Source organism: Alligator mississippiensis, chromosome 2 (assembly GCF_030867095.1).
Source record: "Alligator mississippiensis isolate rAllMis1 chromosome 2, rAllMis1, whole genome shotgun sequence".
Lineage (NCBI taxonomy): Eukaryota > Metazoa > Chordata > Crocodylia > Alligatoridae > Alligator > Alligator mississippiensis.
In genome coordinates, this window is record NC_081825.1 from 185,900,160 (window position 1) to 186,044,338 (window position 144,179).

General features: G+C 43.5%; 1 protein-coding gene across 1 annotated transcript; it reads left to right on the forward strand.

The window, feature by feature from the left end:
- Positions 1-293: 293 nt before the first annotated feature.
- LOC102568352 (mucin-5B) lies at positions 294-87,281 on the forward strand. The gene is made up of 48 exons (XM_019476644.2): positions 294-603; positions 2,266-2,521; positions 10,002-10,116; positions 12,804-12,891; positions 15,390-15,517; positions 15,905-16,142; positions 16,525-16,650; positions 23,418-23,535; positions 25,788-25,926; positions 26,456-26,557; positions 27,451-27,520; positions 28,561-28,698; positions 29,628-29,792; positions 31,609-31,703; positions 34,775-34,901; positions 41,438-41,687; positions 43,159-43,211; positions 44,450-44,550; positions 44,989-45,140; positions 46,194-46,332; positions 50,207-50,317; positions 51,282-51,461; positions 53,643-53,879; positions 55,064-55,220; positions 56,928-57,056; positions 57,450-57,534; positions 57,891-57,928; positions 60,251-60,421; positions 62,746-62,805; positions 63,083-63,172; positions 63,750-63,961; positions 65,492-65,669; positions 67,424-67,674; positions 69,156-69,339; positions 69,906-70,101; positions 71,732-71,910; positions 73,427-73,496; positions 73,676-73,797; positions 74,325-74,356; positions 75,256-75,433; positions 77,420-77,518; positions 78,635-78,675; positions 81,014-81,136; positions 82,381-82,476; positions 82,804-82,932; positions 84,342-84,381; positions 86,477-86,600; positions 86,903-87,281. Exons 1-48 carry the CDS (start codon positions 522-524, stop codon positions 87,075-87,077), a joined length of 6,369 nt encoding a protein of 2,122 aa, XP_019332189.2. The 5' UTR covers positions 294-521; the 3' UTR covers positions 87,078-87,281.
- Positions 87,282-144,179: the final 56,898 nt, after the last annotated feature.

Sequence of the window (144,179 nt, forward strand, 5' to 3'; positions counted from 1 at the left end):
CTAATGCTCATCCTTCTGCTGTCAGCAATTTTTCTTTAGATAAGCCACTCCTAATGTTTAACCCTACAATAATTTTTGTGCTTTAATATTAAGAAGTATCCATTCAACCACAAGAGGGAGCCAGCAGCAGAACTATACTTATGTGCAAGCCGGGAAGGACTTAAATCAGGGTTATGACTGCTTGTGATTAATAAGACATAGCAAAGAGAAGGAAGTTTGTAGCAAAAGGAAAGACACACCATATTAAAGCTTTTAAAGGAAAATGAATGCAGCAAAGAATGATCTCCTCTGACCCAAAATAGAGTACTGCATGAACATGAATTTGTCTTCTTCAGAAAGAGGTTCAATTGCTCAGTGTTAAATCTGAGTCAATGAAAATAATCAGTGAAGCTCCACCTCTCAGGGACCCTGCCATCAATGTTTTGTTCTCATGCCAAATTCCTGGACTATAAAAATTTGCCCATAAGCCAAAGCAAAAACATTCTTCTGATAGTATTTTCAAGTTGCCAGTTTGCATTGAGATGGGAATAAATAACAGAAGAGCACTATGGATCTTCTTCCTAGTCTGGAGTTGTTGTGAAGGCAAAGCACCACTGAATATAGGTAAGAAAGATCTAACTCTCATGTTGTTCACTTAGATATTTATGCCCATTAAGTGATAAATATAAATGCCAATTAAAAAAACAGAATTTGTTAGATGATGATAAATACAAGTCTTATATACAGTTTAGCGCCATGTGCAGTCCCTATACCTTGATCACATTTAAGTTATTCATTGTTTTCTTTGTATTAAAAAGCAATCTATCAACTATTTCTCTCCCTCATGATCAGTTATTTAAATAACAGATTCTCTGTGCATCTTTTTTAATATATAAAAAATAGCAACATCCTCTTTAACTGTCTAATTATACACACAAACACACTGTATATGGGATAGTTGTCAGCATGATGCCTTGCTAGAGTTTCTTGCCCAACATGGTACGTTATACTATTTTTTTATTCCTGGTCTGTTATATTCTCGTTTCTGGTTCTCGATGTCTCATAGCTTTCCGAGTACATTTAATACATAAACAATTGATATGATGGTTGCTGTATTACTAGCAGGGAACCCCGTCTCCCACTCCCTCAGGAGTAGAACATTCTTATTTTCCCTTTCCTGATATGTGGAAAAGTACTAATTTATTCTACTCCATTCAAGTGTTACAAGTAGCCATTACAAATTGTAAGCAGAAAAACAGCTGTAAAGAGTCATTGGCACCTTAGTTCATTTTATAGATGTATCTTCTGCATAATGAAATTTTCAACCCATGCTTGCTGATTCCTAGTTATAAATATTTCCTGACTTTTCAGAGTTCACTAGGTAAGTTAATGGTTGATTTTGATTTGAACAGTGATGCATATTGTTAGTCTGGTATTCCTACAAGAACCAGATTAAAAAAATCAAGGAAACTGCTCATTTTCTCCTGCTATTTTTCCAGCTGGGGCAATGAGAGATACTAAAATCATATGGCAGCAAAAACACATTCTTGAATCTAAGCTGTAATTTCCATTGAAGAAGTTTTTTCACTAGTTTTAGTTCAGCAGTATGAAAACTACCAAGTTTTTTTTTTCTGAGATGTTAGTTCATTTGTCCTCTAAGACCATTTTGAAATGTGGCAGGAGTATAGACAATTCAAAACTCAATGATTTACTCCTGAGCCAGGCAGAGAAGAGAAGAAGCCAGAGGGTTTTCTGAGCAATACAAATTGGCCAGATTGGGGCCAAGCCTCAGGTCCAAAGTGTTTTAGGTTGGACTGAGTTGTGTGGAAAATTGAAGCAAAAAAACTTACAGTAAAAGTTCTTTATTGGCATTTCCATCGAGGATAACACACTGTCTAAGCCAGGACTAAACATAAATAAACTATGAAAAACACAGTACATTTGAAAAAATTGTAATTACAGCTGGCATTTTTTGATTTTCTGCTGGAGGCAGCCATCTTGCTGCAAAGCCACATCACTAGTGATATTTGCTGAACAGGGGCCCAGTCAAAGTGACTAGTTTCTAACAGCAAACATTTAATGATATGTAAAGGGAATAATTTTAAAGGGAAAAAGGACACAAAGGCACTCAGCTCCCAGTGTAATCCAATATGAGTTGGATGCTATTACTGTTTGGGAAACTCTCCCATCATATTTTTAAAGAACCACACCAATGGGAGAGGCTGGTTGTGTGGAAATAAGAGCTTGTGCACACTTGTAACCTCCCCACTTTATCTCTTTCTACAGTTCAGCTTCCTGCAGTCAACAAGAGTGAATGTGCTACCTGGGGCAATTTCCACTTTCAGACATTTGACCAAGTTAAATTCAGTTTTCCTGGAACCTGCTATTATGTTTTTGCCTCGCACTGCAATGATGGCTACCAGGACTTCAACATCCAAATCAAGCGCAGTAAAGGGCAAGGATCCCCTGTCTACTTCACAGCCAACATTGATGGGGTGTTTCTGGAGGTGAAAGGCTCAGGCATCATAGTGAATGGAAAGGAGTGAGTAAACATGTACTGATGACATATTTTCTCTTTTACATGCCTCTTCTATGTGGTCATAGATCACTGTCCTCACTGTAACTGGAGAGTGAGCAAAAGTGAGATAATACAAAAAAAAAAAAGTAAGACATTCGTGATACTTCAAACTCTATAGTGCTACTGTATACCAAAACGGAAGTTTCTTCTTTTACCCAGTTGGCTGATCTGGCAACGATAGCTTTAAGAAATCATATAAACACTTGACCCTTTGGAGTACTGAACATCATTTGTGAGAGCCTCTGTACTACAGTTGGCATTTAGGCAGAAATCAAATAAGTTTCTTAGGGGCCTACACTTAGGTTTGCAGTGCCTAAGTATTAGGATCTGTGCTCAGGCAGTTCATTCAGTATGACCAGCTTAGGAGTCTAGGATCTCTATGCAATTAATCCAGAGGGTTTGGAGATACCTAAGCACTCTACACAGCGAATGGCAATTCAGAAAGCTGAAAGACCTCTAGAGTAAGTAATAAGAAACACCAAATGCAGGATGTCTGGATTCCTACCCCTCCTAGGCTGGGTATAGACATTTGGGGAGGCTAGGGGGAGGTTATATTGAGTTAAAATGGCCAATCAATCTAAGGTAAGTCAGGATGAGGGGTGCTAGTGTGGGGGGGGGAGGATTGAGGTGTTTGTGAGAGAATTGAGATTAGGCATGGTCCATGGGGAGGATTGCGAGGACAAGCAGGGTCTATAGGAAGAATTGGAGGTGTTAGTGAGGTCCACAAGAGGGATTGGGAGGATCAGGGGGAAAGTGGGATCTGTGGGTTGGATCAGAGGGAATGGGGGAGCAGATGGCTTCCATGGGAAGGATTAGGGGGCTATTGGGGTCTGCAGGAGGGATCAGGGGGGCCAAGCAAAGCATGATCCATGGGGGGATTGGGAGGATTGTTGGGGGGTGGGGAGGGCAGGCAGCATGCACAGGGGAATCAGGGGGGCAGGTAGGGTCTGTGGGAGATTGGTGAAGTCAAAGAGGGTTTGACAGGATCTGGGGGACTCACAGGGTCTGCAGGGATTTTGGAGGGATGGGGGACTCTCTTGCCTATCCCCCAGGCTCAGAGGCTATTTTTAGCCTCCCCAACCTACCCCCATCAGGACTTACTTTCCCAATGTAACCTCCCCCTAACATCCACAAATGTCTGTACACACCCTTAGATATTTAAGTGCCTGACTCACTTTATGAATTAGGCATTAGGGCTGTGCGAAACAGCACCATTCCATTTCGACCAGCGTTTTGACAGAATAGCATTTCATTTCAAATGTTGTTTCAATTTGAAACAGCTCTTCCATTCCATTCCATTGAAACAGGGTCGAAACGGCAAAACTGTTTAGATGTTTCACTCATAGGGTATAATGGGGAAGGTCAAAACAGCGTATAACTTTGTCATTGGTGGCCTGATTTGGATGAAACTTTAGGAATGGTAGCTTCTTCTGAGGGCATGGAGCCTGCTAAGTTTCAAGGAGATAGGTATAGGGAGTTCGGAGAAACTGCACCCCAAAATCTTATAGTTTCATAGTAGCCAGGGTCAGGAGGGACCTAAACAGATCATCTAGCCTGACCCTCTGCCACAGGCAGGAATGAATGCTGGGTTCACAAGACCCCAGACAGGTGATCGTCCAACCTCCTCTTGAATTTGCCCAAGGTAGGGGTGAGGACCACCTCCCTGGGAAGTTGGTTCCAGATTTTGGCCACCCTAACTGTAAAATATTGCCTTCTGATCTCTAACCTAAACCTATTCTCCATCAGCTTATTCATCAAGTTTTGAAAGCAAAACTTGTGTCACGTGTATGTGTTAAGCCACAGCAAGGTCAAAATTGCAGACATGCTACCCCCTGCTGAGGCCACAAAACCTGCCAGGTTTCAAGGAGATAGGTGCAGGGGTTTGAGGAAAACTACACCTCAAGCTGCAGACAAACAAAACTTGTGACATGGGTGACACTGTGTGTGTTAAGGTGCAGCAGGGTGAAAACTGCAGGCCTGCTAGCCCCTGCTGAGGCCATGAAGCCTGACAGCTTTCAAGGAGATAGATGCAGGGGTTCTGGGACCCTGCACCTCTAGCTACTGACAGGCAAAAGTCGTGTAATGGGTGCTTGTACAACTGTGTCTGTCCTGGGGCACAGTGGGGAGGGAAATTACTGCAGGGCTGGTTGCTAAGCCCTGCTGCAGACACAAAGCCTGCCAGCTGTCAAGGAGATTGGTGCCAGGGGGCTCTGGGGCCCTGCACCCCTAGTTTCTGGCAGGCAAAACTCATGACATGGGTGCATGTGCAACTGCTGCCTCTCAGGAAGCAGGACTGAAGATCCCCTTCACTTGTCACCACAGACCTGGGGTTAATAATTGATCACAGTATGAACCTGAGCTGGCAGCACGATGCTCCAACAATACCCTGGCAGGTAATACATATATTCAACTTACCCAAATCATGCATTTATGCAAATTAATATTACGGCCCAAGCAGAAAAATACACTCCGAGATGCGCGTCATTCATGTATATACGCGAGATGCGCAGACTGAGTCAAACAGAGTTACATGCAGCTTGGGTTCTCAAGCAGGATTCAGGATTCAGCCTCAGTGTCGCCATTGTGTTCAAGATGAGTGCTTCCAATACTGATTCTACAAGTGCTTCCACCTCTACAGGGAAAAGGAAAGCTATAACTTTGGAAGAAAAACTTGAAGTTGTGAAGAGATACAAAAGAGGTGAGAAGACAAAAGAAATTAAGTGTGCTACAGGGCTCAGTGAGTCAACTCTCCGTACAATTAGGGACAACGCAGAGAAAATTAAGGAGTCCTGTAAGAGTGCTACATGTTTATCTACTGCCCGTGTTTCATTAACAAGGTCGGCCATCTTGGAGAAAATGGAACACAAGTTGACAACATGGATTGAGCACCAGAATCAAGAATATGTAGCACTTCCGACCCAGGTGATTCAAGGAAAAGCATGCAGCATTTATGAAGTGTTAAAGTGTCATGATCCTGAAGCCAAACCATTTAATGCAAGTGCTGGATGGTTTGATAGATTTAAAGCACGTCATGAATTTCATAATCTCAAACTGATGGGTGAAGCAGCAGCTGCTGATAAAAGTGCTACAGATAAATTTCCTTCAATTCTATAGGCTGCCATTGAGAAGGGAAGCTATGATCTGAGGCAAGTTTTCAACTTGGACAAAACCAGACTCTTCCGGAAACAGATGCTACATTTGGAGTTGAGGGCTTATTGTGACAGGTAAAATCTGCCTTTCAAAATTCTATTGCATCTCATTGATAATGCTCCAGGACACCCCCAAGCCTTGGTGATCTCAGTGAGAACATTAAGGTGCTGTTCTTGCCACCGAACACAGCATCGCTCATCTAGCCCATGGATTTGGGTGTTATTCAAACTTTCAAAAGTTATCATCTACAGAAGACCTTCAAGAAGCTTATCAATGAGGCAGAGTCAAAAGAAAGGCAAATGTCAAAGAATTTTGAAAGGCATTTAACATCAGGACGGCCATAGACATCATCGGAGACTCCTGGAATGATGTTACGCAGCAGTGCCTTAATGGTGTCTGGAAAAATATCTGGCCTGCTATTGTGAATGATTTCCGAGGCTTTGCCATTGACTAATTTATCAGTGATACAAGGCATGAGATCACTGAGATGGATAAGAGGGTGGACTTTGAGCAGGTCAATGAGGAAAGTGTGGGTGAGCTGCTCGATTCCATAGGAAGGAACTCTCAAATGAGGATCTTCTTGAACTGGATGGGGAGTGCCATGAAGAGGGATGGGGAGTGCCCATGGAAGAAAATGAAAGGCCCTTTCCCCTACTTCTCATGATGAAAGGTCTGGCTGATGTGTTCAAACTTTTGGATGGTCACCTAGCCTTCTTTGACGAAAATGACCCCAATCGTGAAAGAAGTGCTAAGGTTGCCAGGCTGATGAAGGAAACCAATGCCTGCTACATGGAGCTTTACAGGGAGAAGCAGTGCTGCTCAGTGCAGTCTTCCTTGGACAAGTTTTTCAGGAAGTGTTACAGCACTATATCAACTCAATCAACTGACTCTCAGCCCTCCACTTCTGGAGGATACCCAGTCACTTCTGGGGGAGAGAGATCACCACCATCTTTTGATGTGTTCAACCTGGATGAAGACTTGGCTCCCCATTGATGGATGGATTGAAGATTGTTGCATGTCCATTTTGTATTTTTTTATTTTACTTATAATGTAAATGAATAAATAGGTTTACAATACGTTTTTGTAACATAATAAATAAAGTATTGGTTGGGAAAGGTTGTATTTGGTGCCTTTCATGTCATAAATGTGAGGTCCAAGGAACGCAACCCCTCACTTTTCTATTATTTCCTATGGGAAAATTCACCCCAAGTTGCGAGAATTTGTGATATGAGAGGTTTCTCAGGAACACAATGTACGCAATATACATGCAATATAAGTCGGGGTTCTACTGTATCCCATACTTAGGTGTTTAATTTTCCCTAGCATTGTATAGAGAATTCCAGTAAATGGCAATGAACTCAAAGTTAGGCACTGTAGTGTTCAGTGGGTGCATCTACAAGAGATGTTTACTGTACAGCAGCCTAATTAGCTGTGCAGTAAATGTCATGCATCTACATGTGCACCCCCGTTAAGATGGAGTAAACTAATTTTCTCTGTAAATACAAGTACTATCTTGCTGCAGAGTTTTTTACTCCACAGCAATGTACATGTAGACGCTTCCCCAACTGTTTGGAGCACAAGGGTGCTTCACTGTGTAGGCTGCCTGCTGGCTAGCTCCATGCTGTGACACCCTTGTGCTCCAGCCAGCCCCTTTGCAGCATGTTGGATCAGAGGGGAGCAGCCCTGGGCTGGCAGGCTAACCCTTGGGCCCCTTGCCAGCTGGGGCTGCTCAGACCCAGCTCAACATGCTGCAATCCCAGGCACGTGTGCGCACAGGAGCACTACATTCTGGTGCAATAAGCACCAGAGATTATTGCGGTGCATTAATGTGCATGTATAGACATGCCCAGTGTTGCAAAAGATAAGTCCATTTGTGGATCTAGTCTTTGGATTATTCACAGTATCCATTTGTGGATTATTCCTTTTACATTATGCTTTACGAATTTCCAGTTATGCTGGAGAATGGGATATTTGGTTCTCAAGATAGATATGGGAGAGCTCTGTTGTCCTTGTACTTTTATTTCTCTTGATACTTTGCTTAGTTTTAAAATTTATAAAAATAACCCCGGGCGGCAAAGTTTCAAATGTACAAATGATTTGGGATGCCCAACTTGAGACATCTTGAAGAAGCCTACTTTGTACAGAGCTGGGAATATCAGGCCTCTGCAAACTTGGGCACCCAACAACAAAAGTACTTAAAAACAACAGTTGTGTCTGAAAATCTCAGTCTCTAGATTCATGTGTTATAAACTAATATAATATGACATATGTACAACAATCAGTGTCAGCTGAAAGCAACAGTTTCCCCAATTTCAAAAATAATTTGGACTTCAATCTGCCCTTCCAAGAAAAACATTTGGAACAAACCTTGAGAGTTAAAAAAAATAAAACTTCTCGTTATATCTAAGCAAGAACCAGTGCTGAGCAAGAATTGGGAGTTTCCATTCCACAGTATATTCTTGTCTCAAAAACAGGAAGACATCTCAAAATACTGGGGTTTATTCACAAAATGAAAAGATTCCTACTGATGTTTTTGGAACTGTTCAAAACATTCTCTTTCTGGGTTTTGAACTGAATTGAAAATGCTCTGTTTCATCTTAGTCAACCATAAAACTGAAGTTGTCTCAGATTTGTCAGTGCTTCATGAGAACTCACAGTTTACCTGCTTCATGCCCTGAGGATTTTTCCCTGGGCATTGGGATTCCTAACTGGAATACGTCTCTCCCATAAGGAATTTCAGTTACTTGACTCCCTAGTTGCCTTGGAAAGTTCTTTTAGGAGAAGGAGAGAGGGAGGAGATCCCAATATAACATAAGGCTGCCTAGACACATGCTTAGGGGCAAAGGTGTTTTAATTAGAGTAGTTCCCAGACAGCCATTCTAAAACAGCTCTCAGTTGCATGTATTAAGCCCCTGCACATTTCAAAATGGCTGTGGAACACTTTAAAGCTCATTCAGTGAGGTTTAGATAAAGTGCCCCCTCAGCCATTTTGAAAGGCATGGAGGCTTAAAACATATGATTGGTGAGGCAACGCTAGAGCGTTCCAATTAGCACGTGGGGTAGACTCGATTAATTGAGTCTGCTCTGACATGTTCTAATTAGAATGTGAATAAGCACGTCTATGGGCACTTTAATAGCCAAGGAACCAGCTCATTGGAGAGAACAGGGCATGAAGTTCCCATGAAGCACTATAGAGCTTTAGCCAGATGCAACTGAATGTCACTGATCCCAAGCCCAGGGCTGAGGCGAGTCCCAAGGAAGGGGTACAGGCAATAAAACCTGGAGTTTATTGCCATTTGAACATGCCTCCTGGAGCGCAGCACATTGAGCCAAACTGAAGCAGCCCCAGCTGGCAGGTTAGCCTGCCAGCACAGGGCTGCTCTCCCCAATTCACTGTCCTGCAGAAGGGCTGGCTGGGGCATGATGATGTTCAGTGCAGGGCTAGCTGGCAGGTAGCCCCTGCACTGAAACACCCTCATGTCCCAGCCAGCTAAGGCAGTGTTTATATGTGCACTGCTGCAGAGTAAATTAGCTTACTCCAGTCTAATAGGGGCACACGTGTAGATGCCAAGAAGTTTACTGTGAGGCTAATTAATCTACTGTGCAGTAAATGTCATGTGTAGACATGTCTACCGTGTAGCAGAAGGTGAAAACCCATGCTTTGCCTTAACAAAACTAAGCTGCAGTTAGCTATGCGAGCTGCATTCTTTTCTGGAGCCTGAAAGTAATTCATTCTACCTGGAAAAGCAATGTAAGTGTGAGTGTTATCAGCATAGTGATGATACCACAGTTTCCTAATACCGTAATCATGCTTTATACTATTTTATGTGAGGTAAGGATTTTATTTGTAATATCTTTTATTGGACCAACTGTATAGTTGAGAGAGCTGCTGGACAAGCTTCTGGCAGTAAGTGCCTTCCTCAGATCTAAGAAAGAGGCAGTTTTTCCTTTGTTATCTTACTAGGTCAGATTTTTGAATGGTATAAACCAACACAGCTAAATTGAAGTCAATGGGTCCATCTTATTTTATACTTGCTGAACATCTGGCTCAGATTGAAGATGCTGATGTTCAAAATTCTTTCGTAGGGTTTAGTATAAGCAAGAGGGCATGTTGGACAAAATGATTGTCTTGCTAAAGAATGCATTATCAAAACGGAGATCAAACCTATTTTTTCCTGATAAATGTACACCTTTTTGGGACCAGTTTGATTTTCATTATTTATTACCTCTGATGTGATTATTTTATCTGAGCTCTGGATTATGTCTTGATTTTTCTTTTGTTTCCCTTGTCTAGGATTCCCCTGCCCTACAATGTGAAGAACATTTTGTTTGAAGACACCTGTGCTTACTTCCAAGTCACATCCAAGCTGGGCCTGACTCTCAAGTGGAACTGGGCTGACACTCTCTTAGTATGAAGATCCAGTTAGCTGGTTTCTTTTAGTGAATCTTAGTGTCCCTGATAGATGCTATCTTGACAGCCCTTGAAACAGTTGCTCTGTAGTTATCTGCTCCTAGGTGCAGCACAGTCAGTGCCCAATGCTAGTTTTCCCCACATTATCCCATTCAAGTGCCTCAGACCTGTATATGAGGGAACTGTACAGAGCTAGGGGTGAAACAATAGTTTTGTCTCTATGGCCCATTGAATCCTTGTTGTCTCTTTTTATGGGACTGTAAACAAATTCAGGGGAGGTGGGGTTATTCTACCTTTCTACCTTGAATATGTGTATCACTATAATACTGAACTATCAGTTTTGTTGTGTAAATAGTTCCACTAGGATCGTGAATAAGAATACTATATTTTCTTGCGTACCACATGCCCCCAAATAAGATATACACCTGGTTTTTGGTAATGCAGAAAAAAGGGGAAAAAAATGTTTCCAGAGTTCTGGCCACATGGAGCACGGATAGATATAGCTTAATCTGCAGCTGACTTACTTTCCCTTTCCTCGGCAGACAAAACCAACATTTTTAACTCTCTCGGCTACTTTTAATTAGCATCAGCTCTTGGTTGCTCAGCCAAAAGTCACAGCCAACTCTGCAGCTACTGTGAAAAGGTTAAAATTAGCTGCTGCTGAAAACTAGAATTCATCCTTTTTTCCATGAGATCAGCTCAGGGAGAGAATAGGAAAAGAAGCAGCAGCCATTTTACAATGTCTTCATGGTTCTGTTCCAGGCAGAAGATCAGTTTTCCTTGTTAAAACATGCACCCAAATTTTGAAGGGCTATTTTTTTTTTGAGCAGAAGATTTGTGTGGTATGTGAGTAAATATGAGATTTCACATAGCCCCCGTTCACATGTGCAGGTAAAGACATGACTGTATCTAATGCATGAGCCACAAAATTGTGACTCCTGCCATGACACATGTGCATGACAGGAAGCATGATTATGGGTACGTGCATAGATTCAATTGCACCTTATTGCCAGTGCATGCAATAAGGCACATCAGCAAGAAGCAGGCTGCCATGACTGGGAGCTCCCTTTGCTGATGGGAGTCCCAGCTGTGGGGACCATGTGCAGCCATGACAGAGAGCCATCTCAGGTGTGGGACTCTCAGCCCCACAGCTGTAGAGCACTGCTGCAGTCTCCCAGCCATTGGGGTGCATGGAGTGCCCCGCAGCTGGGAAATCACAGCAGCTACGATCTCCTGGACACTGCCTGGAACAACCCCACACATCTGCTGCTGGGAGACTGCATTAGTTGCAATCTCCCAGTCCTGAGGTGTATTGTTCTCCCCAGAGTCTGGGAGACTGCAGCAGCTGTTGTCCCCCAGTTGCAGGACTACCTGCATGTGCAAATTAAAGCTGGATAGAAACCAGCTGTAAAGTTATTATACATTTTTAAAGCAATAACTTCATAGATGGTTGAGCTTTTTGAAGGCATGCTAGTTAATTTGCATGTGTAGACAATCTAAATGTATTGTTCAATTAACAAGGTAATTATTAATTGCACAATATCAAGTGATTATGCAATAGATATAACATGTTGAGGGGGCCATAGGTAAATATGTTAGAGTATTTTATTTCATGTAACAGTTCTCAGAGAAAGGGAGAGAGTATAGGGAACAGAGAAGAAAACCCTCCAAAAATTGAGAAATTAATCACCTCTGATATCCAGAAGCCAGATATCCAGATTCTTCATATTTAAAAAGAATATTAGATTCTGATTTAGTTACCTGTTGCTTGTCTCCATTGGTAACTCCTAGAAATGTTATGACATTTTCTCAGGTGTTGGTGGAGAGGATAAGCCAGTTAAGTGTCAAATTAATGTGGCCAGAATCTGATACCTCCAGGGTCTGCTGACTGGTAAACACTTTCAACTGGCTGTCAAGAGTAGGGCTATAGTATCTTGACCTAGGCAGGAGGCAGAAGCGCACATTAAAATAGCTATATTATTGGTTCAGCTGTGAAATGTGTTTGTAATTAGCTGCTTAACCAGTTGGAACAATGAGTTAGGGGAGTATTGCCCCCCTTACATTGGGCCATTCTGCTAAGAAATATCATTGCACATTTATTACTAAACAGGGAAATATTACAAAGCACTGAACATGTAATTTATTTTAAAATTGTATTCTATTAATTTATTTGTTGAAGTCTACATGCATATTTTTCATCCGACACTTTTTTCCCCTTTTTATTGAGGATCATCTTCCCTTCCTCACTGCATATATTTGAGTTCATCAGGACAGTGTTAAAGATAACAGTCTGGATAAATTACTCCCAATTATTTTCTTAGCATTTTGGTCTTACTTCAGCAGGTGTCTCATTAATCCTTTTTGTGCTCTGCATTTGTCAGGAGTTGTTCCTTTTTTTAATTCAGCTATAGGAAGGCAGAGTCAGTACCACAGCCTTTAGGCAATTTACACTGGGGTAAATCTCTACTGAAAACAGTGCAAAGATACCTGTAGAAAATTCCAAGCCAGTTATTGTTTTTAGATGAATTGTGTGAAATCAGACCTAATGCCACAGGAAATTATTTTCACACTAGAAGCCATAGAACATTTTTTTTTTCTTTTTCATACTGAACCAGTGAGTACCAGAGGTTATTGAGGGTAGAAAAAACTTTAACCTGTGATCGTCCTGTTTGTTCTCTTTCTTAGCTGGACTTAGAAGATACTTACAAAGGGAAAGTTTGTGGTCTGTGTGGGAATTTTGATGGCAATGGGAAGAATGATCTCTTTTTGAAGGGTAGGAACTGCATGTTATCTGTCTTCTATACATTAGAGCTATGTGAAGTCTGAATCAAAACCTGAATACCATTTTCACTTGATTTGCAGATTTCAGGTTTGCTGAAAGACACTCTAAAGTCCATGCACATTTGCTAAATGCAGTGTGTGCTTTGAGCAAACCGGAATTAACGGATGATACTCAAGAATTTGGAAGCCTAAAATAGCATCTTTCAAACTTCAATGAACAAGTGTTAATGGTACAGATCTTATATTGTGGTACTGCTTAATTTCCTTTGAAAATTACCTCTCCTAGATGCATGCTGTCCTTTGGACATCTTTACATTTTCACCCGCTTATAGTAAGATAATGACTATGATTTTGCATTTGTGTATTGTGAAGTCATTAATATTGATTTATACCACCTCCATTGAGCTGAAGTTTCTTACAGAAAACCTGGTTCCATCTCAACTGGCTGCCTCAGATATTTCTTCAAACTGGAAATAGATTAAGACAATATACAGCTTTGGCCTCTACCCCAGTACATGAAAATAAAGGGCAGCCTGTACCCTAGCATACATCCTGAAAAAGCTGTAGCAGAAGGAGCATTTTCATGCAAGCTGCCCTGGGTTCTGGACTTTTCCAAAAGTCAATATTACCTACCTCAGGCATTCAATAATCATGAGTCAGGATTCAAGGAATCAAGAGGGAAAAAAATCCCCCCATAAAAATCATAATAGATTTGGGGTTTGTTATATTTCTTTTTGGTTTTAAGCGTTTACAAGGTGTCCTGGTCAATGTTTCCAGCTTTCCTTCACAGCAATCACAATGAGGAACAAAACCTGTTTTGAAAAATTTCTGATGGAGGAATTTTCTCTCAGTAAACACTGACTCCACAAAACTAAAGTGTAATTCGTATTAGGGACCTGACTCCTCAGATAGTCGGCTACCAAATTCCTGAAGCAGTAGCTCCCTGACACCCCAGGCCACCATGTTATCTGATCCCCAAACTACTCATGGAGCAAGGAAGTTGGCAATCTGGCTGCCTTCCTGATAGGGGACAAGGCAGCCCAGTAAAATGGGCAGGGAAAACCATCTAGGGTGTCTACCTGTCATGCTTTGGAGCTGGTGAGTCCAACAATTCAGTTTTGTTTCTACAAAAATGGAAATGTTCTCTCCTAAACATTCTGTGAAAAAATGAGATTTCCCTCCTGCTTAGAACAAAAAAACCCACTTTTTTTTTTTCTTTTTGCAGGAGAAGTATCCCATTCCTACATAGTGCTTTCAAAATCTCTATTTTTAAAATGGAAGTAGAGATGCTCATCGAATCACATGACTCCAGGAGCCAGGCTATAAAGATAATTTAATACCACAAAATTCATAATGAAAGTATGAGAGTTGGTATCACTGAGGTCTCTGCCAGAGTTTTCCCTTTGCCATATCTGTGATGGAAACAAGCACAAATTACTACAAAAGGAGTTATGATTAACCTAAATTTAATGACTTGCAATTATTCCAGGGGCAATCAAGTGGTTAAGTTGTGTATTTTATTTGTAGGCCATATTATATAAGGCCTGAAGTAAGTTAGGGGATTGAATAGTATTGAAGAGAAGAGCCAGTCAGAAATTTTTCTGTGACATTTTTTCAGTGGAAAATGTTAACATGTCAAAAAAATCCTTAGAATGCACCAGTTTCAAGAAATACTTTTCCTTGAAAAATTCTAAAGTCCTGGATGAAATTTCTGGGGAAGTTATTTGAAAACTTTACACATTACATCAGAGGCACTTAAACCTATATAGCTTTTTAATACCAAAGACTTCTGATTGAGATATTAAAGGACACTTTTGTTTCTTTTGGGTTTTTGTTTGTTTTCTGAAGTGCTCAGGTGCTCCCAATAAATGTATTTCAAAACCAAAGGGGGAATTCTATTAGTGTGTAACCTGCTGTGGTACAGATTTTTTGCTTGTATTAGATAATTTTGGTAAAGAAAATATTGCTCTAAAATAGGGGTGTCAAATTTGTCTGGCCCCATGGGCTGGATGAGCAGTGGAGCGCTGGTCCATGGGCTGGATCAGGCCCAGGGACCACCCCCATCTCTGTCTTCCCCTGCATGCTGGATCCATCTTGTGCTACACCTGTTCTGGCTGCTCCATGATCTATGCCATATTCAGCGATCTCATCAGCCAGTCCAAGACTCACACTGTCTGTGGACCAGCCAGGGCAGGCAGTGTGGATTCCACAGTGATTGGGATGGGTGCCATAAGCAGCATGCATCCTGGGCCCTTTCCATGGGGTTGGTTCGGCATGTGCTGCAAACAGCACATGGATGACCTCAGACCCAATAGCAACACCCAGGGTTGGATAACAGAGCTCCATGGGGTAGATCTGGCCCATGGGCTGTATCTTTGACACTGCTGCTCTAAAGCACAATGTTTTAACTTGTCCTCACAACAGACAAATGAAACAAAAAATGCAGTCTGGATCTGATTGGTATTCAGAAGGCTCTTGTGTATTTTATAGGTTACAAAATACACCCGCGGCAGTTTGGAAACCTTCACAAAGTAGAAGAGCCAACAGAAATGTGTCCTGATGTAGCTGAAGATGAAGGAACAGATCAGTCTGACCACAAATACCAATGTCGTCAGTATGTAAGTGTGCCAGCCAGTGCTTTGGGAAATATAAACCTTTCTGAATTACAGTGATGTGAATTGTAAGGTTATGTTGGGGCAAATCTGTAACCAACATAAAAAGAATTAAAATTATTCCAGAATCCAGCCATGAATCTCAACTCAAAGCAAACCTAGACCTGAAAGAATTTGCTGTTACAGTGATACACAGCAGAAAAATGCACTTCAGTGAATAGAAGACTCCACTCAAAAAAAGAGTAGCAAATGCTCACATCAAATGCACCACAGGCCATTTCTGTGACCTTTTTTTGAACATAGAACTGATCTTCATAGCTTCCTGGAACTCACTGAAGTCTGAGGATCAGGAGAAAAATGAAATTTAGATTATTTCTTTTCCTTTCTTTACAGAAAAAAAAATGTACGAAAATCATGTCCAGTTTTGGGAACTGTCAAAAAAAGGTTGCTTTTAATGACTATGTAGCAACCTGCGCTGAAGATATGTGCATCTGTACAAAGGAAGCTTCTGATTCTGGATCTGATTCTGATTTGAGTTTCAGCTGTATATGCAGCACTCTTAATCAATATTCTCGTGACTGTGTCCTCAAGGGGGGCAATCCTGGGAAATGGAGAACCAAAGAGCTTTGCTGTAAGTAATCATTAAGTTTGATTTTTTTCAAACAATTGGATTGGTACCAAAGAATAAGTTATATACCCTGAGCAGATTTTATAAGAGCAGGTAACAGCAGTGATTGTTTAAAATATATTGTATAAAAGGTTTGGGGGTGGGGGTAGGGGGAGAATTGTCTGAAATTACATGACTTTTTATAAAATTCTCTATTTAGAATTACTTGTTTACCGGTTAAATTAGTGAAGCATAAAGATAAAAAATGCAGTTCTTTACTTCAAGCCTTTGAATATGCCTCACTGACCTCACAGAGTATGGGAGGATATTTACTATACTAGTTGGGTGTAGTAAGTAAATTGATATAACACCTTACCATTTATGCCTGCTTCATCTCGGTTTGCAGACAAAGAGTGTCCAAACAACATGAAACATATAGAATGTGGAGATCCTTGTGCTGACACTTGTGCAGACCCAGAGAGGAGCAAGATTTGTAAAGCCCCATGTACAGATGGTTGCTTCTGTCCTGCTGGTAAAGTAACATTCTTTTTATAATAAGCACTACCGAACAGGAGGACAACAAGAGGAGATTTCACATAGAGGAAATGTTTTTCCTGCTCAGTAAAATTTACAAGTATTTAAATAAAACTGCAGAGAGAATTTTACATTCCTAAATGTATTAAAAACTGGCATATAGATAATACATTCACCCTACAAGAATTCTAGATAATCCAAGGCAGTCAAGGGAAGTCCACCATTATTACAGCACTATAGGAATGAACAGTTTCTTATGGTCTACAAACTGGTTTGAAAAACATCTCTCTTCTAGGTGAAGCTAGATGTGTGCTATAAATCAGGGGTGTCAAAGATATGACCTGTAGGCTGGATCTAGCCTACAGAGCCATATCATCCTGACTCCAGTGCAGCCCACAGATCTCAGTGACCCACAGGCAGCATGTGGGAGGCACCTGATGGCTTTGTGCACCACATGTGGTGTTTGCTCCAGCTCACATCCAGGTTCTGCAGAGCAGTAGCCAACTGCAACATAGCCCTGGAGTGTCTGTTTGCCACCTGGGGGGCCATGTTGCACCTGATAACTGGTTTGCAGCCATGGAGAACAGCCCTGTTCCAGTGAATCTGGGGCTGTGCCACCCAGGCCTGGGGCAGCAGCTCCAAGGCCATGTGGCACAGCCCAGCAGAAGCTGCCATGTGCAATATAGCCCCAGAGTAGCTGGAGCAGTGTCACAACTGGCCTAGGAGTGGGGCCAGGGCCCAGAGATGGGGGCCAAAGACTAGGAGTCATGCTAGAGACTGAGAGGGCCAAGGAGTCCGTAGCCCCAAAGGGGCGAAGACTGGGTTTGGGAGCTCATAGCCCAGGAGGGGCATATATCAGCAGCAGGTATGGGCGTAGTGTAAGAGGCAGTCAGTCATGTAATTAGCCCTTAAGGCAATGAGCATTGACACCTGTGTTCATGAGAAGCGATCTGACTTGGGAAGCCCTGGGGCAGTCTCCCTGTTCTGAAAGTAGCATTTCATCAAGGCATGGCAGGTGAGGAGAAGGGGACAGTGCCCAAAGACAGGCAGACTAGACAAGGGCTGAGGGGGCTCCAGGGGCATCAAGGCCACAGCTGGAGTTAAACCCTGGTACAGGGCAATACTATTCTTGATATGCTGCTTACAAACAAGTAAGAATTGGTGGGGAATGTAGAAGTGGATGGCAATTTGTGCAGCAGCAACCATGAGATGACTGAGTTTAGGATCCTGAGGAAAGAAAGGAAGGAGAGCAGCAGAGTGAGGACCCTGGAGTTCAGAAAATCAGATTCCGATTCACTCAGGGAACAGATGGATAGGATCCTGTGGGAGGCCAGTCTAAGAGGGAAAGAAGTCCAGGAGAGCTGGGTGTAATTTAAAGAAGCCTTACTGAGAGCACAGGAATGAACCATCCTGGCGCGTAGGAAGAAAAGCACCTATAGCAGAAGAACAGCTTAGCTTAGCAGCGAACTTTTCAATGAACTAAAACGCAAAAAGGAAACTTACAAAAACTTGGACAAACTACACAGGATGAGTATACTACACGTGAAAGCACAGTAGGAGAGGAGGAGGGGAGGAGGTGGGCATCCAGCATTGGCAACAGAACAGGTTAGGGACTATTTAAAAAAACTGGATGTGTACAAATCCATGGGGCTGGATGGGATGCACCTGAGGGTGGTGAGGGAGTTGGCTAATGTGATTGCAGAGCCTCTGGCTATCATCTTTGAAAACCCATGGCATTTCTAAGCATTTGGAGGAGAAGAAGGTGATTAGGAACAGTCAGCATGGATCGTTGTCTATGATGGATGACTGGCTCTGTGGATGTGGGGAAAGCAGTGGATATTATATACCTTGATTTTTCAGCAAGGCTGTTGATATGGTCTCCCACAACATTTTCACAAGCAAGCTATGGAAGTACGGGGTTGGATGAATAAAGTTGCATGAATGGCCTGTAAGGTGGATAGAAAACTAGCCAGATCATCAGGCTCAAAGGGTAGGCATCAATGGCTCAATGTCTAGGTGGCAGCCAATATCAAGTGGAGTGCCCCAGGTGTCAGTCCTGGGGCCAGTTTTGCTCAATATTGTGCGGGCTGGGAGTGATCCAGGCCCTTTTTCGCGCCACGGGCTGTGGCCAGCAGCCCAGGCACGCTGGGTCAGAGAAAGCAGGCGACACGCTAGAATTAGGCACGGACGCGTAATGGTTGATTCAAGATTGTTTACTTACACCATAGATGGTCGCGGTGTAGGCTGGACAGTTTCCCAGGCAAAGTTTCACTTAAATCCCCAGTTTGAGGACTCGGACAGTACTCAGACTCACTCACATGGAGTTGTCGAGGCTCCATGGATCCTTTTTTGCGTGCAGGGAAGAGGGATACGTCGAGGATTGCACTCGGTGATGGGGAGAGGCTAGAGGCTGATCAGACCCCTGTTGCCTTCTTGAAACATGCTGGGTCCAATAGGCTCCGCAGCGCTTAGAGATCTTCACAAGACGTGAAGTCTCCTCCTCCTGATGTTCGCGGAGTCCTCCCTTGCGGGGTTCTCCTCGGAGTTCTCCAAGTTCTCCAACTTGGGCGGAAACCACTCAAGCCTCTTATACGGCTAGCAAGCCAATCGCTAGCCGCCACGTGGGAATATTGTAACACAAGCCAATAATGGGGCTCGAATTTTAATACAAATGGCGGGAACTCTTTGCACCGTGCACTTCTGTGCTGCAAAGAAGAAATGCACCCTGCAAAGAAAGCTTCAAAATGGCAGGAAAATAATTCAGTGGTGCCAAAGCACACACAAAAACAAAATCACACCTTTGGGTTGTGACATCCCCCCTTGCTGAAGGCACAGCTGAATTATGCTGTACGCTCATTATTCGAGTGATCCAGAATTTTATCACGAGTCATCAAACAAACAAACAAACACAAAACTCATCAACATAAAAGTTCGTTCTCCTGGGATCAAATTAGACAATAACCAACACAAACATACACACATAATTGGATTTATAACAAAACTGCATGATCAGGGCTTCAGTGGGCGTCATGGAGAAGTCGCGCATTAGGCCCTCACTTTTCGGTGATGTTATCCTTCTTAGGGCTTCTCTTCACCACGCGCTCTGAATTCCGGATCTGTAAACAAAAAAACTCTCAAAAAAAAAATAAGTTAACGTATCTCAACATATTCATGGATCTTTACTATTATTTCTATATGATACAAGTGGTTGCTACTCTAAACTATCCTCTCTTATACACTCAACTAGATGAAATCGTTGAGGAGCCGTCGTCTAACTCTTCTAGATAACGGAAACCTAACTCATAGGCCAGTTGCCATTGGCCTGCGTCCCCTAAAATCCTAAGTTGCCGCTTATTGAGTCCAGAACGCTGTAGGAGAAATCCAAACATGTATCGCTCTTCTGGTGTTCTTTGTAGCAATGATGGAAGATCGGATTTGTGATGTTTTATGCCTTGAATTCCGGTCGGGTGTCGACAGTCCTGATCACTAGATAATCTTGGCTCCATCAGGATACGCAGTCATGACAGCTGACAAAGGAGATTGCTTACGGGTTGGTTCACCATTGGGTTGAGCAGAATCCGGAGGATGACGATGTTCTTTCACCCATAAACCTCAAGACAACTATCTAGGCTGTGAACGGTTACTGGAACGGTTCCAGGATCTCGTAGATGACGATGAGGCCATGGTCTTATTCGCTGGAGTGATGTCAGTCCCAGCGCACATGCTCTGGGGTTCCAGGCACAGTACGAGACTCCGATGATTGCTAGCATGAGATGTTCTGTGCCGGTATGTTCTGGCCGTCCATCATGCCATGCGTGGGCTTTCTGACCGATTAGTCCTGCAACAAGCACTGGCAGTGGAATAGGCTAGTGAACGTTGACCGCTATCATGTCGATGTCAGTGGCATGTCCTCTACTCCACGAAGCTTGTCTGACTAAGAAGCTTGCTTCTTCCTGGTTCAGCAGGTCGGATCCAAGTTCCATGACCAAACGTCCCAACCGTACAGCTAGAGTTTCTTCAGGTTGGATTCTTGATTCTCTACATAAATCCTGTAGTTCAGTTCTGGTGCGAGCATAGTAGGCAGTAACAATTCGGTTAGTTGTTGTAGACTGAACTGCTGCTGCGGGAGTCATTGTTGCTGTTACTGCTTCAGGCAGGAGGGGCGGATGCGCTCCTCTGCTCAATTCTCCCTTTCGTCAGCAAGAAGGCGTGGTCGTCAAAGGCGGCGCTGCGTCGCTGGGCGGGGTTGACGGAAACGACGCTGCGTCGGTGGGCGGAGTCGCTGACCGAACTCTCGCGGATTCCTCCAAAGCTCCACCCTTCTTTTCCGGTTCTTCCACGCGGTCTCCCTCTTGCTTAGCGCCATCTTGGACTGGCGTTTCAGGGTCCCTTCTCTCAGCCGCTTCTTTGACCACCTGAACAGCCATATGCAGCTGGGCCTTTAAACTTAAATTCTTGTTCATTAAATTAGTGATTGTACGGAAAGTTGCACTTAATTCTCCCCCTTTGTCGTACTGTAGGGCCACCCTCTCATCTGCGGCGCGTTCCTCCGTCTCCAGATCTTCACGGAGCTCGGATGGAAGCTCGCGACCCCTTAATCTGGACGCCACCATGAAAGGGGAGAACCGGCCAATTGGCACCAGTTCTTCACTCTCCCGAGCATATCGTAGGCAACGGGCATGCTCCCGGGTGAGGGTCGGGTTCACTGCGCCCGCCGGGTTGACTCTGGCGAGGGACACGGTATCGAGGGGCCTGAACAGGACCCGCTCATCACTCATCATACACCCGAATGCCGCAGGGTGCAAATACACTTCCCTCTCTCTCAGGGCTCCGTCTTCAGAAGCTCCCTCTTCTCCCTTCAGCGAAAGACGTCCGCTGATACATCTCTCACCCATTCCGCCCGCCTGGTGGTAAGCGATATGCGCCTCCAGCTCCATAAAACTTTTCACTTGGCGTTTTTCACCGCGCCAAGGGCAGTTCTTAACTAATTCTAGCTCTAGCGTGCTTTCCCCTGATCCCATCCTCATCGCCATGTGCGGGCCGGGAGGGATCCAGGCCCTTTTTTGCACCGTGGGCTGTGGCCAGCAGCCCGGGCACACTGGGTCGGAGAAAGCAGGCAACATGCTAGAATTAGGCAAGGACGCGTAATGGTTGATTCAAGATTGTTTACTTACACCATAGATGGTCGCGGTGTAGGCTGGACAGTTTCCCAGGCAAAGTTCCACTTAAATCCCCAGTTTGAGGACTCGGACAGTACTCAGACTCACTCACACGGAGTTGTCGAGGCTCCATGGATCCTTTTTTGCGCGCAGGGAAGAGGGATACGTCGAGGATTGCACTCGGTGATGGGGAGAGGCTAGAGGCTGATCAGACCCCTGTTGCCTTCTTGAAACACGCTGGGTCCAATAGGCTCTGCAGCACTTAGAGATCTTCACAAGACGTGAAGTCTCCTCCTCCTGATGTTCGTGGAGTCCTCCCTTGCGGGGTTCTCCTCAGAGTTCTCCAAGTTCTCCAACTTGGGCGGAAACCACTCAAGCCTCTTATATGGCTAGCAAGCCAATCGCTAGCCGCCACATGGGAATATTTTAACACAAGCCAATAATGGGGCTCGAATTTTAATACAAATAGCGGGAACTCTTTGCACCGTGCACTTCTGTGCTGCAAAGAAGAAATGCACCCTGCAAAGAAAGCTTCAAAATGGCGGGAAAATAATTCAGTGGTGCCAAAGCACACACAAAAACAAAATCACACCTTTGGGTTGTGACAAATATCTTCATCAACAATCTGGAAGACGAGCCAATGTGCACCCTCAGAAAGCTAGCAGATGACACCAAGCTGGATGGAGTAGTAGATATACTGGAGGGTAGAACTAGGATTAAGGGAGCCAATGAAATTCAAGAAAGACAAGTGCAAAGTCCTGCACTCAGGAGAGAACAATCCCATGCACTGGTGCAGACTGAGGACCAACTGGCCAAGCAGCAGCTCTGCATTAAGGGACGTTACAGTAGACAATAAACTGAATACCAGATAACTGTGTGCCTTTGTTATGAAGAAGGCTAACAGCATACTGGGCTTTATTTTTTACGAGTGTTGCCAGCAGATTGAGGGAAGTGTCTCTTCCCTTCTATTCAGCACTGGTGAGGCCACATCTGGAGTACTGTGTCCAGTTTTGGGTCGCCCACTACAGAAGGGATGTGGACAAGTTGGAGAGAGTCCAGCAGAGGGCAACAAAAATAGTTAGGAAACTGGGGAACTTGACTTATAAGGAGAGGCTGAGGTAATTGGCTTTTTTAGTCTGGAGAAGAAAAGATTTATCAGGGATTTAATAACAACCTTCAACTACCTGAAGAGTGGTTCTAAAGAGGATGGAGCTAGACTGTTCTCAGTGGTGGCAGATGACAGAACAAGGAACAATGATCTCAAGTTGCAGCAAGGGAAGGTTAGGCTAGATATTAGGAAAAACTTTCTCATTAGGAGGGTAGGAAAGCACTGGAACAGGTTACCCAGAGAGGTTGTGGAATTTCCATCCTTGGAGTTTTTTAAGACCTTGCTAGACAAAGCCTTGGCTGGGATGATCCAGTTGAGGATAGTCCTACTGTGATCAGTGGATTGAACTATGTGACCTCCTGAGGTCCTTTCTAGTTATAATTTTCTATGATTCTTTGACATTCAGAAATATTGATGTATGATGTACTCTGTTTACTTCCTTTCTGATCTTTGTTCTTACCCCATAAAAAATATTTATTAACTAATATGTTTCAACAGGAACTATTCTCAATGACCTCAAAGGCAAAATATGTGTCCCCAGAGAGAGATGTCCATGCATGTTTCAAGGCAAAGTCTATGCAACTGGAGAGACCTACTCTGTTCCTTGCCAAAACTGGTACTGTTTTCATCTGTTAATGCAACAGATGCATTTATTATGGAGCAATGCTAAGTTGCATTACGTTGTCCTTTTATTTCCTGTTCTTAATATTTAATTTAACTGAATATATACTTAGCCTAAGCTTGAGATACGAACATCAAAAATGTTGTTCATTCACTGTAAAGAAGCTCAATCAGAACTGAACTTGATGTAATTATGACTGTGGTTGGGGGTCTTCTGCAGAGAATGAACTCAAAACCTCAGAAAAAGCATAATGCTCTCTTGCTTGGTGTAAAGAACTCAACCTTTTCTCCTGGAGACAGTAACTTATTCAAATTATTCTCTGTATGATTTAGCTCAGGAATGGGTGAAATAAGGCCCATAGGCTAGATCTGGCCTGCCAGACAATTTTATCTGGCCCATGGGCACCCACCAACTAATTGTACCCTGACCAGCTCACATGCCTCATTCACACCTTTGTACATGGAAGGGTCCAGCCCAGCCAGTGCACAGTTTCTGGGCAGGTATGCTGCTGCCACTGCTTCAGCTGCTGGGGGAGCTGCTTGCCTTCCCCAGTGTTCAGTGCCTTCTCCTCCTGTCCCTCCTGTAGTGCTCACTCTAGGCAGCAGTTAGGGAAGCATCAGGGGTGGGGAATGGCTAGCTGCAGCTGGGCAGGAGCATGGGGCTGGTAGGAGTGCAGAGCTAGGGCCCAGGGGAGGGAAGCAAGGAGGTCAGAGACCAGGTGGACAAGTTGTGGGTGTGAGGGAAAGCAGAGGAGGGTGAGGGAGAGTGGGGAGGGGCGTTTGTGATCTCTCACGCACTCTCCCCCACCCCCCACAGTGTACAGTCCCTGTTGCTGGTGGCAGCAGCAGGTGGTGGGTGCTTAGGGCACTCGTGGCCTACACAGATGCTGCCACCCAGTGGTGTGTAGCTCCAGCCAGCGCTGCACTTGGTGATAAGGAGCGCAGCCAAGCTGGCCTGCCTCTAGCGTGTAGGGCTTCCCGTGGCATGCATGTAGCTCTTGGCACTCATGTGCCACCAGGGGAAGCCCCATGCAGTGGAGTCAGCTGCCTTTCCTGCCCCCTGCCATGCAGATCCCAGTACTCCACTGGGAAGCAGGGGGTGGAACTCCCCTCCACTTCTGGCAAAGTTCTGGGATCTTCACAGCAGGAGGTGGGGAAAGCAGCCAGCTCCGTTGCATGCAGTTTCCCCGTGGGAAGCCCTTTGTGATAGAGGTGGCCTGGACTAGCTGCATACCTCGCCACCATGTGCAGTGCAGACCCCTAGGTGGCAGCACCTGACCAGTCCAGGAGCACCCTGAGTGCCTACCACCTGCTGTTGTTGCTGCCTCTGGTGGTGGGGCCCGTCTTCCATGGGGGAAGTGTGTGGGAGGTCCCCCCCCAACACCCTCCCTTACACCCCACAAAACCCACACAACCACATCCTGCCCCCATGACCCCCTCACGTTTATACCCATCAACATACCCTATACCCCCACACATATACAGCCACACCCCATCACAAACCTCCCCCATACACCCTCCCCACCATATGCACCTACCCCAATCATACCCCACACTCCCCCCACACATAATATATAAGGATACGGATTTTGAGTTATTATGCAACCATCTCTATATACACTACACAGACACAAATTATGACAAAAATATTTTTTGTAATGAAATTAAAATATGTTCTAACAGGAGTTTGACTTTTAGTCTATGATTTGGGGGTTTTTTTCTGCTTCCAGGTTGGCAACCCTCCCCTCCTACAATGAGTACATTCAGGGGCAAGGGGAGGGACTTTCAGTGGCACAGATCAAGGGTTAGGGACGGGACTCCTGATCCAAGATGGTGACCAGGGGGCGGGGCATCTGTCGGGGGTGGGACTACCCTTGCAGCCCTCGACAGCTCACCAAAACTCATTTATTTTTAGGCTGTTTTGAAGCCCTTTGTTTTGATTCTATTTTGCAGCTTCAAGTTTAAAATGAGTCGAAACAGTGTCGAATTGAAACAGCCAGCAAAATTTTGCATAGCCCTAGAATCCACAGTGTTAAAGGCATTTCGACCTATTGTGGTCTTTTTGAGTTGTTTGCAACAGGAAAATTGCACTATTATTTTTCTGAAGTCAAAAAACTAATAAAAAGAAAGCTGGAATTTTCAAAGGGGTGGGTGCCTCAAGACTAAAAAGGTATAGAGCCATTGTCCTATACCCTTATGTAGCTTTTTATATTTTAACATATTTTTTCCTTCTTGCATCTTTTATAGTACCTGTACTGGAGGCCAGTGGGCTTGTATATCTCTTCCCTGTGCTGGAAATTGTAATATAGAGGGAGGATTCCACATTACTACATTTGATAAGAAACAGTACATTTTTCATGGAAATTGCCATTATGTCTTAGCTAAGGTAGGAGAAAATCTCTTATTTAATTTTTCAATTTATTTAGGATCAAATGTTAAGCTAGATATAAGTTATATGCCTCACTTTTTCAAATAGCCACTAATCTAACAAAAGTTTTAAGTACATGTTTACCTTTAAACCACGTAAGTGATTCTGCATGATCTATGATTGTCACTGAGTGTTTTCTGCCTCAACCCATTAAAAAAAAAACATATATTTTTCACATGGACTTATTGACATAGTTTTAATGGTCTTTTCTCCCTTGAAGTGATGGACAGTTATCATCAGGCAAGTATTCTTTCTTTCAAAGGCTGTATTTCAAATAGGCTGGCAGCAGAGATTGATGGAACAGGAAGTAAAGAAAGGGTAGTAGAGATGATAATGCTATTAGGAGGGAAATGTTGTAACCCTTTGCAGTTAAGGATGACACAAATAAATGTTGTGCTTTCTTATAAAGTTCTTGAAGATTGCTGCCTGTTTCTTTTCAGTATGCCAGAAGATATTTCACAAGCTTATTTTTCTGATTCTATTCCAGGACACTGAGCGTACCTTTGTGGTGGTTGGAGAGATTGTTCAGTGTGGGCCATTCAGTACTATGTCTTGTTTGAAGAATTTGTTGATCACGTTAGGAAATACTGTAAGTCATTTGCCCTGGGAGCTGTCATTTCATTCCTTTTAAATTAACAGAAATGTGAGTAATGAGAAAGGATTGTATTGTTCATACACTTTTTTGGTTATCTGTAATAGATGCTTCCACTCTCCCATCAGAGGTAAAGACAGTCAAAACAAAGTATTTAAATAGATCAGTCAGAAGAAAGGTTTGATGCAGAAGTGTTACATTTCTTACTTCAGGCAGGGACAGCTGTTTCCCAGCCACTGGGGCTGTCTTGGGGACAGTCAGTTGATTATCAGCATCCACTGGGACAGCCCCAGGTCTGGAGACACATGCCACACACTCTATTTAAGGTACTGGACAAATGAGCCACAAGGATGTTTCTACATTAATTGCACCATAAATGTAACATCTCCCAGGGCCATGAGTTACCTAAAGCCACACATGAGGCTTGTGACAGACCCAGGGAATGAATCAGATTCTGATGAGCTTCAGTGTGGTACCCTGATCACAAAAAAATTTTAAAATGTTTTTTGAGCATCCATACACTCTCTTATTTCAGGAACAAATCTTTGGAGATAGTGAGTGGAGTATCTGCTAAGTGCTCAGAAAGATAACTTCCTTTATAAGTAAATTTATGAAGCTTAGGGATATGGCTTATAGCATGAGTTCTCCTTTGTCCAGTATGGATGCTAATGTTTTTTAATTTTGATGCAGGTTTCCCTGTTCACTCCAGCACTGTCAGGTGCTAACTGTAAGAACTGTCCCTGATGGTATCCGTTTGTTAAAAACTCTCCTTTCTTTAAGCTTGCAAGTCTGGAGCCCTTCAGGTTGTGGCTGGAAACTTGCCACTTCTTCAGACATTTATTTTACATTGTGGTGTCTTCCTTTTCTTTTCTTCTTTTTCTCCTTTACAGCATATACGACTGTGTTCCTGTGGAAATGTGTATGTCAATAATCTCATTGTGATACTGCCAACAACTAGAGGTCAGTGTTCCTGCTTTGGTGTTCGTATCTGCCCCAAATTAACTTACATCTGCCTATGGCAGTACTCTTACCCCTGCATCTGAAGGATCTAGTGCAAGCTACTATTAGAGTGGGATATTGGAGGAGCTGAACCTAGGGTCTAATCTAGTATGCAACTTCTACAGCCCTATTAAATGACACAGTAGATGGAGATGCATATTTGGCATAGTGAATATTCTATGTATACTAGGGGTGTGCGAAGCAGGCCCTAATCGATTTGGATTTGGCCCAAATCAGGGACCGTGATTCAATCCGTTTATTTGGATCACTGTCCCTGATTTGATTTGGCTGAATCCAAATCTGATGATTCAATACTGATCCGGTGAATCAGCGATTTGGACACAGGCACAGCTTTAAAAAAAATTTCTACATGCCTTAAGGTAGCAGTGTGGTTCATGATTGCTGCAGTGCTGGGGCAGATGGAGCATCCCACAGCAGCATGGGGAAGCTCTCAAGAATGCTCGGCAGTGAACCTAGAAGTGGACCGGAAATATTTCCTGTCCACTTCCAGATCTGCCGGTGGAGCATGATAGGGGGGCTCCCTGCATCCCCCAGCCTGGTGATTGACCACAGGGGGACCTCAGGTGCCCCCCCAGACCCAGGAGGCACCAGTTGCTGAGGTGGGGGGAAGGTGGGGGCCCCCCAGCATGCTCCCCAGTGGACCCGGAAGTGCTTCTGGTCCACTTCCGGGTCTGCTGCCAGGCGTGCTAGGGAGCTCCACTGTGCATCTGTAGGACACTCCATCCGCCCCAGCACTGCAACAATCGTGAGCTCCTGCTATCTAGAGGTATGTAGAAAAAACATTTAAAGCTGTCTCCATGTCCTAATTGCTGAATTGGTCCGATTTGATTTGGAGAGATTAAAGGGTCCTCTGATTCGATTTGGATTCAGAGATTTGACCACTGAATCGGGCTGAACCTCTGCCAAATCGAATCAGGGACTGAAGCAGAGATATGCATATTTTCTTCATGAAGTGATATTTTCTTTCTTTCCTTCTTTAGATGGTATCACCATGTTCAGACCTTCCACATTCTACATCAACATCTTGACCTCTGTGGGAGTACAGATTCAAGTACAAATGAAACCCATTATGCAGCTCTTCATAAGCCTAGATGACTCATACCATAATCAGACATCTGGTATGAAATTAATGCTTTTGCTATATACCTTTATTGTAATGGGACTTGTCCATCACCCTTCCTGTTCAAACTTTGACTTCAGTAAGTTCAGATACCTAGGCTTCTTAGAATTAAAAATTAAAAGCTTGGCAGGATTGTCTAAACTCTTTGTTCTGCTGAATTAAATAAATTGAACTTTACAGGCTGCATCTACATGAGATGCCAACTGTACATTTGTTACTTGCATAACCAAATACTAAATGGACTGCACAGCAGTTGGCATTAACGTGCAGTAGCATCCTGGCACAGAGATGCTTACTGTGCAGTAGCTCATTATTACTGCACAGTAGCTTGTTACTACAGTGCAGCAGCATCATGTGATGGATAATGCCCAGTGATGCTACTGAACAGTACTAATGAGCTACTGTGCAGTAGTAATGATCTACTGTATAGTAAGCATCTCATGTAGATGCGGCCACAGAATCCAGTATGTGTTTGTTTTGGGGACTGTGAAGGAAGGATAGTTAAGGTACTGGAGAGGGAATATGGATGAGACTTTTTGTTCTTCCAATGGATTCTCATCCTGGGAGAACCCTTAATCTCTCTATGCCTATGTTCTTCACTTGTAAAATGAGATAATATTCTGTTTCTCCAACATGTTGCCCTTTTCTTATATTGTAAAGTCTTTTGAGACAGGTACTTTCTTTGTTGTGTGCATGTACTGTGGCTGATATAATGGGACCTCAGTCTCCACTGCGATCACTAGGTATTACAGATGATGATAATTAGACTTTAAAAACAAGACATCAGCAGCCTGGTGTGAATGTTAAAACTCCTACTTAAAAAAGAAGTTTGTTTTTTGAAGGGTATTGGAGAGCAAGTCTTGTTCTTGATTATTTGAAAATTGGTAGTTAATTTATATTGTGTGTGGGTTTTTTTCCTTACATAAGGTCTTTGTGGCAATTTCAATAACATCCAGACTGATGATTTTCGAACGATTAGTGGAGTTGTGGAAAATTCAGCTTCAGCCTTTGGTAACTCATGGAAGACTATGGCCAGCTGTCCTGATATCAAAGACAGCATTAAAGACCCATGTGCTAATAGTGCAGATAAAGGTATTAAACTTATCACCAAATTACCAGCTTTAAGTGACTTTTGTATTTCAGGTAGCCTAACCTGCTGGAAATATTTCAACCAGTTTTTCCAATAGCGAGATCTGTCTGTCCTTGAGTCAGTGGCATAACAAGCACAGTTGGCATGCAGGGCAAGCCCTGTGGGATGGGGGAGGAGCACCCACTTTCAACAGTGGGGGTAGCGGTGTGAGGTTATGATGGGGGTGGGGTGAAGCAGTCTTGCCCATGCTAAGGACTGCTTTTGGGGTTCCTGGTACTGGTATGCTGCTGGGTGGCAGACTCTGTGGGGTCCTCAGTTCCAGGGCCTCTTCTAACTTGATGTCTAGGGTGGGTACCCCTCTTGCCTACTCTTAGTTATGCTACTGCTTGACAGCTATTAGGACACATTAGTTTCCACTAGAAGTAGATTTAACCCAAAGGAATTATTATTACTGATTTTAAAGTCACTAGCTTTATCTTTTAAGAAGTTGTCCACAAAGAAAGAAAGACGTTTTACCTAAACTGGCCACTGATGACTTTGAGAACATATATTAAATTACAAGATGTTAAAGACTCAAGACCAGACACAGTTGTACCTAGCAAGCACTCAAGTAGACTTAGATGCTTAATTGTGATCCTATTCCACCTTGTTCAAGTCCCTGAAAAATAGTTAATGCAAAATGTAGATAGGTCTTCCTCTTCCTCACTATTTTTTGTAACTTAGACTTGAGGTTAAGATGTTATGTTACAAAACTAGGTACATTGTCTATTTTTCAGGGACTCACACCAAGTAGAATAGGTAGAGTAGGATCTGGCCCTAAAGGTACATGGTTGTTAACCGTGGGTGCATCTACACATGTGAATTTACTATGCATTAACTGAAATTACTGCACGATGCAGACATGTGCATGCCTGTACTGCGCAGTAAATATGGTGACATGCCAATTTGAGTGTAAATTTGATACCTGCATCACGTAGATATCATATTTATGACCAATTAGTTACTGCACAGTAATGCATGTATGGATGCTTTACTATGCAGTAACACTGTGTGTGTGAACTGACTTGGGACTAACTTTAGTTCTGAGTCAGTCCGCAGTGTCAATGTGCTTTAACACATGCACATGTAGACACCAGCCTATTCCCACTTACTGCACAGTAATTTACTGCGCAGTAAATTGAAACCAGCATAAATTCATATGTAGACACAGTCACTGTGAGCCACATTTTCAGTTGGTTTACACTGGCATAGCTTAATTGATGTTAATGGAACCACACACAACAGGTCGGTCACTGAATATCTGGCCTTGTCAGCCCCTCCCTGAATTCCATACACAGCCAGAACTCCGCAACCAATAATCTCTCTGAAGTCCTGGTTTTTTTCATATGTGTCTGGACTGCAGGACCAAGTCTTTTAAATGCTACTATGTGGTATGAAAACAGCAGTATGCTTCTGGTCTCATGGCTAGTTTGTGGTTCTTTGAGTAATGTGATTGTTCACTTATTTCACTGAACGTAATTAAATTAAATACTTAAAACAGGTTTTCACATCAGCTCTTCAAACCTAAACCCAAGTAACAATATTAGTAGTATATTAAAGCCATCATACTGGGGTATCTGTCTACTCTCTTCACCATGATTTCTGAACATCTACCATTTCCTTCTATGGTTACCTAAAATATTTAAAAATATCTTTGGTATAAGAATTTTTAGATATTTGTTAAAATCCTGCTAAGAAAATGAATGTAATTGAGGAGGAATAGAGAGCATAAGGTAACAGAAGTAACTGTGAACAATTTATCCTACTTTTCTGTTTCAGAAAAGTTTGCAAAGCACTGGTGTACGCTTCTGTCCAATACAAGCAGTGCATTTGCTTCCTGTCATTCTGTTGTAGACCCCTCTTCATACATCAAGGTGAGGCATTGCTTTAGAGGTATGATCTACTCCAGTCCAACATTCAGTTTACCAGAAAAGTATTCCCATCAGAAAGGGAATGTCCACTTTATTATAATAGCTATTTATTTAAATGCATGGATGTCAATGAGAAAGTAAAAAAAAAAAAAATGTTCATGAATACTCTGCAAGGTTTTAAGGTTCTTTTTTCCTGCAGACCTAGCGATAAATAAACTTAACAAGCCATCCCAGAGGATCTGTAATGGCATCAGTGAAAAAGCTGTTGTCTGAACAAGGAAATAAATTTGAAAAACAAGTTTTTACAAGTTATGGTAGAAACATACACTAGAACAGGGGTAGGGAAAATGTGGTCCGCAGGCTGGATCTGGCCCACCAGACAATTTCATCTGGCCTGCAGGCACCCACCAATTAATTGTAACCAGTCCAACCCATGTGCCTCACTCCCACCCTCGTGCTTAAGGACCCAGCCCAGCCAGCATGCAGCTTCCAGGCAGGGCTGCTGCTGCCACTGCTACAGCTGCAGGAGGACCTGCTCAGCTTCCTTAGCATCCAGTGGCTTTTCCTCCCGTCTTTTCTGTACTGCTTGTTCTGGGTGGCAGGTAGGGAAGCATCAGGGGGAGGGGGAAGGGGAGCTGCAGCTGGGCTGGAGTGTGGGGCTTGGGCTGGCAGGAGTGCAGAGCCTGCACCCAGGGAAGTGGGAGCGCGGAGCTTGGGCAGAGAGGGTGTGGATGTGAGGGAGGGTGTGAGTATGAGAGAGAGTGCAGGGGTGAGGACTCCCCCACACACTTCTCCCCATGGTGCACAGCCCCTGCTGCCAGCAGCAGCAGTAAGCACTTGGTGCTCAGGGCTCTTGTTGGCCCACACAGATGCTGCCACCCAGCAGCACACAACTTTGGCCAGTGCTACACATGCTGGCAAGGAGCACAACCAGGCCGAGTTGCATCTGTCATGTAGGGCTCCCTGTGGCACACGTGCAGCTCCCAGCACTCATGTGCTGCACTCCTACACCACATGATGAAGCTGCCTGCCCTCTGCCATGCAGGTCTCAGGACTCTGCCAGGAAGCAGGGGGTGGAGTTCCCCTCCACTTCCAGTGGAGTCCTGGGACCTGCACAGCAGGAGGCAGAGAAGGCAGCTGGCTCCATTGTGTGGGGCTTCACTATGGGGAGCCCTGCACAGCAGAAGTTGGCTGACCTGACTGTGCTCCTTGACACTGTATGCAGCACAGGCCAGAGCTGCACACTACTGGGCAACAGCGCCTGCGTGGGCCATAAGTGCCCCAAGTCCCTGCTACCTGCCGCTGCTGCCACTGGCAGGGGCTATGTGCCATGCGGTGAAGGGTATGGGGGCATCCCCACACCTCCACCCTCCCTCACACCCAACAAACCCCACACACCCACACCCTGCCTCCATAATCCCCTACATATACACCCCCAGCATACCCTTTTGCCCTCCCACACACAACCACACCCCCTCACAACCTCCCTCTCACATTTCCACACTCCAACGTACACACACTCCCACACCCAACCACACCTCACGGACCCCTGACACAATATACAAGAGTAAGACCTTATTTTTGAATAATTATACAATCATCTCTATATAGACTATGCAAACACAAATCATGGCAAAATTATTTTTGTAATAAAATTAAAGTATGTTATAGTAGGTGTTTGACTTTTAGTGTGTGATTTTGGGTTTTTTTCTGCTTCCAAAATGGCAACCCACCCCTCCCAAAAGAAATACTTCTGGGAGCAGGGGGAGGAACTTTGGGTGGCAAAGGTCAGGGGTTGGGGCAGGACTTTCAGTCCCAAGATAGCAACGAGGAGGTGGGGCACCTATCAGTGGGTGGGGCTACCCTTGCATTCCTCGACAGCTCATCAAAACTCATTAAGTGGCCCTCTAGCTAAAATAATTGCTCACTTCTGCACTAGAGGCACATTGACATTCTTTGCCAGTATAGCTGTGCTGGATATACTTTGTAGATGCATTACTGTCAAGCTTTCAAGGCGTTCTTGTATTCTGTGTAGAAAAAATATAGTAAAAGCAAGTTAATGGTGTCTCTTTAATTGGTGCTATTAAACCCTGATAAAGCAAAATACTTTAAGTGTTTTTAACATCAAAGTACATGAGTAATAGAACTGATAAAATAAATCACCAATGGTTTTGTGGGAAATTCCAAAAAAAGCATTAAAAAAAAAATCCCACGAACATTTTTTTGTTCTTTTGACCAAAATCCAAAATTGAAAAACAAATTTTTCAATTTTGTAAATTGTTTGTGGGGGACAGGGATGGAAAGAGATGTTCTTAGAATAATTACATTTTGCAAACCATACCCAATTTCTTTTTTTGAGACCAAAAATTTGGGAAAGTTAAATGAAATGGAGATTTGGATTTATTTTATGTGGGTTTTTTTGCTCCATTTAAAAAGGATCTTGTAAATTATCCTTCAAATTTGCCAGAGCACTAAAATTCCAATGGCAGCTACATGTAAAACAGGTTACATTGATCAAAACTCTAGATTCACCACACTATGGATATATTTGCTGTCCCTATTGATTTTATATGTGAGTTATGGCCCATTGTTGTTTCTACTGATGTCAATGAGAGTCTTTCTTATTGATACCAGTGGGAGAAGGCATGGCCACTATATACAAATATATAGGCACATTGCTTTCTGGCATCTGGTAGTAGTTTGGAAAAAATGTAAGGGTATTACTATAGGTGACAGCTAACAGCCATTTTTTAAGTTCAAGTGATAGAGGCCCATCTCTTCTTTTTTGTCTCAGTTAAGCAAATATATATTTTAACATAGGTAAGCAATAAGTGGTTTACCTTTAAAGTTGAAATTGAAGACCCAAAATAAAGTTATTTTATGCCCCTGAAAATGCTTACAAGGATAATTTTTTGGATTTATAGTATTGAGGATCAAGTGTCAATGACAGGAAAACTTTCTGGAAAGTGATTAAACCAAAGTGAATTCATTTTGAATATACCAATTTTTAAGCCCCTTCTGTTTCTGCTGCTTAGATTTCCATCATAATTCTGGTTTCCTCTTCTGTTCCCTAGAACTGCATATATGATACCTGTAATGCTGAGAAGAGTGAGGAGGCAATGTGTGCTGTGTTTTCTACATACTCCAGAGATTGTGCTACAAGAGGAGTACATTTGACAGCATGGAGGGAGGGTATCTGTGGTATGTATAGTATAAAAAACACATATATGTGCACTGGAGAGCACCTTCAGCAATGTTATGCTATTCTATGCTTGCATACCAAGGGAATAAGTATCTTAGAGATAGGATAGGCACATTCTCTAGGTCAGGTCCTTTGTTACTCGGCAATGACACTGCACTTGCTATTTTGAGGGTCCTAAGACCTGGCTCAGCCTTCTACGCTCTTTAGTCTTATCACCTCTCAAACAATCTCATTGCTATGTCCCTGGCTTGACCAGTAGCAATGGTTGGGAGATGAGGAAGGAAAGGAAGGAGTACCTGCACTGCAGTACCTGTCTCATGGAGAGATGCACCATTCTTAGTCTTCCTTTCAGTTTGAAATTACCTCAAAATAGTAGGGCTGTGCAAAGCTTTGGACCCTGCTTTGGATCCAGAAAATCTTTGGACACTTCGGGGTCTAAAGCAGCATGTCCGGGTCAAAGCTGTGGCCTCATTAGGCTTCTTGAAGTGCTTCGGAGCCTCCTCGGAGCCACCTTGGAGATCCAGCCGTAGGGTATAATGGGGAAACAATGAAATATCTTTGATATTCAGTCCCACAAACACCCATGGCACGAGTTTTGCCTGTCAGCAGCTAGGGGTGCAGGGCCCCAGAGCCCCCCTGCACCAATCTCCTCAACAGCTGGCAGATGTCATGGCCGCAGCAGGGGCTGCCATCCTTGTAGTTTTCACCCCGCTGCGCCTTAACACACACAGGGTCACCCAGGTCATGAATTTTGCTTGTCCATAGCTTGAGGTGCAGTTCCCCCCAAACCCCTGCACCGATATTCTTCAAACTTGGCAGGCCCTGTGGCCTCACCAGGGGCCACCACCCCTGCAGTTTTCACCCCCCTGTGGAGTAACACACAGCCATGACATGAGTTTGGCTTTCAAGAATTTGGGGTACAGTTACACCCAAACCTCTGCACCAAGCTTCTTGATACTTGGCAGGTTTCATGCACTCAGAAGAGACTACCATTTCTGCAAGTTTCATCCAAAGCAGACAAAAGCAACAGTTACAGAAAGTTCATTGATTTCCCCATTATACCCTATGGCCGGATCTCTGAGGTGGCTCCGAAGCTTAGGAGCCACTTCAGCCGGATCGAGGCAGAAACCCAGTCTGGAGCTTCGGATCGGATCACGGCAATCCGAAGCGGACGGATCCAAAGCCGGATCAGATTGCTGCCGACTCCCACAGACCGATCAAATAGTAGTAATAATAGTTGTAGTAGTAGTAGTAGTAGTTTATTTGCAGCTTTCACCAAAATAATATAGTGAAATATAATTAAATGAACAATAACATTATATATACAAAAATTAAATGCCATTTATATTAATCATAATTTTTACTAAAAGCACACAATAAGATAATGTATTTTACCAGTTTAAACAAAATTAAAAGAGAACATGATGTATAATGATCTAAAAGAAGGGGTAAAATGGAGCAATGAAAGATAGAACAGGAAAATTCTATTTTATCTTGGCCCTTATTCTTGTGCAAGTAGCACAAATACACTTAGGGAATATAAGACAGGCTCCAAAGTGTGAGAAAGAAGCCAGATTGTCTTTTTCCTCATTTGCCTAGTTTTCCCTATTTAATGGCGAGATCTATTTCCCTCTTATTTCTTCACAGAACATAGAAGGCCACAAATAATGATTTAGTCATCAATTTCATTCTTTTTTATTCTTCCATCAATCTCATTCTTTAAGAGCATATTCTTCTCAATATGGAATCTGACACCACCTGCCCATTAACACTGCAGATATCATTATTGTGAATCTCAATCTAGTGATGCCTCTTGTTGCTTGTAGTTTTGCACCACAGATAGGTTTGTAGGCCAACAGAATGTTTTATTAATTTTAAGAAAAGGGAAGTTTGATTCAGTCTCACTGTCAGAATAGCTTGTCTGCATGCTGTCATCCTTAATTCTTAAATATATGCCTTGTTTTAAATACAGGAGAAATATCAGATCAGTTACTCTCAGTATATTTCTGAGGTCATTTATGTGTGGAAGAGAGTGTAGATGGTCTTTAGCCATCCAAACCATAGTTTTTGACAGAGGACAGGCATCTAAAATGCACTTCTTGGGATATCTGGTTTGTGTAAAAGATCTAACTTTCATCCAGGAATTTAAGGTTGTTTATTGGACTAAAATGTTCACATTCATCAGTCCAGTTTTAGAGCCCATGATCCCCACTTCTGTAGAATTAGGTAAAGACAAAAGCTACCTTAAAAAGTAATTAGAAATCTTTTCAATTTTTGGGTGGACCATGGGGTCAGCACTCCAAAGTTCTGCTTCACACAATAAAATGGAATCTGCCTTATATCTATAGACCCTTCAGCTATTTATCGATATGCTCTGGGAGGTGGGGGTGGAGGGGGGGGGGCAGTGCTTTAATTAGCACAGCTCTCAGAACTGTGCTAATTAAAAGTGCCCGGAGTGTCATGTGTATCTGTGTCCCCACATTGAAAAGTGGCAGCTCATAAAATGAGCTTCAGTTTCAAGCAGCCTGCTACCATTTTTCAATGTGAGGATGCTGATACACATGATACTGGAGTCTGCTGGAGTGGGGTAATTACTAGGGCTGTGTGAAGCTTCGGTTCCTGATTTGGTTCAGTGGAGATTTGGCCCAATTTGGTGGCTGAATCTCCAAATCCAAGTAGAATCAGGAGGCCCTTTAATTTCTCTGAATTGAATCGGAACCCTCCTAATCGATTCAGAGAGATTTGCAAAGATTTGGCAATTTGGACATAGACACAGCTTTAAATGTTTTTTCTACATACAGCAAGGTAGCAGGCGGCTCATGAATGCTGCGATGCTGGGGCAGATGGAGCGTCCCACAGGAGCGCGGGGGGCTCCCCAGCACACTCGGTAGCAGACCCAGAAGTAGACCAGAAGCATTCTGGTCCACTTCCAGGTCTGCCGGGGAGCATGCGGGTCCCCCCCCGTGCCCTACCTGGCTTGGTGATTGGTGTCTCCTAGGACTGGGGGAGCACCCAGGGTCCCCCTGAGGCTGATTGCTGAGCCGGGGTGGGGTACAGGGGGGCCTCCCAGTGCACTCCCCAGCTGACCTGGAAGTGGACCGGAAGTAATTCCGGGTCCAGCGCTGAGCACACAGGGCCCCTCCCCCCTGCCGTGCTCCTGTGGGATGCTCCATCTGTCTCAGCATTGCAGTGTTCACGAGCCATGCCTGGTACCTTGAGGTATGTAGAAAAAACATTTAAAGCTTTGTTTATGGCCGTATCGCTGATTCTCCAAATCGGCATTGAATCTTCAGATTCAGATTTGGCCAAATTGAATTGGAGACAGTGATCCAAAGCAACTAACCGAATCACTGTCCCCAATTCAGGCCTAGTAATTACTACCCTCTAGCATACTCAATTAATTGAATCTGCTCTGACACGCTTTAATTACAGCACATCAGAGCAGCCTCCTTGCACGTGTGTAGGAAGCTTTTGTACTTCCAGACCCGCTCTTCTGCCAGTCTTGTTGTAAAAAGATAAAACTCCATCCAAAGCTTGTTTTGCTCTAACATTCACATTTTCAATGTGCTTATTCCAGCTCAGATTTTTGCTAAAATATATTCCAAGTATTTAAAGAAAGACACGACTTCTTGTTTCTTTTCCTGTGAACACCCATCTGGTTTCATTCTTTCATTTCCAAAGCCCATTACTTTGGTTTTAGCTGTAGTGATTTCTAAGCTATTTGAGGTGCAACACTATTGAAAGGCATCTAATAATCTTTGAAGAGCTATTTGGGATTGCAACAGAATGAATGCATCATCTGCATAAAGCAAGAGAGAGATAGTCTTTTGGAAGTACTAAATATGGTGCAGAAACAGCCCATACTGCACTGTGCTGGTGGCACACAGTTATTTTTAGCCACTATATTGCTGTAGCAATGCACTATAGCAGCATCGTGGTTTGTGCCTGTGGATGCTATGTCGCTGTAGCATGTTGCTATGGCAACATAGCGTTGTGTGTAGACATGCCCTGTTTGAACTTGTTTTAAATCATGCAAGAGTAAATTGAAAAGTGGCAGAACAAGTAAACATCCTTGCAATACACCTGCCTTAGTTGGGAAATAGGGCACCACCACTCCCATAACGCACCCTTGATGCTCTGTTTGAACGGAAAGTGGCAATTAATTGTAAGAGAGCTTTGTCTATTGACATTATTGCCAGCTTCTTCCATAATTTTAATCTATCTATGGACTCAAAGGCTCCCTTGAGATCTATGAAGGCAACATACAAGTGATTTTGTCTTTTAACGTATTTAGATGCCAAGTAATACAATGCCAAGCAATGGTCCATGCAGGAATAGCCTTCTCTAAAAACAGTCTGCTTTTCATCCAAAATATTTTTTTCAGAGCTCCATACCTGAAGGTAAAAAGTAAATGTGTCCCAAATATTTTGGCAGAAATACACATAAGGCTAATCAGGCAGTAAGATGTAGGATCTCTCTTATTACCATTTTAAAAAATTAGGACTATTATATTTAAATTCCAATACTTTGGATAAATGCTTTCTAAATTAATTATATTACATTTTTTGGTCAAAACTGGCCTTTCCATTTCCAGGAAGGATATATACGATCTTACATAAGGTTCAGAGGTGAGATCATGATCTCACTTCTTAACCGGAACTTGTAGCTTAACAGATAAAATTTCCTTCAAAAAGAAGCTACACTTAACTTCACTGTCTGCAGTAAGTTGTTAAACTTATTTTTAAAGAGCAAAACCAATGTATGTTCAGGGATAGATGCATCAGGAAATACATTTTTTCCCCTTCTGTTATACTCTGCTAAAAGCATTGATATTTTTTCCCCTGCAGCTAGTAGTTCCTCCGATTGGTTCATTTGATATTGTTTCTTTTGCTTATCTATTGATTTTTTTGCAGTCTGTTTTAATCGTCTTGATCCACTGAAAGCTAGTGCAGTCACTTTTAGACTTATATTCCTCCAAGTCATCTCTAAAGTCATCTTTAGTTTGAGAACATTTCTCATCAAACCAGGGTTTGTGCCCCCAACAGTGCTTATTCTCAGCAAAGGTAGTCTCTTTTATAAGGACATTTTCCAACTGTGAACAACTGCTTCACATAATGTAATTGCTTCTCAGGATTCTTGACTTTGAGAATATGAGATAAGTGGTCTGAGAGAGTATCTTGGAAGAGGGCAACACATTTATCTCATAACTTATTATTCCATTGAATTCTGGTTTTAATGACTATTTCCAATTTGGGGGCTAGTTGCACAGTTTTGAGGAGGAGCGCCCCATAATTCTAATGGAAATTTTAGTAAGAGGAGGAACTGATCGCTTTCTACCCACAGTGGAACTGTTAATGATTTATAATTATACTACATCTGTGGTTCTATTAATATGTAACCTATCACACTTGCTCCTTTAGCCATAGCAAATGTGAATATCCCAGTATGTCTTTGCCAGTTTATGCATTAAGCATTCTAAAATTCTCATCAGCAATGAATATTAGGAGGCACCATCCTCCTTCATTAGTTTCTTATCACATAAGATTGCAGGGGGATTTCCCATATTCCATAGACTAAAACAACAAAATAATGGAGATGACAGAAAATAAGCTAAAAGTTATATAAAATTTCTCAACACTTAAAACATATCAAATAAAAAAGTACACGCACTTCAGACTTACAGAGTGGTCAGTGACCTTCAGCTGCCACCTCTAGGGCAACAGCAGTTTATGTAGGGGGAAGGTCCAGGTCACCCAAGCATAGAAGGTTTTACTGACAAAGATACTACTGGGCTCCTGCCTGCAGCTCCATACCCCTCAACTCAAATAGTAGGAACCGCTTGCCTCTCATTGTAACCTCTTGGGTTATCTTTCCCTCTACTTCATGCTCCTTGCAAAGATTTGAAGATGGCTCTTGTCAATGCTATGTTCAGCTTGTCCAGCTTTTTACTTTCTCACTGGGACAACTCAACCTTTTTAGACATTGTGTTTAGCCTTTTGGTGCACTCAAGGGAGACTAAGACTTTGTTCCTGTGTTTCTCAGGGGGGTCTTTCAAGAATTTCTCCCATGGTCTCTCCATTGTTCTCAGAAAATCAAGTATCTACACAGAGTTTCTTTGGCAGCAGCATACAGGCAGCAGAAATCATTAAGTTTCACACCTGCTGAGTGTTATTTTTTTCAAATTTCTCTTAACTGAAGAAGGATGCATCAGAAGTATCTGGGCCCTGATCTAAAAACAGATTTGTAGATATTATCCATAACAAATTTCTATCTAGTCATCTACTCCATCCCCTGCCATGTCAGGATTATGCCTGACTGACTATAGTTTACAATGTTTTGTCTCATTCATTTTTAAATACTTTAAGTGAGTTGACTCCCTACCCTCCACCTCTGAGCAGATGAGGTTTCATTGTAATGGAAAAGTGCGTATTTGCGTTTATCAAAGTTCAGAAAGATACTTCAGGAGCAGGAATGGTGCTTAAGTGCTGCAGGTCACAAAGACTATTTCTGGCTTTGTTTTATTTATCTTGCAAAGATGTCTCCGATTGTCCTGAAACAATGGTGTACAGTTATTCCGTGAAGTTCTGTAACTACTCCTGCCGCTCGCTGAGTGAGCTTGATCGCCTGTGTAGTGTCAAGAGCATTCCTATGGAGGGCTGTGGTTGCCCTGAGGGGACTTACCTAAATGCAGATGAGCACTGTGTGCTTCCAGAGAACTGTCCATGCTACTATAAAGGCCAAATCATTGAAGTGGAGAAATCCTTCCAAGAGGACGAAATGATGTGGTATGTTGATTCTGATGAGGTAATGTTTGCATCATAGCTGCACTGAAATGTTATACACACTGTTGTTTGTGCAAGTAATACTTGCTGAATAAATTTGTATCATACAAGGGGACAATGGTATTTTTTTTCCATGTGATAATACTGGCACAGGCTTCAGTACCACTGAATGGAGCAGCACTTCAGAGCAGTGGCATAACTAAGATTGGGCACCTGAGACAATCTCCTGGGCACCAACTTGGAAGGGGCTGGAAAATTAACAGATGCCACTGCAGCTGCATAATTGTGCTGCCAACAAGGCAGGAGCTGCAATTCGGCACTGCTTCCATGAATCGCAGCTGTCCCAGGCACCTAGCTGCCTTGTTACTTCTCTGCCTCGGGTGTAAAGCCAGGTACTGCAGCAGTGGACAAGAGGTTTCTAAAAAAGAAGGTGGGAACCACACATCAATACCAGGAGTGAGAAGGAATATTAATGGCTGTAGGCAGAAGTGAAGTGTATGGAGGTATTAAGAGGTAATAAGAGAAAGGAGGTAATAAGAGGTCAAAAGGGAGGGAAGATGGGCTAGCTGAGTTGAAAAAGTGGAGTTAGTAGGCACATGGAAAAAGGGAATCATTAATGAGGTACAGAAAAAGCAATGTTAAGTGGTAGGAGTGAAAGTGGATATGGCAAGGGACCGGTAGCTTTATAGTTTGGTCTCAGATATCTTACTCATAGGGCATGTACAGACCTCATACATGGGCTCATATATGCCCTAATGAGCCTTAAAAAATGTCTAACGTGCCTTAAATCAGCACATGTAGATGTGCCCATATACTATTAGACTTTATTGATAGTCCCCTTTCAACATACAGTTTTGAAATAAACATCAGAAATAAAATGTTATTGTGGAACAAAATTGATTGTTGTCACAATGTCCCTTTTTGGTGTGAAAACCTATGAACAGAAACATTTTATTTCTTCCAAAAAGGAAGATTGTAAGACAAAAACAGTTTTGGGGGAGCACAAACTTCAGTTTTGAAAAACGGACATTTGAGAAATTCTAACACATGGTAAAAATAAAATGTTTTAAATTTCAAGTGAAAAATAATGGGCATTTTCAACCAATTGAGTGCATCACTGGATTATAACAATTTGCTCTTTATATAATCTCTTTTACTCAAGGATCTCAAAGTACTTTGAAAACATTAATTTTGTATCCCAGTACCCTTGAGTCGTTTTACAGATAAGGAGAAGGATTAAATGAATTGAACTGAATTGCTTAATGATACACAAGTCAGTGGAAATGGAGAGGACAGAGCATAAATCTTGTGTGTCTTACTTCCCTTACCTTCTGTCTGTGGCGACAAATCTGTTTCAGAACATGGGAGACTTTATGACCCCTTCATGCTGATGTGACAACTTTAGACAACTTTTGCTTTCTAATACAAATGTGCAAAGAACTGATGTGTTTCTTATTTTATGAAATATCTTTAGCAAATGCATTCAAGGAAGATTAGACTGCATTGGAGAAACCATGATAGATAAAGGTGAGACTTTATTGAAGTTGGGAATTAAGATGTCCTTTAAAAGTTATTTATCTTCAAAATATTTGTCCCTTTTTAATATGTAGTGCTATTGTATCCACATCCTGGTTCTCCCTGAAATGTGTGAGTTAGAGGTTGAAAGCATAGTAGCTTTTGGGATACATTTTCTTTGTAAAGTATTTCCAAACTTGTTGAACTTTAAAAAAAAAATTATATATCCCAAACCTCATAAGATGAAAAAGGTGCTTTTTTTCCCCCCTATGCTTTCAGCTTTTTAAGAATGAATCCTTCAGAAATGGAAGTATGGTTCATTTGACTAATGACTTTCTTCATGATACTCTTAGCCTCAAATATGCACTCATCTACAATTTCTGATGTGCCTCGCACAATGTTGTATTTCTTTGTCTCCCCCAAGAAGGATGTGTGTTCCAATATCACAAATAATTCAATTCTGACAGCATAGTAAGACATGTTCTTTTGTGGGAATTCTTTATTTCATGAAAGAATAAGGGGTTCCATGCTTTCCTGTGCCACACGAGTCTGCTTCATCCCTGTTAGAGACATAATGGGTGAGCAAGGTTCACGGATGGAAAAGTATGTGTTGTTGGGAAAAGGAGGGGCAGCTGCTATTGGTGGGATGCTCCACTCTGTTGTTACATCTGCTAGGCTGCAGATTCCTTCTATATCTTGTGCTACATTAAGCCTAGGAAGAACACAAATATGGACAGAACCAAGGCAGTGGGTAGTAGATATTAAAAGGGAAGGCCCCACACTACAACAATTGGATCCAGAGTTACAACATTATTCCTCTACAGGGTTTCCAGATTATCCCCCACACACATCCCCGTCAGCTAGTTTACCTTTAAAAAAATGTCAAAGCCATTTTCAGCTCAGATTTACAGCAAGATTTTTCAATGTAAGAAGGGGCAGCTGGAGCCACTGGTGGCAAACTTTCTTTGGGGAAGTAGGAAAAGTTTACTTTGTACATTTTATAATTTAAAGAAAAAGAAAAATATTTAGTAAATCCAATGACAGGGGCAGTGCTTTTGGAAACAAAAAAAAATCTGTTAGTTTCCCCTTTAGAATCTCAGCTCAAGACTCTATGAAAGAAAATCCCAGAAATACAGCTGGTATGCTCCATAATGCACTTTGAAATGTCTGGTATGGAAAACATTATAAGATGACATCCATATGAGTTTCATCGGCTGACCCTTACGTTATGGCTTTTTCTCTCTTGTTAGAGTGCCCTCCTCCTATGTACTACTTCGACTGCACTTCTGCTGGGCCAGGGACCATTGGATCTGAATGCCAGAAAAGTTGTAAGACACAGGACATGCAGTGTGTAAGGGGTTAAATTCATAGTAGCTAAAAGATGCATGACTAACATTATTCTGCATGTACAACTGTTCTTAACAAATGGTAATGGCAGTGCATTACATTGTTTGCAAACAATCTATATTCAGTTATTAACCACAGCTATAACTATTTACTTTTTCATAATGCTTGTCATGACTTATTTTAATGGTTTGCAGCAATCTGACTTGAGTTTTTTTGAAAAAAATCTGCTTTCCTACATGCATAAATCAATCCACAGAAAACTATAGATCTGTAATATCTATGGCTTCCAAAATAATATAATGGACCGGATTTGTAGATTGTCTTTGGCCTAACTTCTGGTTTGCAGCTGTAGTTTTGCACCCATGGCCAACTGTCTGCGATTTTTCTTTCTCCTACCTGGTTAACTAATATACCACTTTGCATTATTTTTTCATGTTCACAGTATGTCACAGAATGCGTCTCTGGCTGCATATGTCCTGACGGGCTTGTATCTGATGGCAAAGGGGGCTGTATTGCTGAAGACCAGTGTCCATGTGTCCATGGAGGAAGTTTCCATAAGCCAAGGGAAACAATCATAATTGGCTGTAACACATGGTATAATATTCCACAGTCTTTTATTATCACTCACTGTGTCAGAAGGTGATGCCTAGTAAAATGGCTGTTAAAAACAGCAGGGCAAATGATCCAAAAACAAAATAAAAATCAAATGCTCAGCCCCCTGCCCCCACTTCCTCAAAGGTATATGTACAGATGCAAAGTGCATTTTAAAATTAGCCCAGGATCATCATGCTGGCTCCCTTTCAGCACCCCCTTTCCCCACACATTATATAAATTCATTTGCATATATAGGGACAAAAGGTGCTAGCTTCTCTTCGTATTATTTTTGGCCTCCTCTGTAAATTGCTCATGTACCTACACATGAAACACTCAAATCCCTGCCTGGTTGAGAGCTAGATTACAGCCAGTTGTTTTATGAGTAGTAAAGGTGAAATTGCCAGAGGCTTCTCTCCTAATTCAACATCTGTGCACAAGCCAGGGATGCACCTAAGTCTTCACCTACATGTGTGGACTGCTTTCTGCTATACTTGATGTGGGCTCTGGGCAACCTAAAATGGATGGGAAGCAAGTAGGATTGTGCTTCCTGTTCCACAGTTACAACAACACTAGTAGGCTATGGGAGAACTTCTGCTATATTGTAGCTCTCTCTGCACTCTTCAGCAGTGCCCCCAGTTTGAACCTACCTGTTGGGTGTAGCTGAGCCTTATAAGAAGAGCTAAACCCCAGTAGGGCTGAATTTGAGGAAATCTTATGTTCTCAGAAAATAACTGCATTTCTGAAGTTGTTGCTGTAGTTTATGTAGCACCTGCTGCCTATGGCTGAGGAAACTGGATGGATGTCTTTGAGGAAATACCTTATATAAAATGTAAAAAAGTAAAATTTGTGCCTCAGTAATACAATTGATAGGAAAGACCTCAGCTTAGCTTACCAGTCTAAAACTGGGAATTTGGGGGGTATATGTTTTCTCTAACCAAGTGAAACCAGCTGAAATAAATTAATCTTAAACTCTGAATTATTTAATATCTGCCTTCATTTATGTAAGACCATCCATCATGGAAAAATTGTGATCTTTTACATTTTATCTTTTAGCACATGTAACAACAGGCAATGGAACTGTACGGGTAACATCTGCCATGGAGTATGCACAGTGTATGGAAATGGACATTACTGGACTTTTGATGAAGAGAAGTATAATTTCATGGGCGACTGTGATTATATTCTAGCTCAGGTATCAAGGTTTTGTTGCCATTCTGAGTCCTGCTGCTTTTCACAGGCTCAAGTCTCAGTGTTGCCTTGAAGTGCTCAGAAGTCTATCCTATATAAGATAAGAGACACTAAGAAAAGATTCTACCCCTCCGCCCCTTTGTGGCTGTAAAGGAGCCCAGGCCACAGCAGAAGTAGTGAAATTTCCTCAGAAAAAGAATGACAGTCAGTGTTTAAAAGCCCCACAGGCAGTGTTCAGCTCCCTGAGGGTTGCCTCCAGGATATCATGTAATAAGATTCTGAGTGTAGGACATGACTGCACAATCCTCTGCCATGTGGCTTCATTAGTCTGTTGCTTAAGGTATAGTTGGGATATTACAGCTATAGGATCCACTACAGTCTCACAGCTGGAGCGGGAGCTGAAGGGCAGGAGCTTCCTTTCCAGGAAGAGACCCAAAACAGCTAGGCAGGATTCTGAGCAGAGAACAGTGCAGAGGTATCTCTCAGCGGCCTAACTGAGTGGGGATGACAGAGGCAACTGCCCTGGTTGACAACTTGATGTGTGTGGGAGGAAGCGGGGGTGGTGTAAAATAGCTGCTACTAGTGACTGCCTTTTTGCATTCAGGAACTAGAAGTGATCACTTCTGCTTTGCCCCAGTTGCCCAGCCATGTTGCTGCACTGCTGGTGTCTCTACAAGAACATTATACCTATCAGTTTAATACCAGGGCCCAGCCTTACAAGTTTTTGCTAGGACTGTCAAACTAACTGAAAAAAAAATCCTGTTTCAGAAGAGATAATGAGGAAATCAGGGCACCCTTTGTCCTGTGGTGTTTGGAAGAAAAATGATGGCACCAGACTCTGTTTATAATTGAGTATAGATATCTCAATTGTGTAGCTGTGACAGGGGACAATCTCCGTCCCAGGCCTGGTCACAGTACTGGCCCACCCACCTGTCTAGGGCAGTCTGCCTGGTCTCTCCTGCCATGCCTTTGTTGTAAGGTAAACTGGTGTTACAATATAAGCAGGAGGCTGCCCATTCAAGACCTTGATGCCTAGAGGTTTACACATGACTCCAACCTTCCCTTATCGTGTCCCAAGCCTTGCAGATGTTATCCTTGAGTTGCTGTTTGCTCCAGCTTGAGGCTGAGCCAAATTCAGCCCCTTGCTCAGCCTTACGCATTCATCCTATCATTCCACCCCAACGGACCTCATTCACACCACCTGCTCTCACTGGGCTTCTAGCACTCCACCCATTCTCACTGGGCCTCTTACTTGCTGCCCCAAACAGGGCCACATTTGACTTGCCCTTTTCCCTTGAGTGGCTCCTGTAGGCCATCAGGCTTGCCTACTCACACTCCTTAGACTGAACCAGGGCCAGTCTTTGGGCCTTTCCTGCGAGTCTCTTCTGAGCGTTGACCAGCCAATTCACCTTGCCCTGGGCAGAGTTCTGACCAAAGCCCCTTGCTGGGTAACTCCTCATTTGCACCCTCTAATTAGGGCCAATTACTTGCCCTCTCGGTCTCAGGCCCACTGTGGCCTTAGGTATCTGAAGACTTACCTGGACCTAAATGCCCCCTTCCTGGGGCCTCAACACTCTACCCCCTCACCAGGGTAACTACTTTACCCCTGCTCACTGGGGCCCACACTCTGTCCCTATGATGGGGCCTTGGGCTCAGGTGCCTCTCTCATAAGTGGACCTGGGCCCACTATGCTCTGGGGTCTTACACTCCTAGGGGCTCAGCTGCCTCTGTCTAGGCATGCCTGACCCTCCTTCCCTCTGATCTGAATGACCCACTGGATGGTGGGGGGGGGACTGGGGTTTTAAGGTGCTTCTACCTGCCTTTCATCGGGGAGGTAACTGGTCTGGCATTTTGGGGGGACTGTTCCACCATGGACAGCCCACCAGACCACACTTCCTCTGCAGGGTGTAGTTTTTGGTCTTACCCAGAACCAAGCAGACACATCCTGCCCTGGTCTAGTTCCCTCATTAGGGCACCTGGCTGATGTACTTGGGCTCTCTTTCTCATTGGGCCCAGCTCTCACTCTGACCCCATTATGATCTGATAACATCCTGCATGCTCACTGATCCTTGCCTTCTTTGGCTGTGATGTCCCCGCATTGAAGGGACCTTCAGCCTTTGCAGGCTCTGGCCCCACCTCCAGGTCAGTTGGGGTGCCAAAGAGCTCACAGTGGCCCTGGCCTGCCCCTCACATTGGGCTTAATTGCCCTTTGGCCTTGGCCCTCTTGCATTGAGCAGTGTGAGGGATCAGAGACTCAACTTAGCCACTGCTGACACCCATACCCCAGAGAGGGGTCCCTCCTGGATACCACCACAGAGCCCTCTTCTACTCCTGGGCTTCCCTGGATTCCTTGTAGGCCCACCAGCTGTTAGTCCCATGCCTAGGCTGGGCCTTGTTCTAACTAGGCTGAAATCTTCTTCCTGGGACTCAGGACCCCACTTGTCTATAGGAACCTCCTGCCATCCCTGTAGTTCCTTCCTTACAGCCAAGGATTTTTATGAGCAGCAGCTCAGCTGGATGTTGTTGCTCCTTCAGATGCTTACAGTACACTGCTGCCTCAGCCCAGAGAGCCAGGATCTAAAACGGCCACCTCATGAGGGCTGGCCTGCACTTGCCAGCTGCCTGCTCTCAGGCGTTAAAGTGACAGAGCACTGAAGGAATCTCCCTGCTGCTCACCATGCAAGCTGCTCTGTAGCCTGCAGCAGCACACTACATGGCAAGTCCCCTGATTGTGCTCTGCCTCAGTATCCAACCTCACACATGCATATTACTTTTCCTGGTAAATGCCTCTCGTCAGTCCACCCTGCTACACTCCCACAACTCAGGTGGACTCCAAAGCTTATTTTTGAAGAGGTACAAAGGGTTCTAATTTATCCTTGGAGAAACAGCACAGATTCTGGCATCCAGATTCTGATACCCTTGCTTATGGGCTATATCTCAACTAGAAAAAATCCTAGGAGACAACCTAAAGTTCACCAGGACTAGCAAATATATGGTTAACGGGCAATATACCCTGAGTACATGGCATTAATTTAGATTTTTTTTTTAAACACAATTTCTTTCTTCATCTCCTCATGGCCTTTTTATATAGTGCTGTATTGAACCATCACTTCAGTATGATTCCCCAGTAATAATAATGAGATCTGGCCTTTAAACTGGTTTAATTTATACATTGAATTGTCTGGGTAAAGCTGTATGCTGAACCAGCAAAAATTGGGCTTAGCTTTCTCTTTGAATTTGGTCCTCTATGCCTACTTCCAAATGATTCCAGCCTGATTATAGAGTGTGCTTTGTATTGTGTGTATATTGTTAAATGGTTAACATCCAAGGGCCACATTTATCCTTGGAGTAACTCCACTGACTTCAATACCTAGAGGAAACTTGGATGGCTTTGCTGGATTTGCTGGCAACATTTTTCCATATTTTAACCCTCATGCCTCTTTGAAAGACATAACTGCTGCTACAGTATAGGTCATTCTACAGACAAAACATTTTTTGTTAGAGATTATTGTAAAATTCAACTTACAGGTAATGAAATGAACAGGATTCAAGGTCCCAATTTTTCAGTCTTCTGTTTTTTGTGAAAATGCTCTGTGTAGGAAAAGAAGTCTTAACAAAGGACTCTACTATTTATATTTAGAAATGTAAGTAGGTTTATAAAAATGTTCAGTCTTTCACTTAGCTATGCTTTCTGTTAAAACAGCCATTGACTTAAATAAGCACAATAAAACCAACACTGAGTACTTCAGAAAATTGAAATGCAATGATGATTCAAAAGCTACAGTCAAATATGACTCACATCATTCATTTATGGGAATGTTTAAGACTTATACTTGTCAGATAAAAAGATGTAATATGCTTTTCTTTGTTTTGCTAAGGACTTTTGCCCCAATAACCCTAATGATGGCACCTTCCGAATTGTAACTCAGAACAATGCATGTGGAAAATCAATGTCCATCTGCTCCATGAAGATCACATTGATTCTTGAGGTGTGTCCAAAATCAGTTTTAACTCTGAATTATGTTGGGGGCAGGGTGGTGGCTGGTTAGATGGGATATAGGTAGGAACTTGTCAAGTTCATGGCAGAAGTGGGGTGCACTGTGGGTCCTTTAATCTTGCAGGTTCCCTCGCAGCCTCCCCCCACTGATTGGTGGAGGGGCCCCACTTGCAGCTTGCACTTGATTAGCAGGGAAGCAAAAACTACGGTTTTAAATATGGCATCGTTTTTGCCTCCTGCCACTGATTGGATGAGGGGCCCTGGATGGCCCTGCTGTTTGCTGCTGGCTGGCAGGGAGGCAAAAATGGTGCCATGTTTAAAATTGCTGTTTTAGCTTCACTGGTGATCAGGAGGGAGTGGCAGGGTCCTCTACTAATCAGCAGTGGAGGACAACGGGTACTGCTACCATGACGTAGCAGGGAAATCTAAGTGTGAGCCACCTGTATGGCATAGTATGGGCAGTTACTCCACTGTGTTTTAGTATTTCCAAAAGGAAGAAATAAAGGATGGCACAGTAACAACATTGCTGTATGGTGATGTGTAGATACACTCAGTTTGTAGGTGGGGTAATCAAACCAGGAAGCTTGCACTAGAGATTTCTTTGTTGAAACCAAAAAAGCCAGAAAAACAGAAATATGTGAGATGAGGCAGCATTTAGAACTGGTCAGAATGGCCAAGGATTGGCATTTAAGTGGAGTAAGCGAAGGAGACAGCAGCCCATAATAAAAGAATCAATTTATAGGGATTTAGGGCTGTATGTGGAGGTGGGAGGAATGGTTTTATTCAAGTCTCATGGCTTGAACACAGGGCAGGGGCTGCCAGCCTGTTGTATCCTCGTCACAGAAGGCTCTCTAGCTGCAAAGGAAAGAGCCTCTTCCTCACTGTAGTGTTGTATTTTTTATTCAGTTGTGATTGCATTCTTGTTTTCTTCAGTGCAATCTAATTCCTTGTTCTAGAACAGTGAAATTAGACTCTTGGAGGGGAAAATTCAGGAGATAACCACTGATCTAACAGCTGAAAAGAATTACAAAGTGGATCTCCGAGGAATTTATATTGTGATTGAAACTACCCAGGGAATGACCTTAATGTGGGACCAAAAGACCACAGTGATTGTCCAACTGGCACCATCTTTCCAGGTAGGTAGAAGACTAAGGGTAGAGAGACTGATTCTCAAATTGGGCCTCAGTTTTTAGGAGGAACAATTGTGTGCTAGTGGGCACATTTACATGAAATGCTACATCAAGCATCTACACAAGACTACAATAATGTAGCATTGGTAGGTACAAACTGTTGCCAATGCTACTGCAAGTAGGATTGGAAAGCATCCATGCACTGCTGGGACTGAGCAGTAATGGCGGTTACTGTGCAGTCATTTAGTTAGTAGTAGTTGTTAGTAACAACTGCACAGTCGGGAGCACATGTAGACATGCCCAGTATTAACCTGGACTCCCAAATTTGCTTTTTATCTGCAATACCTTGCTAAAATATTTTTAATCTGAAAATTATACCCTTTAAAAATAGAATGCCATTTTGAAATCCATGCTTTAAAAAAAGAGTGTTTCTCAATCGCTGTAATTAAATCAACTTATTGCATTAGTTAAGTTATTGTGATCACATTGGTACTATGAACTATCCAGAGTGTGAAGGAAAGTGTCATGGCGGGGTCCTCCAGGAGGGCTTTGATCTCCTTAAGGCCCCCTCTTCCGTGCCAAGTCGGCCCAAGGGCACCCTTGGTTTCTCGCCCGCCACGTCTTTGCTGTTAGATAAGGTTAGGAGGCTGCCTCACGTCTTCTTGGACATGGTTCACTGTGACCTCTGTCCCCTTGGACCCCCGGACCCCTCGTGGGTCTTGTCCTGCAAATGGGTGCTCTGGGCACCCTAGCCTTATGGGCTATGCGTGGCTCCAACCACCCCTGATACCACACCCCAAGCCTCGCAGTTGGACTAGACATTGGTCTGTTGAATACACTCACCCGCTCTCTGGGGCCTCCTCTGTACTGCCACCCGCTCTCTGGGGCCTCCCCTGTACTGCCGCCTGGTCTTAGGACTCTCTGTGCCCACTCTGGGTCTTCTCTAGAATACCGCCTCTCTCTTGGGGCTCTCTCTCCAATGCTGCCCTTTTCCTAGGGCTCTCTGCGCCCACTCTGGGCCTTCTCTGTAGTGTCACCCCTCTCAGGGTCCTTCTAGATAAAGCCGCCCCTCTCCTGGGGACTTCTGTGCCCACCCTGGGACTTCTCAGGTCAAGCCACCTGTCTCTCGGGCCCACCGCACTGCTACCCCCTTTCTCCAGGGCTCACCACACTATTACCCCCTCTCTCCGGGGTTTACCACAGTGCTCCACCATTCTCCGGGGTTCACTGCAGTACTATGCCCTTCCTCAGGGGCTCGCCACACCCGCACTGGGGCTTCTCAGTAGTACCCCCTCTCTGGGGCTTGCCACACCTGTACTGGGGCTTCCTAATAATGTTGCCCCCTCTCTGGGGCTTGCCACACCCGCACTGGGGCTTCTCAATAACTGCCCCTGCAATAACGCACTGGGGCTGGGGTGTATGCACCCCAGGTGCTGCGCCCGCTGGCGCTGGGATCCCCATGCTACACTGGGTCCTACATGAGTATGCTGCGCCCTCACTGGCACTGGGGCCCCCACACCACTGTGGGTCCCTATGAGGCCTCCTCCAACCCCTAATAGCCTCCCCAAACCACCGGTGTAATACATAACAACCACAACGCAAAACACAAGCCCCTAGGCTATAACATAACTATAAGCCGCCTGGCTATAACCACATTGCTCAGACATCTTAGAGCTGCCTTCTTTTATCTGGCTTGAGCTGTACCTGCGGTTCCCGCATCTTAACTCCAGAAGCTCCTGCTCCTGCCCCTCTGGCTGCTGGCAGGGAACTGCCAGCCTGGCCTCAGCCCTGGGCTTTATGAGGGCCAGGCCCTGCCCCTTCCAGTCAGCTGACCTCCTGGTTGCCCCAGGCAACCCATAACTGTGCTCCTTATTTCCTGCCAGGGCTCTCTCTCCCTGGCAGTTTCCTCTCTCTAGGAGCAGGGCACCAAGGTGCCCTGCGACAGAAAGCTAGAACAGATTTTAATGCAATAGGGCTTATTGGGCTTTATCTTGTCCCTTATACCACAATTCTTCCAAGGTGTGCACTGCAAGATAAAGAGCAATAAGGGTTGTTTGGAATTTGCAGAGATTTGGAAGTCATTTACTTTTTTCAGTATAGATTTGATGGAAAAGCAGACCATATCTGAGAACAGGAGGGGCAGCAGGAGAGGTCAGTACTTAATTATAATTTATATCTATTCCATAGGGCAAGGTCTGTGGTCTATGTGGAGACTTTGACAGCCGCTCAATGAATGACTTTACCACCAGAGGGCAGTCAGTGGAGATGAATGTGCAGGAGTTTGGGAATAGCTGGAAAGTTACTAGTACCTGCACTAATATAAATGTGACTGACCCATGTGCTGATCGGCCTTTCAAGGCTATGCTGGGACAAAAACACTGCAGCATTATTAAGAGTGATATCTTTAGAACTTGCCACAGTAAGGTAATTTCACTCTCTTATTAACTTTAGAGACTTTTCACTTCATAAGGATTCAGTAAATTTAGACCCAGATCCTACTGACTGGGAAGGAAGTTTCATAGACACCCAGGAGAACCCACATCATGATTAAATTAATTCAGCAAAATAGAATGAAGATAGTCAAAGACCCAGAAAATAATTCTTACTGAGGGAAAAAATACCAATTAGCTGAAAACCTTAAAGATAATGTAACCTAGCATAGCCTAAGAATTCTCAGAAAAAATCATCTACATTAACAAGAGGTGGGAGTTAAGATGGCCTTAATTTGGCTTAGTTTAGATCCAGACTGAATTAATCTAAACTAGGGGTTGGTAACTTTGTACTAATGGTGGGGAAAAATTAACAAAGTGTGGTCCTATGGCAGGCCAGACTACAGTTCCCAGCATGCTCCCAGCTCCTCTGGGGTTCTGGTTCCCCCTTCAGTGGGAAGTAAGGTGGGGTGGGGGGGAAGGGCTGAGGCCATGCAAGTCTCACAGACATGTGTCTTGGAAACTCTGCATGGTCCTAAGCAGCTCTGACTTGCCTGGGCTAGGTCTCCTGGGTGCTCCCGTTGCCCAGCCAGACTAGGAAAGTGTGGGCAGTGGACCAGGCTGTGGAGGGGGATGGGGGAGGCAGTGGAGAGTCCGTACACAGTAGCAGGCACAGGGTGACACCTGGGACCTGGGATTTTTTGGTGTGCTTGGCAAGCTGGATAAAATCCCTTCACAGCCAAATCCTCCCCGCAGGCCATAGGTTTCCAAACCCTGATCTAAACCAAATTAAGGCCATTGAAATTATGACTGAAAATATATCCACATAAAGGTTTAAAATAGTTTAATTAATGATGTTCATAAATTATTTCACCCTAATTTTCCCAAGTATCCCTGAGTAAACATGTCCAAAGACACAAGCAAAATCCAGCCTTGTTCCACTCAGTGGTGTCAGGATTTTGTTTTATATACTTTGAAGTGCTACAGACATTTGGAGGATTCCTGCCCTATTCAGTCCTATCCTGCACAGCTGAAATTCTAATGGCACATTCAGCACCTTTATCCTGATTATGTCAAAGAATATGGCACTGAATGGCAGATTACTGGGACCTTTTGTCTCAGCTAAGATAGTTCTGAGAAGGAAGAGCTGTTATAACAGAGTCTTTGTTATCTTACTAGGTTGACCCAATTCCATTTTACGAGTCTTGTGTCTTTGACTTTTGTGGCTGCGACAGTGCAGGAGACTGTGAATGCTTCTGTACGACAGTTGCTGCTTATTCAAGAAGTTGCAGTAGAGTTGGTGTCTGTATTGACTGGAGGAGTCCTACCATTTGTCGTAAGTACTCACTATGAAAATCATAGGGCATTTTTACAAGTGCTCCAGGGAGGGGAGGGAGGGGACATTTTAATTAGAAAAGCTGTCAGGAGCTACTCTAATGAAAACACAGCATCTCGTGTGTTCAGCATCCCACATTTCAAAATGGTGACAGGGGCACTTTAACTAAAGCTTGTTCAATGAGTTTAGTGAAAGCACACATTCCCCCCCCCCCCCCCCCCCGACATTTTGAAATACAAGGATACAGAATACATGAGATGCTGCAGCACGCTGGAGCGTTCTGATTAGAACACTTGATTAATTGAGTCTGCTCTGACACGTTCTAATAAGAACATGGAGGGACTTGTGCATAGATACCCATAGAATCATAGAAACTTAGGGTGGGAAGGGACCTCAGGAGGTCATCTAATCCAACCCCTTCTCAAAGTAATACCATTCTAAACTATCATCCCAGCCAAGATTTTGTCTGCCAAGGTCTTAAAAACCTCCAAGGATGGAGATTCCACAATCTCTCTGGGTTGCATGTTCCAGTGTTTGACTCATGAGAAAATTTTTCCTAATATCTAACCTAAACTTCCCTTTCTGCAACTTGAGACCATTGCTCCTTGCTTTGTCATCTGCCACCACTGAGAACAGTATAGCTGTATCCTCTTTGTAACCACCCTTCACGTAATTGATTAGATCCCCCCTCAGTCTTCTCTTCTCCAAACTAAATAAGCCCAGTGCCCTCAGCCTCTCCTCAGAAGTCATGTGCCTCAGCCCATGCACATTATGAAGCAGTTTGCATGCAGACAAGCATATTTAAGATAAGTAGGGCTGTGGGAAGCTTCGGTCCCTGATTTGATTCAGTGGAGATTCGGCCCGATTCAGTGGCCGAATCTGAATTGAATCAGAAGACCCTTTAATCTCTCTGAATCGATTTGGAGAGATTTGGAAACATTCAGAGATTTGGACATAGACACAGCTTCAAATGTTTTTTCTACATACTTCTAGGTAGCAGGTAGTTCGCGATGCTGGGGTGCATGGAGCATCCCACAGAAGCATGGGAGGCTCCCCAGCACGGTCAGCAGCAGACCCAGAAGCAGACCAGAAGTACTTCTGGTCCGCTTCCAGGTCCACTGGGGAGTGCAGTGGGCATTATTGTGCCCCCCCCCGGCTCAGTGACTGGTGCCTCCTGGGTCTGAGGGGGGCATCTGGGGTCCCCCTGCAGCCAATTGCTGAGCTGTGTGTGCCCCCCCCCCCACACTCCCCAACAGACCCAGAAGTGGACCAGAATTACTTCTAGTCCACTTCCAGGTTCACTGTTGGGCACGTGAGCCCCCCTGTGCGCCTGTGGGATGCTCCATCTGCCCCAGCATCAGCGATCATGAGCCACGCTGGTACTTTAAGGTACATAGAAAAAACTTTTAAAGGTGTGTCTGTGTCTGAATCACTGATTCTCCGAAATAGCATCGAATCTTCAGATTCAGATTTGGCCGAATCGAATCACAGACAGTGATCTGAATCAATGAATCAAATCCCTGTCCCTGATTCAGGCTGAATCCAAATCCAAATCAAATAGGGCCCGCTTCACACATCCCTAATAAGAAGGGTAAAATCCTAACTTCTGTACAGGTTCATGACTAAGAATCCTTCAGCTTTTAAGAATTAGAACATTAGAGCAAGTTTCAGTGACCTGAGGTTTGGCATTTTATCCTTATCTTCCAGCTGTGTTCTGTGATTACTACAATCCTCCTGACAAACGTGAATGGTATTATAAGCCCTGTGGAGCCACTTGTCTAAAGACCTGCAGAAATCCACAGGGAAAATGTGGTAACACCATGTATAGTTTGGAAGGTAATTCTTATCTGACTTTGATGGACTCTTGTGGGGTCTAAGCTAAGCCACACTTGTCTTACGTAATAGAGTTTCTCTCTTCTTTTGGAAGACTGTTCAAGTAATTGCATTGATTTCATGATGTGCAAGTCTAGGTAAAAATAGTCTGATTATTTGGCTGCAGGGGACCCCCGGGTCTTGCAGCAATAGAGTATCATTAATACTATATTTGCAACAATAGACATAATTCATATTAAGGAAAATAAAAAGGAGAGGATAAATGATCTGTGTATGTAGATCCCCACTGGTATCCATGAAGACAGAAACCTATCTTTTTAAAGATATTTTAAAAGGGTTCTGTCTTTAGTCTGCGCTAAGCTGACAAGCAATTCTTTCCTTCTGTTCATGTTCCAGGCTGTTACCCAGAATGCAGCCCTGACAAACCATATTTTGATGAGGAACAGAGGGAGTGTGTCTCTCTGCTCAACTGCATGTCTTGGTAGGTCAATGGATGGTAAGAGGGACTATATAAGGTCTATCTATTAGCCAGGTACTATGTTGCCTCAGCTAGTAGGGAAACTTTACATCTTGAGTTCTCATCAAAGGCCTAACAGAATGTGGTTTTTTTCAGTTGGGTAGAACTGTGACTTATTTTGGCTATGCTCTGGTGATCTCCTTCATTGGAGGTTGTCAAGAAGAGGATGATATAGGACTTTTTCTGGGATAATGCACAAGTAGTACACTCTGTATTTGTGCAGGGGGTTGGACTAGATGACCATTGCGGTTCCTTCCGATCCTATGATTGTATCTAGGGCAATAAAACATCAATTATATTTGTTTACTGTTTGTCCACAGCAACCTTGAAGAAGAATTGTGTGCAGAAGACAGCAAAGGTAACTTTCATCATTAATTGTACTATGATCACAACAAATGGCCTCAGAGTGCTAGGCACTGGATATGCATATAGGATATGTCTATGCAGCAGTTACAGATGTGATTGCTGTGCAGTTTAGTCATAGCAAAGCTAACGTTAAACTGCAGCAGCATGGAACTCAGCACAGGTTAACTGCCTGAGTGATTAGTTAGCTTCTCAGGGAGGTTTTGCAGCTTATGCTGAGTTCCATAGTTCTTGAGGTACCCTGCTTGCATGACCGAAACAGGATAGGATAAAACTCACTTGGGTGTATCTACACAGTGACTTCAGTATAGTCATACACCTCAGTGGGCATGTCTACATGTGCATTAAGGTGCTTTTTGTAATGCATGTTAAATTTAGTATCTCCAATGTGAGGTCCTAAAGAAATGTGCATTAGGCTGCCTTAATGTGCAGTAATGAATGCACGTGGTTTTTAAGTGGTGTGTAATGTGCAGTAACCTATTTTACTGTGCATTAGCATAATTACACATTTTTAATGTGATGCTTTAATACTCCATAAAATAGTCTACTGTACATTAAAGCGCATATGTAGACATACCCAGTTCCTGGCAGCTTTTGCCTTGAAGAGTTTATAGACTAAATAGACAGGCTAGGAGCAGACATTACATTTGTCTCTGGACAAGTTGTGCTTATGTTTGTCCTGGAATAGAAAATCGATTCAATGATGCATTCCCAGGATAATTTTTCAGAGGTACTTTGTGATGTCTTGGGATAAACTGTTAGTATATTTTATCTTATAAACTTTTTTAGGATTTATCCAGGAACAATGGCCTTGGATGTCAGATTGATTGCACTTTGTCCTAGGATAAAATGGCTTATCCCAGCACAAATGCAGTGTCTGATTGTAGTCACAGAGGCATACATTGACTTGACTGATATATCATACATGTTTTGTGAAAGTGTGGGAATAAAACCTATGTCTCAGAAACGTCAGTCTAGTATTCTATGCCCTGGACCATTTTGCTTCCCTGAGCACGTGTTTGCTGAAGCTGTGAGGGCCTCTTCAAATACAGTGACTTGGCATTACTAGTTAAATCATCAGTTGATGGAGTTTAGGATTCAGTAGACTCCTAGATGGCTACTGTGACATCTAGAGGCTCACTAAGACAAAGGGAAGTTCCAAACACAGCTCCTGTTTCTGGAAATACCTGTTGTATTCAGGGTTGGGTTAGAAGAGCATTTGTATGCCACTTATAACTCTGTGCCTTCCAGTGATTCCTTTTATACAAGTTGACTCTTAAAGGAGCCACTCAAGCCAGTTTTGCACTGCCAGTGGGCCCTTGGTTCTAGCACAGAATGAAGTTTGGAATCTAAATGCAATTCTGCAACTAGAATTGGGATAGGGCTGTGCAAAGCTTTGGTTGCTGATTAGATTCAGAGGAGATTCAGCCCAATTTGGTAGCCGAATCTCTGAATCCAAATCAAATCAGGAGACCAATAAAAAGGTCCAAATTGATTCAAAGCTCTCCAAATTGATTCAGAAAAGATTTGGAGAGCTTTGGAAATTTTGCTGGTAAGTAGGGAGGAGGAGTGGGGCTGGAGAAGGGGAGGGGACCATGGGGGGCCCCACAAGGCCCCATCCCCTTCCTGCTCCCCCAAGCCCCCCGAGCATTCCCTGATCCCCACCTGCTCTCCCAGCCCCTCCATGGCCCCACCTGGCCCCAGCTCCTGGTGCTTTTTTTTTTTTTTTTAAAAAGACCCAGGAGCTGGGGCTGGGTAGGGCAGCCATGGTGGGGGGGGGACTGGGAGAGCAGGCGGGGGCTGGGGGTCTGTGGCAGAGCCCCCCACACAGCGTGGGGCAATGGGGTGCAGCGAGAATTCCCCCCCCCCACCCCACCTGGCAGCAGCCAGTGTGGGGGCTTATTTTTTTTAAAGAGCCGGGAGTTGGGGCCAGGTCGGGCAGCCATTGATGGGGCTGGGAGAGCAGGCCGGGGATGAGGCCTGTCTGATTCGGAGATTCAGCCAATTCAGCAGTGGCCAAATCTCCAAATCAGATTTAGTTGAATCGATTTGGGACAGTGATTCAAATCACTGAATCGAATCACTGTCCCCCGAATTGGCCAAATCCAAAGAGAATACTAGCCGCTTCGTACAGGCATAAATTGGGATGAGCTCTGCACCTATCGTGGCATATGCAGAAGCCACATCACAGTTGAGCATCTTTTATCTTAGAGTTGATAGTTTGGGGAAGAATTATATCTAATTCAGAGTTATCTTTTATATCTGTTCATAATCATGTGTTTCCTTCTTTCACCGCATTTCCTTCTCATTGTGTCAGACTGCCTCTGCTGCTACCATGAGAAGACCTACACCTTAAATGCAAATATCTACAATAAAACAGAATGGGGGAGATGCAGAACAGCTGTTTGTGGTCCTAATGGAAAGATCATTAGAACATTCATCCCTTGTGAAGTACTGCCTACAACACTACCTGCTATAGAAATGTCAGGTACTAGATTTATATGAGATCTGTTGTCTTATACTTAGTATAAAAAAAAACCCCTTGCAATTGTGACAAGATTCGTCCTCCTTAAAAAAGGCCTTTTGTACAATAATTGTACAGGGCTATGGTCAACACATAATGCAGGAGGGTACAAATTTGAGACATGATGTCAGGTTCTCTGGTCTACAGAACTGAAGAACTAAAGAGACAGAGGCAAAGGTACCTCTATGATATTTTTACAGAACCCCAGTCCTAGGAATCTGGCAAGTTCCCAGTACAATTCAGATAGGGGTATTTATGCCAGCTGCAAACAGTTCCAAATATTTCATGGCTCTAGTGCCACCTTTTTATTCTGAACCTTGTTTTTCTGATATACTTCTCACCTCCTGTAATACTGTCAGGCAATTTCCAGTAGATCACAGTAGCATAGAAATGTATCACTAGCTGTCTTGCACTTTGTGAAAAACTCCATATGTAAGGCACACTAGAAAAAACTCCCATCTCACAAGAAACACTAGGGAGGGGAAAATGAAGCTTCTATATGATTTTGTCAAGGGCTGGTTAATGTTCTGAAAACCAGACTAGCAATGAGAAAATGCAGGGAGGAAAGTAAATATGTTATTCCTCCTTCAATTCAATGAATTATACTTAAATCAGTAACAAAAGATACACTGTAGGGCTGTGCGAGGATTCGGATCCGGAGAAGCTTTGGACGCTTTGGTGTCTGAAGCAGCACATCCAGGTTGAAGTGCTGGCTTTGTCAGGCTTTCCAAGGCGGTTTGGAGCTTCCAAAGTGCTTTGGAAAAGCTTTGGAACCACCTCAGAGATCTGGCCATAGGATATAATGGGGAATCAATGAAATATCTATAACTTTTGTTGTTTTTTGTCTGATTTGGATGAAATTTGCAGGGATTCTATCCTCTGCTGAGAGCATAAAGTCTGCCAAGCTTCAAGAGCATTGATACGTGGGGTTGGGGGGGACTGCACCTTAAATTCTTGAAAGCAAAACTTGTGTCATGTCTATGTGTTACAACACAGGGGGGTGAAAACTGCAGGGGTGGTGGCCCCTGGTGAGGCCACAAAGCCTGCCATGTTTCAAGAGGATCAGTGCAGGGTTTGGGGGGAACTACACCTCAAGCTGCTGACAAGCAAAACACGTGACATAGATGACCCCGTGTGTGTTAAGGTGCAGTAGGCTGAAGACTGCAGGGGTGGTGGCCCCTCATCAGGCCATGAAGTCTGCCAAGTTTCAAGGAGATAAGTACAGGTGTTTGGGGGAAACTGCACCTCAAGCTGCAGACAAGCAAAACTCGTGACATGGGTGACACTGTGTGTGTTAAGGTGCAGCAGGATGAAAGCAGCAGGGATGGTAGCCCCTGCTGTGGCCATGAAGCCTGACAGCTGTCAAGGAGATAGTTGCAGGGGGGGTTTGGGACCCTGCACCTCTGGCTGCTGACAGGCAAAACTTGTGACATGGGTGCTTGTGCTACTATGTCTGTCTTGGGGTGGGGGAGTGGGGGTGGAACTACTGCAGGCCTGGCTGCTAAGCTACTGTGTTACCAATCAATCATGATTCACTCAGGGACCAGCTCAATACACAGTTGCTAGCTAATGTAACCAGTTAATTAGTAACAATTAACACCTACAAAACCACAGACAAAGGAGAGGAAAGAATCAATACAGAAAATCAACTGCCTCAAGGCAGAGACAGTCAGTTGCACAAGCACCCATGTCATGAGTTTTGCCTGTTAGCAGCTTGAAAACCCCTGCACCCATCTTCTTGAAGCTTGACAGGCTTTGTGGCCTCACCAGGGGCTACCACCCCTGCAATTTTCATCCACTGTGGTGTAACACATACACGTGACATGAGAGGCTACCACCCCTGCAAGTTTCATTCAAATTGGACAAAAAAACCACAAAGTTATAGATATTTCATTGATTCTCCATTATACCCTATGGCCGGATCTCCTAGGCAGCTCTAAAGCTTTGGAGCCACTTTGGCCGGATCAAAGCGGGAACCCGGTCTGGAGATCCAGATCGGATCCCTGGCATCTGAAGCAGCTGGATCCAAAGCCAGACCGAATAGCTGCCTACTCACACAGGCCTAATACACTGGGAAAAGCTTAGCTGCATTGCTTAAGTGTTTTGGAAAACACATTTGAAATGCTGGACAAAGTGCTTAAAAGCCTTTTGCTGTATCTTATTTGTGATGATAACTGTGCCAGGATGCACAATAGGATAATACTTAAGAAAGGAGAAGTTCCAAGACAAAATATGAAGCACTGTGGTGAAATATGATCTGAATAAAGTGCATCTATTCAACTCAGCAGGGTCCACACCTACAGGGGTCCAGAAACCAGGCAATAGTTCTCCAAAGACACGGAAGTCAGGTAGGATTCAAGAACATGGGAAAGAGCAAACAGGGATGGGGAGAGTGGGAAGAGGGATGTTTTTGTTTGTTTGTTGTTTTATTTTTTAAGAAAAAGAAAAGGGGGACCCAAGGAATGGAAAGCTAATGAATTTTATTTCCCTTTATAAGTCTACAGCTTTTTCAAATTATGGGAATGATATAGAATGTTATAAATGACAAGGGGAATTTAATGTAGCACTTTCAGATCCAAAATATGGGAGCAAAATATCACCTACTTTCAATTGTTATATGAACAGGAACGACTACAGTAATGCCTCTTACAACATCAGCACCTGCAATACCTGTCCCATGCTTCTGCAATGTAAATGGGGAGCTGATTGCTATAGGTAAGAAGCAATGTAATTGTTTTCATCCAGATAAATTCAGTTTTTTCTGTGACTAAACTGTGAATGTTTTGCAGAACACTTACCAGTAAGGAGGTACTTATTTTTCAGATACTGTACCTTCATAATAATAATTCTTTGATTTTTTTTCAGAGACACCTATTCTCCTGAATCTGTTTTGTGGTTATTCCATGCCCTTAATAGGGCTATCCCACATTATTGAGAGGCCAGTTTCTGCTCTTTGATATGCATATGCAGTTACTAGGAGGATACTTCTTTGTGAGCAGAAGAGATGAATGTTGAATGAGTAACAGCCTTCCCTAGTCTCTGTTGTTGGAATGATGTCAGCCATGGCCAAGCTGGTAGACACAGATTAGTTGCAGATTCTCTATGTATGCCAACTGGACATAGTCACAACTAAGTGTGACTCAGTTCAAGTTAGTAAAATGTGCTGCTCAATCTGTAGCTAGTGTGGGAAGAGTGCTACGCTACAACATGGGAACTGGTAGTTCAAACCAAAGTTCCTGGGAAAGTATGCCAGACTCATGGAATCCTAGCAATTACTTTTCTGGTCTTGCAGGAAGTAACATATCTCAGACAACTAATGCTTCCGATCAGTGTATTTACTCCAAATGTAATGCATCATGCCAGATTGAACAAATCCAGGACAGATGTGTAGGACTAGCGGGAGTGGAATCCCATAGCACCTACACACCTCTTTCAACAACTACAGTGTCTACTTCCCAAATACCTCTTGTGACTGATTGCTTTGATCTTCTTCCTCCAAGAAAGGTGAGTGAGCAAAAATAATGTATCAAAGCACAGATGGGACACAAACGTGATCCCTTAGGGTGATGTGTCTTGGGGCAGGCACCAAACCATATACTCTGGGATCTGGGCAATGGCAAAGCAGATCATTTTTCCATACTACCTGAAACTGCTATATTTCCAGGACCAGGATCTGGCATGCTATAAATGTGAAGTCACAAATTCCCTCTGAAGTAGGTAATACATAGGGCTATGCAAGGCTTTGGACTGTGCTCCGGATCTGGAGAAGCTTCAGATGTTTTGGCATCTGAAGCAGCATGTCCAGATTGAAGTGTAGGTTTCTTTAGACTTTCCAAAACAGTTCAGAGCTTCCAAACCACTTCAGAAAAGCTTCAGAGTCGCTTTGGAGATCCGGCCATAGGGTATAACGGGGAATCAATCAAATATCTATAACTTTGTTGTTTTGTGTCCGATTTGGATGAAACTTGCAGGGGTAACATGTTAATTAGCAAGATTAACACCTACAAAACCACAGACCAAGGAGAGGAAATAATCAATACAGACAATCAACTGCTCCAAGACAGAGACAGTCAGTTGCACAAGCACCCATAATCACGATTTTTTCCTGTCAGCAGCTAGAGGTGCAGGGCCCCAGAACCAAGAAGCCCTGTACCGATCTCCTTGACAGCTGGCAGGCATCATGGCCGCAGCAGGGGCTACCATCCCTGCAGCTTTCACCCTGCTGCGCCTTAACACACACAGTGTCACCCATGTCATGTGTTTTGCTTGTCCACAGCTTGAGGTACAGTTCCCCCCAAATCCCTGCACTGATCTTCTTGAAACTTGGCAGGCTTTGTGGCCTCACCAGGGGCTACCACTTTTGCAGTTTTAACCCCCCTGTAGTGTAAAATATACACATGACATGAGTGTTGCTTTCAAGAATTTGGGGTGCAGTTCCCCCCAAACCCATGCACCAGCTTCTTGAAACTTGGCAGGCTTCGTGCACTTAGCAGCAGCTACCAACCCTACAAGTTTCATCCAAAGCAGACAAAAAACAACAAAGTTATAGGTATTTCATTGATTCCTCATTTTACCCAGATTTCTGAAGAAAGTAGAAGTCAATCAGTAGAATACTGCAAAACCATACAGTAACATAGGACAGGAAGTAAAGACCAGACTATCAACACAAAGCCATTAAAAGGTAGGTGGTATTAGAAGGTAGGTGGGCAGGATGGTATAAGTATTAGGGTTGGAAACCATTCCCTCAGCTGGGATCTTTGATATTCAGGAGTGGTCATGATCTCAATATTGAATCTGATACAGAATTTTTTTATAGTATAGAAATAGGTCTTGAGGCTTCATTGATGGTTTTTGTTGTGAAGTGTTATGAGATTTTCAGAATTAAAAAACAAAAACAAAACCTCAACAGATAGTAAATACTGCCAGGCTAGTTGTATTACTGAGCTGCCTATGCTCTCTGCCAGTAATTTTCAGAGTACTAGTAGGTTCATTTCCCATGCATATTCTCACCTCTTCCTTTTAAATTGTCAACAGTTTAATGAGTCATGGACCTTTGGAAATTGCCAGATTGCCACTTGCTTGGGAGAAGGAAACAATATTAAACTGACCAGTGCGGACTGCCCACTTAGGCAATCAAATCTCTGTGTCAATGGTTTCCCATTCACAAAATACTTTGATGAAACTGGCTGCTGTGAAGTCTTTGAGTGCAAGTGTAAGTAACATGGCAACAAGATTAAAAATTTTGTTAGGTGTTAAAGTGAGCCTCAAGGGAAGTACTGTATTTTACAGTGTACACATCAATATATTGTATAACTCAGCGTACGAGGCACTGGAAGCCCAGGTGGACTTGTAGGGAAGTTGGACTAGGTGCCTTATTGCTTGGGCAGCTGGGCCCAGGGGGTGCCACCACCATAGAGGGAAGGACTGGGTCCCCTCATGCTCAGGGGCTGCCCAGCCTGGTGGCAGCTCACCCGCCAGCTGCTGGTGGGGAGGGGAGGGCAGGGGGCAGGCAGGCTCTGCCAAAAGGAGGATCAGGCTCCTCACTGCTTCTGCCTTAAACAGGTAGGCAGCAGGATACCTGGCACCACCCAGGAAGGGGCTGCGTCACCCCATGTCAGGCAGGGGTGAGTGGGGATGCTAGGGGTGTCAGGCGGGGCTGGGTGCTGCCTGGGCTTCCAGCACCTCCCACACCATTCCCACTGCCTTCTCCCATTGCTGGTGAACTCTGCCACCCTCCTGCCACCCCCCATACTTCCCATGGGGCAAGGTAGCCTCATCCTTGGGAAGTTGGATTGGGCCCACCAGGCATCCTGTGGGCAGCAGTAGCCTGCTGTAGGCAGAAGCAACAAAGGGTCTGATCCTGCTTTTGGCAGAGTCTGCCCACCTCTGCCATCACCAGAGGACAAGCTGCTGCCATTCTGGGCAGCTCCTGAGCTGTGGGGGGGGGGGGGGGGGGCACTCCTTCCCTCTGCAGCAGTGGCATCCCCCAAACTGTCTGTACTCCCAGGGGCCCAATCCAACTTCCCCAGAGCCCACCAGCATGCCACCTCCCTGTGCAGCAGGATGCTGACATAGTGTCCAGTTGAAGTATTGATATGGTGTATAAGTCAAGGTGGAAATTTAAGGGTAAATTTTGGGGGTTCAAACCTCGACTTATACACATAGAAATATGGTACATCCAAATCAGTTCAAATTCTGCTATCCATCATTCTCAGCTTAGTGAGGTCACAATTTGCTTCATATGTAAAGCATGTAAGCTAGGTTGAGTCCTTACTAGAATCAACTGTCTTTAGAAATATGTAGCTTAACACAAGTAACATTCAGAAGATTTTCTAAGGGAGCAAATGCTGTGATGGAAAAAAACTGTCAGAATCAGGGATGTAGCAGAATGGCATGAGAAGAAGGGAGGAAGTGTTGGATATAGAGATGGGACAATGTCTGTAGGTAAAATAAGGTTTGCCATGATGATGTGTGGGATTGCTTAGATGTGGAGATAAATGTGAAGAGGAATAAGAATAATAAATGAGTGGGATAACAAGAGGCTCAGTGGGACAAAGGCGACATAAGGATAGAAAGTGGAAAGGAAAGAAATGGCTATATGCGAGTGAGTTTGGAAAATAGGTTTATAGAAAGTGCTTAGCTATGGGATAAGGGGTATCTATGAGACTGAAATCTTGTCTGCCTTTTTGTAAATGTTTTCTTATGGGCCTATCATAGAAAACATTTTATTTCCATTATGGCATGGGGTACTTCAAAGGAACTGAAAACCTGGACTGTTATAACATTTATTAACCAGAGGTGAAAGGTCACAAGGAACTCGCACTGTAAAGCCAGCCAAAGAAACAGTGTGGGACAAGATGCAACTTTGTCAGTTGGCAGAGAGATTGGCCATTGCTGACTTAAGGCTTATTCATACATTCAGAAACCCTAAAATAAATCAGCCTTTAAGCTTATCTTTGTTTCTAGGTATTTGTAGCGGGTGGGCAAATGAGCATTATATGACCTTCGATGGAACATATTACCATTTCAAAGGGAATTGCTCCTATGTCCTGGTGAAGCCAATCCAGACAGATTCCCCAAACTTCTGGATTCACTTGGACAACTACTACTGCAGTGATGTTGATGGAAACATTTGTTCAATGTCACTCTTCATTTTTTATAATGATTCTGTAGTTCTTCTGACACAAGCAGTAGAGCATGGAAAAGAAGGCAACCTGGTAATACATTTTCTATCACCTTTTAAGATTATTCCCATTTATGTTTTTGGCCATGCCAATAGCTCCACCATGTTTAAGAATAGAGCTAATTTACAGTATAAAACAAAAACCAAACAACAAACAAACAAAAACAGATGGGGAGGGAGAGAGATTCTGTTTTATTTGGCCTCTTTTGTTTGAAAAACATTCAGTGAAATGTGCAGGCCTGTGTTTTTTATGATAGAGAAGATCTGTAAAATATGGGGATTTTAAATAGAAAGATTTTGCTTCTTGTTTGTCTTTGCCCTTTTGGTGTTCAGTGGCTTACATCAACATTGTCTGGTGCTCCCCCTCTACTGAAAGATGGCTGCTTTACAAAGGCCATCACTACAACTGGCACTACGCAGGATCATGTGATCTTATTTTCTCACTCCAAATTATGAGTAGCAGCTTCCATTTCAATTGATATAGAGCTAATTTGGGTTCATATGGCAGCAGGTTTGAATTTGCAGCAGAAAACTCCAGAATTGGAAGGGCCTGGAGGCTGATGGTAGCCTCCTTTACCTAGAGATAGTCCTTCCAGCGTAGGTAAGGCTGACACACTCTGACACAGCAAATAAGGGTATTTGCTGTATCACTGCCCATGCTGTCCTTGCCTTCTGAATAAATGGAATAAATGGAGGGATATCAGTCTGAGGGGCTGTCTGACCTGTTTCAAGAGTCTTGGAATAGCTTAATTTATTTATGATTAGGCGTGTGTCATGTTCCTCAATAATAATAATAACTCGGGCTTTTTTCTATGAAAGAAAGGACCTGAAAAGACCACTAAAGTCAGTGCAAATCTTTCCACTGACTTCAGTGAGGTTTGGTTTACTCTTGCCAGAAAGCAATAGTTGGTAGGTAAGCCATAAGCTGTGTCCTTTAATTCGTGGTTTCTTTTCTTGTGATTTATCCCATGGCCGATCAAAAGAAACTTGACCATACATGGCACAGTGAATGATTCAGAGAAACTGTCTTGTGAAAACTAATCAAATCTGTAGTAAATTGCTGTATCATTTCTACTGCTGATATTTTCTCTGCAGTTAGTAACTCAAATATCTGAAAGCCACATGGAAACTCAGCCAGTTTAAACTTCAAAGGCTTGCACTCAGTGGCTGCATCTACACAAGACACTGATTGCACAGTCGCTGCTGTGCAGTCAATTAGTACTTGCTTATACTTGTTTATACAAGTATGAAATGACTGTATAGTAACCGGAATGACTACACAGTAGTGCTGCCAAATGGCTTTTTTGTGACGCTGACTGTGCAGTGGCATCATGTCACACTTTCTGCCATGCGACGCTACTGCACAGTAGTCACGGGCTACTGCACAGTCAGCATCTCATATAGGCACAGCCAGTATATCTGGAAGAATAATTTGTCCTAGGCATTCCAAAATATAAAGTTTATATTAAGCAACATAACACTTGCTGAACGATTTGGACTCTTTCTTTCATTTAGGTTCTGGTCAACAGTAAGAAGATGGTACCAAATTTCTTCAAGAATGGTATCAGGATAACCAGTTCTGGCCTCTACATTATTGTTGAAATACCTGAAATAGGACTTTATGTCTCCTATAGCTATAATGTGTTCTACATAAAACTCCCTTTCAACACCTTTTATAACAATACGGAGGGACAATGTGGTAAGTGTATTCAGGTGTAATTAATGTCTCCAGATTCTTGTTTTTTTTGGTATAAGATTTATCAGCACTAGATTATAATGTTTTTCTTCCTCTTTGATGGAGCAGAGAGTGGTAATAGAGAGTTCCAAGTAATCTCTTTTTACTCCCTTCTCCATTTGTGGATGAATGGAGGAATTCAAGAGAAGCAGTATGTATGTATGTATGTATGTATGTATGTGCACGTTTCTTCTCCCTTTTTGCTATCTCCTGATCACATCTGCTCATGAAATGGCTCACAAAATCCATTTTAAAAGACAGGATTGTCTCAATTGCTTAAGCAAGTTGGAAGAATTCATTACCTGGCACTTTACGTGTCATCCATAAATGGCAAACTAGCTATTTTAGCTTTTTCCTCCAAGCATCTTCTTTCTGTGAAGTCAATGAAGACCCATTCGTGTCTGATACTTTCCAAGACCAATTAAAATTTTCCACCTGCCTTTACGCAGGTAATTTCCTCTCCAGAAGGAATTCTGGGAAGTCCCTGAGTTCTTCAGCTTTTACATACCTTTGTTTTATATTGCTGGCAGGTACATGCACCAACGAAAATTCAGATGATGCTAGGAAGAGGAACGGTGAGATTACAGACTTCTTCAGTGAGATGGCATCTGATTGGAGAGTGCCTGATCATACCAAGAGACCTTGTGAATTAAGTATCCCAGAACCCACTCCGACTGAAATAGATCAAGGAGTTTGCCCCCCTTCTGCTCTTTGTGCACTCATCTGGTAAGACACGCTTTCATGAGCATCATATAGATCAGCGGTCAGCAACCCTTCCTGGCTGCAAGCCAGAATGACCCACCTTGGGTCAGAGGTAGGTGCAAGGAGGGGTGGGGTGGCAGGAATGAGGACCCACTCATGGTTGGTGCTTCTCCCTGCAGCAGCCTGGGGAGGACACCTGAGCTTAAACCCCCTGCCACTGAAGGCTACTGAGGCTCCACATTCACAAGTTGGATTCAGTGCTTCTGTTGGCTAGATCCAGTCTGCAGGTTGTAGGGGTATCTACGCTTGCTCCAGGGTAGGGGGGCATTTTATTTAGAGTGGCTCTCGGGAGTCGCTTTTATTAAAATGCCCCCAGCATCTTGTGTATTCAGCATCTTGTGCTTGAAAATGGCAGCTGGGATGTTTTAACTAAAGGTCGTTTAATGAGCTGCCATTTTGAAATATGGAAACACTGAAAACACATAATGGCAAGGCTGCTGGAGTGTTTTAATTAGACTCAATTGATTGAGTCTGCTCCAACACGTTCTTAGAATGAGTTGGAGCAGGCATCCCAGACATGTACAGACACCCCTAGGTTACCAAGCCCTGATGTACATGATCAGGCCTAAAAGGAGGCAAGTGTATGCTTCACAGATTGGCTATGAACTGTCTATAAAAGGTAAAATAAATTAATCTAAATTTAGTGATTTATGATCTGAGGCTTAAAACTGCTGATTTTTAATGGTAGATACTGAACAGCTGATTTGTCAAAATCCATCTTCTTTTAAGGCATTTTAAATTTGTTTGCCCAAGATAAATTTTGGAACATTAAAACCAAAATTTTTAGGTATCTTATTGTTTTTGTCTGAAGGCTGTAAACTAAAATCACTGCTATAAGTCTATCCTGCAAATTTATTTTCTTAAATAATTTTATTATTTTAAAATAAGATTACTAAATTAAAAAAAAACCAACAAATATCTGTACCTAGAATTACTGCATTCAGATTGCAAAGAAGACTTTATGATTCAATCCCTATTGCATAATGCATGGGTAAATCAAGATGCTGTAAATAATATGAGAAAAAGGTCATCATTACTTAAGAGGGATGTATGATTAGTTTCCATTGTGTGCATCTACACATGCAGTTAATGCGCCTACATTTTCTACATAGAAAATTCAGGCGCATTAAACTGCACCCGCCGCATGCATCTGAATGTGCTCACATCGTGAGCAAATTTGCTCCCAACCGGAGCAGTTCAATCTAGGGATTCTGCTTCTGCTCTGCTCTGCCCCCCTCTAGCAGCCAGGGGGAGCTCCAGGATCCCCTGGGTGCCAGCCCCAGACTGGTAGGGGTCATGGGGGTTAGTCCCAATCCCCACATGCCTGGGAGAGCTGTCCCAGTAGCAAGGCAGCTCCCTGCCAGCTGCTTGGGGATTGGGACCCGTGCTGTTCACCATATGGCTGGAAGAGACACACCCACTGCAAGATTTGCTAGTGTTTGGTATCCAGAAGAACATTTCCCAGTAAAATATTTTAAAGTTGTATATTTAACTTGACAGATTTTTTCCATGGTTTGGTGTGCTTCTGAGCTAAATTTTTGTTATGACATAAAATCCACCATGAAAAACTTGCCTATTGTTATTGTTTACTAAGGAATATGACAGACTGTCACAACGAAGTTCCTCCCCAAGCTTACTATGCAGCTTGCCTCAGGGATGCATGTTCAGCCGTGGGTCAGAGGACCGAATGTTACAGCCTTAAGACCTATGCTGCTTTGTGTGGATTACAAGGGGTTTGTGTTGACTGGAGAAGCAAAACGAATGGAGAGTGTGGTGAGCTGAAGAAGGGTTTTCTGGTCTGGAAGTAATTTTACTCTGCTCCCTTTACTATTACACATATATACTGTGTCTGTGTTGATTTTAGAAGTTACATAGGGCTTGAGTCTTCCCTGAAAGTATAGACAAATTTAATTGCATCCATACTGATATAAGCTGAAACACTACAATTTACATCTCTGTGATTCTGTACTGATACAAGTACAGCAAAACCTTTCCAACTTTTAGCCTGCTCCATTCAGGGCAAATTTAGATAGATGTACCTATGCCAGTAGTTTTCAACCTTTTTAGACACAAGGCACCCCTCTTAGTTTTCACTCAACATTTGACCACAGAAAAATAATAAAGCAATTTTGCAAAAGACTCAAAAAGACCACAACACATTAGAATGTTTTTACATTATGGATTCCTGTCTGAAATCTCTGGCTTTATCTTGTGTTAATATTGTGCAGTACCCCATGGCACCCTTGAAAGGGTCTCAAGGCACCCCAAGGTGCCACAGCACCCTGTTTGAGAATCACTGATCTATCTTGTAACACTACAGGATGATGCCAGAGTAACAGTTACAGCTTAAGAACTGATGGGCGCACCCAAGTGACAGATCCCCACCCACTTTTAAAGCAGCTCAAATGTACATTTGTCCATGTCCTCAGATACATCAGCAAAGCTGGAATAAAATAATTGATGTCAGTGTAGTTATGCCTGTGTGGAACTAATGGAGAAGGGAAAATTAGGTCCGTGGCATGTTCTGAATGGTTTAGCACTAGAGCTGATTGAATTTACAGTCCCAAAATACTGAAAATTGCTAAAAGCTGGAATGGTTTTTCAGTGTTTTGCCTTTCTGATAAAAGAAAGCAAAGATTTTTTTAAGGAAACCTGGGGATGAAAGATGTTGAGTGAAACCTTATGTTTTATCAAAAATCTATTTTTCCATCAACATTTCAACAGGAAAAAATAGCTAGCCCTGTTCATGTTACAGTCATGTATATTCAGAATAAACCCACTGTTGTTAAGTGGAATTACTTTAGATTTACATCAGTAAAATAGTATGGTATTTGACCTAGTCAATTTTCCTCATCATTTACAAACATCTTGTCCTGCCACTGGCAATATAATGGTACTTGTTCAAAGGTTTATAATAGAATATATACATCATGATCAGAACCTGGGCTACGTTTCAGTCTTTCACTAATGTTTTCTAGTTTGTTCATGTCCAGTACAATTTCATCACTAGGTGGCAATATATATATATATACCCTTTCCTTCTGCTTGTTTTCCCTGTGCTTGCTGGAACTGTTGACACAGTAGTAAAGGTAGCATGTGTTGTTGCAAATTCATTACTGGAACAATCTGCCCTTATGATCAAAAGTACAATAGAAACCTCTCTTTGGAAACCTTCTCTTCTATGTCTGTGGAACGCACAAAGTGAAATACCCTACCCAGGTGTAATTTATATTGTAAGGCGGTAGGCAAAGCAGGACATGCTAATCTTCATATTGTCAATGTTCTACAGAGGCCAGTTGTTCTGGGGACCAGGTCTACAAGCCATGTGGGAGAAGAGGAAGAAGAACTTGCTTCAGCAGGTGAGTCATTTCCTAAGCACTAAGGATACAAACCGGTAATTTTTAAAGTATTGAAGGGATTTTCACATTCAAATCCCACTGGAATTCCAGCTCCTCTTGGACAGATTTTTGTTCTTGTTCTCTCTAAAAGCTGGGCTTGGTGTCACTCATCCCTTCCTATTTATTATATAATTATGCAGGGAAACCATTCCTGGTACCATTCCCTCACAAAGTAAGGCAAAAGTGTTTGTTGAAGGATGTTACTGCCCTGATGGGAAGATCCTGTTGAGAGATTCTGAAGCTACTTGTGTTTCTGTCTGCGGTAAGGAAAAATACAAGTTGGGGGAAAAAAATAAAAATTTGCTCTGAGCAACTGCTATAAGATTCCATAATACAATCCCTTTCAGTCCTCAATGCCCTGCAGCTCAGTGTGCTGTATAAATAGAAGCAAGGATTTCAAAGGGTGATATCTTTTATTGGACCAATTATGTATTTGGAATAAAGTTAGACAAGGTTTTGAATGCAAGACATACTTCCTCAGGTCTTTGTACACTTAGCCTTTAGTTATTGGATGACACTTTCTGACTAGACCAGAAATGCTTCCGAGAGACATTTCATCCCTCTAATCTTACCCAGAAAGAACTTTCATTTGGGAAGATGCAAATAAAATCAGTCTCCAAGAACTTTTGGATTCAGTGTTTTGGCCATTGTTCACTGTTTCTTCAGTTACTTTTCTTAGATCCCAGGGTCTTGTTCTTGATTCGTGTCCCTTTCCCTTTCTCAGCTTTGATAATTTTCTCCAGCGTTCTTTTCATTTCCAATTGTTCTAACAATTGTTCTGTTTTACAGCCTGTACTGGACCAGATAGATTAGTGAAACAGGTAAGGAAGGAACAGAGGTAATGATCTTCCAATAGCTATTGTGATACGGTAGCCAGATGCTGTGTCCTACTGTAAAAATGATTGCAGAAATATCTCATTCGTTTAATCCCAAATTCAAAACCTGTGTACAATAGAAACAGCAAAGACAAGGGATGGGACTTCTAATTCTGCTACATAGCTGCACTCCTTATGAGAGAGACTGAAGCAGAATTGGAAACCTATGAAAGTCTATTGTTTTCTCACTCATTCTTATTTTCCTCCTATTTCCTTACACAAGGCTGCAGAGGACACAATCAACCACAGCATATTTTACCATAGAACTCTGTGGTCCCTATGAAATTTAGAGTCTTTAGTTTCATATGTACCATATTTGCCCAAATCCAAGATGACTTCAAATTTAAGATGATCCCACAATAAATAGATCATAAACATGAGAAATTTATAAATTTTTTAAACATATCCATCTAATTATTGAAGTGTCATCTTAAATTCACCTTCCCGCTCCCCCCACTCCTCCCCCAACTGCAGCACCAGGGAAAGCACTGGCAGGTGAGTCAAAGTCAGCATTCCACACTTCAAAATGATGATAGAGATTCTTTAAATAAAGTATGTTTGATGAGCTTTAGTTAAAAAAACCCACCACCATTTTGAAGTACAGGGACATTGAATACAAATGATGCTGAGGCTGCTGGAGCATTCTAATTAGAATGCTCCGGCAGACTCAATTTATTAATTAATCAAATTTGCTCTGATGTGTTATAGTTAGCATGCATTGGAGCGGGTGTTGGGTACATGTACAGGAGCCGAGAGTCTCTGGCTTATCCCCAACACTCTTTTCTCATTAGTCTATAACTTCCAACTTCCATTCTGTGATCTGTTGCTTTTTTTTTTTTGCACAGCCTGGAGAGACCTGGGAACATGATTGTCATTATTGCACCTGCAATAAGAATACCTTGAAGATTACTTGTTCACATCGATCTTGTCCAAAGTCTCCACCAGTGAACTGCACTATAGAAGGATTTGTACCCAAACCAATACCACATCCAGATGACCCATGCTGCATGGATACAGTGTGTGGTAAGCTTGATGAAAAGCTGGAAGAACTGGGATTATTTATAAAGAGGATGGCACAACATTGTCCTTCATATTAACTATAGACAGGACAATAAGTAATGTATTTAAATTACAAAAAGGGAGATTTATATTAGATACAGGAAGAATTTTCTATCTAGGAAGGTGTTTAAGCACTGGTGCAGTTTACCTAGAGTTTAAGGAATCTTTCTGTCATTCATAGTTTTAAAGAGCAGGTTAGACAAATATAGGTTCATAATGGTTTAAAGAAGGATTAATTTATGTGGAGGGGGATGAATCTGTGTGCCATGCTTTAGACATATATGTTTGCATATGTTGGCATAGTTGGCATATATTGGCTATAATTTAAAGAAGCACCAGGCCATTTGATAAAATATAGTCTAGAAACTAGGCCTGTGTGAAGCAGCTTGTATTCGCCTTGGATTCGGCTGATCTGGGGGAAAATGATTCAATTCGGTAATTCAAATCACTGTCCTGAATTGATTCGGCCGAATCTGATTCAGAGATTCGCCTGCTGTCGAATCTCCAAATCAGGCAGGCCAGGCCCATCCCCCACCTGCTCTCCCAGCCTGGCACTGGCTGCCCAGCCTGCCCCAGCTCCCGGTTAAAAAAAAACAAACCCCGACTCAGCGGGTGCAGCCAGGCAGGGGGTAATCCTCATTGCCCCCCACTGCTCCATGCTGCATGGGGGCTCTGCATGAGCCCCCTGCCCCCCCCCCCACTTCCCCAGCACCCCCGCGGCTTTGGTCTTTTAAGAAGAAAACCCCATGAAAACCCCCCAGATTCACCGTTCCTGCCAGTAGGGGGCGATCCCCACTTCCCCCCTGCTGTGTGGGGGGCTCTTCCATGAGCCCCCCAAAACCCCAAGGTTGCCACAGGAGCTGGTAAATCCTGGGGCTTTTCTTGGTTTTTTTTACCTTAAAGGTCCGGAGCTGGCCTGGGTGGGGCAGCCATGGCAGGGCTGGCAGAGTGGGGGGGTGTCCAGGGGCTCATACAGAGCCCCCCACACAGTGAGGGGCAGTGGGGATCACCCCCCGCCCAGCAGCAGCTGGTGAGCACTGGGGCTTTTGTTTAAAGGGGTGGGAGCTGGGGCTGGTGGGGCACCCATGGGGGGGCTGGGGAAGAAAGCGAGGGTCAGGAGGAGCTTAGGGAGCAGGGTGGGGCTGGGGCTTGCAGGAGCAGCCCTGTGGTTCCCTCTTTGAGGCACTGGCTGTCACCTACCCACCCTGAAGTCCTGCAGGAGAAGTGAAAAGGGCTGTTTGGGCCAGACACAAAGACTGAAACCCTTCAGATAAGAGCCTCAGAAATGAAATCTTTCCATCATGAAGAGCAAATATGCCTAATTCCCAGCCCCAGGTATCCTCTGGTAAAACCACTGGTTTATAATGTGAGCAGTGTAAATTGCTCTTCTCAAGGCATTCTAGAGAGAAAGTGACACTTTCTCCTCATGTGTGTTTTTATTACCTCTTCATGCAGCCCGAGCCATGCTTCTGCACAGATGGGGAGGGATTTAGTGCATCTGGCACAGGATGGAATAGAGAGACCTGACTTCTAGTTCTAGCTGTGCGAATGTCTGTCTGTATGATATGTAGCCCATCACTTTCCCCCTCTGCACAGTTTCTTTTTTGCAAATCACTGGCATTAATTTATATTTTAGTTGGTAATCTCAGATATGAGGCAGAATATAGAACAAGTCTGGATACTGAATGTTTCTTTCATTCCTAGGGATGAGTCCCATCAATGTTATAAATAAGGTGTATTTACAGAGCACTGAAGGGAAGTTTGCATTGCCAGTCCCCTTTCTGTTCATACTCTGTAAATGAATGGACCAGTAAATGCAGCGTATAAGAGTTTGAGCTAATGTAAGGAAATTATTAGGAGATAATTAGGGGTGCAAGTCTTTGTACTCAGGTAAAATCAGTGGGATAAAAAGGCTTTTTGACACTTTTTTTCTACATCTCCTGTTTCCAGAATGTGATGTGAAGTCTTGTTCTGTCATCAAAAAGGAATGTGACGCAGGCTTTCAGCCAGTAGTAGAGATTTCTGGCTGTTGTCCTATATTTTCTTGTAGTAAGTACCATGACTCCTTATAGTATGTTGTTTTTCATTATTTGAAATGGGACTTTATTTACAGTTTAGTCCCAAGACATATCCACACCCATATGTAGTTGTATAATAATGGGCTATTCTACGATGATGTAGTGCATTGCTACATTGCCATATGGCGCACTACACTGATGTAGCTATCATGTAGGACTACACATAGTGGCGCACTCCCTGGTTATATAACCTGACTTATTATTCAGTTTAAGATTGAAGCAAAAAAATATAACTTCATTGGAATGAGTTAAAAATTATTTTCAGGGTTGTGAAATACGAGTTTTATTACCAGGAGCAGTTAACAGCAGAATTGCAGAATAAAGGATTGTTTGATTGGTGGAAAGTCATGACCATTAAAAAGAAAAGAGAGTTGTTAACATTTGTGCAATGAAAAATTGAGAAGGGATCAGGTAGATTATAATGAGCAATGATGTCAATTGACTCTGTCAGCGCTGTCTGACTAGAAAAGCTGCTACCACTGGCAGGCAGTTGGTTTTAAACTCTGGATGGGCCAGGAATCTTAGGGGCATGCAAGTGTACCAATGCATCCCCCCTGGATCTGCCCTGGTCAATACCAGGCACCATCTTCATGCCCTGTAATCCAGTTTGCTCTTTTATGGTGATCCATAACAATAAAGCAAAGAAGGAAAACTCTGCTAATTTGATTTAAATATACAGGGAGAAAAATAGTTTGTTAAATAGAAAATACTGATGGGTACAACTTGCACTTCACACACAAAATCAAAATAAACAATAAATGTGGGTTTCAGGATCAGAAGTAGCAAAACAGACAAGCTTTTGGCGATCACAGCTCTCCAACTGTTTGTCTGTCTACTCGAACTATGCAGTTGGTCCAATAAAAGACATTACCCACAAGTATGTTTTTCACCTACTTCCTGGACCATCACAGCAACAATATCACTTTAACACTAAAAAAACCCACAGTCATTCTATAGTTCCAGTGCTGGGTAAAAGGGCTACTAGCTTCCTTTAGGTCTTTTCTACTTCTTTTGAGGCATGCAAAACTAATACAGAAGCTGATAATATTGTTTCCAAAGCCTCTCTTTTGCTTTATCTTTCTTACAGTTCCAAAAGGTGTTTGTGTTCATGAAGGAGTTGAATTTAAGGTAGGATTTGATAAGTTGCTTCTGTCAATATGCTCGTGTGTTGTAACTTTAATATACTATTAATTTGTAATACCAAAATTCCCTTCAAGAAGGAATTTCAAAGAACATAAAAACATCATGAAAATGACATGATTTTTTTTCTCTAAAAGTTCATGCGCAGTTTTTCTTTGAGAAATTATTTAATAATCAACCCAGGAAGCCAATAGATTCCAATATACATGAAACATCCACTTGTATTCAGGTCTAAGTAAAAATGTTGATGTAACAAGAGTATGTACAAAAAAATTAAATATCATTGGAAGTTTTGCACATGGCTAATGTTTCAGACAGTTGAAGGCAATAGAATAGTAAATTTATGAAATTATGAAGTAATATTACATAGGGCTTACTTAATACAGGGTGTGTCTACATGTGCATTTGATCCAGGAGCAATTTACTCATGAGTAAACTACTCGTGAGTAAAGGCTCCTGGGCAGGTGTCTACACCTGCAGTGTCTTAGAAACAGATTTGCTGCTCATGGCAGCAATCTACTCCCACCTCCACTGGCCCTACACCAGCCCCTTGCAGCAGCCAGGGGGAACTCAATGCTCCCCCTATCTGGATGCTAACCCAGGGGCTAGCAGGGAGCACTGGGCCAAGAAACAGCTGTCTCCTGGCAATTGCTGGGACATTGCTCTATGACCTTGGGGGGCTGCCTTCTGCTAGGGCAGGGAAAGCATCCTCATTCCCTGGCATCAGAGAGTTCCTGGCCCTGGCTACCCAATCAGGAGCAGCAGACTTGGAAAAATCTGCAGGGGATAAGCAGGTCCCATCCCCCTGCCCTGATCTGCTGGTGGGGTAGCTAGCAGTAAGCCCCCACCCAGCAAGGGCAGATTTCTCCTCCCTGATAGGGGCTTTCTGCTAGCTGCCCCTCTAGTGGATGAGGCAGGGGGCTGGGACCTACCCCTGCAGCTCTTTCCAAGCCCTGTGCCTCAGTTACTCGATCAGGGCATGGGGCTGGGACCTGCCCCCAACTGGGACAGTTCTTAGCCCCTGCTCTGTGATCAGGGGGTGGGGTGGAAAGCCTGTTCCCTGCCCAGTTCTGCAATCACAGAGTGGGGTGAGGAGCACAATGGAGAGCCTGTTGACTGCCCAGCTCCACAATCATGAAACTCAGTAGGGAGCAGGCTTCCCAGCCCCTGACAGCAGGGACCTTCCATCTCCTGCTCTGTGATCATGGAGTAGGGCCTGGGAGATCTTTATTTCCCAGCACCACCTCCATGGTTGCAGAACCAATGCTAGGAGCTCCTTATCTCCCAGCTCTAGCCCCGTAGTCACAGGACCCAGGCTGGGAGATCTTTATCTTTTAGCACCAGCTCTATGCTTTGTGGGCCAGGAGATAAGGATCTCCCAGTGCTGGCCCTACAACCACAAAGCTGGAGCTGCAAGATAAGAATCTCCCAGCACAAGCCCTGTGATCACAAATCAGGAGCTGGGAGATCCCTACTGCTGGGACAGAGGACTATTGTCCCTGAAGCATGCAGCTCCCTGGGGCAGGGAGCAATCTCCCACCCTCTGGTGCCCCCTGCTGACCAGCTGACTGGGCGCACATTTGCTTCTGGTCAGGGGTCTACACATGCGCTACTGCACAGTTACTAATCTTGAGTAAATTTGCTACTTGCATTTTCAGGTAGCAAATTTACTCACAATTAGAGCCAATTACTGTTCAATAAGTGCCTACACATGTAGATGCAGACAGTGATTAGCTCTACTGTGCAGTAAAGCATCTTATGTAGATGCATCCACTGTGTGGCAGATTAGTGCAATACTATTTTTTTTATATTTTTAGGGCATGTCTACACGTGAGGCGAACTGCACATTTGTTACTGTGCTGTCACTTAATACTTGCTTAACCGGTGTTGCTGCACAGTCCCATCACCACACAGTTATTTCTAGATGCCACTGCGCAGTAGCAACAAGCTACTGCACAGTAGCTCATTACTACTGTACAGTAGCATCACCCTCATGGTTTATGTCTGGCAACGCTACAGCACCATAGCAACAATCTATGATGCAATAGCGTATCATGTAGGCGTACCCATAGTAAGTTAACTAGAAATTGAAAAGTGTTGGTTTCAGGACCTACTGCCAAAAATAAATGCCAAAACCCATAATTTATGTGTATTACAGAGTAATATATGTGTATTACAGGGTACTGGGGGTGGGGTTTAGGTTGTAGCCGTCTTGGTCTAAGGACATAGGCAGACAAGGTTCCTTGGGTGAATTTGATATCGTTTATTAGACAGGGTACTGAACTCTTTCACTCTATTTTTCCCTCTTCTATTCTCTCATTTTAAGCCAGGAGCAGTGGTGCCTAAAACTTCTTGTGAAGACTGTGTATGTACTGAAATGCAGGACCCTGCCACACACATCAAACAAATTCAGTGCGTTCCAGTGAAATGTGAAACTGAGTGTCAGCAGGTAAGTCACTTTAACTGTTGCCTTACGCTCTGACATTCTGTTAGCTAAACTTCAGGTTCTGAACTATGGTAAGTGAGATAATGAGCCATCTCATCAATAAAAATGGCACTTTACAGATATAAACAAACTTGCTTCTTCAGGTTAGTGGTTGTTTGTCTCTTGAAAATTTAAAAAACAGTGCCAGAATGATATTCTGGGCAAAGAAATTTCTGATAAAAGTGTGACCACAAAGGTAACCTGATTAGAGGCAAAGATGTTTGTGTGATTGCTTTGGAGCTGTTTATTATCACTATTAAGTAAAAAATGGTAGAAAAACTATTCTGAATTGGCCCACGTATAAAGGTCCTGATGAAGGTAAATATTCTAAAAATGAATGGATTATTTGTTTTTAGGCAATGTTTACATTACAGGCGTAAGGTTTAATACGCCCCCCCCTACTGCTGCTGCTGCTATGTCCTATCATCTTCCTATAACACTTCTAGGTCATAGGTAGGCAGGGCCATGCAACCCCAGGTAAGACAGTGAGGGGCAGTGTGGCCAGATCAGAGCTGTGGGGCCAGGAAGGGGGAGAGAAAGTCAGTGGGGAGGTACCTTATGGAGCTGACAAGAGGAGCAGAGCTGACAAGAGTACAGCTGAGAAGTGGGCTGGAATGGGGGCCAGCATGGTGTGGTCAGGGGAATCAGAGTGTAGAGGTAAGTAGTGGACCCCTGGAGTTGGGGGTAACATCATGTAAGATCATTGCTGTCATCAAACAGAGTTGCCAACCCAAGCATTTTTTTTTTTTTTACTGACAATCTGAAAACTTTTATTGTCAACACAAGATTTTTACTATGTTTGTTAAACCCCTAGATTTGAATCTGGCCTTTGTTACTGCTATCCAGGGTCTGGGAGGAAGGGTTACATTTATATTATGTAAAACATATGTCAGTAAAAACACATCAGTAAAAAAGTTGGTTGTCAGTAAAAAAAGAATTTAAAAAAAGAGTGTTCTTGGATTGGCAACCTTGTAATGTCAGTACCCCAAGGGTTTAGTAAGGCAATGAAACAGATGTAATAACCAAGTAGGTATAAGCATCAGGTTTGAAATACCAGGCCTCCATCAATCAGAGCTTTTTACAGAAATATAAGCATCGGCTTGTTGGATTTTTCTCCCTCCCAACATTAAAGAGGACAATATGGCTTTTGTCTTAATGCTTTTTGCAGGCAAACCATAACCCATGTGGTGATGCTTTTGTTTCTACAGGGCTTCCGCTACATGCAGCAAAAAGGTGTGTGCTGTGGCCAGTGTGTGCAGGTGGCCTGCATGGGAACTTTTCCATCTGGCACCGTGACCATTGAGGTGCGTGTTCCCTGCCCCACAAAGAATTGTAATGTCACAGCGGACTGTAAACATTTTAATTAGAGCTCATGGTTCATTTCAATAGAGAGTTCTGCTTCAAAACTCGGACCATAGAATGCTGCAGTTTTACCATACCTATTCTGCTGTCAGATTTTATTTATTTAAACTGAGGCTGCAACTACTGATAGAGTGTGCAGAGGAGTCTAATGGAATTTACATAGGCTGGTATCTTAGGAGTTGGTTGTATAGTAGCAAAAGCAAAAAAAGTATAAAAATAGTTATAAAAACTCATCATGTGTTGTAACTTGTTTTTTTGTCCTTATTCAGGTTGGGAAGCACTATAATCATCCAGAGGATAATTGTACTGAGCATATGTGCACAGAGTTATCAGGCCAGTTTGTCCTGACTAGCACAGTAACAACTTGTGCGGAATTTGATCCATTAGACTGCATCCCAGTGAGTATTGCATAGATGGAATATTCTTAAAATTAGCCATCATGCTTTTTAAAAAAATCCCCAGTTCTCGGTTAAAAAAAGTAACCCCAAATCCACACTTTTCTGTTATTTAAATGAAACACCACGATATATATCTTTCTATATTAGTGGTGTTTCATTTAAATCTTGGGAAAATGTGGATTTGGGGTTACTTTTTTAACGGAAAATTAGGGATTTTTTAAAATCAAAGAAAACCAGGATCCCTGGTGATCAGTAACGATATATATATATCACTGATCAGCAGGGATCCTGGTTTTCTTTGATTTAAAAAAAATCCCCAATTTTCAGTTAAACAAAGTAACCCCAATCTACATTTTTTCATAATTAAAATGAAACACCTCTCTCTCTCTCTCTCTCTCTCTCTCTCTCTCTCTCTCTATATATATATATATATATGTGTGTGTGTGATATCTCATTTAAATCAAAGAAAAATGTGGATTTGGGGTTACTTTTTAAACCTAAAAATTGGGGATTTTTTTTTAAATTAGAGAAAACCGGGATCCTTGCTGATCAGTAATTTAGTTGTGTGTGTACTTTATAAAGGTTGACAGGGAATACTGGATGTTAAAGGGTGAGGATAGAGGGAGAAATGGTGGAGTGAGATTTTCTTCATTCATCTGGCAATATAATTTTTGTTGCTGTGCCACTCTCCGTAATTGACTTTCCGCCACACCTAAGTTATCACAACTTACCAAAACCAAAAGTGGTCAAGTAAGAAAGAAGCCATAAATAAGCACCTGTAGTTACATACCTGGGAAGCACCACAGTATTGGTAATCACTATGCTTTTAGCTAATTGGTGCCTGACTAATCATAAATTGATGACAACAGGAAGACAGTAAGTATCCGTAACTGGTTTTTCAAAGGTAAGCAATTTCCAATTGTTTCAATAAGTGATGCACATTATCTGTACTTGTAAAAAATTGGGCTTCATGTGTCTGATCTCAAAACCAAGTAAAAGTTTAGTGGAAAATACCCATTGTCTTAAATCAATTTGAATCAGGCCACATATCAATACATCTTCACTTTACAAAGACAGAAAGCTTAGCCTTCCTGTTGTTGTTGATTTAAGCCAGTGGCAAAATTTCAGGGGGAGTAGCATAAAATCTGGGGTCATAGTATTTCCATCCATTTTACATAGGTCATGGATGGAAATACTAGTTTTGGGGAAAACTCACCCTGTTCCTTGTCAGATTTCTCAGAAAACATCTTACATCACTGGAACAGAAACAGCTTTGTGATTATACATCAATGGATTGATTCTACAGTTTGCAGATTAGAAGTTGCTTACGATAGCTCTAGCTTGGTGAGCAACAGATATATCTAAGCTTAGAATCTAAGCATTTGTGGTACTGTTTGCTTTCACTACAGGGCACTCTTACGGCAACTCCAGATGGATGTTGTAAGACATGTGAGTATATTGCATCTAAATATTTGAAAGCTAATCATAGTCAGGATCTCCATTCATTATGCCTGTGACCTGGTGAGCTAGTGAATGCCCTCAAATTTCATTGAAGTCCATAGGCTTTGATGGCTGTAGCATACATCTGCCAGGTTCTTCCAGTGTTGCCATTGGCTAAACCTTCATGTTCTTTTCTCTGTTTATTTGAAAGAACTGAGATAATTTTAGATTAAATGAAGCTCCTGATGGAAGAATAGTGTTAATTTGATAAATAATGTGTTCCAGACTTTATCATCTAAAACAGTGGTGCTCAGTGTTTTGACTCCTGCAGGCTGTGAATGAGTAACTTGGGGTTGGTCCACGGGCCAGACTGGGTTTGAGACCCTGTGCACGGGAATTAGGCCCTGGAACCCTGCACCACCCTCACCAGGCCTGCCAATCCAGGTTTAGGCCCTGGGGCCCATTCTGCATGCCAGGATTGGTCCCCGCACACCAGGATTGGGCCCTGTGCCATCCCTGCACGGCCTCGCGCTACCCTGCAGTGCACAGTGCCATGTTATTTGGTGGTGCCTACTGGTGCCAACATTTCTGGGCCCATGGGGAGTCCTGTGGGCCAAATGACACAGCTGTGGCAATTCCTAGATCAGGAGTGTCAAAGTCTGGCCCATAGGCCAGGAGTTGAGTACCTGTGAACTTGAACAGGGGTGTCAAACTCATCTGGCTGCATCAGCCAGCACTCGGGGCCAGTCCAGCCCTGCACACTGCATGCAGCCTGTGAACCGTATCTTTGACACTCCTGGTCTAGGAATTGCACAGGAAGAAGCATGGTGCGTTCTCTAGGGCCTACACAGGATTTATAGCCTACATTGGCTGTCACAACCTAACTGTTCTGTGTGTACACTCCATTAGGGATGCAAGTGAGCCTGGAAAAACATGCAGCTGGAGCAGCTTTCAAAGCAGAGCATGAGCTGCAGGTTGGGAGCAGGCAATAGCTGTTACACTGTAGAAACCTGTAGTGGTACAAATGAGCTAAATCAACACAACTTTGAGCCTGGGTGGAACAGAACTGAAGCATTTTTTTTCTTCATTTGTCTAACTGTTTGGACTCATACACACACAGCAGTTACAGTTGAGTAGCAGCAGCTGATCCTCCCTTTTTGAAGCCCCTCTAAGTGTACTTTTGTCCATACCATTAACCAGTGCAAATTTAGCCCTCAATGAAACAGGGTTAATTGTTTTGCTGGTATTGCTGTAGGAGCATATGTTTCCACTGTCACAATTTACCCCCAGTATCATTCAGAACTGGAATAAGGATTGTGTTTGCCTAGGCTCTGAGGGTAGATATCCTACTTTGCTTCACACACTTAAAATGGCAGTTACAAAGATGCATGTAATTGCTGGGAATGCCTGTGCATGTACTTACCAGAAACAAAATGGAAGAGGAAGAGGACCTTCTTATTTTTAGTCCAATATCTAGCAGTTAAGGCACTCACCCAGGAAATGGGAAACCCAGATTCTAGCCCCCACCCTTATCCAGCGAGGCTTCAAACCTATATCACCTGCTTCCTAGCCCAGTACTTGAACCACCAGGAAGTAGAAAATGTAGGGTCAAACGTCCTTTGGGAGAAAAGCCTGTGTTTCTTATTCCTTGGGTGAGTGCCCTAACCACTAGGCTATTAAGATAAAAGATGGGAAGACCTTCCTCTTCTAGTGCCTAACTCCCTTTAGTCATGGGGTTTGATGGAGCTACAATTTGGCTTTACGTGTCTACATGGGTGAGAGTGTGTGGTGGATAGCTGGCTCAAGTGCAGCCCTGCTGAGCAAGTTCAGTAGGCCCGTGATGCTTGTTCTCCTGCTCTGCACCCAGATTAGAATAGCAAACTATACACAAATGCCCAAAACGACACCTAATGTATCTGGTTAACTGCATGTTAAAGTGAGATAGAATATAGAAGTGTTGTGCCAAATTGGAATGTCAAGCTTTCCTTTGGTACTTGAACTCCAACTGCTTTTAATTAGATAGACTTTGTTTTCATAGTTGACCTCTTTCAGAACATTTTACCTCTTACCTGAGTAAAGTTAATAGATGGAACCCTCCCCACAGGTAAACCTTTGAAACACGACTGCAAACCTACACCAAAAACAGAGACAATTATTCACAACAATTGTAAATCATCGAGACCCATTTCAGTGCCTTCCTGTGAAGGGTTCTGCAGTACGTACTCTGTGTAAGTAAGGAACTGCTTCTCCACCCTTTTGTCCTGTCTTCACATATCTTTGTTCCAGATCCGGTTATCGCTGCACCATCAAACTCTGCAAGGCTAGTAGCATACTGATTCAATTGTTATTTATTTGCTGAAATGTTAGCATGAAGTAAATATGATTTTCCCACTGATGCTTACAAATAGAAGACACTCTAAATTTCTCCTGCCTGACAGATCTTGGGGGGCTGGAGGAGGGAGCAGCTAATGATAATGAAGAGCAGGAAAGCAATAGTTAGTAGACTGATCACTTAGTTTTATTTTATCAGGTACTCCTTTGATGTCAATAAAATGGTTCACAAATGTACTTGCTGCTATGAAACAAAGAGCCATGAAGTAGAGGTGGAACTGATTTGCTCTGAGAAGAGGAAAATCAAATATACATATATTCATGTGGATGACTGTGGGTGTATAGAGGCAAAATGCCTAGAGAAAAAAGCATAAACACCCAGTGCTGGAGAAATATTGACTTATTTGTAATACATCCCTTGTAAGTAGTTAAGAATATAGCTGTGAGTAATTGATCTCCTTCTAATGAGCCTTTTTCCCTCCACCTTTGCTTTTTCTTCCAGTAATATGTGCAGTTGTGGAAATTAGTTAAAGGACACTGCTCTAAATGTTTGTCAAATAAAATGCATTTCAAAATGGTCATGTTCTGCTTTTGCAATTACACTGTTAACAGATATGTATAGTAGTAGTGTCTTTCATTGTGAATGACTTTATATGCTGATGAACTTAACAATATCTGTTTTGAACTCCAGATATCCATGGTGCTTTGCAAACACAAGACAAAATCCCTGTCTGGAAAAACTATACATACATTGCAAAACTATACATTTAGGTTGCTTCATTTCCCTTTGGGGTGAAACAGAACATTCCTAGAAGAGATGAAAAAGCAAGGATGAATACTGTCTCCAGTCTTTTCTATGTCCTTGTAACAAGGTATTTACCAGAATTTACAGATTTGTTAGAAATCTGATAGGGCCTCACTGTGAGTATTTCTGCTATGGCCTCAAACTTACAATCTCTGGGCGCTCAACCATATGCCTTATGGCCTATGCCACCCCAGCCCCTGCAGTCTCCAGTTAAAATTGTAAAGGGTAGTGCAGATTGTTAGGATGCAGTTTGGTTGGTACCATGGCTAGAATTCAAACTTTTACAAATACATTAGGAACTCTACATGCCGTGAGTGGTCAGGACTTCAGTTGTAGACATTATCCAAGACAATCCAGTAACAGTCTCCTAGGGTGTCGTATCTACTGACTGGAAGCACAAAGACTAGTATCACCACTTCCTGCAGTTCCCATGTTTCTAAGAAATTTCACCCCATTCAAATACCACACTGTTATGACTGTACCTAGTTTGTGAGATCTGTTGAGATTAACAAGATGGCAAGACTGCAGATTTTCAAAATGAAATGGACCCATGGTAAACAGCTAGTATACAGTCTTGAATAATCAGGTTGCTGTGCTGCATTATTTTAACAAGTTGGACCCGAACCTGATTCATAGATTCATAGATGTTAGGGTCAGAAGGGACCTCAGGTCATCGAGTCCAACCTCCTGCCCTGGGCAGGAAAGAGCGTTGGGGTCAGATGACCCCAGCTAGGTGATTGTCCAGTGTGCTCTTGAAGACCCCCAAGGTAGGGGAGAGCACCACCTCCCTTGGGAGTCCATTCCAGATTCTGGCAACCCTTACTGTGAAGAAGTTCTTTCTAATGTCTAACCTAAATCTGCTGTCCATCGATTTGTGGCCATTGTTCCTAATTACTCCAGGGGGTGGCCTAGTAAATAGAGCATCTCCTATTCCCTGCTGCCCTTCCCTGATGAACTAATAGGCAGCCACAAGATCACCTCTCAGCCTTCTCTTGCGAAGGCTGAAGAGATGTAGGTCCCTCAGTCTCTCCTCGTACAGCCTTGCTTGCAGGCCTTTGACCATACAAGTGGCCTCCTCTGAACCCTCTCAAGATTCTCCGCATCCCTCTTGAAGTGCAGCGCCCAAAACCAGATGCAGTACTCCAACTGTGGTATGACCAATGCTGCATAGAGGGGAAGCATCACCTCCCTGGACCTATGTGTCATGTATCTGCTAATGCATGATAAAGTGCGGTTAGCCTTGTTGATCATTTCGTCACGCTGACGACTCATGTTCATCTTAGAGTCAACTATGACTCTAAGATCCCTTTCCACTGCTGTCCTGCAGTGAAGGCCATCCCCCAGCCTGTGTTGGTGGTTCTTTTTGCCCAGGTGCAGCACTTTGCACTTGTCTTTCTGACTTGGTATCAGTAACTCTGGGGGAATCTCCTGGTAGTACAGTGTGATCAACAGAGTTCCTGCTCCATCCAGCGTAAATGAGATGGTCAGGGAAAAGACATTGCTGAAGCATCTCTTCATCTTGTCAATGCATTGATGTTTTGGCAAGTGCTATAAGGTAGGGCAGACCAGCCATTTCCCCAGCTTATATGGGCAATTCTGATCAAAGTTAGTGGAATTAGATGATGGTGGGGGGAATTTTCCTTACTCTTCCTAACTGACTTTGTGCAAAGTTGACTAAGCATCAGGCCCAAGTCATAGAATAGGAGATATCACTTTTCTATTGCACAGTATTTCAATCTTGGCTTTCTGGTGCAGTTTTAAAAAAATAATATTTTATGTATATGCAGCAAAATGATTATTTCCCCACCCTTTTTCACTTTTACCTGACTGAGTTTTATTTAATCAGTACAGTCACAGTTCTAAATAGATTGTATATTAAATTTTAAATAAGTAGGTTCAGTGCCCAATGATAGCCTAAGATATAACCATACCATTCATTATATAATTATTTTATATGCCATGTTACATGTTATACCTATGTTATAAACACTAGATGACTAACTAGTAAATCCCATGGGTCAGAGCAGTTATGCCAAGTTAAGCAGAGACTATGGCATTAAATTAACCACTAGATGTCACCACTGGGACATCTATTAAGTGTTCAAGCAAGGGAGAACGATATGATTTTTAGATAGCAAAACTTGTGTTACTTGAGCTATCTTAGTTTGCACGTAAGCTGTCTAAGGGCCTTGTTGCACATTACACTCAGTATCTGTTGACTGCACTTAAAATGCTAGCATCCAAGCATTCGAGCACTAAAACATGAGCCAAGTGCCATCATAGCGAAGCAAAGTTAAGATTTCCTTGACGAGGAGTATCTTTAGATGTAATGTGTTGAGCTAACATTCGACTGCTCCACAGAGGTGATATAATCAGGAGATTCTGGTATGGTGTTGAGACTGGGACTGACAAATATTGTTCCCAGTACTCCCACTGCACCAGAGCCAGAGCTGGCCTGTTCTATCCTGCAAAACCTGCGGCCACAGCCCCCACCCTACCCCACCATTGCTGATGCCGCTGCAGGGGATCCCAAAACTATATTTTGCAGGGGGCCCCAAAAAATTGTGGGCCGGGCCTGACTTGAGCAAATTCAAGACTCCAGTGTGATGGGGGGTGGCAGGGACTGACAAACTGCTGCTCTTTGGTCCCAGCCCATCTCCCCATGGCACACTGCAACCCACTGAGTTTTCAATGACTTTGGTGTTTAGGACATGTTTTATTTAGTTTATAGTAAGCATTATTGTGCAGCTGCTCAGAAAATTTTCTAACTTGTAATAATGCTTACTACAATCTAAATAAAACATGTCCTAAGTATAACCTGTAACAAGGACCTAAAAGGAGAGTGAGGCTGTGAAGTTTTAGTTCTCAACTATAACCTAATGCATTTAAGTGTGAAGTTGATATTCATATGGGGTCCCATCACATTTCAGAATCAGGACCTAAATAGACAAAAGATGAAAAGCCAAGTTATTTAATCTCTACCTTACCTATATAATGTTTAATTCAAGATTGTAAAGTATTGAATAAAATATAATCCAATTTATTCACTTAAAATATAAGAATTCCTCAGCTTGAATATCAAAATTGACCTTTGTAGCCTTAATGATGACTACAAATAATAGATATTTATTTTCACCTGTAAATGTATACCAATAGGTTAAGGATTGTGGAACATATCTTACATACTGACTCAATTGCTTGGCTTTTCCTAAAGAACAGTTGTAATTTAAACTTCAAAAGGACTCAGCATCCTATTATTCATTAATAATGTTAACTATTTCAATGGATAATTATTAATGATAACATAGTCTAACACTACTAATGCCTTATTGGAAAGGAATATCCAAATATTTTCAAAATGACTTTGTAAATCTGCAGAGTCATTACTTTTAATTTCTTTTAAGTGCTGGAGTTGTGGAATTTCAAGTCACCATACCTATTGTTTAATACAGGTTTTTGATGATGGTAGGTCAATTGAATGTGAACTAACACCTTATGTAGCTATATTTACTGGCATTTTTGTGTCCATCTACACCTGAAGAGCAAGGATTTGATCAGGCATAGGATCTGAATGACCTTCTTACTCTGACCCCTCCTGGAAGTGGTTCATCCCATACAGGAGTGAGAAGATCATTGGGACACACTGAAGAATCTTGTTTTATCCCTATAGTGGTTTACACATTGTTTTTATTACATTCCCTTATCTGTAGTCAAGAACTGAATATTCCTACTAACGAAGAAAAGAAGAATACAGTGTGCTGCAGTTATGAAATGCCCTCTATCTAGCTATAATTCTGGTATAGTAACTATGGGCATCTTTACATATGTTTTAGGGTGGGGTGGAGGGGCTTTAATTAGAGTGGCTCTGAGAGCCACTCTAATTAAAGCACCCACAGCGTCATCTGTATTTAGCACCCACACTTCAAAATAGTGACGGGGCACTTTAAGAAAAGCACATTCAATGAGCTTTAGTTAAAGTGCTCCCACTGCCATTTGAAGCGCAGGGACGCTGAATACATGTGTTGCGGAGGCTTCTGGAGCACCCTAATTAGCATGCTCCAGCAGACTCAATTAATTGAGTCGGCTCTGAGACATGCTAAGGAGCATGCATCAGAGCAGATGTCTGACACATATATAGGTGCCTTATAATTCCCTTTTCACTGTATTGTATTTAATTATTCTCTTTCTGTGTCATTGAGTCCTGTCTCTACCAAACAGCTGTGTTCCTGTTCTCTCTCTACAGTAGCACCACTAATAACTTCTTACCACTTTTCATGATGAAACAGTCTAAGACACTGGTAAAAGATTATTCCGTTTCCAGGCTCATTCCATTCTTGGTCTCATTATTCAGTATGACCACTGGATACTGGTAAGTAGGAGCAAAAATTAGGAAAATAAGGGTAAAAAAATAAGTTATACCTGGCAAGGGAAGTTAAAAACACAAAGAAGGGAATAGCTGGAAGATGTAGCTATTTCTGGCTGTGAGAAAAGGAGATTAAGCAGTGAATGGACTAAAACAATTTCCAATATTTAAAAGCTGATATAAAGCAGAGAGATGCAAAGGACTGGATACAAAGTAATGGTTTTAAATTGCAGCAAAGCAGATGTAGACTAAATGTCAGGGAAAACTTTCTTATTGTCAGAGCAGTAAGGCAGTGGAACAGACTATGCCCCAGGTAGTTGTGAAATCTCTTTCACTGAAGATTTTCTGGAGGAGACTGGAAAAGCATTGGTCAAAGATGATTTGGGAATAGCATTCCTGCATTTGGGCATGGGGTTAGACTTGATGACATTTGAAGTCCTTTCCAGCCCTCTGATTCTATTAATATGATATAGTGCAGTAGGAAGTCTTTCTGGCAAGTTTGCCTTCAGTGCTTCACTTGTACCTCTTTAGTTCTGAACCATTTCTCATGTGGATGGGATAATAAGTTAGTTCAGTATTGGGGGCTGTCTAGATCTTGCTGTGCCTGCTTATGTTGCAAGTAAGTGATGTGGCTGACCACATGGAATCAGACTGAGATCAAGTAACATGGCTGCTTACTTGTCACAAAGCAGAGTGATACCGATAAGGAAGAACCAAATGCAACTGAGTATGCTGGGACAGAGCATGAAGCAGCTGATATTCAGTAACTATTTTTACATCCACACTTACTGAGTGGTAAGAAGCAGTTCAGCCCTCCAGAAAACAGGGCTAAACTACTATGGCTTCATTTTCACCTTACCATGGGGTAAGAGCGGGCTTATCTTGGTTGAGTGTTCAAACCACTGAGTTATTTTATGAGGGAGCAGGACCATCACCCTGTTCTCATCCAGCAACTGTGTTTTGAAAGAATGAAGTCCCTGCTACCACATTTTGAGCACAGTCTTATCCTTTAGGTGTGTCTTAAGGTGGATTTTGATCCAGTAAGATCAAACCTGTTGGGTGAGATAGCAAAATGTCTAGTCTGTGTATTTCAAAGGGGCTCACATGTAAGCTGGCCATGCCCAAAAGCAGGAAACTAGACCACCTAATGATTTTAGGTGCCTCCAGGGTTAGGCAACAGCTGGGTAGGGGCTTTGAGTATCTCAGTTTGGAACTTAGGCTCCTAATTCCTACCTGTGTTCCACTTCAGGGCATCTAAACCCAGCAGCATGACAATGAGGTCAGGTGCCTGGGGCACAGGGGCAGTGGCAACTTCTGGTTGTGTGGCAGCTGGGTTTTTTTCACTCCCGCCCAAGCTGGCTCTCAGGCCAGTTGCCCCACCCAAGTTACATCATTGCCTAAATCCTTTTCTAATTCTAGCCCCTGGGCTCTAACTTCCATCGATTTCAATCTTAAAGAAGGTCTACAATGACATGGGGAATGGAAGTTTCCCAAGTCTCAGACTAGTGTCTTAACCCCTGGACTATTCTTCTCAGCTATTAAAGTGCTCAGTATGTCCAACCCCCTTGAAAGGTGCACTGTGATCCTCCTACTCTGCAAAGTTCATGCTAGTTCGATATCCTGCTGATATCAGTCAAATGTATGTGCCTTTTTTAAAACAAAAATATAAAAGGGGATGTTCCTCCAGTTCTCCAAGTTCCAGCTTGAGAAGGAAGCCCTTGAATGTTGTTTTGGCATCAGCAAGGGAAAAAAAGCATTTTTGGCCGTCAGATAATACACACATTAATCCAGTAAATCAATTATTTCCACTAGGGGAGCTTTACAGGAGCATTACTGGAAAGATTTCACTACCGCTGCATTGTGTTAGGAAGAAAAAAACCCCACTCATTTCAGAAGACATACTCTTAAAACTGCTTTCAGTGTGTGTTTTACTCATGATGGAACATTTATATAAACTTTGAGTGACATTTATTTATGGATACCTACTGCATTTATCTTTCAAATGCAGTGCTTTTCAAATGGATAAAATTGTTTTAGCTTAGAGTTGGGCCAAAGACAAATGCTAGTCTGCAGAATACTGAACTTTTAAATGTAAGGAGCACCTGTAGTCCAAGAGAACTTGGGTATTTTGTTTAGCCAGTAAAGTTTCTCGTTGCTCTGGATTGTGCCTTTCAATAGATGGCAGTGTCTGATTGCCAGATTGTAAACAGAACTTGTTAATTCTGAGCTGTCCTGAAACAGATGTCTACAAAAGTGCTTTTGGTCCACTTCCAGGTCTGCTGGCAAGCGCACTGTGGAGCCCCCCACGTTTCTGTGGGATGCTCCATGCGCCCCAGCATTGCAGCATTCACGAGCCGCCTGCACCCTAGAGCTATGTAGAAAAAAATTTTAAGCTGTGTCTATGTCTGAATTGCTGAAACTTGATGAATCGATTTGGAGGGTTCTGATTCTATTCAAAGAGATTAAAGGGTCCTTTGATTCGATTCGTATTCAGAGATTTGGCCACCAAATCGGGCCAAATCTCCACTGAATCAAATCAGGGACTGAAGCTTTGCACAGCCCTACTGTGCAGTAAGCATCTCAGTGTCTATATGTACAACCCTATTAGGGCACAAAAAGCTAAACTGTACAGCAGGGTAGTACTTTTGTCTCATAGTACGTGGAGCCTGGTTTGAGCAGCCCTTTGGAGTTGCTCCAACTGGGCTCCGCATTCTGTGCTCAAATAAACTCCAGAGCAATATGCTCCAGAGTTTATTCATGCACATGCTCCCACTTTCCCCATGTGTTGTGGGGAAAGTGGGAGAGAGTGGGAGAAGTTCTCCACATTGATGTCTGTGATTTGGTGTTTAGGCTAAGATTAAGTCATATTACAAAAGTAGATTTATTAATGTTTTTTCAGAGATTTGAGCAAGGTGGAAGATCTCCTTTAGACACTTCAGTGCTATTTACATGGAAGGCACTTGGCCCTCAACGTCCTTACACATCCACTTCACTAGATGAAGCTAAGGACAACCACCTGTCAGCCAAACTGCTAGGAGCTGTGCTCAGCTAGCTTCAGCCAGAAGCCATTCTTTTCATACCAAGAAAGTTGATTGAATTTTATTAGTAGATGTTTAGGATTGTGAATCCAAAAAGATGACAAAGCCAGTAGGGAAATACAAATCACCTGAGCGAGAGACTAACATTAGAGGGATAGGCATGAGGAGGGGAACGCAACTAGGTTACAGAAAACATAATGTTAGCCAACTAAGCCCAGTTCTACTCCCTGGATGGCCCTGAGGCATTACTCCAAGAAGTTCTGCCCTTTGGCCCACACTTATTAACAAAATAAATATTTGCCCGACAGTGACCAGCATTGGGCATTCACGTCCTAAAAGGCATTATCATGATATTTACATACATTGCTTATGAGTTGCTGTGGGAACCTTACCACTGACTTGCCTCCCTTTTGCAAACTTTATCTCAGCCCTAGTGTTGCATTACTGTATTTTCTTGCAACAAATCTTTTGGGCCTTTTAGTTTTCATAAGGAGAAAAAAAATGAAATGTGGCTGCATTTTTATTTGGGGAGAGGTTCCATTGTCTTATAAATTTTTCCATGGCATAGGTTAGTCACCTGTGGAATCACAGCTGGGCCTTCCAGTATTATATACTTCTTATTGATATAAATCTGTTCTGATAACAATAATCTTGAATTAAAACAAAGGCCATAACTTGTAAATATTCTACAAATACAGAAGGAATTGTTTAAAAGAATGTGTACTCATTTTGGCCTAGCAGTTTTAATGCTAGCTTAACAATTAGAATTGAGAAGGCGACAATGTAAACACGAAACATATTGTTTGAATTTACACCACAAAGTCCTTTTTAATGGTTTTAAAACCAGAAGGGGAAAAAAAGAGGTAGCTAATAAAATAGTAAGGATAATTTTGTGGTTAGGCCATGGGACCAAGATTTAGAAGCTCTGGCTTCTACATCTACCTCTTCTGTATGTTTCTTAAATGCCCTTAGGCAAGTCACTTAGTTGACTTGTGTTTCACTTGCACCCTGCACTCATTTACCTGTTTCAAATACCTGAAGGGTAATTATAGAGATGATGGAAATGGGCTTTTCTTTGTGGCTGTAGGGGACAGAACCAGGAGCAATGGTCTCAAGCTGAAGCAGGGGAAATTTAGGTTGGAAATTAGGAAGAACTTTCTGACTATGAACAGGCTAAGTAGGGAAGTTGTAGAATCTCCATCCTTGGTAACTTTCAAAAGCAGATTAGACAGATACTTGGCTGGGATGATTTAGGGAGAGGAAATACTTTCTGGAGCAGGGGGCTGGACTAGATGACCGTATGAGGTTCCTTACAGCCCTACTTTCCTGTGATCATATGATTCCTATGCTGATAAAATGCTGTGCATTTCTATAGACTCTTCCATCTGAGGATCTCAAAGTGCTGCTGTTATGCTCGGAAGGCTATGCTATGTCTATATATACTCTTTAGCAGAATAGGATCACTTGAGTAGATGTAGAACTGTGTGTCAGGTCCCAAAAACGTGACTAGAGAAAAACTCTCCTACTTTATAGCCTAATAGCTTAGGGCACTTTCCCAGGGTGTGGGAGACCAAACTCAAGGGAGTCTGAGCCTGTCTTACGTACTTCCCAGCAAATCACTCAGCCATGGCTAAGTACTACTGAGAGCACCCTCCAGCTTTTCTCTTGAAGCTGATCTACTGACCAAGCAAGAGGAGAAGTCAGGAAAAGTAGACGATAGAAGGACTGCGGCTCAGTAAGATGACCCCCGGTCTGGAAAGGAACATGGTTTGGGTTCAGGTACTGGGCCATGCTTCTTTTCTTTCCCCCATGGGCAAAGCTATTCTACTATCCATTCTATCCAATGACTGTCAACGTATGGTTCAGAAAAGACACTAGAGAAGGGTCAGAATTTATCTTGTCAGAGTAGTGTTCTTCTTGTCAAACCACACTTACTTCCTCTGCTCTAGGGCCCCAGAGGGCCAGCTTTTTCTTCAGGAACCCACCAGATATTTGTATGTTTTGAAACACCCTAGCTTACCAGCAGGTGTTTCAATTCCTGGACACCTATACACATGACAGATGTCTGCTCCATGTGCTAATTAGCATGCATTGGAGCAGACTTATTTAATTTAGTCTTCTAGAGCATGCTAATTGGCATGCGCTAGCAGCCTCTGCATCATGTGTTATTTAACATCCCTGCGCTTCAAAATGGCTTTAGGCCCCACCAAAAAGCCCTCCCACTGCTACTTTGAAGCACCGGAGGATGAATACACGTGACATCATGGGAGCTTTAATTAGAGTGATTCTTAGAGCCACTAAATAAAGTGCCCCTCTACCCCAGAACACATGTAAAGGTGCCCCCTGTGTCTGAGGGCCTAGCCTGTGGTCTGGCAGTTAGAGGATTTACTGTGAAGTAGGAGATGTAAGTTCAACTCCTCTATGTGAAACAAGCCTTTTATCCTCCAGGAAAGTGCCCTAACCACTAAACCACAGATTATTCTCCAACCACACATTGGAGAACTTATGCACTTACCCAAATGATCCTATTCTGCCATAGAGTCTAAAGCACCATAGTGGAGCCTTTTGAGCATGATCAGAAAAGCAAGTACATCTATCCATGTGGAAAGAAAATCTAAAATGGCACTTATGCAGCTACATTTGAGTGCATAAGTAGCATTTAGGTATATAAAAATGAGATAGGATTTGGCCCGTAGTTTCTTTTGCTTTTACATTGTAGTACAGGGTAGATATATCATTCAAATTCTATGACAAAATCTTATTCTTCCAAATTATTGTCCCATGTTAAGGCCTCTTTGCACCATTCTGGCAATAAAAAAGGCCTTAAAGCTACACAGGATTGGTAGTTAAGGATTTCCCTGCCTCCCTCTTTCCCCCAACATTTCAGAGATTCAGGCTTAATTCCTGAAAGCTGTTGAAGGAGTGCACTGAATTAAAATAGTCACCTCGTGGTCTGACCGAGACCCCTTCCTTACATTTCCCCAACCTATTAAGTTACTTCCCTAAACTGACCAAAGAAAAGACTAGATTGCAGCTGTTTTCCACCTTCCCAACAAAACCACTCCTGAAAGCCCTATCAGTTTTCTTCTGGAGGCTTTTTCTGGACCTATGGTAATATCATGAAAGTATAGTTTGAAAATTTTTTTTTCACATTCTGAAAATAAATATTCATGATTCCTAAAAGTGCCATGCTACGATATCAGAGAACCATTTGCCAAGCTGTTACTTCTTCTTCCCTTGAATTACCATTACCCAAAGACATTTTTTTGAGGACCACTCCAGACATTTGTATATTTTGAAACAACCTAGCTTGCCAGCAGGTGTCTCAAGTTCCTATGTCTGTCTGCTCACAGTGTTATCCCTCAACATTTTCAAATATCTTGATCTGATTTTTAATTTATATTTATTCATGCCATAGTGTCAAAAGATTTTAAATGGCACAAGGTGAGTGATACAAATCCTGCTCTCTTTCCCATCATACCAAAAAAAAATTACTTAACCAGTTAAATTCTCTACTCGATACTTCCTGAATAACAAGTTCTATTAGAATCTTTAAAAATCTTTTACAGGCAATGTCAGTCATTCTCCTTTGACATGAGAGTCACATCTAGGGACCATTTGCTGGAAAATGGGTTTGCATTGCTACTTGTATATGTGACAGTTCCTTTGTAAGGTACAAAGAGATACTAGATTGGATTTGATTCGTTTCAGTATCTTCCTAAAAAAAGACTTGCCCTTGTCCAACAACAAGTGGCTGACTGGATGATAGTTAGTGGTTTGTGTTAAACAAGGAACAAGTTTATTATGGCAGAACCTGATGGAGTTTAGGTACTGAAACTGTTCATTAATCTTGCCTGGAAAATGGTAGTTGATATTTTATTCTGTCCTATCCTAATCTGAAAGGTAGCTGCAAAATCACATAAAGGAAAACTGATGTGTTTTTAAGGGTCACTTTTTTTTCACCAGGCTTCACAAATCATAAGGAACATGAGCATATTTCATGGGTTATGTGACACCTTCACATGTTCTTTATGATACCCTCTAAATTGTATCAGAGGGACCAAACAGATTTCTAGGTCTCATTCTATTTCCTTGGTTTCAATGGCAAATTCTCCAGTTCTTCCAACTCTATCAAGAAGACAAAGTTGGGTATTGGAATTACAAGTCAATTAGGTTGGTATAGTGAACAATTGTGCTGTTACAACCTGATGGTATGTTTTGTAATGGGACGGGGGGCAGGAATGTTGTTTTAGTTTATTTGCCTTGTGTAACATATCTCTGCAATTAGGTTTTAAACACTTGCTGCACAAAAGTTAATTGCCTTTTACACCACAGAATTTCAGATTGCCTGACTTACCCTTCCTCAGTTAGAGACTATTGATGATCCAAGGTGAGTATCTGGAATAAAAAAAAGAGGTTGCCATGAAGTTACCCTGTTAGCAGCGCTTGTGCAGTTCTAGATCACTGATAGCTTGGTTTTGTAGCTGAGCTTTGGCTTGATTTGTAAGACCTTCTGGAAAGTCAACCCTTATAGTTTAGTGCTGAATCAGTGGTTCCGTCTACTCAGGTCTTATAATGATTTTCATCAGGCTGAGAACAAATGGGCCATGGACTACACAAGCGTCATTGACCACTGAGCTTGAATTTAACAGAAACTTACTGGGTGTAGATCACCTGATGTTTTATTTACTAGGAGGATGAGTTGGGTCAGTGCAATGATAGGAGACTCAGAAAGCTTTTAACCAAAATAACCTGGATATCACTATCATCAAATATTAGCATGATAGGCTTCACAAAAACTTGCCTGTATTGGCAAAATTATTAGCACTGAAGCCATTATCTCACATGACTAAAATTCCTGAGGGGCAAGGATATCTTAGGATGGTATCTTTTATTGCAGCAACGCTATAGTTGGGATATAGTTAGATAAGGTTTTGAGTGCAAGGAGTTCTTCATCAGTTTGACCAGAACAAGCCAAGTCATCATCGTTGGCAAGCATAGGTCTCAGGAGACCACGGAAGTTGCACCTTTGGTGGGTTACTGGGTAACATCACAGCTCCTTGAGTGGCTGAGGAGTCCGATGCATGACAAGCAAGCTGTCTGGCAAGTTGCACATACAAACTCTGTTGATATTGCACCAGCATGCTGAGTACCATCTTGTCTTGCCTGCCTCTGATGCCTCTTCTGTATCTCATTATTGCTCCTTCCCTTCTCAAAATAACGTAGACCCTGCTTCACAGTGGCTTTCCACCCATAGCGGCCCAAAGCAATTGATTCTCAGTGTTGGCCATCGATGTGCAGCTCATGAAGGTTTTTCTTGCAGACATCAACAAAATGGGGTTTGGGCCATCCAAGTTGACATTTGCCAGTGGCCAGCTCACCATAGAGCAGCTTTTCTCAACTCATGGGTTGCAACCCAAGAGTGGGTTGCAAGAATATTTCAAAGGGTCATGAGCTGCAGCAGAGCAGAGTGGCAGCAGGAAGGTATCTGTCCCTTCCAGTGGGGGAATGGCATCAGGAAGAGCTGCATGGCCAGGCTGGTGGCACTGGGGTTGGTGCCCATACTCACAGGGGTGGAGTGGTCATGACCAGGCTGCCTGGTGTGGCATCGCAGCCCAAGCCCAGGGAAGGGAGGGGATGCCACAAGTCCTTCCCCCTCCAACCTGTGTCAGGGCCAGACTTACTCTGCTGCTGCCTGAATGAGCTGGAGCCACTGTACTCTGGCCTAAGGGGGATGGGGGCAGCTGGGGGCCCCTCCAGCAGTGTTGGTAGGTGGCAGAGGGCTGTGGGTTGGGAATGAGGGACACCAGCATGGCCCAGGGAGGCAAGGGAATGAGGGTCAGGCACCAGCAGCACCAAGGGGGTATGGGACAGGACATGCCATGGATCTTTGCAAATGGATCTCAGTAGGAAAAAAGTTGAGAACCACTGCTGTAGAGTATGTCCTTGGGGATTCAGCCATCGCTCATGGCTCATATGATTCACATGTCCTAACCAACAGAGGTGTCTCTGTCTCAGGAGCATGAACATACTTGGTATCTTGGCCCATTCCAGAGCAGTGAAGTTGGAGATTTTGTTATGCCATGTTATGCCTAGGATACAGTGGAGAAACATTGAAGATGGAAACTGTTCAGTTTTCTTTCTTCCTTGGTATAAGAAGTCCACGTTTCACTGCTGTACAATAGAGAGCTAAGCAGTACATGTATGCAAGTGCTGTAGATGGACATCTTTGTAGATAGAGTGGGTGCTCTGGTTTTCCAAACTCTTTTGAAGTTTAGTCATGGCATTGCTTTTCTGTCCAGTGAGAGCATTACTTTCAGCTTCCAAGTCAAGATTTTGCACAACGATGGAGCCCAAGTAAGTGAATTTTTCAACCACTTCCAGGCTTTCATCATTTATTGTAATTTCAGGAGGGCGGTCAATTTGTTGATCTATGACTACTGTCTTCTTTAGGCTAATGGTCAGACCAAAATCATCACAAGCATGAGAAAAATGATCTATGAGACTTTGCAGTCCTGCTTCTGAATGATTAATAGTTTCTGTATCATCAACAAAGAGCAGTTCACAGACAAGAACTTCTTGATTTTTTGTTTTCACTTTGAGATGAACAAGGTTAAAGTTCCCCATTGGATCTGGTTCAAAGGAATACTCCTTCTGAAGAGCCACTGAATATATATTTGAGTAGGACAGTGAAGAAAATCTCAAAAAGCATTGGAGCTAGGACACAGCCCTGTTTGACACCATTCTTGATTTTAAATTCTTCTGAACATGGCCCATCCAACTGCACCATTCCATGCATACTGATGTGGGAGGACTTGGCTGCCAATCTTCTTCAGGATTTAGAACAAAATCTCTCTTCTGACAAGATCAAAAGCTTTGGTGAAATTGCTAAATGCTACATACAGAGATTTCCTTTGTTCATGGCACTTTTCATGTAGCTGTCTCAAGGAAAGTATAATGTGCATGGATCTACCATATTTGAAACCACAATGAGACTGAGGGTAAACTTTGTCCACAAGGGTCTGCAGTCTTAGCAGGATCACTTTGGCAAACAGCTTCCCAATGATACAAAGTAAGGATATACCATGATAGTTATTGCAGTTACTCATATCATCTTTGTTTTGGTACAGAGTGACTATGCTTGCATCCTTCATGTCTTGAGGAACTTCACCTTCTCTCCAACACATATGTATTAATTCATACAGATGGAGGAGGAGGATGGATTTCCTGCACTTCATAACTTCAGCTGGTGTGCAGTCCACACCTGGGACTTTATCACAAGCAAGCTGATCAATGGCTTTTCCTGCTTTATCTACAGTAGGTTCATGGTCAAGTGCTGTCAGGGTTGAGAGGTCTTCAAGTATGTTGAGAGCAGAGTCATGGACAATGGTTTCACAAGCTTGGAGTTCTGAGTAATGTTCAACCCACTGAGCCATCTGTTTATTGTGATCACTGATGATTTCACCTGTGGAGGATTTTAAAGGGGCGGTTGTCTTCAGAACAAGCCCAAGAACTTTCCTGATTCTCCCATACATTGCTTGCATGTTGCCTCGGTCAGCAGATTTTTGGATACTTTCACACAGTTGTACCTAATAATTGTTTGCACACCGTCTGGTGCTATGTTTGACTTTTTGCCAGATCCCTCGAAGCACCTGCAAGTTAGAGTGGCCAGCACTTATATTTGAGGAGTACTGACTGCTTCTTTTCCATGAGCGGAATCAGTTCAGATGAGTTCTCATCAAACTAATCATTTGAGTTGCAATGCAAGGTACTAGGGCTGTGCAAAATTTCAGTGGGTATTTCATTTTGACTCTGTTTTGACTCATTTGAGCTCATAACAGTGAAATCAAAATGAAATGAAAGGCTTCAAAACAGCTTTGAAACTAAATGAGGGTATGCGAAACATTTCAAAAGTTTGCTTTCAGATAAAGAGAAACTGAGGAGAGGGAGGGGGAAGTGGGAAGAAGGACTGCTCTCATATTGACATGTGTAGCTGGCCAGTGACTGATCCTCCCCTGAGGTCCCTTCCAATCCCAGTGCTCCAGGGGAGGGATGGAAAAACAACATAAAAGGCAACATTGTTTTAACTGAGCTTTCTCTGTGCCCTGGGTTCGGCTTACAGAGCTGTGTCTTCCAGCAGCTCAACAGCGTCATAGAAAGGCTATCACTTCCTACTTGCTAGCCTGTTCCTAGCAACTGAGATCCAATACCTTTTGCTTTCCTAATGCCCTTTATTATTATATTAATTTGTTTCAATTTATTCCTCCCCCAAAATCCTATTTTTGTTTTTGTTAGTCTATTTTGATTCTTTTCCCCCAGAAAATAAATCTGTGCTTTCTCTCACAATATGCATTTCATTCACTCTGCAGGGAAGCACAGAATATATTGCATATTATAATATAGAATTTATGCAGGAAAAAATGCATATTACATTACAGAAGAACACACACATTTTCCAGCACACCAAACACACTATGAAACACACTATGAAGCATGTTGGAAAGGCAGCTGGCAAGCCTTCAGGGAGGGGTGGAAGGGGAAGTAGAAGGATAGCTGTAAATCCACCCTACCCCCCCACAACTGAGACAGCCTCTTTCCTACAACTAGCAGGCATGAGGCTTCTGGTTCTACAAGCAGCAAGGAGAGGATAGCAGTGCCAATGTCATTGCCTGTGCCTGAGACTGCATCCCCTCCAAGAGCACCAGTCATAAACCCCACCAACACTAGCATGACAACAAGCAGCACCAGCATGACAGTCTCCTCCACCCCCATTTTACTTCCTATCCTGAATCTTCCAGTGCTAGAGAAAAAGCTGGAGCTGGATCTGGCAAGGGAAAGTGAGAAAAATGAGAAATGAGAAAAACATTGTTCATTTTCATTCATTTTGCCAACACCATTGGTGCTCAAACAGTAAGGCCAGGCAATGTGCTCAACACCAACCCTTGTGTTGAAGTCTGAGCAAGAGGATGTTTTCATTAAGTGAAATATTACTGATTAAATCACTAAGCTCATCATAGAAGTGGTCCTTTTATTCAGATGAAGCAGTGAGGTGTTCCTTTAGTTCATTCAGATAAAGTGGTGAGAGTTGGAGTGTATGCATATAAGAGATTGACAGGACCAGAGGCAGTAGTGAATCAAAGCACCATTGATCTGTCAGAGCTTTTGCTTGGGGATTCTACTGCAAGCAGCAGTTTATTTTTTAATGTAAAACCAACACCATACTCTCTGACTTCTTTGGGATGTTTACCATACCAAAAAAAGGTGTAGTTCTTCTGTTTCGGGCAGCCAGTGGCTGGTAGTCTGATCTCTTGTAAAACAACAGTATTGACGTTCAGTATCAGCATCTATAACTGGAGTTTCACATGTGTTGTCAGTGTTTTGGAGGTCCTTGGATATACCTAAGGTCATTGTGTGTCCGTTCCAACTTCCAGTCTTTAGGTTTGAAAGTTTTTTCCTTGCATTTTTTTTATAGTAGCTGGTTGTGCATGATAGCAGTCAGCTTTCAAATTGAATCTCTAAGCTCTAAGCACCCATTGAAGCAGCAGACTATGATGGGAAAACACCTTATTGGCTGGGGACTGCCCAGCTTGAAGCAGGCAGTAGTTTTTTCAGTGAGGTGCAGTGACCTCTCCCACAATCCCTGGTGCCTGGATCTATACCAGTAGATCTATGGCTTATAACTGGTAACTGTTGACTCCCATTTGTTTCAGTGCATTGGCAAAGATGGAGTAAAGTCTCCAGTGTGCAAAACCTGAGCATTTGACAGGTGTTCAAGTGTTGCCCAAACATCAGAATCACCCTTCCAACTTTGATGACTTATCCACTGGAAAGGTAGAAGAGCAGGGAAGAATTGGTGGGGAATGCAGTGGTGGATGGCAACTTGGCCACCAGTGACCATGAGATGCTTGAGTTCAGAATCCTAAGGAAAGGAAGGATGGAGAGCAGCAGAGTAAGGACCCTAGACTTCAGAAAAGCAGACAACTCACTCAGGGAATTCATGGGCAGGATCCCCTGGGAAGCCAGGCTGAGGGGGAGAGGAGTCCAGGAGAGCTGCCTGTACCTTAAATAAGCCTTATTGAGAACACAGGAACAAACCATCCCGATGCCCAGGAAGACTAGCAAGTATGGCAGACCAGCTTGGCTTAGTAAGGAACTCTTTAGTAAACTAAATCACAAAAAGGAAGCTTATAAGAAGTAGAAACTTGGACAAATAACTAGGGAATAATTTAAGAGCATTGCTCGGGCATGCAGGGATGAAGTCAGGAAAGCCAGAGTGTGATGGGAGTTGCAGCTAGCAAGGGATGTGAAGGGTAACAAGACGGGTTTCTACAAGTATGTTGGTAGCAAGAGGAGGATCAGGGAAAGTTTGGGTTCCTTAGTGAATGGGAGAGGCAACTTTGTGACAGAGGATGCAGAAAAGGCTGAAGTGCTCAATGCCTTTTTTGCCTCAGTCTTCACAGGCAAGGTCAGCTCCCAGACTACTGCACTGGGAAGCACAGTTTGGGGAGGAGGTAAGCATCCCTTAGTGCTGAAAGAACAAATTAGGGACTACCTACAAAAGCTGGATGTGTACAAGTCCATGGGACTGAATGGGATGCACCCGAGGGTGCTGTGGGAGTTGGCTAATGTGATTGCAGAGCCAATATTGGCCATCATCTTTGAAAAATCGTGGTGATCAATAATCGATGGCTCAATGTCTAGTTGGCAGCAGGTATCAAGTGGAATGCCCCAGGGGTCAGTTCTGGGGTCGGTTTTGTTCAATGTCTTCATCAACAACCTGGAAAATGGCATAGAGTGTACCCTCAGCAAGTCTGCAGATGACTCCAAGCTGGGGGAAGTAGTACATATGCTGGAGGGTAGGGCTGGGATTAGAATGACCTAGATAAATTGGAGGATGAGGCCAAAAGAAATCTCATGGGTGCATCCAGGCGAGCGTGCACATGCCTCTTGCCCCATCTCAACCCCCTTTGAGATGGGGCAACAGGCACGTACAGGAACAAAAAAATGTTCCCCGCGCTGCACACTTGCAGTGCAGGGAGAAAATTAGACCCCTGGATATCCAGGGGTCTAAAAAAAATGAAGTTTAGAAAAGCAGGGCAGGGCACAGTCTGGGATGAAGCCCTGAGGCAACCAGAGGCTGGGTCCTTCACGGAGACACTCTGGCTGCCAGAGTGTCTCTGTGGTTAGCCCCTCGGCCTGGTTCTGAAATGTGCAGCCTCACAGGCTGCGCATTAAGCACCAGGGCTCCAGTGCCATAAGTAAGGGGTCAGGGGGGCTGAAGGAGAGAGGAGGGGACCATGGGGGGCCCCTTGCCAGCCCCCCACTCCCCCAAACTCCCCAGCCCTGCCCTGCCAAGCCCCACCCCCCACCAGCTCTCCCCAACCCCCGATCACTTCCCTACCTGGCCCCGCCCCCTGCCAGCCCCTCAGACCCCCCCCAAACCAGACCTACCCCTATCTTGTTTCGTGTAGAAAGTGACATAGGGGTGATTATAACCATGCTGCCTTGCAGTAAGCTGGCATCTGAGCGACATTAGCAAAGACATGGCCAGTTCCCTGTTGAGGAAAACATGTGTTAGCCATAGGCCATAAAAAAAGAAATCCCAGCTGCAACATGAAACACATCAGCACTTTCAAAACAAAGTTTGGAGGCAGAAGCATGGAAAGGAAACCCTGTCCTGCCTGGCCCCATCCCCCCCAGCTACCCAAGCCCCCCCTGATCCTTGCCCCCCCCACGTAGTTTTAAAAAAACAACCCGCCCTCCCCCGCCCCGCACTTACTGGCAGTCCAGCTGCCATCTGTCTCACTGGGGACCAGCCTGGGTCCTCCTGCCCCTCACTGCCCTGTGCTGCCTGGCGGGGCTCTGCCAGGAGGCCCTGGAGCCCCCCAATCCCTGCTTCTAGGGTAAGTGGAGGCACTTTTTCTGGGTTTTTTTCCCCTTTCAAGTGATGGTGCCTGGGGTTGGGGGTGCAAGTGGGTGGTGGGGTCAGGTAGGGAAGCCACTGTGGGGTCTGAGGGAGCAGGGGTTGGGGCTGGGTAGGGCAGCCATGGGGGGGGTTGCAGCAGCTGGTGGGGGATGAGGCCAGGTGGGGCACCAATTGGGGGGGCTGGGTTGGGGCATGTGGGCCTTGTGGGGGGGGTGGTAGCCCCTGCAGGGGCCATTTGGCCCGTGTGTGGGGGCTGTTGCCCCTGTTGGGGGGCTGTAGCCCTTGTGTGGGGGACAAACCCCTTGTTGGGGACCAAACCCCCTGTGTGGGGGCTGTAACCCCTGTTGTGGGGCTGAAACCCCTGTGTGGGGACTATAGCCCCTGTGGGAGGGCAGCAAAATATATATTTATGTATTCATGAATTCATGAAACATGTATTTAGAGTTCACTTTATTATTATGATGAGACATGCTTTAACACTGTAGATATATCAGTAAAACATTGTGAAACTGACCACTGTTTCTGACTCACTCTCTCTCTCTTTATAGTGGTCTTTTGTTTTACTTGTGGAGGAACATGGATTTTGGGGGTATTTTACAGAGTGACTTTGGGATTTTTTTTACCAGGGATTTTTCAGTTTTCCAATAGGGAACACCAGAATTTCTGCTAGGGTGGCCAGTGGCAGGACCCAGGCATAGGAGACTGCTTAGAGTTGGCACCTTCGACCCAGCTGGCTGTGGCTGATCTCGTGGCCAAATGGGGCCAGAAGAACATGCCTTGACAGTTCAAATCAGGCTACCACGCCTGGAACATCTTCCAGGCAATAGCTGCCCAGATGACCAGGCAGGGGGCATATATGGCAGTAGTGCTGCACAGAGGCCAACTCTGCAGCCACAGTCCACTGGCAGCTGGCCCAGAGGGGCAGATGCCTCTACTGGCTGTGCAGTCCCCATCCGAGTCTGGCAGGTGCACAGCAGGTCACAGCCAGGCAGCAGCCCCCACTGCCAGACTGCTGCAGTGGGTAGAGGGTGTAGGGAACTATCAGGGCTACTTCAGCAGTCCAGCTGGCACAAGAGGTAGTGTCCCCAGGTACCAATTGGCTGGGCCCCAGAAGCTCCTGAGAGCAAGTAGCCCTGACCTACTTGCCAGGGCAGCTTTTTATACTGCTGGGGACAGCACAGGTGCTTGGCCCAGGCTCTAGCTCTCCCTGGCTGCAGATCCGGGAGGAGCCAGGCAGGGTTATTTTGCCCCAAGTGGCACAATTTGTTCTACAACAAAGTGCATGTCCAAGCATGTGTATTGAGGCAAAAAGCCTCGGCTCAAATTTGCACTGCTTCTATTTGAGCTACTGCAAGTGCACGTGCTTGCATGCGTGGACACGTCCCATGAGTTTCAACAAGGACAAGTTCATTGCTCAACACTGAGGATAAGCTACTACTAGACAACACAAAGGCAGATTCTGAATGGCTACTTTGCTTCAGTCTTCACACAGAAAACTGCAATCAAACAGCTAACAAAATTAATACCAAGAAAAAGGAAGAAGGGTGGTAGATCATGATGAGTAAAGAGAAGGAGAGAGCTTTTGACAAATACAAAAGCACTTAATAAGTTAGCAGCAACTGACAAGATTCAGCCCAGGGATGCTGAAGGAACTGACTGAAGAAATCTTAGAGTCACTGGTAGTAATATTTGCAAAGTCTTGGCTGACAGGTGAGGCCTCCTAGGACTAGAGAAAGATTTTTATAAACTGGTCATTCTGACTTCAATGGCTGGGAAGTTAGAGCAAACTGTACAACAGTCAATTTGTTAACATCTGGAGGAGGAAAGGGTGATCAGTGTTCATGGATTTCTTAAGAATGATCATGCCAAATCAACTTTTTTTTTTCCTTTGGCTAAGTAACTAATTTGGTAATGTTGGCTACAAAGGACCAACTCACAGGATCATCATAGATTCTAATTTATTAGACGGGATGTGAAGTGATCAATAAAATCATAAATGCAAACTTTGAGTTTTGAGGGGTACTGGCCACCTTGACACACACTGACACACACATACACACACAATTACTGTAGTAGTAGTGTAGCACCGATGTTGGTTTATACCTATCTGGGGTGCTGGAGTCTGCTGTCAATGGTCAGCTTCCTTCAGGGTGATGTCTTCTCCAGAAGAGGGTCACCTGCTTGCCCTTCTGTCTCGGTAGGTCAGGTGCTGGATGAGGGGGCACCACTGAAGCACTTTACTGCCTTTTATCCCATTCTGGCAGACTTGTGTGATCCCCCAGCATTATTTTGGCTGCCCTATCTGGAGGTCGCTGTCCCACATGGGTCTTAAGTAGTGCATGACAGCTGTCAGACATAATCACTAGGGTTCTGCCTGATGGTGCAGTTTTGGGGGTCCACCCTTGACTTTATTGATTCAATGGCTGTATTGCCATGGGTTATAAGAATAGTCAATAGGGTGGGTGCTCAGTTCCAGGAATCAGTTCCTTGGTTTGATTAGCCTAAAATGGCTAGTAGAGTAGAGTTTTGTAATGGTAAGTTTCTCTGGCTAGGCTATTGTCAATTAACAGCCAGAGGCTCTTGCTTTGCCATTCAATTATCTACTGATTCATACATACTCACATTCACTCAGGGGGATCAGCCCAATATAGCAATACAATTCTAGTGATTACAATTCCAATGTATTCTTATAATAATAGTTCTAGTAATACAAGGTATGACTTTAAAGAAACATACATTTGCTAAAAGTTAATGTCGGGGCCGAGAGGCTGTGGCCAGCAGCCCGGGCACGTGGGCCGGGGAAAAGGTCGGCACGGTGAACTAGAATTAGGCACTGACGCGTAGAGGTTGATTAAAGATTGTTTTACTTACACTGTAGGTGGTCGCGATGCAGGCAGGAAAACTTGCTTGCGTTGCAGTTACAAAACAAAACTCAAACAAGACCCGCAGAAAACTCGAGCCTCTTGAACACGAACAAGACCCGCAGAAAACTCGAGCCTCTTGCTAATAACCCGGACAGAACTCTGGATACCACGATGAGAGTCCGAAAGGTGACTCTCCACGACCGTGCAAGGAAGGGTACATCGAGGGATCCTGCGGCAACAGGGAGAGGCTAGATGTTGATCAGGACCCTGTATCCTCCTCTAAGGCACACGCGGATTTTGTTAGGCTCCACAGCGCGCTCAGAGTTCTCCACGAGATGGTAGCGGAGTCCTCCCTTGCGGGGTTCTCCTCGGAGTTCTCCAACTTGGGCGGAAACCGCTCAAGCCTCTTATACGGCTAGCAAGCCAATAGCTAGCCGCCACGTGGGAATAATTTAGAAACAGCCAATAGTGGGAAACAAATTTACATACGAGTGGCAGGAACTCCTTTGCACTGGGGTTTTCTCTCTGCAGCTGAGAATTGCACCGTGCAAAGAAAGCTCCATGTGGCGGGAAATAATTCTGCAGTGCCGAAGCGCACACAAAATCATACCCTTTGGGTCATGACAGTTAAAAGGTATAAAACATTAAATACAGAATGCCGGGTAAAGATTAGACAGATGAAATATAAAAAGAAATATTTCTTAGTCAATAACTGCAAATGTGAGGATTAACGGCCACTGGGGACAATAAGTAAGTTAGGTTAGATGCAGTAGACTGATTTAACATAAACTTTAGATGGATATGGGAAGTTTGCTTTGGGAAATAGGTTTTAATCAAAGGGGGAATGTGTTCACCAGGATATATTTAGTTAAGTTTTCAATGCACCTTGGCTTTTCTTGTCTCTTACAGGCTTTGCTTTCAGGTGGATATTGTAGTTCTTTTGTTTTTTTTAGTGAGACTTAGCTCCATTGATATGTACATGTAGTTTGTAGGTTTCTCCATTTTAGCTTTCTGGCTTGCTCCAAGCCTTGCCACACTCATGCAATGAGTATGCTAGTTCTCTGCAAAAAGGGACCTCTTGTTACAGTAAATGAGACAAAAGCAGTGTACATAACAAGCCTTGACTTCTGAAAGCCTTTTATATAATCCTACATGGCATTCTCATTAGTAAACTGGAGATCTGTAGGCAAGATAGAATTTCTGTTATTGGCCAAATAATCACAAGCAAAGAGTAAATATAAATGGATTGGTGGCAAACTGTTAGGTTTCAAGTGGAGTTCCATAGAGGGGTAAGCTAAGTACTCTTTAACATTTCTATTAATGATTTGGAGGCAGGAATTGAGAATCTCCTGATCAGGTTTATAGATGAAAAAATTGGGAGAATTTAAAAACACTATGGAGGAGAGTAGAAATCAAAAGGATCTCAATAAATTGGAGAAGTGGGCTATAGACAACAAAATGAAATCCAACAAGGACAGATATAAGGTGTTATGCATAGGGAAGAAAAACTAAAGGCATAAATACAAAACAGAATACTTATCAAGGAAAACAATTCCCAACCAGGGTGCACTGTCACTTCGGGGCATCTGTAGATCCTTTCAAGTGCCACAGAGTTCCATATACTATTAGCACTGTTAGGTGTTCAAACATAATTTACAAGATAAAACCAGAGATTTCAAATATAAAATTACTGATAAAAACATTCTGACTGTCATACTCCTGAGTTCTTTGCATCAGATAAATTATTTGATTATTTTTCCATAGTAAAAAAATGAATGAAAACTAAGCACTGCCTTGAGTCTAACTAGGGGTGCCTTATGTCTAATGAGGTTGAGAAACACTGATCTAGGGAATAGCACTGTTAAGAAGATATGGAGAGTATAGTACATCACAGTCTCAATGGGTGTGTCTCCACGAGCAGGAATATGTGTTACCCAGGGCCAAATAGCACCAGCATATATTTGTGCCACTGCTAGTTATCCCTGGGGAAAGCCCCTGCATGCACACTGTCTGCAGCAAGTTGCCCCAGATGGGGTAGGGGAGGCTGAGGCCAGCACCTGGGCTGGACCCAGCAGCCTTACCTGGAGTTTTGGAGGCCTACCAGGGCTGCAGTGGCAGCAATCTAGGCATGTGGAGTCTAGCCAGTAGCCAGAGTATGGCTCTGGCCAGCCAGGCTCCAGTTTTGAGTGGTGCAAGCTCCGTTTTTTTTTTTTTGGCATGCTTTTTTTTTATACTGGGATTTGCTGGTATCTAAATTTGGGTCTGTGCTACAAATATGCAGTACAGAGAACCAAATCATATGCATGGGGTGTGTTTTGTGGTGCCTTTGAAGTGCCGCAAAACACACATGCACTTGTATGGATGCATCCAACATGAGTTACCAATGTGGTGTAACCACAAAAATGAGAATGCTCATAAGACACGGGAGGGTGATAATACCACTTTACTCAGTGCCGATTAGGCTTCAGCTAGAGTATTATGTATAGGGACCTACCAAAATTGAGGAGGCAAGTGTCTGATTTCGTGGGCTGATCATATGGCCAGCTGCCATTTTCACGGGCTTATTGCAATGTCACACCTCTGCCCAGCCAAGGTTCTGGGTGGTGCTGCCCCTCACCACTGACTGGCCAAGGGGGCTGTCCATCATGTGGTCACAGCTCTCACCTCTAATGGGCCAAGAGGGCTCTCTATAGTGTGGCTTCATTCCTCACTGCTCATTGGAATAGAGTGGCAGGGCTACACAATGGGCAGCCCTATTGGCCAACCAGCAGCAAGAGGTAGGAGCAGCCACCATCTTGGTTGCTCCGTGTTGCACCAGTGGCTTCCTTGCTTCACCCCCACCCTGCCAGGCTGCAAGCTGGGCTGCAGCAGTCATGAGGACTGCTGGCTCCTACTGCGGAGCCAGCATTTTATTTTTAGTAAGGTTTTGTTTTATTGCATGGATTTCATGGACAATGCCCAATTTCCCAGTTTCCATGAAATCTGTGAAATTACAAATTGAGTAGGTCCTTAGTTATATACAATTCAAGGCTCCGTATTTTAAGAATCTAGGGAGGATCCAGGTGGTGAATGATAAAGAGGTTAGAATGCAAGCTATATGTGGAGAGAGTGATGCCCATTTTGTTTGAAGAAAAGGAAATTAGGGAGGGACATTATAATAGTTTGCATATATTTGAAAAGCTGCCATAAAGATGGGGGAGAACAAGTGTTCTTTCTCGCCTCAGAGAGCAGGACACAAAGCAATGGATATAATCTTCATCAAAACAGATTTAGATCAAATGGCAGGGAAAAAAAAATCTTCCTAATCAGAAGAACAGTAGGACATTGGAATAAACTGCCATGGGAAATTGTATAATCATCTTCATTGAGGCTGGCTAGGCATCTGCCTGGGATTGTTTAGGAAGACTCTGTCTGGCATCTATGCAGCAGTTTGGATTACGTGAGTGTATCTACTAGTAATGTGCTCCAATGCTGTAGCAGCCATTGGCAAAAACCATGACACTACTGCTGTGTTGCCATAGCAACACCCTCCCTCATTATAGCCATTGTACGGTGATATAGCAGCCAAAAATAACCATGTGCTGCCAGCATGGTGCAGTACAGGCTGTTACTGTGCTGTCTTTTAGTACTTCCAAAAGAAAGTACTAAATTACCGTGCAGTAATAAAGGCACCATACGGCCACGTATAGATGCGCCCCATGCCCCTTAAGTTGAGGCCCCTTTCAATGTACGATTCCATGACTTCAATAGGATGAGGAGTGCAGCCCCTCTCACACTGGGAACCTTAGTTTCATAGGAGCTAAGTTTGAAAGCCCATTGAGGATGAGGTTTGTGAGGAGGGACTAACGGATTTATAGTAGGGGTGTGAAAAACAGGCCCTATTCAATTTGGATTTGGATTAAGCCAGAATCAGGGACAGTGATTCAATTCGTTGGTTTTGATCACTGTCCCCGATTCAATTCGGCTGAATCTAAATCTGAAGATTTGATGCTGATTTGGAGAATCAGCATTTCAGCCATAAACACAGCTTTAAATGTTTTCTCTACATACCTTGAGGTACCAGGTGTGTCTTGTGAATCCTGTGATGCTTGGGCAGATGGAGCATCCCACAGGAGTGCGCCCCTCCCCCCCGGCGTGCTTGGCAGTAAACCTGGAAGTGGACCAGAAATACTTCTCGTCCACTTCTGGGTCCACTGGGGAGCACACTAGGGCGCCTCCTCATGTCCCCCTGGCTTGGCGATCGGTCACAGAGGGACCCCAGTTGCCCGCCCCCTGGCTTGGCGATCGGTCGCAGGGGGAACCCAGATGCCCGCCCCGTAGCTTGGTGATCGGTTGTGGGGGGACCCCGGGTGCCCACCCAGACCCAGGAGTCACCAGTAGCTCAGCTGTGGGGGGCGGGGAGGAGGGGCGGAAGGGCCCCCCAGCATGCTGGCTGGTGGATCCAGAAGTGGACCAGAAGTGCTTCTGGTCCACTTCCGGGTCTGCTGCCCAGCATGCTGGGGAGCCCCCCATGCTTCTGTGGGACACTCCATGCACACCAGCATCGCAGCAGTCATGAGCTGCCTGGTACCTTGAGGTATGTAGAAAAAAGATTTAAAGCTGTGTCTGTGTCCAAATCACCAAATCTTTCTGAATCTCTCCAGATTGATTCGCAGGGTTCTGATTTGATTTGGAGAGATTAAAGGGTCCTCTGATTCGATTTGGATCAGAGATCTGGTCACTGAATCAGGCCAAATCTTTGCCAAATCGCATCAGGGACTGAAGGGTCGCACAGCTATGCTGATCCATAAGCAATTTTTTGAAAAGGAAAGGGTAAGGACTGCACTAGAAGTTACTCTGATATTCTGTCCCACCAACCCCCTCTTTACATACTCATGCCCTTTGGAATACACAATGACTGGCTGCTCCAGGACTGCATCTGGTGACAAAAATATCAATCTTTTTGTTCCTCAATATAAATGGTGGGAATCATATTGTGTAATATTTGGTCTTATCATTTCTCATTATTCCAGTTCCTAAAATGAAACCCATCTGAAAAATTTTCTTCTGGCTCATGTCACGTTGTAAGTGAAGACCAGCATAGACACTTGAGATAGAAACTTTTCATTACATAAAATGGGGGAGAGCTAGGCAGGTGTTCTCCACAAGAGGTATTAAAATTCACTCCCTTGCCCCCTGGTTTGAAATAGCTTAGCTTCAGGCATCTGAACATGGTGGCAAATTGCAAGGGTAGGGAATTATTGGCAGGAGGGGCATTTCTTTAAAATTGTTCAACCTATTGAGGAAATATTATATTAAAGTAGGTTATGCTGCAGTTACACTTTTAGTTGTGATGTATTTTTAAGCTCTGGATAAATTCCTTTTTCAGCATTTATATAAATCTGAAAATATCCCAATCTATAAGATCAACCACTTGTTCACTAGGCACACTGTGAGAGCTCCTACATAATATAAATGCTGTTGATTACTGCTGTTAATGAGACAAATTAATAGGCAACAGAACATGCTGGTAATTGCTAAAATACCAGACATGGCCTGGCAGCTCAGAAATGAGATCTATTACACCTGAATAACTGAAGGTTTGAAACAATGTAGGAGAAAATTACAGCTTGAGGGTGCTTTCTTTCTGTCAAGAAATATTCAGCTTTATTGGAAATTATTCTGAATTTAAAATATTCTCCCTTTCACTGCATCTTCAAATATGATCATGTTTGCTTTCCACTTTAAATCTACTCATGATAACAGATAACAGAGGTAACTCTGAAAGCAATTTTCTATGAGCAAAAGTATAGTTTTAGTCATCTTGATAATGCTAAATTATGGTTAAAGGCCTTTATCTCCTCTTTTGGATGCAATTTATCTTTTCAGGGATAGAACCTGTTCAGATATGTATTTTGAAAGTCCTTCCTTTTAAATTTCTCTTCTATCCAGCAATAGGTGGAGCCATACTACTAATCCCTCTATGACAGTCTCTTATACTGAGTCCCAACACAATAGTTTATTTTTAATGTACCTGTTACTGGATCCAATTCCCCTTTCACTAACATCAATGTATATATCAGGAGAAAATTCACTGAAGTCAATGGACTTGCACAGAGATAAAACTCGTGTGAAAAGACAGTTCTCCTTTGTTTACTATAAAATAGAAAAAAACCACATTATTAATGGGCCCTGTTGCTTGCACATTGATCCTTCTAGAAAAGCATGACCTTTTTGTCCTGCATGCCCTGTTTAAAATCTACATCTACTACTTCCCACTTAAACCCATAATATATCTAAAAATAAGTACAAACATTTGCTCAGAACCAAATGCATCTATAGAGCTGACTGAACTGTATTTAAGTGTAGGGTGTAGAATTGTCTGGGGTGCCTTCATATACACCCTGAGAGTCAACACGAGAAAGGTGGAAAGTTCAACAGATTTAGCAAAGGCATTTGTTTAAAAAAACACTATGTTTCAAACATATTTTCCTTGGGAGGATAATTTTTATTTGTAACCTTAAACTCAAGCAGCACCTTTCCATCTCTGTTGACTTTCAATACATCCAGTATTTGCTAACGTAATAAGAAATCAAGAAAGGATATGAAATATGAGGGACAGATTGATAGAGATGTCACTAAGTGCAGACGCTTGCCAAATGGTCTGTTTACACTAATATATGCCACTGAAACACTTACACTATTTTAATCCACTGGCAGTTTGACCTATTTCGGTCATGCAGACTATGGGGTGAATTCAATTCAGAATAACTGCAGTAACATCCTACAGGGCTCCATGAAAATGAGATGAGATTCTGGCCCTAGAGTTCACAGATTTTCTTTTTTTTTTTTTCCACTTTCTTTTTCTGAACAAACTGGTTTTGACTTAAGAAAGGGCTTTGCTGAAAGAGAGGTGTCAAATCATGTGGTGTTGTTGTCACCTGATTTTCATTCTTTCAGGGATTCAGAATTACCCTCCCAACTTGGCTTGGAAAGTTTTCTTGGCTATTTGTTCAGACCACTGAAGAAAAAAGGAGTCCCAGAGCTCTGTTTTTTTATGTGGAATATTTTTTCCCAGGAGAAACCTTTTTGAATATAAACCCCTGAACATGGGCCTGTGAGGTATTGTGAGGAAAAGCCATGATCAGAGAAAACTACTGCAATAGCCATACAGCTATATTTGATTTTCTTTTCTCTTTATGGTCCATTGCCACAACTGACTTAGAAGGTGTCCAGATTCCAGATCTTTGTATCACTTTCTGTCAAAAATATGGCATCGCACTGCCTCTGTGATCAGGATTCAGCCATGACTCTGGAAAACCCTTTTTTTCACCATTCTGCCTTCAAAAAATGAGGGGCATGTCTTATTTGGTGGGGTGTGGTATGTGAGAAAATATGGTATTCTGTAGTTTATGCAGGACAAATTCACCGGAACATTTTGGCCTTGTAAAGCTGTCAGTGCATTTAATCATATTTGTATTGTGATGTACTTTGGGATGCTAATATGAAAAGCACTGATGAAGCAAACTCTTACATGTCACTGGTACTGTCTGTGCATTTGACCACTGTTTATCTGTCAAAACTCATGTTCAATTGACTTATGTATTCCATTATTTTCCCATTTTCTCTGAAGCTCAGGTAACCTTCTGCATGACTTAACCATGCAGAATTTAGCAAAATTGAATGTGAGAGGTGAAAAAGGTTGCAGACATGAGTACAGTGGGGAATATTACAATGCTGTGAAAAACCTTTATTTTAAGAGCCTTCAATCTTTTCAAATCTTAAAAACAACATAACTGAATCACTGTAATGGCAGAACATATTTTGTCACTGTGGGATTTAAGAACGGGAAGCATTTGTATCATAATTGTCCTTCCTAGATTCTAGTAAGCAGTTGTGATAAAGAATTTCCAAGGGCTTAGAAGTGATATCCAGTTCTTACAAGAAAACAAGTAATTTAATGTAATCAAATAGGAAGAAATTACTGAAACAAAACCATCTTTTCAGCTTTTTTATTATTTAGAAAGATTTCCTTAAAGGACTTTAGAGTGTTAACCACTTATTTCTTGTAAGTTCCTACTCCTATTCTTTCTGAGGATACTCATTCATTAGCAATTAAGCCCTCTTTAAAAACCAAACACAACTCTTTTAAAAACAAACTTGAGCATAAAATCAGTGAATTTTGAATACACATACCCATGGTTTAATAAAACAGTCTGCTCCCTTCAGAACAAAATAGAAGGAAAAATTTGGATGAAAGTCCTTTCTGGAGGAACAAGAGGCCAAGCTCATCATTTGCCAGGAGAGGACATGGTTTGATCTATAGGGACCAGAAAGAAGAATTTCTCAAGTTGCTGAGAAATTAGGAGCTGTTTGATGAGGGCATGGAGTGCAGAGAGAAGATTGGAAAGCACAATAAAAGATGGCTGGTCATAAACATTGCTCAGGAGAGCTCAGTTTAGAAGAGAATTTTAAAATACTAGAGAAAGAAACCAAATTTGTATAGTGGGATAGAAAGCAGATTTGGGGGTTAACTGTATATCTGGCATTGTCAAGGTTGTGGAAGGAACAACTTAAAAAGTGAGCGGGGGAGTGAGGCCACTCTTCATTGAGATATATTAGGGAGCAGGACTGAAGGATGCAGGAAAACCAGTAGTATGTCACTCACAGAAGCAGAGCCTATCCCACAGAAGAGGACATGGACCAACAGTGCAGCAACACTGACATCCCTTGCCTTTAAGTTTATGGTACCCAGTGCACATTGCCAGATATGCCATAGGGTTGCTATATAAAATAAAAACCCTTCTAATAACATGTTAGAATTGGGTCAGGGACTCAGTGGCATAGGATTTGTCATTCTTTTCTTGTATTTGGTCAACAAAATCCTACCACTGATTTCAGTGGTAATCAAATAATCCTGCTGTTTCAGGTCTTGGGTGTCTGAATGGAATTTTCTCATTCTGTTGATCTACCTGCATGAAGTGGCTTGTGAATGAAGATGTGTGTCTTCTGGAAAATATGAGTGCAGCAGGCTAATTTACATATCTTAAATTATATTTGAATTACCAACACCTAGAGTACCCCTACCAAGTGCTCTTTAGAGAGTTTATTGATGGCTTCTCTACACAACAAAGTAAATTTGGGTTAAGTTTGGTTTTTAAATTCACATCCTATAGCTGTTATTGATTAAATCCCTATGTTGACACTCTTATTTATGAACAAGAGTGTCTTCAGAAATACAGGCAGCTATCAGATGATGAGTGCAGTTGGCAGCAAAGATAAGAAGAGAGGCAAACAGTTTAGAATAGTGGAAGATGTCAAGAGATTGCTGAGGAAAGCTAGATGATTTCAAATCAGCAGGGCTGGATTGGATACTTCTTAGGGTACTGAAGGAACTGGCTGAATTAATTTAAGAGCCATTGGCTATCTTCACTGAAAAACTGTGGAGGTCAGGTGAGGTCTTGGAATATTTGAAAAGGGCAAATATAGTGTCCATCTTTAAAAAAAAGGGAAGAAGGAATCAGTCTGACCTTGATACCTGGAAAGATCAAGGAGTAGGCCCTCAAGGAATCTATTGTGAAGTACTTAGAGCAGTGGTTACTAGGGCTGTGTGAAGCAGGCCCTATTTGATTTGGATTTGGAAGTGCTTCTGGACCACTTCTGGGTCTGCTGCCCAGCACACCGGGGAGCCCCCTGTGCATCTGTGGGATGCTCCATGCACCCCAGCATCACAGTGTTGATGAGCCACCTGCTACCTAGAGGTATGTAGAAAAAAACATTTAAAGCTGTGTCTATGCCCAAATCTCCAAATCTTTCCAAATATCTCTGAATCGATTTGGAGGGTTCTGATTTGATTCGGAGAGTTTAGAGGGTCCTCTGATTTGATTCAGATTGGGAGATTCAGTCACCAAATTGGGCTGAATCGCCACCAAATCAAATCAGGGACTGAAGCTTCACATAACCCTAGTGGTCACTGACTGGTTGATCACATTTGACTGGTCAATTGTGGAGCCTCTGACAGTCAATCTCAGTCCGGGGTGGCGGGGGTGGGGTGGGGGGGGTGAGATCAACTGTCAGAGGGTCCATGATCAGGAGTGGTGGGATGTATGAGCAGCGGGACAGTGATGGGATGCACGTGGCTGGGCTGAGCTGCACCCCCTGCCACTGGGGTCAAGCTGGGTGAGTGGGATGATACCCCTCCATGCCCTGCTGTGCCCCCTGCCCTCAAGCAGCCTGATTCACACCCCTGGCCCTGCTCCCCCAGGCTCTGCACACCCCTGCAGGAGGCTGGAGGGGAAGAAGTGGTGGGGGGTGGACTCGGGGGGGGGGTTTCGGGGGCAGCTCCCACCCCACCCACTCCAGCCATGGTGGGTCCCGTAACTACAGACAGAACATGGGACAGGGCGGGGACGGGACTGGCAAGACCATGGAGACTGCACCTCAGCCTATGCAGGGGAGCAGGGCCCGGGACTGCAACAAATGGGGCAGGTACTGGCCACATCTGGGTAAGGCAGAGTCCAGCACCACCTCCATGCACCTCTCCCCCCACCAGGCTCCTGCCTCAGTTTCCCCTTGCACTCACAGTGCGGATGGTGGAGCCTGCTTAGGCACAAGTGTTGATGCTCAATTCACCCCCCCCAGTAGGGTGGGAGCCAAGTGGCAGAGCCCCCCGGAACCTCTGCAGCATGTGACTGGCTGCCCTCACTGCCAGTCTGAGGGAACAGCCAATGACAAGCAGCCTTCCAGGTGTTAGTCCCACCCCACATCCCCCAGACACCAGACCCCCACCCCTCCCTCTCTGGTGCTGTGCTGTGCATGGAGTGTGTCCAGTCTCAGCACTGTGCTGCCCATGGCCACACTGCACCAGGCCTGCCCAGCCCCACTCAAGGCTCCAGCAGCACCTTCCTGGGGGACGGGCCTGCACTGGCCTGTCCTGACCTCCCCACCCTGAGTGCAGCCCCAAGCACCAGAGCTGGGCCCTCCAGGTCCCCCCAGCCTCTGCAAGGGCTGGCAGGGCCACAACAGGCTCATCCCTGCTCGGCAGTGCCTTCCTCAGCTCCTGCCATGTCCTTCCTCTCCTCTCTGCCCACTCTAACTGAGACCTGTTGGCCCTGGGGCCAGTTTGCACAGGGGAAAATTCCCTTCCCTCAGCCCTGCCTTGCTTCACTCCCTCCTTCACTGTGGGGGTCTCATTCCCCCTCCCGTCCCACACCTTTTCTCCCCCACAGACAGACCTGCTGGGCGGGGGGTAGATCCTGGGTTGCACTTTACTTCAGAAAGTGATCTTCACCTTAAAAAGGTTGGAGACCACTGACCTAGAGAAAAACAAGGTGATCAGGAATAGCCAGAATGGATTCACCAAGAGCAAGTCATACCTGACAAACCTGATTGCCTTTTATGATAAGGTGACAGTCTCAGTGGATGGGTAAAGTGCAGTGGATGTGATATACTTTGACTTTAGCAAGGTTTTTAACAGTCTCCCATGACATACTCATTAATAAGCTAAGGAAATTCAGACTAAATAAAATAACTGTAAGGTGGCTATGTAACTGGTTGAATGATCATAATCAATGAGTAGTCATCAGTGGCTCTAGTCAGGAGGATATATCTATCACAGTTCTCCAGGGGTCCGTGCTAGGTCTTTGTTAATGATTTTTGGTCTAAGTGCATTCTTTGTTAATGATGATTGGTTTAACTACATCCTTTAAAATGTTGTGGATGATACTAAGCTGGGTGAAGTTTCAGAAACTCCAGAGTGGGGTTAGGATTCAGAATGATCTGAATAGATTGGAGAAATAATCCAAAATTATAACAAAACTAGCAAATTCCCCATCAAGAATGACGAAGGAAGAAGGGCTGGTGGGGACGGAGCCCCGCATCCAGCCCCGGTCCCACCCCCTGCCGCTTAGGGTCCAACCCCTCCCCACCTGCCTCCCCCCCATTCAGGTCTGACTCTACTCCCTCCCTCCCCCCAGTTAGGGTCTGACTCCACTCCACCCCCTCGTTCTCCCTTTCAGGTCCAATCCTGCCCCCTTCTTGGTTCAGGTCTGACACTGTTCCCCCCTCTCCCCTCCTCCTCCACCACTTCAGGTCTGACCCCACTCCAACCCTTCCCCCCACTTGGGTCTGACCCTGCCCCCCCCCGGTATGGGTCTGACCCCACCCCATCCTTTTGGTTCAGGTCCAACCCTGCCCTCTTTCCACCCGTTTGGTTCTGACTCCACCCCCTCCTCAGGTCGGGTCTGACCCCCCCCACCCCTTGGTTCAGGTCCAACCCCAGTCCTTCTCTCCCCAGTTCAGATCCAACCCTGTCCCCCCTCCCCCTCCTTTGGGTCCAACCTCACTATGGTGGAGGGGCTCCCGCTTTTCTTCAGCTGGCCCCACTGCTTATAAAGTGCCCATGACAATTTTTTTTTTTTCCTCTGTGGAAATGGGGCAGAGGGAGCCACCACACTGGGTGCTGGAGGAAGATGTGGGCCCAGCAGAGGGTCTCCTGCCTTTCCTCAGCTGGCCCCACCACTTTTAAAGTACACTACCCTTTTCTTTTCTTCTTTTCTTTTTTTTGCCACTGTGGAGGTGGGATGAAGGGAGTCACCACACCAGAGGTTTCAGGAGGAGGTGGTGCTGGAGGAGGGCCTCCCAGTTTTCCTCAGCTGGCTCCACTGCTTATAAAGTGCTCTTCCCAATTTAAATAATTTTTTTTTTTTTTTTGCCACTGTGGAGATAGGGTGGAGAGAGCTGCCGCATCAGGGGATGGAGGAGGAGGTGGATCCAACAGAGGGGCTCCCACCTTTCCTCAGCAGGCCCCACCACTTGTAAAGTGCTTTTGCCATTATTATTATTTTTTTGCCTGTGTGGAGGTAGGGCAGAGGGAGCTGCCACAGTGGAGGCTGCAGGAGGAAGTGGGGGGGGTGATTTTACCTGCCCCCCACTGCTCTAGGCCACATAGGGCTGCTCTGCCATGAGCAACTTGCCCCTACCCACTGTCCCAGCACCCCCACAAGGCTGTCCCATGTGCCCTAGCTCCTGGCCCTTTAAAAAAACAAACAAACCCCAAACTCACTGACTCCTGCCTGGAGAGGGGGCAATCCCCTCTGCCCTCCACTGCCCCATGCTGCATGGAGGGCTCTGCCACAAGGCCCCCAAAGCCCCAAGGCCACTGTAGCAGCCACTGAGTCTGGGGTTTTATGTTTTGTTTTTAAGGGTCAGGAGCTGGGGCAGGCAGGGCAGCCATGGGTGGGGCTGGGAGAACGGACAGGGGTCAGGGGGCTTGTGACAAAGCCCCCCATGCAGTGCGGGGCAGGGGGGACAGGGGGACAGCAGGACTAGCCCCCCTACTAGGCAGCAGCCAGTGAGTGGGGGCTTTTTTTTAAAGCACTGGGAGCTGGGGTGGGCAGGGCAGCCATGAGTAGGGCTGGGATAGTGGGCAGGGGTAGGGAGGTACTCAAAAGGGCTAGGGGAGTGGGCAGGGGATGTGGCCTGGCAGAGGTCCCCCCATGGTCCCCTCCCCCTCCTCCAGCCTCCCCTCTCCTGCCCCCTACTTATCAGCTCAGAGTCTAGGTCCAGCTCCCTGCTGTAGCGAGCGGGGACTGCCCAAATCTCTGAAGCTGTCTAAATATTTTCCAAATTGATTTGGAGAGCTTTGAATCAATTTGGACCTTTTAATTGGTCCCCTGATTCAATTTGTATTCAGAGATTTGGCCACCGAATCAGGCCGAATCTCCTCCAAATTGAATCAGCACCTGAAGCTTCACACAGCCCTAATACATACCACTGACTTTAAGTTGAGCTGGGATAGAACAATCATTCTGACAGATTCAATCCTTCAGTCTCAGTGTTTTAGCTTCCCAATCTATAAAGTGTGGATAATACTTCTCTCACCATTTCTCCCGCTTGTCTACTTGATCGTGAAGGCCTTCGGGTAGTTGCTTTGTTATTGTGTATGTGTACAGCACTAAACATAATGAGGCTCCAAAAACTGTTGGAACGTGTAGGTGCTATTGCAGTACAAATAATAAATAATAACTATGCCTGTTATAAAGAAGGTAAAGTTGGAGAAACACCTGTATTCAAAAAAACTTCCCCAAAATATTTTTCAAAACCATAAGTACAATGGGTCTAATGATAATAATCAAGCCAAAAAGGCATTTATTTTTAACTGTAATGTCTACACATATATTCTGTTAATGATTTGGGATCTCAAACAGCATTTGCTAGTTATTTTTATTTGTGGCCATGACGATTCCCATAGCTCTTTATGCAAGAATAGCAAAGTTAGCCTGGAGACTTGGCCCTGTTCCAACCTGGGTAATTCCACTCAGCCTATCTAAATTACTCCTGTCTTTTCAGCTGCTGTAATAAATGTATTGATCTTTTCCTGTCTGAAACTAGTTCCGTGTGTTTCCAAAAAGCTGCCCCCAAAAAGAGACTGCCTTCCAGTGGATGGATATGACTTTCCCTTTTGGTAAAAGAACATTATATGAAGGCTGGAAAGCCATTTAAATAGGAACCATATTTTCCTTCTCTCTCTCTCTCTCTCACTCAAAAAAAAATAGTCAAATAGGTAACTCAGCAGCAGATATTCTCCATACTTAGTCTTACCCAAATATCACATTTTCTGAGAGGGGAAAATTATTACTACCCTGACCCCAAATTCTAACCCCCCCCCCCCCGAAAAGCAGTTTGAATTTATTCCTGTAATCTTGTTTGTCCTCCTGATTCACTGTCCCTCTTTTTTCTTTCTTGTAAAAAATCTTATTTTTGGTTGTGAGAGACAGTAAGGGGAGTCAGAAACTTTATTGTTGTACTTGTAATAAGACAACACAGAAATCTATATTAAGAAAAGAATAGAATGACTGAAAAAATGCATGTACACCAGTGGTCTCCAACCCTTTTAAGTAGGAGATCACCTTTGGCATTTGAAGGCAACCCAAGATCTACGGGATGCAGCCACCCCCTTCCCCCCCACCAACAGGTAAGATTGTGGGGTGGGAGGAGGGGGTCAGATTGAGGCAGAGGGAGAAAAAATTATTTGGGGGTGTGCCTCCCCAGCAGGTAAGTCCCACCTGGTTGGGGCCCCACTCAACTTATCCCTACTCCTGCCTTGGCAGCACTGGCCCTTGCCACGGAGGCCTTGATCTAGCCCCCACCCCTTTCCTTCTCTACTGACTGACCTGCTGTGCTGGAGCACACATGTGCATGCATGTGTGCACTCATCCCCTCCCCCCCACAGTGCCTCAGATTGACTCCAAGAGGCTCTGAGATCTACCACAAGAGGCTCCAAGATCTACCAGTGGATCGAGTTCTACTGGTTGGTGACCACTGTTGTACACTGTGCTCATTCTATACTGTATTGGCTATCTACTGTAGATAATGTTGTGTCTAGATACAAAAATCGCTTGTGAGCATATTCAACAGATATTAGGTAAGAAGGTTCTGAGTTGTTCTCTTAAGCAAAATTTAACAAACCTCCATCCTTGTTATGGCATCATACTGCACTCCTCAGTGACCATCTCCTAAGACTGCTAATGATTCAGTGATTAAGGTATTGGGCCTGGGACTCAAGAAATGAAGGCTTGATTCCCTGCTTTACTATAGGTATTTTGTATGAACAGCAAGTCATTTATTATCTCTGTGCCTTAGTTCCTTATCTGTAAAGAGAAGATACTAGTTTTTCCCCACCTTGGGTGTGTTTTGAGGATAAAGAATTATGAGGAGCTCAAATATATACATGGCCCTCATTCTTGGTAGCTTGGTATGTATAAGTACATACATACAATATGATTGATGGAGATTACTTAATTAAACAACTCTTTACAAACTGCTGTAGGGTAAACCTGTCTCAACTGGAGGAACAAAAGAAAATCGTGAGTCTCCTGTGGTGTCCCCCCTTCATATTAGGTTGGTTCTGCAAATTCTAAAATTTAGATTTAAGTAAATATAAAGACTCTTCTACTATAATCATGTGCTTGTTCTTCGCTCTACTATGTGAATAGTTCTGTTGAACTCAGTGGCTAAGTACAGAGGTTCAAAAAGCCCCAGATGGAATTGATTCAATCTCTGCAAGTGTTTCTAAACTGCATAGCTTGGACCAATAAGGAACTGAACTGACACCCTACGAATCACTATATATATATTAAAACCTCATGATTTATCACAGTTAGGTCCACAAATAAGCAATCATCCCAGACGCACCAAAAAAACTACTCTACAGTCAGACCCTGAGAAACTACATCTGCTCTCAGGAGAATATTTGTAATTCCCATCTCACCAAAGAAAACTGAAAATTAACCTTAATTCAGCATAGACACTGCAGCATACCCTACTGACCGCGCATTCCTTGGTTCTTACCTACCATCCCACACTTGTATTGATAAGAAAGCCATCAGTTACAGCCTATACTCAAAAAAGACCAAACCCCAAGGGCTTTCATACAGTCCTCTGAACTTGCCTAATTCATCATTGGAAGTAAATATTGATCAACAGGTATGGAAAGAAGTATAGAGGACAGAGATGCTAAAACACAGGAAGGAGAACATTTTTCACAGAAAAAAAAACATTCCCTTTCTGATCTCCCAGTCCTCGTGCTCAAGGGAAATTTACAAAACACTTTCAAAGTATGGGCTTAGCTATTGCACTCTAAGAACCAGGAATTTAACACACAATGGGCACATCTACATGAGACACGGACCAGACAGTAGCCCATACTACTGTGCAGTAGCAACAGGATGCAAAAACTGTGATGCGAGGCTACTGTGCAGTATTATTTGGCTACTGCACAGTAGCATTACAAAAAGGCATTCTCTGGTGCTGCTACTCAGTAACTCAGGTTATTGTACATTTATTTAGTACTTGTGTAAATGAGTACTAAATAAATGTGCAGTAATGACTGAGCAGTAGTGTCTCATGTAGATGCACCCATTGACTCCATAGCCCATTATAATCTCCCTGTAACCTCTGCAGTCTACAGATAATGATAAACCTCTTGAATGGTCTTGCTCTTCCACTTACCAGGTTATCCTCAGGTTAGTTTATTTCTCTTGTCTGTTAGTGACCTGATAATATCTCTTGTGTCCTCTTTTTATTTATATATGGAATTTTGCACACGCCTTTGTTCTGCCTGCTATTTAGCTCTGCTGTGTCTGCTTTTCTCAGAGACCTGAAGAAGCATACAGCATTGTCTGACACTCATCTATATCCCTCCCAAATATAACAGTTAGTCCAATAAAAGATATCACCCACAAAAAAATCCTTGCCTCAAGATGCAAGTCAGTCTGACTTTTGTTTTATTGAGAGTTCAGAACACTCTCATCTGCTATTTAAATCATATATATACACCCTATTGAGTGATATCTTTTTACTTGTATGCTGAGTGGGATACCTGCTAGTAAAACAGGGACAAAATTGCTAGGATGATAACCTGCAATAAGTTAAAAATGTTTAGATGAAATACTTTTTACTAAAGATGCACCTTTATTGACACTGAAATATTACAAAGGAACATGCTGATTTCAATGACATTTTTAGTTAGATATCATTTTGATAATATTTGTTTTAGTGATTTTTTTGTTAATGGTCTTTTCATATGTCAAAATGAAATGGCACTTTAGACATATTAATATAGTATGTTATAAATAAATCAAAACAAAATTAATCAACATGTTTGAAGAATTTTCTGTATCTTATCAAAAGATTTAAAGGGTAATATTTGAATAAATCCTAAATTTAAATATATTTTTAGAATTTTTGTTTGGATAAACTCTAGTGTAAATATACTTGCAGCACATACAAATACAGTAAGAAGGAAATATAATTGCTATAAATGTATTAAGTGGGTTAACACTAAAAAATAAATAGCTACATTGCGTATGCCTATACTGATATTTAGGATTGACTTTAAGTTCACCCTGCAGCCATACCGCCTACCTATCTATACCAGTTGTCATCCTTTTTAAATTCAAGGCACCCCTCATTAGACTCACGGCACCCCTCAGAAAATGCCAGCTCTTGGCTTTCACTCACTGTTTGACTACAGAAAAATAGTAGAGCAATTCTTCTGTTGCAAAGAATTCAGAAGACCACAATATGTCAGAATAGCTTTGACACTATGGATTTCTATTTGGAATCCCTGGATTTAACTTGTGAATCATCTGTAAGTTTTTGCACATCTAACAGTGAAAATATTGCATGGTGCCCTTAAAAAGTTCTCACAGCACCCCAAGGTACCATGGCACCCTGGTTGAGAAACAGTGATCTATACTATAAACCTCTTAGGTTTACCTCTTATGGAAGTCCTTCCTGTCCCTGGAAGTTCTGCTGAATTTCCAGATACAAGATTTCCTCTACCTTTGCCTGATTCCCAGTTCTCCCATTTCTGCAGTGTGTTTGGAATTTACCTGCATACTACAAGCCCTGAATACAAGATATTTGCTAGCCACACGTCCACAATTCCTGACTTCCATTCCAGCTCTTGTAACCCCTGCTTTTCTTGTTGCCCACAAGTAGAAATGAGAAAGGTGAAGAGACAAGTAGCCTTCAGACTGATTCAAGGACTCCACAAGAGAGAACTTGCAATCCATCTCTTAGTATGTAGGGCACATCTACACATGCCCATTAATGCACATTAGCCTAGTTTAATGTGCATTAAAGCATCACAAAAAACATGCCCTTTAGCTAATACACATGAAACTAGGCTAATGTGTATTTTTCTGCTACTTCACAATGGAGGGAACTTTTACATGTGGTCCAAGGGTGGAGGAAGCAGCACTTTAATTAAAGTGGCTCTTATACATTTTGTGTATCAGCATCCCTGCACTTAAAAATGGTAGCGGGGGGTGCTTGAACTAACTCACTCGATAAGATTTAGATTAAGTGCCCACCCTCACCAACATTTTTAAGTACAAGGGCACTGATACATGAGGCACAGGAGGCTACTGGAGCATGGCAATCGCCTTGCTCCAGCAAACTCAATTAATTTAGTTTGCTCCAACACACTGTAATCACAACATGTTGGAGCAGCCTACACGCTACACTTGTGTGTAGGCACCGGGAGGTACTAGATTTAAAGTGCATTACCTAAAGTGCATTAATAAACATGTAGACATGCCCAGTGTGAATGGTTTGGTGCAGGCTAAAAAGATATGAAATAGAGAGGGAAGGATAGCTCGCATGGATTGGGCTGGTTCAGAGAGAACCCCAATACTGCCCTACACCATTATAGGTAACACTATGGGTGTATGCAAGGGGTTAGAAAGAGGATGAAAGTGATTATCACTTCATCAGGATCTGCCATTAGGTTGTTCTGAGTGCTGTTGGCAAGCATAAGTTGATGGAGTCGCTATTGGCAACTCTAGCCGCTCTGAGGCCCTGATTCAGCAAGACCTAACTTTAAGCACTGCAATAGGCCCAGTAAAGCTACTAGGACTATTCACACACTTAAAGTCAGGCATATCATAGAATCAAAGAAAATTAGGGTTGGAAAGGACCTCAGGAGGTCATCTAGTCAAACTCCCTGCTCAAAGCAGGACTATCCACAACTAGATCATCCCAGTCAAGGTTTTGTCTACCAGGGTCTTAAACACCTCCAAGAATGGACATTCCACAAGCTCTCTGGGTAACCTGTTCCAGTGCTTTACTATCCTCCTTGTGAGAAAGTTTTTCCTAATATCTAACCTAAACTTCCCTTGTTGCAACTTGAGACCATTGCTGCTTGTTCTGAGAACAGTCTAGTTCTATCTTCTTTAGAACCATCCTTCAGGTAGTTGAAGGCTGCTATTAAATCCCTCTTCAGCCTTCTCTTCTACAAACTAAATAAGCCCAGTTCCCTCAGCCTCTTTTCTAATTCATGTTTCCCAGCTCCCTAGCCATTTTTGTTGCCCTCTGCTGGACTTGTTCCAATTTGTCTACATCCTTTCTGTAGTCAGGGGCAAAAAACTGGACACAGGAATCCAGATCTGGCCTCACCAGTGCCAAACAGAGAGGAATAGTCACTTCCCTCCATTTGCTGGCAATGCTCCTACTAATGCAGCCCAGTATGCCATTAGCCTTCTTTGCAACAAGGGCACACTGTTGGTTCATATTCAGTAGGGCTGTGCAAAGCTTTGGGTGGTGATTCAATTCGTAGAAGATTCGGCCCAATTCAGTGGCTAAATCTCTGAATCTGAATTAAATCAGGGGACCAATTAAAAGGTCTGAATTGATTCAAAGCTCTCTGAATCTTCAGAAAAGACTCGGAGAGCTTTGATGATTCAGGCAGTCCCCAGTGGCTACAGCAGATAGCTGCAGCCAGCTCTGAGCTGGTACTCAGAGGGGAGCATGGGGGGGCCCCTGCCAGCCATCCCCTGCCTTCTCTCCCAGTCCCTCCATGGGTGCCCCGCCCATCCCAGCTCCTGGCTTTTAAAAAAAATGCCCCGGTGCTCACCAGGTGCTGCCGGGTGGGGGGGGGAACCCCTACTGCCCCTCACTGCCCCATGCTGCATGGGAGGCTCTGCATGAGCCCCCCAACCCCCCCTTGCTCCCCCATGGGTGCCCTGCCCATGGCCAGCTCAGGACCTTTAAGAAAAAAAAAAAGGAGAGAAGCCCTGGGACTCACTGCTCCTGCAGCAGCCTTGGGGCTTTGGGGGGCTCATGCAGAGCCCCACACGTGGTGTGGGGCAGCAAGGATCACCCCCCACCTGGCAGGAATGGTGAGTCAGGGGAGGTTTCTTTTTCTTTTTTCTTAAAGGGTCAGAGTCATGGCAGGCAGGGCAGGCATGGGAAGGGACTGGGATGGGGGGGTCAGGGGGCTCATTACAGAGCCCCCCATGTATTGTGGGGCAGTGGGGGGCAGCAGGGATCGCCCCCCCCATCCGGCAGCACCCACTGAGTTTTTTTTAACAAGTGCTGGGAGTTGGGGTGAGTAGGGCAGTCATTGCCAGGCTGATTCAGAGATTCAGAGATTTAGCAACAGCTGAATTTCTGAATCAGATTTGGCTGAACTGATTTGGGACAGTGATTCGGATCACTTAATTGAATCACTGTCCCCCAAATCTGCTGAATCTGAAGTGAATACTAGCCACTTCACACTGGCCTAATATTCAGCTTATTGTCCTCTGTAACCCCCAGGTCCTTTTTTCCAGAGCTGCTGCTTAACCAATTAGTCCCCAGCCTGTGCCACTCCATGGGATTGTTTCATCCTAAATGCAGGACTTTGTACTTGTCCTTATTGAACCTCATGGAGATTTTTGTTCTAATCCACCAATTTGTCAAGGTCTCTCTGTATCCTAGCCCTATCCTATGTTTAAGCAGTTAACTACATTAAGGCTCAAAAGAGGTAGCATAAAGATGAATCTGACACTTCAGCTCCTTCCATTTCCACCAATCAGCTAAAGTGAGTGGCCACAGGAAGGAAACACCTTTCATTGTGCCAAATGATGACTTATGAACCTGCTTGGGAATTTTCCAGTGGAACATTTTTTTCCATGGGAAAATGTCAGTTTGTTGAAAGAAACATGTTCTGCATGAATGCCTCTGTTTTGACTCCTCCCTGGTCCCCTTGCCACCCTCACAACTATCCGAGGCTGTGTCTTTGTTGCCCTGAGGGGTCAGGCCAATGCTCAGGATCTCAATATTGTGCTGTTAGACAGGAGGGCATGGTGGGCAATTGCACATGCACACATAAAAATCAATTAAGCACACATACACTCACTAGGTGCATACACCCCTACTAGGCATACACACACTAGCAACTCAGATACACACATGTTCAAAATAACCAGTCTAGGTTCATGCACACCTATCACCAGTTTAAGCCCATACACGCTACACACACCAAATTTAGATAGAATCAGTTACCAACACCTGCACATCCAGTACACATACATGGATTACTAATTCATATACCACACACACACAATGATATCTATATATGTATATATGTGTGTATTCACTAATTCACACACATACCACCCACCTACTCATACACACAGGTGAGTTCCTAAGTTGGGTGTTGTGATGTGTATGTATGTATGTATGTATGTGCTTGGTGTACTTGGGATACCTGGGGAAATGTTAAGGTAAGAAAATAGAAGTGTAGGGAGTGAAAGTCACCAGGACCGGGATTAGAACCGGTAGACTAGAGGGGCCTAGGCTGAAGAACTGAGGCTGGGGGTAACTTTAGGTTAATAGATCTTAATTGATTAAAAGACAACACCCAAAGCCTGCAGAACAGGGGAGCCATGCTGGCACAGAGTCTGGGAAGGTAGATGGGGAGAGGGAAAATGGGACTAAGGGAAAGTGTGGGTGGTAAAGAGGGGCTCTGGGTGTGGAGAGCCAGAGGATGGCTCTGGGGCAGCTAGAGAAGTTGCAGGGAGTGGCAGTAGGTGCTGGAAGCTGGAGAAAGGCTCCAGCTGCTGGAGAAAACTGCAGGATAGCTATGAGGAGCTGGGAAGCTACAGGGGTGGGATGACTACAGAAGGTGCAGGGGAAGCCTGAAAACAGAGAGAGGGACAGCAGAATATCACAGGAAAATCAGCAGGAGAGACTGAAAGGTGGCAGGGGCAGTGGGAAAGCAGAGAAAGGCAGCAGAAAGTCACAGAGAAAAGGCAGTAGGAATTGAGAGGAGATCAGGAAACTAGTGGAGAGGGGTGGGGGCTGGAGTTGAAAGAGAGAGAGAGTAAATGAGGCTGGAATTTAAGATAAGGAAGGGACTGGGATTCAGTAAACATGACCCAACTTGGGGTTGCAAATGACAGTGGTTTTATTGAACAGGGGAGATGGTGACACAATGTCTTATTGGTTCCCTTGCACCCACACACACAATTGCAGCAGGGGTTAGAGAGGCTTGGTGCAGGGGCTGAAGTCCACTGAAGTCCAGGAGGAGAGAGAGAGACAGAGAGAGTCCAAATTGTCGGAGGAGGTGTTCAGGTAATATCTTACCTATCCAGGCTGGAAAGTGGTCCCTGTCCAGCAGGTGTTGTCCAGAGAGGGGTTGCCAGCAGGGCCTCTGGGTGGATAGGTGGTGTAGCATGGTGCTGGTCCAGATGGAAAGGTCGTCCCACTGGGTCTGTCTTTTTTTAGGGGCAGCCTCTTTTTATAGGGGCAGACCTTGTGTGACCCTAGTGACAGGAGGCATGCCCAGGCAAGGGTCAGCCCCTGGCGTACTGAGCATGTGTGCTCCATGCAGGGATGTGCAGTTTCGGGTGTCCGTAATGGTGGGGTACAATGGTACAGTTGCTGGTTCTGCAGGGTCTTTTGTCTTTCAAATGCTGGGTTCTTGTCTCTGTTCCTGGGTGAGGTCCATGGTTCCTGGATGCATCAATGCAAGGTGATGGCCCAGTCATTACAGGCCATTCAGTAGAGGCCTGCTACCATCATATTTCAATCTTTCCCAATCATTCTCATTCATCTGGGAACCAATTTACATGGGAGGGGTACAATGAATCATATTGTTGCAACATGGGATGCCCAGGCAGAGGACAGAAGATGGAGGCTTGACATATAAAATGGAAACTTGACATGACTTTGGTTCACATACAAACACAGGCCTAAACCATATAAAACAATAAAAATATCCATATGAAATGATAAAAATCAATACAAAAATTATAATAATACAATATACAACAGTAAGAATCGATACAAACCTAATAATAATACAATATAAAACAGTGGATATCCAAAACCAAAAACTTGCTACCAAAATAAAGATGTTAAAGCTTATCCTAAGTCTGAGCTCACTTATACTTATCTATAGGGAACAGAGAGGGAGAGAAAAAGTCAGAAATGGTTGGGGAAAGGGAGGGAATGCATTTTAAAATAAATCAGAAAAAAGAAAAACTCAGGTTTTTGCTACATCTTAATGACACAATTTGTCCCCATCTCACTGATTATGTTTAATCTTTAATTTCAAGTTTTGGCACCTTTTGCAAACCCCCAACAGCAGAACTTCTGTCTTTTTTGTTATTCCAGTTACTATTATTTCAGAAAGAACAGGCTAGGGGAATATAGCTGGTTAGGCTGTCTGCTCATCTGGTAGAAGAAAAAGTTGTGCCTCAGATACAGACCTTCACTGTACAAAACCAAATATGGGTACTATTCTCCATAGACAGTTCATTTAATGATTTGAGATCATTAGTATATATTACTAAGATGATGATTTTTACTGAGACATTATGTAATGTGATCTATCTTGTCATTCCATGAGGATGTCAACATTTTTTATTTCTTTGCACTGTGTAGATTTTATTACACTCATTAAGTGGCACTTCACTAATCTCTGGTCTTAACGTACATCAATAAGAAATAATTGCAGGCAAGTGTATTAGAAACTCCTTATCTTTTCTTACTCTTTATCTCGTTCTGTCACCATCCTATATTTTCTGGGACTTGTTTATTGGTTCCAAGTTGATCCTTTATATTTGCAGTAATAAAACAATGTGTGTTTCCTTTCAGAAACAGCGGAGAAATCTTCCATATGATATGTCAACGTGTAGTGTTCACTGGGGATAAACTACTATGACTTGATCATTTTAAATATGTATTGTTCAGAGTTGATGTTAGTTCTTCATCTCCATCGACTGACTATATTTTCTTTAACCCTCATCTGTACTGTGCCCCAGATCTTGGGTGATGTCAACTGAGATAGCTTCATTGAATTCAGTAACACTACCTACAATCCATCCATAAGTATTTGCTAGATTGGGATTTCACATGTAGCTTGGGTGAAATTTCCCCATTATCTTCATGCTGCCTTAAGAATCAATTAGTCCAGAATCTTTTAATTTTTATTGGCTATTTAATTGGCTATCTTAGTATGATTACATTTGTCTGTAAGTTGAATTGTTTTGACCAAGGTGACAGACAATCCTGGTGGTGTAGCATTTTTGCCAGAGACCTGGGAAGATTGGGATTTATGCACTTTGACCAAGAAAAATTTTGAGTAACTCTCTATGGTAAAAATAATAACATGCTTCATAAGTTATATAACCACTTAGAAAAGAAATGTGCTATGCTACATTAGACTTGCTCTAAAAATGACATGTGTGGCTTGAGTAGTTAGGCTGGGGCTGGTGCTCCTAGAAGAAAACTTGTCTGTGTCTGCTGATTCAGCCATCAGTCTACAGTAGATCCCATGATTCCTTCATTTCTTATTCAATTGAAGCAGTGGCTGGTTGGCTTGTGTATAGTTACTAATACATTGTCTGTGTTCCTATTCATCTCATCCCAAGCCCACCTACCCCCAAACCTTTCCTGCAGAAAAGCATCATGGAGTCCTGGAAGATGTGGCCACATTCTTCTTTGTAGGACGTCTCCAAACTGTTTTATCTTCTTCTGTACCACCTGCTCCCCAGCTTATATTTGTTGCTGCACAGCAGAACCCTGAGGGCTGGATTCCCCCATCTTATACAGTTATTTTCCATTATGTCAGCAGCACAAAGTAGTCTTAAACCAAAGGAGACAGATGATGGAAAATTATTCCTGCACAGGAAAACTCACTGCCTGCAGAAGTGGTTCTGCTGCTTTCTGTGTCAGCCACCCACCCAGTTCACCTGGGTGAAAATAAAGAACAGGCATATGAAGGGCATGTCAGGGTGGAAAGGGGGTGGAGTAAGGAATGCAGTGAATGTGTAATGGAACAAAGCCATAGGACTGCAAAAGAATAAGGTGGAGCACATAGGATTAGAAATAGAGGAGAGAGAGCACAGTCTGTTAATAAATGATAAAAGATAGAGAATAAATTGTGTCCTATTCTGAGAACTGACTGACATAGCAAAGGTAAAGGGCTGGGAGGAAGCCTGAGTATAAGTATGAGGCAATCTGTACTAACTTTGGTACAGGAGTTGTGGTTGTGAACATTTGGCACAGGAGTCAGCCAATCAGTGTTCCCTATTTACCCACTGAAGGAACCCTGATGTGGCTAGCTGTAGCCGGACTTGGCATAGAGAATATGGCTCTCCAATTCAAGACACTGTAGGTAATAAGAAATTATTTTCCCAAAAAGATCACATTTACACAAGCCAACTCCAATGTTAGCTAATGGAAATTCCTTTCTTGGTATGTTTAAGCATATCCAACCACAGATTAGGTGCAGACCTGTGCCTCCTATGGGGGTTTTGGGACAGCTCCTTTGAGATGAGTGGAACTACGGGCATAAATCAGGAATCAGGACAGTCATTTCCAATATATCTCTGTTAGCCCCCAGTTCTCTTACAAAATGATTGATTTGTTTAAAATTAAATCAAAACAATTAAGGTAAAAAACCTGTTTCCTTTTACCTTCATTTTTTTTAATGTAAATTATCACGCAAAACCCAGAATTTCACCTGTGCATGTCTGCAATGCAACCTACGCATCAGGGGATGCCTTTATATTTCTCAGGCCCCATCTACCAATGGCCCAGTTTGGCAGCTAGGGTTATTAAGGCACCCTGAACCACCTTTCACCGGGGTGGTAACTGGCCTGGTATTTCCTGGGGGCTCCTGGGCCTCTGAGAGCCCCAGCAGGCCACCCACTCCCGGCAGGGTGAAGTTTTAGGTCATGCCCAGGACCAGGAGCTTCCAATCCATCCCCTACAGCTCCTGCCCTTACCTCCAGGATTTTCCAAGCAGCCTTGCAGCCAGGCAATGTTACTGTCTGGGCCACCAGCAGTGAACTGTTCTGTTCATATAGGTGGCCAGGGATCTAAAATGACCACTGCAATCAAGCACCTGTTGGCTGCTTGGCTGGGCCCTTAAAGTGGCAGGCAAAAACAGTGCCCTGCCACAAGGTCCCTCAGTCTCTCCTCATAGGGCTTGTCCTGTAAGCCCATAACCATACAAGTATCCCTCCTCTGGACCCTCCCGAGTCTATCAACATCCTTCTTGAAGTACAGCACACAAACTGGATGCAGTATTCCAACTGCAGTCTGACCAATGCTGCATTGAGGGGAACTATCACCTCCTTGGTTCTATCTGCTGATCCATGATGAAGTGCGGTTAGTTTTGCTGATGATTTCATCACACTGACAACTCATGTTCATCTTGGAGTCCACTATGACTCCAAGATCCCTTTCTGCTTCTGTCCTGCTGGGAGGGTCACTTCCCAGCCAGTAGGTGTGCTGGATATTTTTGCACCCTACGTGCAGCACTCTGCACTTGACCCTGTTGTACTGCATCCTGTTGTGTACTGCCCACTTTTCTAATCTGTCCAGGCCTGCCTGCAATTGTTCCCAACCCTCTGGAGTGTGTACTTCACCCCACAATTTAGTATCAGCCACAAACGTGGACAGAGTACACTTCACACCCTCATCCAAGTCACTGATGAAGATATTGAAGAGTACAGGTCCAAAGACTGAACCCTGTGGGACCCAACTACCCACATCCTTCCAGGTCGATACCAACTCGTCTACTACCATTCTCTGGGTGTGACTGCTAAGCCAATTTGCCACCCACCAGACTATGTAACCATCTGTGTCACAGCCTCTTAATTTATTTATGAGAATAGGATGAGATAACATATCAAGGGCTTGCTAACATCCAAGAAAACAACATCCACCTCTACTCCTGTGCCTAAGCATTTTGTGACCCTGTCATAAAATGAAGCCAGATTGGTCAGGCATGATCTACCTGCTACAAATCCATGCTGGTTTCCCTGCTGCATTATTTTTCCCGCTGGACTCCCATAAATATGACCCTTCATAATCTTTTCAAAGACCTTTCCAAGGATGGAGGTGAGACTGATTGGCCTATAATTTGGATCCTGGATCCTCCTTCCTCCCCTTATTGAAAATAGGCACCACATTCAGCCCTTTTCCAGTCCTCCAGGACCTGACCCAAGTGCCACGGGTGCTCAAACAGCCATGCCAGTGGTTCTGCTATGACACTGGTCAATTCCTTCAGTAACCTCAGATGTAGCTCATCCGGGCCTGCTGACTTGAACACATCCAGTCCATCCAAGTGACGCTGCACCAAGTCAGCATCAACAGTTGGTGGGCTGGTGTCCCTCTGATGCCTATCAAAGAACCCATTAGGAGACTTATCTTGAGCCCTGTTCGGGAACACTGAGGCAAAAAACTCATTGAATAGCTCAGCCTTGTCCCTACTCTCTGTCATTAATTCTTCCTCCTTGTTCAGTAAGGATCCTATGCTGCCCTGTGCTTTCCTTTTACTCCCTACTTACCTAAAAAATACTTTTTGTTGACTCAGTAAACTCACAGCTATCTATGCCTACTTCAGACTGTCAAGTTAAATGTGGTTCATCAATGACATCACAAACGTGTAAGCCTTCACGTCAGTCCAGCATAGTAGAGTTGCCAGAACACTACCCCCACAAAGGTATCTCCTGTGACATAATCAAAATGTGTCCTTGGGACTTTGAGCTTTATGCACAGAATTCAAAAGAAAATGCATATAATCACATGATGAACACCACTGATTGGCTTAAGAAAACTGAAATAATGGGTGCTGACAGAAGTGACAATTGTTACTTGTTATCTGAAAGCAATCTACAGCCGTGACAGAAGTGTACGGCTTTCAAAAGTGGCTGATCATGTGACAAATTAACCCTCATCTAATGAGGGATCAGATGAAGGCACTCCAAAGTGGAGCACCTTAGGGAACTTCTTTTCCTTAGGGTCATTCCATCATGTGATCAGAGCTGTGCTGATGTAGCCCAGCCCCACCCCTGGGGGAGAAGTGGGGAGAAGGGGAGGCAGCTGTGGGCTGGAGTCTGCCTGGCTTGAGCTGGAGGAGGGGTGGGTGGATTGGAGCTCCCTGCCTTGAGGCCCTCCCCAGCCCCTTCCCCCTGCAGATCAGGTGGGGCAAAGCTCCCTCCTACTCCCTTCTCCCCCTCCTATCTGCAGACAGAACTGGAAGTGGGGGGGCTAGGGGAGAAAGGCTGGAAAGTGGGACTCAATTTCCACCTCCGCCCCACACTCCAAACTTAACAGGCAAATGTCTATTGGGTCTCGGGGGTGGGGGTGTTGCTTTAACTCATGGTGTTTTCTGTGAAGTGCCATGATTTAGAGCAGGGACCTGTGTGTCTTTCAGCACCCAATAATATGATAACACATGGGAATTTTTTTCCATCACGTCTTTCAGGACAGAAAGTCTGAGAGACAAAGAATGCATCATAGAGGGTAACACAATCTCATGGTTCTTTCAATAAACAATTCTGTCAAAACAGGGGTGAGCTCAGTGTGGTGTTTTTTGTTGGTTTTTTTTTTATCCTAGGCAAAATTACATTATTGTTATTAATCCTTTTGACAAAGGCTGTGAAATGGGAAAAAGCAGAACGTATCAGGTGGAAGTATAGATGTGGAACAGGATCTTTGACCTTTAAGGGTGGCTAGCTTGGAAATATCTAACCAAACAAGACACTTTCCTCTACTCCAACCATTTCAATACCACATTAGATTGTTTTCCCCTTTATTTGATAAGGGGAGCTAACACAAAAAAGAATTGCTTTGGGTTTCCTGTAGCTATTGGCTTTCCTGTCTCTACCGTACTTGCAAACATTTATTCCAGGTGAGTAACTGGAGATAGAAAAATGCGAAGTGGATGAAACAGTCAGGAACTGTAATTTAAAAAAATGTTATTGATCTCATCTTGAAGCAATATATTAATCTATGTAGATTAGTATGACATACTGAATTATGACTGCATCAAAGCATCTCCTGTCATACCTCTAAGAACACACTCCTGATGTATCATAGAGGGAGCTTAAGAGCTGCAGAGTTCCCTTCTGAGGTTTCTCCACAGCCTGTATGTACATTTTGGTCCCACTGCAGTTGAGGCTTCTGGTAAGTTATAAATTTATAACCAACAACCTGATTTAGCAGCCCACTTCCTTCCATGGTCAAGGAAAGTGCACAGTGGCCAACACCAAGGAACTGAAAATCATGGGCCTGACCCAAAGCCCATTGAAGTCAAGAGGAGTGTTATAATTGACTCAGACAGCCTACAGGTCTGCTATAAGATCACCTGACTACTGGACTCAGAAAACAAGGTCCATTCTCTACCAGTACAATGTTATGCTTCATAAAAGTTCACCTTTGGCTCCAGCCTGGTCCCACTAAATTCCAGTAGTTATAAGAATAGATGTGACACTAGTGATGCTGGGATAGGGCAATTTTGCAAGTCTAATTGAAGGAATCTGTGACTGCCATCAGAGATCAGGGCTAATATTTAACTTGACATTTGCAGCCAGCATAGTCAACCATTTAAAAAAGTTATGGAAAAGTTTCTCGATAATGTCTTTTAAGTGCTGCATCTCCTCTAGCACTCTTTTTAGTCTTGAAACAGATTCCGTGTTCCATTGCCATGTGAGCCCATTGTGGTTTTAATTTTTTTGTTCTACATTTGATCTTAATTGCTGAATAAATAGTATAGTATCTTAAATGCAAACCCAGGATAGAAATCTTTCTTTTCAAGTGTAGAACATGCATAAGGTGCTGCAAAATAAAAAATGTGTAGGGTCAAGTTTGGGGCCTACTGATAGCAGATCTCTTCAAAGAAAAGGGTCCATGATATGTTTATTTGCCACGTGATAAACTCATTAACAAATATGGGAGGCTGAGACAGGTGTTGTACTGTATGTGTAGATCTGATGAACGATCTGCCAAGCATCATTAAATAATTTAACAGAATCAAATCTAATTCTAATATAATCCCACAACTTTTCCCCATAAACAGAAATGGTTGATATATCCTATGACAGGCATTCAAGATTTAATTTAATCTCTATGGATTAGAGTCACAAATGGAATTTAGGCACTAAACAACAAACACTAAGGTAGTCTCGGCTCTCACAAAACCCTTCTCCTAAAATTGTAAGCATCTAGATTTCTGCAGGAACGTCTTCTAGATGTCTACATTTTTTGCCAACCATCTACATACCTGGCAACTCAACACTGCTAGGACATATTTCATAGACATTTCATAGACATTAGGGCTGGAAGGGACCTCGGAAGATCATCGAGTCCAGCCCCCTGCCCAAAGGGCAGGAAGTCAGCTGGGGTCATAGGATTCCATCAAGATAAGCATCCAGTTTGCTCTTGAAGGTGTTCAAAGTAGGCGCTTGAACCACCTCCGGTGGCAGGCTGTTCCAGACCTTGGGGGCTCAGACAGTAAAGAAATTCTTCCTTATGTCCAGCCTGAAACGGTCTTGTAGTAGTTTATGACCATTCGACCTAGTCATCATCCCTTGGGGCGCTCTGGTGAACGAACGTTCCCCCAGATACTGGTGGTCACCCCTGATAAACGTTCCCCCAGATACTGGTGGCCATCAGATCACCCCTGAGCCTGCGCTTTTCCAGGCTAAAGAGCCCCAGGGCTCTCAGCCTGTCGTCGTAGGGTCTGCTTCCCTGACCTCTGATCATGCGCGTGGCTCTTCTCTGGACTCTCTCAAGCTTCTCCGCATCCTTTTTGAATTGTGGAGCCCAAAACTGGACGCAGTACTCCAGCTGCGGCCTCACTAAGGCCGAGTACAGGGGGAGAATGACGTCCTGGGATTTGCTTGAGAAGCATCTATGGATGCAAGCCAGCGTTTTGGTTGCTTTACTAGCCGCAGCATCGCATTGCAGGCTCATGTTCATCTTGTGGTCAATGATGACCCCCAAGTCTCTTTCTTCCATAGTGCTAACCAACATAGCACTGCCAAGCCTAAAAGGATGCTGCGGGTTTTTTTTCCCAAGGTGGAGAACCTTGCATTTATTGGCGTTGAACACCATCAGATTCTCATCCGCCCACTTGCTGAGCCTGTCCAGGTCAGCCTGGATCATCCGCCTGTCTTCTGGTGTGGATGCTTTGCCCCAAAGTTTGGTGTCATCAGCGAACTTGGCCAGTCCGCTTCTGACTCCAGTGTCCACATCATTAATGAAGATGTTGAACAGTATGGGTCCAAGGACAGAGCCTTGGGGGACCCCACTGGTCACAGGACACCATGATGAGTGACTTCCATCAATTACTACCCTCTGGGTCCGACCCCGGAGCCAATTTTCCAGCCAGTGGATCGTAGTGGACCCAAGGCGACAATTGGTCAGTTTCTCCAAGAGGTGATCATGGGAAACCAGATCGAAGGCTTTTTTGAAGTCAAGATATATGACATCAATATCTCATACCTGAGTACCACTGGGATTCACAAAATAGGTATTCCCTCACATAAATCATTTGCAGAGCCTGATCTGCTGGACATGCTCAGAACATGAGCAGCCATGCCTCAATTCAACCCAAAACTGCTAGAGATAGTAATGGCCCCTATTTTGACCCAGTAGGCTCACTGATTAGGACTTTTTGCTGGGATATGGTAGTCCAGGTTTTAAATTCTTTGCTGGGAAGGATTTGAATCCATATTTTTCAAAGGAGGGCCATAACTAGAGGTCCCTTCCAGCCCTATTTTCCTATGATCCTATACCTAAGGAAGACTACATCCTCCCTTATGTTCTATTGTGATCCCTAAAGTTAGCAGACAGCAGTCTCCTACTGTCCCGTGTTGGCACCAAATTCATTAGATGAAAATTTGTGGGAGGTGGTTCTCGGTCGATGTTCCTCAGCTTCAGAACTCTCTCCCCATGAGGCTTATCAGAGCCTCAGCCTGGACTCCTTTCAGAAGTGTTGTCAAACTTCCTTATTTGGGCAGGCTTTTAACAGGGATTAAATGTGGGAGTATTGTTTGGGGAATTGTTTTATCATTTACCATTTTATTTAATATTTTGTCCTGTTTTATGGCTTGACTTGTTTTTATTGTAAACTATTCTGAACCTTTTTATTTTGGAAGAGGAGTGGAGGTGGGGACAACATGCAATGCAGATAAAGAAACAATCAAAATATCATGCCCCAAACTCCAGGGAGCCCTGAAAAGCAAACTAAAAGCTGCCCGAGTAGTGACAGGCTTGATTCCATTTTACTCTGTTGTCATGGGGCTATGGCAGAGATTGAATTTCCTAACTGCACTCTCCTGCTTCCCATACCAAAGAGGTATACTTCATTTCTACTTCGTGGTTTCCTGACCCACAAAGTGGGGAAAATCCAGGGGCTGGGCAGATAGGGCAGAGGTCATGCACACTGTTATCTATAGATAACCTAGGTCTTATGCCAACATAGAGTTATGCAAGTCAGATCAAGTACTATGTAAAAGATGTATAGTTTCATATTTGTACATGAACTGTGGTTAACCACATTTCAAAATATAAGTGAATTGTGTACCTACAGTAGGAAAGAAGGTACATGTCAGATTTCTTACTGACCAGGAAGGTGAAAAACAAATATGTAGGGATAGAGTGGGATGATAAGGGAAAGTATTGTAAAGGACTGTAATACTGAATGTCATATACTGTAAACTTGCAATGTGAATTACAGCTTGCAGAAGCCTCCAGGGGACTGGAGGAAGGAACTGCAATGTGAACTGTAACTTCCAAAAGCCTCCAGGGGACTAAAGGAAGCAAAACTCTGTATGCCATGGCTGAGAGAGACATGTGGCTGGAGACTCAGAGGCTAGGGACAGAAGGTACACATAAACCAGTTTAAGTGATCAGAAACTGGTTTAAACCTGTAACAGAAGAGAAGTCCAGTGCACATAAACCAGTTTCAAAATGGCTGAAACTGGTTAAAGATAAACCTGGTTGAATATAGTATCAGACTTCACTGATTTAGGTCACACCAGTTTATGAAACTTCTATCCCAGACTCCTTCCTGTTTCAAGTTAAATCACAGTCCCCTAACATCCCAGCAGGCTTTCCAGCCCTGGTTTGGGCTAGGTTATGTTGTCTGCTCCACAGAGCAAGGCTGGCCCTGCCCCTCTGCTCCCTAACTGGAGCAGTGAACGCTGGCTGCCAAGGGGATGAGAGGGGACAAGCCCAGCTGGGGATGCAGCCCATTCTATGGGATGGGGAATGCCCCCCCAGGCAAACCCTGGCTGGGGGGGGCAGTCTGGGGCCAGGGAGGGGGGTTCCCCACTCAAACTTACTGCTGGCTGCAACTGTGGATTACAAATCCCAAAGGAACCTGGAGGTAGGAAATGATGAGCAACCCTGCAGAGTAGGGCTGTGCGAAATTTTGCTGGCTACTTCATTTCAATGCTGGTTTGACTAATTTCAAGCTTAAACAGTGAAATTGAAATGAAACAAAGAGCTTGAAAACAGCCTTGCAATGAACAAGGGCAGTCCAAACAGCAAAAGTTTCGAAACATTTCGGGTTTTGAAGCTGAAGCTGGGCTTGCCTGCAGGGAAACAGTAAGGAGAGGGAGGGGGAAGGACTGCTCTGACATTGGCTGTGTAGCTGGCCAGTGATTGTGTGGTGTAGAGACCCCAACACGAGTGAGGGCGCACCTTAACACACACACAAAGTCACACATGTCACAAAATTTACCTGTCAGCAGCCTGACGTGCAGTTTCCCAGAAACCCATGTACCTATCTCCTTGAAAGCTGGCAGGATTCATGGTCTCAGGAGGGGCTACCATGTCAGCAGTTTTCACCCCCCTGAGCCATAACACACACACACGACATGAGTTTTGCTTTCAAGATGTTGAGGTACAGTTTCTCAGAAATTCC

Bases quoted from the DNA above. Each gene is read 5' to 3' on its own strand.
- LOC102568352 (XM_019476644.2), top strand. From the start codon at position 522: ATGGGAATAAATAACAGAAGAGCACTATGGATCTTCTTCCTAGTCTGG. The intron at 45,141-46,193 runs GTATAATATTCC...TTTATCTTTTAG, and splicing joins ATAATTGGCTGTAACACATG to CACATGTAACAACAGGCAAT. The intron at 51,462-53,642 runs GTAGGTAGAAGA...TCTATTCCATAG, and splicing joins AACTGGCACCATCTTTCCAG to GGCAAGGTCTGTGGTCTATG.